Genomic DNA, 142,718 nt, shown 5'->3' on the forward strand with positions numbered 1-142,718 from the left:
AGCCCCCTCCTGGCCAGACAAAGTGCTACAGGTACACAACCTGAACAAAGTCTCATGACCTCCAGCAGGTGGGGTGGGTGAACATTTTGGTTCTCTGCATTTTAGGGGGTGAAAAGTTAGGAACGAATATTTATTTAATCATGTAACCAGCTCCCAAAATGGATCTCATTCACTATGAAGAAGCACTTGGATTGGAAGAGGATGAACAACTCAAATGACTTATGCAGGCATGCACTGTATGTGGGCATACAACTACAGAGGCAAATGTACTATTTTAATCTGTAAATAATGTTGAACAAAATGAACAGATTGAAAATAGGCACATCAATAATAAGATACACAGTAACATAGTTGTCTATATTATCTAGACACAACAGAAATAATATCCATTAAACTGTTTGCTTTCCAATTCACTGGACATGATCCTGGTCATGCCTGTGATAACACCCACTAACCAGCCGCCTTCTCTCTCTGCCTCTCGACTCAGTCAATGAGTAACTTTCCATGAGTTCAACACTGTGCTTTTAGCGTCTACGTATCCAGCCATTAATCTATATGAAATCATCATGTCTGCCTCAGTGCACCAACATCTTAACCCCGGGGCGATCTCTTGTCTACAGGTTGCTGCTTGTTCACAACTTCAGAGACACCAGCTCAAATCTGGTTAGACAAGCTCTGTCAGGTTACAAAAAAAGAAAGCAAAACAGTCCTCAGATTTCAGTGAACATGTGAATTGTTTTAGCTCTGTGGTGTAATATGTTAGGCTACTGTTAAATTACCACTGTTTCAGATAATCCCCTTCTCTAATCTGTCTTTGAATTTGGTATATATATATATTTTTTTTAACAGGTCAGTCTATTTGGCTAATGCTACAGTTGTGTGACTGACTACTGACTAGAGTGTCTGATAAGATGACAAATAGTCTACTGGCTTGCGTAATTTCAACCTTTAGACTCTTGCCTTGTTGCCTTGTTTGAAACAACTGGGAATTTGGAACTGGGAAAAAATGATCTCCAACTGGGTAAAAACAAGTTGAATGATCATCCAACTCAGAATTCTAACTCGGGAACTCATTCCTCTTTCTAGAGCTCCGACATTTTCCGACAGCATGGTCACTGACATCACGATTTGACCTCGTATTTTTCAGACTTCCCAGTTGTTTTGAACGCAGCATAAGTCTCCTGTCATTGAGGTGACTCCATTCGTCACAAAAAGTCCCTGTTGTAGCATCCAGGTGAGCACAACCTGTACCAGTGTATTTCAGGGTAGGGATCGCTTTACTTTTGAGACAGAACAGAACAGAACAGAACAGAAAAAGGACGGGCTAGTCAGATGACCACACAGAGAAAGGCCGGGCTAGTCAGATGACCACACAGAGAAAGGCCGGGCTAGTCAGATGACCACACAGAGAAAGGCCGGGCTAGTCAGATGACCACACAGAGAAAGGCCGGGCTAGTCAGATGACCACACAGAGAAAGGCCGGGCTAGTCAGATGACCACACAGAGAAAGGCCGGGCTAGTCAGATGACCACACAGAGAAAGGCCGGGCTAGTCAGATGACCACACAGAGAAAGGCCGGGCTAGTCAGATGACCACACAGAGAAAGTAAACAATAACGTCTGGTTTCCAATGAAATACAGTTGGGGGTTATTCACTTTCAGATGGAATCACCTAAGGAATGTATCTGTTGGACAAACCAAATAGGCTACCATTCGAGATGATATTGTAATGACCTAAATAGATCATGATTAAATGAATGTCCAGGACATAGGATCAAGCTCTCTGCGAAATACAGAGCAAAGTGATAAACGTGTCCTAATCACCACACAACAAAATAACATCAGAACTCAAGCACATAACTGTCCAAGCAGGTCGTTACAATATTATTAATTGGGTGCATTTGTAAATTCTACGATTTCAGAGCACTCTAGTCTGTGTGCCAGAGTACAGATTAACTGAGGAATTTGCAAACGCGTAACAGCCGTTGAATATGACCTACATCAGTAAATGTCAGCAAAAAAAACAATTTAATTGTTGCTAACAGCACAGTTACATTCTGAACACACTGCTGCATTGCATGACTGAGCGTTGCAAAATAAATGTACACATACATGTTAACGAGACTGTGTAGCCAGACGCTAAAATATAACTATTTTTGAAGCTTAATGCACTGCAAGTCCCGCCGCTCCCATCTCCTCATTGGTTTTTAGAAGCATACAACCACATGGTTGATTGAACACAAAGCTATTACTATCTCATCCTGGAATATACAAGGTCGGAGGTCACCTGTCTTTGGCCTAAACAGCAGGAACCCAGACTTTACTCACATAAATTGGAAATACAGACATTGTCATCCTACAAGAAACATGGTACAGAGGAGACAGACCCACCGGTTGCCCTCTAGGTTACAGAGAGCTAGTAGTCCCATCCACCATACTACCAGGTGTGAAAAAAGGGAAGAGACTCTGGGGGTATGCTAATTTGATATAGAGCAGACCTAACCCTCTCTATTAAATTAGTCAAAACAGGAACATTTTACATAAGAGAAAAACGTCTTTGTGTGCGCTACATATCTCTCCCTCCAATAGAATCCCCATACTTTAACGATGACAGCTTCTCCATCCTAGGCCCAGGGACATGTACTCGTCTGTGGCAACCTAAATGCCAGAACTGGACAAAAACCTGACGCTCTCAGTAAACAGAGGGACAAACACCTACCTGGAGGTGACAGCATTCTGTCCCAAATATGCCCCCCAAGACACAACCAACAAAAATGGGTCACAACTCCTGCAGCAGTCACATGCTGGGTCTGTACGTAGCCAAAGGTAGACTTCGAAGGGACTTACAGTAGGTACACCTATAGCTCATCCTTTGGCAGCACTACTGTAGATTACTTTATCACTGACCTCAACCCAGAGTCTCTCAGTGTTCACAATCAGCCCACTGACACTCCTATCAGATCACAGCAAAATCACAGTCTACTTCAACAGAGCAATATTCAATCATGAGGCATCAAAGCCAAAGGAAATGCATAATGTTAAGAAATGCTATAGTTAGAAGGAAAGTAGTGTAGAAACCTACGAAAAAATTAGGCAAAAAATTCTGTCTTTTTTATACAACTTCCTGGACAAAATGTTTCACTGTAATAGCGAAGGTGGAAACTTGGCAGTAGAAAACTTAAACAGTATAAACAGAAAACAGGTTAAGACATTTTTACAAAACTGAAATACCTTATTTTCCAAATGCACTGTATTTGCACTGTATTTGACCTCTCAGCTTCCCAATCAAATCAAAACATTTCAAGCAGACAACCTAAGAAAATTAACAACAATGACAAATGGTTTGATGAAGAATCCAAAGATCTAAGAAAGAAACTGAGAAACCTATACAACCAAAAACATAGAGACCCAGAATACCAATACATAAATAAATATAAGGTACAGCGTATCAGAAATCAGCTCAATGGAACTGAAGAATCCATAGAATCTAACCACTTCTAGGAAAATGGGAACACACTAAACCAACAACAACACAAAGCTGTGTGTATGGAAATGTATGGGTATACCACTTCTCCAATCGTTTTGGCTCTATAACAAAGAACAAACAGCAAAAACATATACAGTACCAGTCAAAAGTTTGGCCACACCTACTCAGTCAAGGGTTTTTCTTTAGTTTTACTATTATCTACATCGTAGAATGTGAAGACATCAAAACTATGAAATAACACATATGGAATCATGTAGTAACCAAAAAAGTGTTAACCTTTGAAACTAGGGGGCACTATTTTTATTTTTGGAAAAATAACATTCCCAAAGTAAACGGCCTATTTCTCAGGACCAGATGCTAGAATATGCATATAATTGACAGCTTAGGATAGAAAACACTCTAAAGTTTCCAAAACTGTCAAAATATTGTCTGTGAGTATAACAGAACTGATATTGCAGGCGAAACCCTGAGGAAAATCCAATCAGGAAGTGCCTCTTATTTTGAAACCGGTGTGTTCCTATGCATGCCTATTGGCCATTGAAAGGGATATCAACCATATTCCTTTTTCTACGTATTCCCTAAGGTGTCTACAGCCTTTAGACGTAGTTTCACGCCTTTATGTTGAAGAATGAGCGTAAACGACTACATTGCGTAAGTTGCGCCAGCTGAGGGCTCTCAGAGTGATTCTTGCGTAAAAGACAGAGGTAGTCATTTTTCCTCTCGCTCCTACTGAAAAGCCAATTGTCCCGGTTGATATATTATCGAATAGATATTTGAAAAACACCTTGAGGATTGATTATAAAAAACGTTTCTGTCGATATTATGGATATAATTTGGATTTTTTTTCGGCGTTGTCGTGACCGCTATTTCCGGTGGATTTCTCAACGTAACGTGACCAACAAACGGAGGTATTTTGGGTATAAAAATAATCGTTATGGAACAAAAGGAACATTTGCTGTCTAACTGGGAGTCTCGTGAGGGAAAACATCCAAAGATCATCAAAGGTAAACGATTAATTTTGACTTCAATGTACTCACATCCTACCATACCTTTGTCTGTACATTATGCCTTTAATCTATTTTATCGCGCCCAGAAACTTGCTCCTTTTACTCTCTGTTCCTAACGTACTGGACGACCAGTTCTGATAACCTTTAGCCGTACCCTTATCCTACTCCTCCTCTGTTCCTCGGGTGTAGAGGTTAACCCAGGCCCTGTGTGTCCTCGGGTGCTCTCATCTGTTGACTTCTGTAACCGTAAAAGCCCTGGTTTAATCCATGTTAACATTAGAAGCCTCCTCCCTAAGTTTGTTTATTCACTGCTTTAGCACACTCTGCCAACCTGAATGTCCTAGCCGTGTCTGAATCCTGGCTTAGGAAGACCACCAAAGACCCTGAAATTTCCATCCCTAACTATAACATTTTCCAACAAGATAGAACTGCCATCATACTTGATTCCAACCTCTCTTTTAAAAAGCATGTGAAAAAGGTAATTCAAATAACTAAATTCAATCTAGCTAATTTCCGATTTATACGAAATTGTTTGACTACAGAGGTAGCAAAACTGTACTTCAAATCTATGATACTCCGCCACTTAACATACTGCTTGACTAGTTGGGCCCAAGCATGCTGTACAACATTAAAACCTATTCAGTCTGTCTACAAACAGGCTCTCGAAGTGCTTGATAGGAAGCCCAATAGCCATCATCATTGTCACATCCTTAGAAAACATGAGCTCTTGAGTTGGGAAAATCTTGCGCAATACACCGACGCATGTCTTGTATTCAAGATCCTTAATGGCCTGGCTCCCCCTCCACTCAATATTTTTGTTAAACAGAAAACCCAGACATATGGCAGCAGATCCACAAGGTCTGCCATGAGAGGTGACTGTATAGTTCCCCTAAGGAAAAGCACCTTTAGTAAATCTGCATTCTCTGTGAGAGCTTCCCATGTCTGGAATACACTGCCATCAGACACACATAACTGCACCACATATCACACTTTCACAAAATGCTTGAAGACATGGCTAAAGGTCAATCAGATTTGTGAACATGGTCCCTAGCTGTGTGTTGCCGCTTTCCATGTTGTCTGTAGCTTGTGAGGTGTGGAAACACTTTGTTGCTTTTATGAATTTTGTCTTGCTGCTTTTTGTTCTATGTTGCTCTGTCTGTATGCTATGTCTTGCTTATCCTATGTTGCTATGTTGCTATGTCTATGGTGCTATTGTCTATATTGTAATTGTTTTTAATAACCTGCCCAGGGACTGCGGTTGAAAATTAGCCGGCTGGCTAAAACCGGCACTTTTACTGAAACGTTGATTAATGTGCACTGTCCCTGTAAAAATAAAATAAACTAAACTAAACTAAAGCCAAAGGGGGTGGAGTTGCAATCTACTGTAGAGATCTACTGCAGAGTTCTGTCTTACTATCCAGGTCTGTACCCAAACAATTCAAGCTTCTACTTTTAAAAATCCACATAATCCAGAAACAAGTATCTCACCATTGCCGCTTGCTATAGACCACCCTCTGCCCCCAGCTGTGCCCTGGACACCATATGTGAATTGATTGCCCCCCCATCTATCTTCAGAGTTTATTTTCTTTAAAAGAGATGATTTTCTTTTTTAAAAAAAGGTTGAGTTGCCACAAATACAAATCTAGACACAATTGCCTTAGAGTACACAAAAACTATACATTCATCAGTCTAAACATCAGTGCCACAAGTAACTTCCACAAAGCTATGAAAGATCTGAGAGACAAGGTAAAAAGGGCCTTTTACACCATCAAAAGGCATATAAAATTCAACATATTAGGATCTGGCTAAAAAATACATGAATCAGTTATCAAACCCATTGCCCTTTATGGTGGTGAGGTCTGGGGTCTGCTCACCACCCAATAATTCACTAAATGGGACAAACACCAAATTGAAACTCTGCATGCAGAATTCTGCAAAATATCCTCAGTGTACAACGTAAAACACCAAATAAAGCATGCAGAACAAAATTAGGCTGATACCTACTCATTACCAAATACAGAAATGAGCCGTTAAATTCTACAACCACCTAAAAGGAAGCGATTCCCAAACCTTCCTTAACAAAGCCATCACCTACAGAAGAGTTCTCTAAGCATGCTGGTCCTGGGGCTCTGTTCACATATACAAACAGGACCCACAGAGCCCCAGGACAGCAACACAATTAGACACAACCAAATCATGAAAAAACAAAAAGAGAATTACTTGACACAGTAGAAACAAAAAAAAACAGACCAGACTAGAATGTTATTTGGCCCTAAACAGAGAGTACACAGTGGCAGAATACCTGACCACTGTGAATGACCCAAAACTAAGGAACGTTTTGACTATGTGAGTATAGCCTTGCTATTGAGAGAGGCTGCCATTGGACCAGACCTGGCTCTCAAAAGAAAGGCTATGTGCACACTGCCCACAAAATGAGGTGGAAACTGAGCTGCACTTCCTAACCTCCTACCAAATGTATGACCATATTAGAGACAAATATTTCCCTCAGATTACACAGACACAGAAAGAATTTTAAAAACAAATCCAATTTTGAGAAACTCCCATATCTATTGGATTAAATACCACAGTGTGCAATCACAGCAGCAATATTTGTGACCTGTTGCCACAAGAAAAGGGCAAACTGTCACACCCTGATCTGTTTCACCTGTCCTCGTTATTGTCTCCACCCCCTCCAGGTGTCGCTTGTTTTCCCCAGTATATTTATCCCTGTGTTTCCTGTCTCTCTTTGCCAGTTCGTCTTGTATGTCCAAGCCTATCAGTGGTTTTCCCGCGTTGCCTTTCCTAGTCCTCCCGGTTTTGACCCTTGCTTGTTCTGGACTCTGTACCTGCCTACCTGACCATTCTGCATGCCCTGACCTCGAGCCTGGCTGCCGCTCTGTACCTCCTGGACTCTGATCTGGTTATGACATTTTGCCTGTCCACGACCATTCTCTTGCCTATTCCCTTTGGATTTATTAAACATCTTAAACTCAAACCATCTGCCTCCTGTGTCTGCATTTGGGTCTCACCTAGTGTAATGAAACAAACAGTAAAGAACAACCATTGTAAATACAACCCATATTTATGTTGATTTATATTCCCTTTTGTACTATTTGCACAACGTTACAACACTGTATATAGCCGTAATATGACATTTTAATTTTCTATATTCCTCTGGAACCTTTGTGAATGTAATATTTACTCTTTATTTTTTTGTTTATTTGTTTATCTTTTGCAATGTAAACATTTCCTATGCCAATAAAGCCCTTTTAATTTAATTGATTGAAATTCCGGGTTCAGGAAAAAGATTGCGGAAGTGGATGCTGAGTTTGAATCAAGCAGCGTGTCGAGCAAAGTTGGTGAAGACGAATGTTCTGAATGGACAACAGTAGTAGCGAAAACTGGAACAAAATGGAAATGGTCAAAAATTAGAGTGGAGGATACGTGCATGAATAATAATGATTAACTTATTGTTTGGATGTGTTTGTTAAGTAATGTGTTTTAAACTTCGGAGTAGAGCACCCTGCAAAGGAGTCATCTCAGGGGTGACGACAGATGTTACATTTACATTTACATTTACATTTAAGTCATTTAGCAGACGCTCTTATCCAGAGCGACTTACAAATTGGTGCATTCACCTTATGACATCCAGTGGAACAGCCACTTTACAATAGTGCATCTAAATCTTTTAAGGGGGTGGGGGGGGGGGGTGAGAAGGATTACTTTATCCTATCCTAGGTATTCCTTAAAGAGGTAGGGTTTCAGGTGTCTCCGGAAGGTGGTGATTGACACCGCTGTCCTGGCGTCGTGAGGGAGTTTGTTCCACCATTGGGGGGCCAGAGCAGCGAACAGTTTTGACTGGGCTGAGCGGGAACTGTACTTCCTCAGTGGTAGGGAGGCGAGCAGGCCAGAGGTGGATGAACGCAGTGCCCTTGTTTGGGTGTAGGGCCTGATCAGAGCCTGGAGGTACTGAGGTGCCGTTCCCCTCACAGCTCCGTAGGCAAGCACCATGGTCTTGTAGCGGATGCGAGCTTCAACTGGAAGCCAGTGGAGAGAGCGGAGGAGCGGGGTGACGTGAGAGAACTTGGGAAGGTTGAACGGGCTGCGGCGTTCTGGATGAGTTGTAGGGGTTTAATGGCACAGGCAGGGAGCCCAGCCAACAGCGAGTTGCAGTAATCCAGACGGGAGATGACAAGTTCCTGGATTAGGACCTGCGCCGCTTCCTGTGTGAGGCAGGGTCGTACTCTGCGGATGTTGTAGAGCATGAACCTACAGGAACGGGCCACCGCCTTGATGTTAGTTGAGAACGACAGGTATGTCGTTCTGATATTCACACTGATATGTCTGCCAGACATGCAGAGATGCGATTCGCCACCTGGTCATCAGAAGGGGGAAAGGAGAAGATTAATTGTGTGTCGTCTGCATAGCAATGATAGGAGAGACCATGTGAGGTTATGACAGAGCCAAGTGACTTGGTGTATAGCGAGAATAGGAGAGGGCCTAGAACAGAGCCCTGGGGGACACCAGTGGTGAGAGCGCGTGGTGAGGAGACAGATTCTCGCCACGCCACCTGGTAGGAGCGACCTGTCAGGTAGGACGCAATCCAAGCGTGGGCCGCGCCGGAGATGCCCAACTCGGAGAGGGTGGAGAGGAGGATCTGATGGTTCACAGTATCGAAGGCAGCCGATAGGTCTAGAAGGATGAGAGCAGAGGAGAGAGAGAGTTAGCTTTAGCAGTGTGGAGCGCCTCCGTGATACAGAGAAGAGCAGTCTCAGTTGAATGACTAGTCTTGAAACCTGACTGATTTGGATCAAGAAGGTCATTCTGAGAGAGATAGCGGGAGAGCTGGCCAAGGACGGCACGTTCAAGAGTTTTGGAGAGAAAAGAAAGAAGGGATACTGGTCTGTAGTTGTTGACATCGGAGGGATCGAGTGTAGATTTTTTCAGAAGGGGTGCAACTCTCGCTCTCTTGAAGACGGAAGGGACGTAGCCAGCGGTCAGGGATGAGTTGATGAGCGAGGTGAGGTAAGGGAGAAGGTCTCCGGAAATGGTCTGGAGAAGAGAGGAGGGGATAGGGTCAAGCGGGCAGGTTGTTGGGCGGCCGGCCGTCACAAGACGCAAGATTTCATCTGGAGAGAGAGGGGAGAAAGAGGTCAGAGCACAGGGTAGGGCAGTGTGAGCAGAACCAGCAGTGTCGTTTGACTTAGCAAACGAGGATCGGATGTCGTCGACCTTCTTTTCAAAATGGTTGACGAAGTCATCTGCAGAGAGGGAGGAGGGAGGAGAAGGTGGCAAAGAGCTTCCTAGGGTTAGAGGCAGATGCTTGGAATTTAGAGTGGTAGAAAGTGGCTTTAGCAGCAGAGACAGAGGAGGAAAATGTAGAGAGGAGGGAGTGAAAGGATGCCAGGTCCGCAGGGAGGCGAGTTTTCCTCCATTTCCGCTCGGCTGCCCGGAGCCCTGTTCTGTGAGCTCGCAATGAGTCGTCGAGCCACGGAGCGGGAGGGGAGGACCGAGCCGGCCTGGAGGATAGGGGACATAGAGAGTCAAAGGATGCAGAAAGGGAGGAGAGGAGGGTTGAGGAGGCAGAATCAGGAGATAGGTTGGAGAAGGTTTGAGCAGAGGGAAGAGATGATAGGATGGAAGAGGAGAGAGTAGCGGGGGAGAGAGAGCGAAGGTTGGGACGGCGCGATACCATCCGAGTAGGGGCAGTGTGGGAAGTGTTGGATGAGAGCGAGAGGGAAAAGGATACAAGGTAGTGGTCGGAGACTTGGAGGGGAGTTGCAATGAGGTTAGTGGAAGAACAGCATCTAGTAAAGATGAGGTCGAGCGTATTGCCTGCCTTGTGAGTAGGGGGAAGGTGAGAGGGTGAGGTCAAAAGAGGAGAGGAGTGGAAAGAAGGAGGCAGAGAGGAATGAGTCAAAGGTAGACGTGGGGAGGTTAAAGTCGCCCAGAACTGTGAGAGGTGAGCCGTCCTCAGGAAAGGAGCTTATCAAGGCATCAAGCTCATTGATGAACTCTCCGAGGGGACCTGGAGGGCGATAAATGATAAGGATGTTAAGCTTGAAAGGGCTGGTAACTGTGACAGCATGGAATTCAAAGGAGGCGATAGACAGATGGGTAAGGGGAGAAAGAGAGAATGACCACTTGGGAGAGATGAGGATCCCGGTGCCACCACCCCGCTGACCAGAAGCTCTCGGGGTGTGCGAGAACACGTGGGCGGACGAAGAGAGAGCAGTAGGAGTAGCAGTGTTATCTGTGGTGATCCATGTTTCCGTCAGTGCCAAGAAGTCGAGGGACTGGAGGGAGGCATAGGCTGAGATGAACTCTGCCTTGTTGGCCGCAGATCGGCAGTTCCAGAGGCTACCGGAGACCTGGAACTCCACGTGGGTCGTGAGCGCTGGGACCACCAGATTAGGGTGGCCGCGGCCACGCGGTGTGGAGCGTTTGTATGGTCTGTGCAGAGAGGAGAGAACAGGGATAGACAGACACATAGTTGACAGGCTACAGAAGAGGCTACGCTAATACAAGGAGATTGGAATGACAAGTGGACTACACGTCTCGAATGTTCAGAAAGTTAAGCTTACGTAGCAAGAATCTTATTGACTAAAATGATTAAAATGATACAGTACTGCTGAAGTAGGCTAGCTGGCAGTGGCTGCGTTGTTGACTTTGTAGGCTAGCTGGCAGTGGCTGCGTTGTTGACACTACACTAATCAAGTCGTTCCGTTGAGTGTAATAGTTTCTACAGTGCTGCTATTCGGGGGCTAGCTGGCTAGCTAGCAGTGTTGATTACGTTACGTTGCGTTAAAGGAACGACAATAGCTGGCTATCTAACCTAGAAAATCGCTCTAGACTACACAATTATCTTTGATACACAGACGGCTATGTAGCTAGCTATGTAGCTAGCTACGATCAAACAAATCAAACCGTTGTGCTGTAATGAAATGAAATGAAAATGTGATACTACCTGTGGAGCGAAGCGGAATGTGACCGGGTTGTTGAGTGCGGAAGTTCTATTCAGTAGACATTGGCTAGCTGTTGGCTAGCTAGCAGTGTCTCCTACGTTAAGGACGACAAATAGCTGGCTAGCTAACCTCGGGAAATTAAGATAATCACTCTAAGACTACACGCTCTAAACTACACAATTATCTTGGATACGAAGACAGCAAAGACAACTATGTAGCTAGCTAACACTACACTAATCAAGTCGTTCAGTTGAGTGTAATAGTTTCTACAGTGCTGCTATTCGGTAGACGGTGGACGTTTGCTAGCTGGCTAGCTGCTGGGCAGATAGCAGTGTAGACTACGTTCGGACGACGAAATACGAAGTTGCAATAGAAGTGCTGACTGTTTCACTTTGTTGTCCTCTTTCTTTTCCTTTTTCTTCTGTCCTTCTTTTGTCCTTATTTTGTCTTCCTTTCTTCTGTTAACTAGATATTTTTTGTTGTTATTCTTTGTAAGCTAGCTAGCTTCTATGTTCAGGTTGAATACCTGAAGAAAATTCCCGTTGTGGTTGGTGCCTGGTGTCTGACCCGATGGGTGAATGGAGAAAAACAAGAAGTCTGTCAGTCCTGTTGTTTTTTGATAAAGAGTCATGTAAGATACACTGTAAGAGCTATCGTCCCCAAACTATTGCAGTGTAAGAATTGTAAAGGATTTGGCCATGTTTCAAGCGTGTGCAGACAGAGTATATTCAGGGAACGGTGTGTAGAAGGGCAACGGTGTTGCAATTGTGGTGGGGATCATGATCCCGAGTGCCCTCTAAGGGTGAAGGAGATTGAGGTTAATCTAATTTCCTATGCGGAGGCGATTAAAATAATTGAGAAAACAAGAGATGCGAGTGAAGATATGGAAGTGGACGCACCCCAGCCTGTAGTAAATGTTTGCTGCCAGTCAAAAGATACTGTTTGTGTTAAAAAGGTGGATTGGTGCTGTTCATTGCCACAGTTATAAACTGTACGGCACAAGTCTCAAATAAGTCTACAAAACGGGACATTATTGTGGCTGCGGCTGAAAAGTTTTTCGGACTGAAACATTTTACATCTGAAGACTTGCAAAGGGTACTGGCACCGGAAGACCAGCCCTCCTAGGTTCCCCTTTAGCCTGAGTAGGGATCAGATTGGTTTTATTTGTATTTTTAAAGAAATGTTATTTGATTTAGTTTATGAATGTATTTTTTGGTAGTTTATTTTGTTTTTTGTATTTTGTTAAATCTTTGGGAATCCTGTTTCCATCCCGCAAAGTAGGTGGTGAGATGCACTTTCAATTGCACGATCACTAATATACCACAGAAGAAGAAGACTGAAGGAGGAGAGACTACTGGAAACTAACTAGGTTTCCCCTTTTATCTGTTGATTAATTGTTAGAGTAGAGAACACATGATTTTGTGTGACTCAAAATGGGTTGATATTCTACAAATATCCAGGGATCTTGTACAGTTCAGGTAAAATATCAACCTAATGTTTATATACTAGGACAAATTAGCTAGTAACAGCAAGCTAGCTAGCTGAATGTCCATGAATGTTTCATGTGTTTCGAACTATCCCAGAATTAATATAGTTGGTTCAGTGTTCGTTTTGACATTTCAACCTCCCTCCCAATTTGTAAGTCGCTCTGGATAAGAGCGTCTGCTAAATGACTTAAATGTAAATGTAACCTGCGTGTCCTGATTGCGTCCAGATGGACAAAATCAACATGCGTGTGATGGCGCGTGCCCGTTGAAGTCAGCATGTTATAGTCACCAATGCTCTAGATAACATGAAAACAGCCTTACCAGCTCTGCTAGGGCAAGTAAAATGGTTGGTGAGGTTCTCTCTCATTTCTGTCTGGAAGTAGCTAGCAAGCTAGCCAACTTTAGCCAGTTAGCTTGGGTGCTTGACTGCCATTGTGAGGTCAGAACATTCTGATCAACCCTACTCCTCGGCCAGAGAATGCTCCAAGCACAAAATGCTTTGAATTTACAAAAGCCTAGAGCACATTCTGAGCGCACTTTGGCACTCCAGAGTGAATTTACAAGCACACCCATAGTCAAAAACATTTTGAATCTTAGAATGTCAAAATATCGGTAGAACTTGGTTACCACAGGAACAATAGCAGACAGAATGTTCAGAAATCATTTGAATCACAACAAAACAATATAGTTCTCCCACCAGAATATTCTTATGTCATAAGGGCCTTCATCCATAGAACATCGTTGCCTCAGGAATGATGCCAAACAGAATGTTCAGAAATCACTTGAATTACAACAAAACCAAATGATCATTCACCATCTACTCTTGAAAGAAAGTGACATGATTCAATTCCCAACCTCAAAAGACCAACTTCTTCCTGTCAGAATAACTGGTGGCCTCTCTCCAGGTGAGACCTAGCTATATCTTGAACTTAATTGGTAGTTGTTCAAGTGAACGTAGCTTGCTTGGTAACCAAAATGTTGTGCTGTAAATTCAGGGAGAAACTTTCACACTGGTCTCAGACGTCAGTTCATCGTCTAGTTTTGATTTACATTTGGTTGAGTTGTCAACTAACAAGAATTCCTTGTGAAATCAACAAAAAATGTCACCATGTTATTGGATTTAGGTTCAAGTTTGGTGAAAAAAAGACAAAATTCCCTTTTGGTGAAATGACGTCAAAACAACGTTGATTCAACCAGTTGTTGCCCAATGGTTGTTGACATTCCATATTCATCTCTGTCTAGTGTGTGACATGAGACAAATGAGCTCCTCAGCCATGCTGGACACCACTTCCACGCAGATGCAGGCTCCATACATGTGGCCTCAGCAGCCCAAGGGGTCATGGGTCCACAGTCATGCCCAGGTGTACTACCCACAGACATGGACAGGGAGGACCCAGGGCTACCTATCCCATTCTGCCACCCAGGCCCAACGGGTGTCTGCCCAGTACATGCACAGTGCGCTCTACTGGCTGCCTCAACACCAGCTACACCAAGACCAGCGTGCCACACAGTGGAGGCCTGAGTCAAACAGGATGGCCTACCAGGCTAGGGTCCCCTGGTCCTACAGGCAACACCTCACAGGAGGGCCCATAGATGCTAGGATGTACCCTATCTTCTCCACAGAGCCCCAACAAGCCCCCACTGGCCTCCTCCCTCAGGCCGGAGACAGCAGCACTCACCTGGCCCCTCACCATCAGCTTGGAGGTCACTTCCAGGCAGGCTCCAACCACCCTCTGTTCGAGTTCCAGAGCTATAGCCTCAGGGCTGCAAGAGTCTCCCAGGCCTCTCTGACCCAGGTCACCGGCCCCAGCCTGTCCCTGCAGGGGTTAGGAGATAGTTCCCTGCCTGCAGTCACCTCTCTGGAGGAGGCTATGAAGATTTTCCACTGTGAGTCTGAGGAGGAACCCAGCCAGCAGGCTGAGGTTGGGCTGAGTGTTCTGGTGCCACAGGGAGTGTTGTCCAGCCCCGCCCAAGAGGATTCAGCCAGGGGTCAGTGTCCCTCCACCCTGGATCACTCCCTGGACCAGGAGGACCTAGAGGCCTGTATGCAGCGCCTGCTGAAGTCACAGGGATCAGAGGGGTCTGTGGGCATAACCGCAGCAGGGGAGTCTGGCATGGAGTTCTTCTATGAGGTAGACAGCCTGGGCAGCCTGTGTGACCTCCAGTTGTTTGGACAGTGTGTGTCCAGCAGCAACACAGAGGAGGGCAGTGCCAACAACATGGATAACTGAAATAACCACATCTTTTAGCCTTATTTTCATGTTCATTCATTTTTGTATTTATTACCAAAGCATTATCATTAAAAATGGATTGTTGAAAAATCTTAAGGACTCATGACTGCTTCATTACTGAACTACCAAGTACTCTAGATGATATATTTGAGTGTGAAAATGTTCTGCACATTGTCACAATCAGAAGATGGAGAGATGAGGGCCATTAAGAGGGAGCAATGAGTCATAGCAGTGTGTGTTATTCTCATGAGAGGCATAGAGAGTCAAATCCATTTAAATGCTCTACTTACTTATTCATCAAACACTACAAGGGTGGCACAGTGCAATTATAGGGAGTGTACTTGGATAACAAGCTACTGTGTAAAGTATGTAGAAAGGGTACAGTGAAGGAACATAATAGAATGCCATGATAAGTGAGGCGGAAGATTGCTGTTACTCAATCTTCCCCAGATTGAGTAACGGAGGTTCCACACCACTGAGGCTTTTGTAGGATCACGCAGCAACAGCTGACACACACACACACACACACACACACACACACACACACACACACACACACACACACACACACACACACACACACACACACACACACACACACACACACACACACACACACACACACACACACACACACACACACACACACACACACACACACCAAAGCCTCTGATTACACAGAACTCACCACTAAACCAGGGCAATTACAAGGCTTGCCGGAGCTCAGCTCAGGAGGGCTTCAGACTCGGGTCTCAAGAGGCCTAGCCCTGCAGGCGTCAACATCAAGGATGGAACGTTGGTTTAGGAGTGATGAAAATGTTAAATGGTCTGAGGAATTAGCCAACAGCCTGGAAAGGCAGGTATGTTCCCCACTCCCCTCCCACTCCCCTCACACTAACCCACCTGCCTGGCCTGCGATCCCCCCCGAGGGCAGTTCCCATGGATGATGCCAAGTTGAGAATGCTCTGTAGGGTCTGGGGGAGAGGCAGGCAGGAATGATAAGAATAAAGCCGGCTGCAGATAGAGACATGTCCATTCTGCCTGGCAGTGAAGATGGCCATCATTCTTCCATTCACACATTTACAGGGGCACGTGGGTGGGTGCACACACACACACACACACACACACACACACACACACACACACACACACACACACACACACACACACACACTTGTATTGACACTGTTGTTTTATTAGAGAATATAGCTTATGGACATGTTTAAACATACCAGCTACAGTAAGTCGATAGCAAAGGAAAATACAAATGGCACTCCACAGATAATGTCAACATTATTTTTTACTGGGGGCCATGAATGTGCATATGCAAAATAGAAAAGCTACACTATTAAGGGAAAACATGACATGGAGTCTATATTTAACATAAAGGAACAAAGTGATTTATATGAGCTCATGGTTCTCTATACAGTATACATATTTACATTAAAACTTTCCTTCTCTGACAAGATACCAAAGTAATGAAGGGTGGTAACAGGGGCTTTGAGAGGCCCAAATAACCAAATAATCACAACATCTGGAAATGAATGATTAATCACAGACTGCCATAAAAATAAGACACAATCAAAATAGTATGTACAAAAAAAACTAATACAACTGCTGGTCTCTTTAGCTCGAGACACCTCTCCCATCACATCCAAGGGGAAGGGAATAGAAGAGATCCCTGACTGTTTTTAATTCCAGGACAGTTCTGTACAATCCAGTCACAGCGTGACTCCCTCCTCTGGACAGTCATTTCCTTCACGCTCCGTCAGTTTCAAGATTACAACCTTTCTCTGGAGACACTTGGCCAACGAGCTTGGCTGACAATCCAGATGCTTTGGGTAGTCCTCTGCTGCTGGCTGCAGTGTGTCATGGGGGATAGAGTCCTGTGGTACTTCCTCTGGTACGGGTATGGAGTCCTGTGGTACTTCTTGGGATACCTCCACCCCCTGGGCTAGCAGCATGCTGGTGATATCTGTGTAGCCTCCTCTCACAGCCAGGTGAAGAGGGGTGAGGCCCTGCTCGTCTGACAGACTGGCACCCTCAGGGCAGTGGACCAGAAGCTCTTTGAAGACCTCACAGTGCCCCCCTTCTGCAGCCAGGTGGCAGGGGGTACGCAGGTTTTGGTTGGTGCAGTAGGGGTCTGCCCCTTCCTCGATCAGCATCTTCACTGTGGGCAGGTGGCCACGCTGAGCAGCGAGGTGAAGGGCGGTATGACCCTGGGTGGTCCGGGCCTGGATATCGGCATTATGCTTGACTAAGAGGCGAGAGGTGCTGGTGTGGCCCGTCTCAGCCGCCACATGCAGGGGGGTGTGGAGGCCCGTGGAGGTCACGTGGACGTCTGCCCCCAGCTCTATCAGGATTCTTGCCACCCTATACTGTCCCCTATGGGAGGCCATGTGCAGCGGGGTGCGGCCATCAGTGGTCTGCCCATCTACGTCCGCCCCGGCCTGCTTCACCAGCAATTTGACGATGCCCAGGTGGCCCTGCCAGGCAGCCAAGTGAAGCACCGTCCAGTCATCTCTGCCCTTTACATGGACGTCTGCCCCGCGGCTTAGCAGCACCCTGACCACGTTCTCCTGGCCATGCTGGCAGGCGATGTGTGCAGGTGTACGTCCCTGGGCGTCCGTCTCATTGATGGAAGCGCCGCGGTCCAGCAGTAGGCGGGTGATGGCCTCGTCCCCGTTCTGAGCAGCACAGTGCAGGGCTGTGTATTGGTCTTCGTCCCGGGCGTTGGCGTTGGTGCTCCGGCGGCCCAGCAGCAGCTCGGCCAGGCCCTTCAGGTGCTTCTCTGTGGCCAGGTGGAGTGGGGTGGAGCCGTGGGCATTGGCCAGGTTGGTGTTGGCATGGTTGAGGAGCAGGAACTTGACGGCCTCCTCGTTGGCCTGCGTGACGGCGTGGTGGAGCAGGCTGTAGCCGCCCTCCAATAGGAGGTCCACGTCCTGAGGCTGCAGGATCTTCATCAGCTTGGACATGTCTTTGGTACGGATGGCGTCACACAGCTTCCTCCTCTGCACCTCCCCAGAGTCTAAACAACAAGAAGATAGAAGACACAGTATGGAGTCAGGGACAAAACCACAAAGAAATTATCCTAAAGTTAAAAGAGACACTCTGCATGCTCCAGAAGTCATTCAGAACTGTACTACTTATGTAGGATATAACACCATGAGAAACAAGAATTCATGTCATCTGTTAAAGGAAACCATAGACAATGCCAAGGCACAACCATTCTTACCACAGGTATTCTCTTTCTCAAAGGAGAGGGTAATGGAGTCTTGAGAGGAAAAGGCAGAGTCTACAGAGGAGATTCCTGACAGTCTCTTGCTGGTGTTGTCTTTGCTGGGACAGCGGTCCTCCTTCACATGGTCAAAGCTCCGAGATATCCCAGAGTCTACCTGGCTCAGCAGCTCTGATAGGCTGTAGTCTTTCTCTGGCAACATGGCAGACTTGGGCCTAACTGACTTCTGCTCTTTATTCTGTTGGAGACACAGCTATGTTAGAAATACAATAACAAACACCTTGACTCCTTGGCTCTTTGACAACCTTTATGTTGACATGTTGTTAAAACATCTAGTTATGTAGCTATGTACACTACCATCCATAAGTTTGGGGTCACTAAGAAATGTCCTTGTTTTTTTGCCCATTAAAATAACATCAAATTGATCAGAAATACACTGTAGACATCGTTAAGCTGCCAGTTGAGTACTTGTGAGGCGTCTGTTTCGCAAACTAGACACTAATGTACTTTTCTCTTGCTCAGTTGTGCACCGGGGCCTCCCACTCCTCTTTCTATTCTGTTTAGAGCCAGTTTGCACTGTTCTGTGAAGGGAGTAGTACACAGCGTTGTATGAGATCTTCAGTTTCTTGGCAATTTCTCGCATGGAATAGCCTTCATTTCTCAGAACAAGAATTGACTGACTAGTTTCAGAAGAAAGGTCCTTGTTTCTGGCCATTTTGAGCCTGTAATTGAACCCACAAATGCTGATGCTCCAGATACTCAACTAGTCTAAAAAAGGCCAGTTTTATTGCTTCTTTAATCAGAACAACAGTTTTCAGCTGTGCTAACATAATTGCAAAAGGGTTTTCTAATGATCAATTAGCCTTTTAAAATGATAAACTTGAATATTAGCTAACACAATGTGCCATTGGAACACAAGAGTGATGGTTGCTGATAATGGGCCTCTGTACACCTATTTAGATATTCCATCAAAAATAAGCAATTTCAAGCTACAACAGTCATTTACAAGCAGGGGAATATAAGTGAATGGTATGTGTGGTTCTACCTGGTCAGTGGTTAGTCCATTGCAATGGTTATTCTCAGGCATAGGAGTTTGGTTCTTGGACTCCTCTTGGGGTTTAGAACACAGCTCCTCGGCTTCTGATGTGATTTCTGCAGACAGAAGACAACAAAGGTCAGGTTTGATGTACAGAATAGCATCCCATGGTTTACATTTCACCATTTCAGAAAAATATATGTACAGTATATCATGACTTTGTGTATGTATTACTACACTTGAATTGTGTTCTTCCTGCTTTCAAGCCTCAAGATAAACACAAACACCTATCCCTTACAGGCATAGGCCCCATTGGATGTCTACTCACCCTGGAAGCTGGGTCTGGCATCAGGTAAGGAGGCCCAGCAGCGCTGCATGAGTCTCAGGAACCCCGTGCAGGCTTGGGGTCGACTCCGGGGCACAACATTGAGATCGGGACGCACCCCTCTCACCACCTTCACCATGATCTGCAGGATGGTGTTCTCCCCTGGAGGAAATAGAGGACATAAAGATACAATCAACACAATATATAAGACACATTGATACACGTCATTAATTTCTCTACTGTTCATATGATAACTCAGTCCAAAAGGTGTACCAGGCCCCATTATTCAAAAGACAAATTAGAGCCTGGATCATATCAATGAATTATGCCTTGATTGTGTGCTGGTGAAAGTATGGAAAAGCAACATAAACAAATGTCTAGGTAGGACCAATTCAAGTATGTACCCCTCATTATTATAATCTTTCTGTATGCTCAGATAAGGAAGGCATATAGATGTTTTGTTAGAGTGGTTGAGTTAAATGCCGGAAGACACATTTCACATTTCACACCAAGCCTGGAAAAACGTATCAGACTTTCTTGGTCATGGTATCTTTGTTATAAGGCATTGGGATCAGCCAGAAAGCCAGTCAATGATTTAAAGCAAACAGAAGCAGTGGAGTTAACCTCAGATCACCCTGGCTTCTTCTGTAGCTTTAATACCATTAAATAGAAGGATGAGGAACATGGGAGGAGGAGAGTGCTTTTCTAGGGCTTCATTATTGGCGGACACAGGTGCCGGTGCCAAGGATGTCAATGCCCTGAACAAGAGCTTTCAATTCAAAGGATATGCCTGGGGAATACACCTGTCAGCCTGCCTCCCTGGAATTCACCAGGTAAATACTCAACGGCACTGTCAATATGTGCACTGTGACTAAATGTCTGTTACCTTCACTTAGTGAGACACAGGACGAACTAACATGGGTGGTCATGTCACAAGGAGTCTATACGCTTAATCACGGTCCAGGAACCAGGCCTTTTGAGTTTAAGAAAGACTAGGAGTGAATCTTATCAGACAAACCCTAAACGACCACAACATGTCTCACACCAATCCTCAACCCATCCATACATTTCCTCAACATGTCTCACCTTGGTAAGGTTTCTTCTGTGTGAGAATTCCCCAGATGACTATCGAAAAGCTGTAACAGGAAGGGAACGACAGGTCAGTAGCAAAGAATACTGATAAAGGTGATCAATGATTGAACTCACTATGTGTTGTCCAAGCATAATTTATTAATTTACATCCATTAATATACATCAATTTCATATTCATAGTGATTAAAACCAATGTTGTGAAAATAAACAATGGAAGGGAGAATTGAAAAAAACAAACATCATGACTAAGCATTAAACAGACAACGTTCCACTCCTCTGACAGACAAGGGCAGAGAGAAGTGAAGGTGAAGAGGCTCACCTGTAGACGTCATGCTTAGTGTCTGATACCCTGTCCTTCTCAACGATGCTCTCCGGCGGCAAGTAGGCAATAGTGCCACAGAACCCATCACGGCTGATTTCATCAACTCTGGATAGGCCGTTCCATCGGGCCAGACCAAAATCTGATATCTGAAGGGGAGATTGGAGATACAGAATATATCTTATTAAGACAAGAACCTACTTGACCTCTCCCTTTCCCATTTGTTGTCATGGCTATGGCTACCGATAACTAACTTTACCCTCAAGCTGATGGCTGAGCCCTTATTGTATTCTATGCATCCAGAGCCCTGATGAGGGTAGAGGCAGCCACGTCCTGTCCTAGCATGTGGGTGCTCTACTTACCTCTCGTGTCAGGAGTTGAGGCCCTGTTTGACTGTGAGTTACATGTGTGGGCGAGCAGCTGAACACACACTCAGTCAGTGTTGGCAGAGTACTGTACTCAGCCTGTTAAGACAGGCCCAGGCTCCTTGTTTACATCAAGGTATTAAAACAGATGAGGTTCCCACCCATTTCTCCTCCACCTCCATTAGTCATCCAGTGGGAGGTAGGAGAGCAGGTGGGCTGGGAGGGAGACACCTTTCTGCCCGTAGCATGTGTGTGCAGCAGGGCGGCCGTTTAAAGCTAAATTAAAGTGAAAAAAAGATTTCCTCCCTCTATACATCTCAGCTGAAATTTACACCTGAGCAAATCCTATTAAAGGACATACCACATGAAAGCTATTGAGTTTGGGCTGTTGTTTTAAAGACTCACTCTGTAGTAGAAATGACATAATTTGGGTGAACGTTTGCTAAATGCACACTATAAGGTAAAATCTGACTTTTCTATTGGACAGTGTATTGATTTGACATATTTATGTCTCAAATGTACAAGGACTGCCCACACAGTGCCCTGTGCGAACTCCAACGAACACACCAAGTAACTGTTGTGTCTCACCTTGACGTGGTAGTGTGCGTCCAGTAGGATGTTGGCAGGTTTAAGGTCCAGGTGCAGGAGGGGTGGGCTCATGCAGTGCAGGAAGTTCATTCCCACCGCCGTCTCGTGGATGATCCTGAACCGCAGCTCCCAGGGCAGAGGCTCAGCAGCCAGTAGGGTCTCCAGGGAGCCTGTCTCCATGTACTCCATCACCAGGCCCTGGGCGTCGCCACAGATCCCATACACTGGCAGGATGTAGCGGAACTTAGCTGCCTCCATCTTCTTAGCCTCCTCCAGCAGCTCTGCTCGCTCCCTACAGAGGACATGCTTGTCTGTTAACTTAGACTTCATCACACCAATTGGACATAAAGCCCTCGTATAGCTGTCTGTTTAGACTGAACTACATAACTCATACACATAACAGTGATTTTAAATGTAGCTGTCTTCATAAATCTGCCCATCCATCCACGTCCCTCGATCCACAACAAATTTGTAAAATGTTGTTATTTTATCTTACTTACACAGGTATTCAAAGGCTTGTTAAAATAGCAGCACTTGAAAAACCTTTTACCATCGACCTAAATTACACGAGGGAATACAAGGAGACAGCAAACTGAGACGCATGAGCATTCCTATGCATTAACCTGTCTCTCTGACAGGTTAAATCAGTGAACCCCTGCAGACATGACGCATTTATGGGACAGAGGTTCTCCAAGTATGGCAGCCAGGCAGATCTGTCCCAGCGACATTCCTCAGAGAGCCTAAGAATCCATCTCGGTTCGGAGTTATGAACACAACAGACCTCTTGTTCTCTGTGCTCGTTGCTCAACCTTTGAACAATGATCTATTTATTACCTTTATCAGTGTTAGCCCGACTAGGCTAGCAGACTCAAATAGAGCCGTGTAGCCCATCACCACTGACCTCAGTATAGAGATCTAAAGAGAGATGGCTTTGGAAAAAAACTTGGATAAACTGCTTAATCTCGTGAATAATGTGTGTGTATACGGTAGTGTCTTCACTACAAAGGTAATGAGCAACAACTTGGGATTTCAAAGGATTCATTCAATATTAAAATCAGCATGCTGATAAGATATTAAAAAGTAAAAAGCTAAATAAACAATGTAGTGTAGTCTCTCTGTCTCTATGCACAACCACTACTTTTAACAATTCCCACTAAAAGGTTTACAAAAACACATTTACAAGAAGAACTGTGCAGATACAAGTTTTGTAACAGAAAACTGAGGGAGATTTACCGTAAATCTGTTACCAAACCTTTGCGTATGTAAAGTTTTTCCAGTAAATGTTTCAAAAAAATAATAATTTACTGTGTACATTGTTCAAAGTGTCATGGTTTGTTAAACTTTGAAATCAATGTTTTTTTGTTTGACATACATTTTGAAGTGAAAAATTGGAGCCAGAGTAATTCCGATATAGTGGAATTGCCAAGGGGTATATTACCAAATCATTCAAGTTCAATAAAAGTGTAAGCCATTTCTTAAATAAATCTGACAAGCATGACAAATCTGTGCAAATGTGTGGATTTAGGAGAGTGTTTTACACAAGAGACTTTTCTGTTTCCATCTACACGGCACCAGTGTCTAACTCACACCAACTCCTCACCCCGACCCCCAACAAAAAATATTTTAAAAATACACTAATACTACCACTCGCACTTTACTTTTTCCCCACTTACTAGCTCTGACCTTGCTGATAGCTTTGAGGAAAAATGTACTTACAATGACTGTGATATGTGGTTGTCCTACCTAGCTATTTTAAGATGAATGCACTAATTGTTAATTGCTCTGGATTAGATTGCCTGCTAAATTACTGAAATCTAAAAATCTAAAATGTAAATTTCAGGCAGTCATTTCAATCAACTCTTACACTAAAATGGCATTATCATGATTTTCACAGTATTATTCCAACATCATAGTGTGGAAAATATATATATATATATATATATATATATATATAAAACAAGTTTTTGAGACAGGTGGGTCTACCCCAAAGTGTTGCATGTCATGATGATGTCATGACATGTCTCCATCAATGAGAGAAGATTTGAAAGACAAGATGGCGGCATACACATTGTTGGATTACTTCATGGAGCTGGACACTGACATTTTAGAAGGTACATGTTTGGCCGAATCCAGGTAGTATCCCCAAGTTAAGGGTTTTATATATATTTCAACACTGAGGTTGGAATAATACTGTGAAATTGTGAAAATTATGATGATTGCATTTTAAGAGCTGTTTAAAAAGACTGCCTGAAATTTCAACCTGTTTTGGTGGGATAGAGTTTTGGCCTGCATGGTGATATCACCAGGCGGTAAATTAGTTAGACTAATAAGAAAGAGTTCCAAACCTCTTTGCCAATAACATCTAGTTTTCAGTTTTCCCTTCCCCACAGTCCTAGCAAAATTATTGCTTGAGAAATTGCTCTTTGCTATGAAGCTTTGTGTATTTTTTAAATATTTTTGACAATATTAATTTAAAACAAACACAGTATTGTACTTAATTGTTACCCCCCAAATAATTGGATATTCAGAAAAACAGTTGCATTGCACCTTTAAAGTTGGTTGAAAATTCTCTGTGCTATGCCAAACAGTACCTATCCTGTAATGGCTAATGGAGCATCACATTAGACCGTTACAATTCACTAGCTAGCTTTGAATCAGAGGAGTGTGTGGAGGCAGGGAGCAGGCAGGAAAATGACAGTTTATGTACTTTGCAGATGTTGAGAGAAGATAACATCTTTAGCTCAGGTTCAGTGGGTGCCATGAGTCTAGCTACTATTGATTGGAGAAGGATGTCAATGCTTGTCATTGGCAAAGCTAAAGAACTTCCTCCTTGTGCTTTGTATCAGACATATTTTTCTTTGTGAATGTTTTGCAAAAGCAATAGGGTAGAGAAGTGAGATAAATGGTCATAGGAAGTAACACAATCAAACACAGATAAAGGAGTCAATACACTCTGTTGTGTTTGTCTGCTAAAGGACGATTCCATGTATAAGTCAACCTGAGAATGCACAAATAAAGTTAGTAATTTCCAAATGAAACCACTTTCATAATTATCCTTAAGGTAAATGTTGGAGTTCAGGCTTAGTAGGTGATTGCATGAATTCTGACCATTACAGAGTAGGTGGCCAAGTCTCAAAAAAGGCTTTGCAGTCAATGATATTTCACAACTTAGTTAATGAACAATTATATCCCAAATTGAAGTGTCTTGAGTTTTGTTTTGCGTGTTCTACAGTCTTGTAATGATAGAAGGTGACTGGGACAAGCAATGTAATATCCATAACCTTTTTAAGGAAAAGTTTAAAAAACAAACATGCACTACATCAGTTCATCTTGAAACTTTCTCTTTAAAGCCAACTTTCATTATGGTTTTATATGGTCTATAATTGGGATCTCTTTTCATTATCGTATCTTTTTTTCAGCGTTATGATATCTGCACCTTCCATAACGGCTGTGGATGTGATGGATATTGATGTATCATATGTTATCTTCAGAAGCTTGTGCATTCAACACATTTTGTCTGCTTGTTTCGGGATGTGTTTCAGCTAAAATTCTCTTGGAAAATATATGCTGAAATGCATTTCTCATACATGGCAGTACTTTTTTAGATAGAAAGATGAGAAGAGTGTTTATCAACAACCTGTGAATAGTGCTGGACCCAGTTTCCCAAAAGCATCTTTAGGTTAAGTTCATCGTTAGAACCATAGGATTTAATTGTTTTATTTTATATAACCTTTATTTAACTAGGCAAGTCAGTTAAGAACAAATTCTTATTTATAATGACGGCCTACCCCGGCCAAACCCTGACGACGCTGAGCCAATTGTGCGCCGCCCTATGGGACTCCCAATCACGGCCGGATGTGATACAGCCTGGATTTGAACCAGGGACTGCAGTGACACCTCTTGCACTGAGATGCAGTGCCTTAGACCGCTGAACTTAGCCTCAAGATGCTTTTGGGAAACTGAGCCTGCGTCTTTGTCAAGTGAAAGACCCCCGAAATATACTGACTTCATCCAGTATCCAGAAGAATGCATTTGCACTATAGGGATATGTATGTTGTTTTATTATCATATTTTGTTACAATAGTTCTGAAAAAAATGTTTTATACAAAATTGTAATTAAACTGTTAATTTTGATATGGTCTTGTATGATATTCAGACTACCTGTTATTGTCACGCCCTGACCTTAGCTATCTTTGTTTTCTTTAATATTTTGGTCTGGTCAGGGTGTGACTAGGGTGGGTATGTTTGTTTTTGCATTGTCTAGGGATTTTTGTAAGTCTAGGTTTATGTAGGTCTATGGTGGCCTGAATTGGTTTCCAATCAGAGGCAGCTGTTTATCGTTGTCTCTGATTGGGGACCATATTTAGGTAGCCATATTCCTTGGGTATTTTGTGGATTCTTGGTCTATGTTTAGTTGCCTGTCTGCACTATGCAGATTAGCTTCACATTTTGTTGTTTTGATAGTTTTTTCAGTGTTTTTTTAATTAAAGAAGAATGCACACTTACCACGCTGCGTGTTGGTCTCCTCACTATGATGAACGTGACAGTTATAATGCAATCTTATCAACGAATGTTAGATTTTGATCAAGAAATCTGTAAGAAATGAATGTCTATTTCAGACTCTGTGACATCCATAATGGAGAGTGTAACATCTATAGCGGTTGTTTTTCCTTTCCGAAGTAATAATTTAAATTAATATTTTTTTAAATTAGCGTCTTTGTGTTCAGCTAAGCCTTTCCTTCGAAAATGCAATCCATGTTTTGACCTAAGCCTTACAAATTCACAGACATATGCTAATATGTTCCGTCTTCCCAAAAAGCTTGTCCATTTAATGTAACATCCATTCTTACTTGCTTCATTTCTCCACCATATTAATATTTTACAGGTCTGCTTTTTTTGGGGATACAAGGGGCACTATAGACACACACATCAAAAGTTTCATTTATATTATTGTGTCCATTCTGTGAGACATTTAAGTTGGGATGTTGCATGCCAATGTAACATCCATAACGCTGCCCTAAATAACTCAAATGTAATATACACTGAGTATACAAAACATTAAGAATACCTTCCTAATATTGAGTTACACACACCCCCCTTTGCTCTCAGAACAGCCTCAATTCATCAGGACATGGACTCTGCGAGGTGTCAAAAGCATTCCACAGGGATGCTGGCCCATGTTGACTCTAATGCTTCCCACAGTTGTGTCAAGTTGGCTGGATATCCTTTGGGTGGTAGACCATTCTTGATACACACAGGAAACTGTTGAGCGTGAAAAACCCAGCCGCATTGCAGTTCTTGACACAAACCGGTGTGCCTGGCACCAACTACCATTCCCAGGAACTTAAATCTCTGAACAATCGGTGTCTCACTTGTCTCAAGGCTTAAAAATCCTTCTTTAACCTGTCTTCTTCCCTTCATCTAGTATGTCAAAGAAAGAACAGGTGTTCTTAATGTTTTGTACACTCAGTGTAAGTGTCTGACTAAATCTCTCAACAAATTGTCAACAGCAAAAAGTTCAGCCTGTGGTCTGTGGGTATATTGCCTCAAGTGAAATGAAGTTTAGGAGCAACCTGATCCAATCATTGTATTTAAAGCTGTAAAAGCTTTCAAAACGACAGAGGCCTCTTGAATACAATGTTCCCAACCTCATTCTCTGACACCTTCAGAAACATTACAAATTATATGTCACCAAAAAAAAAGTCAAATGCACTAATATTTCTCACTGCTGGTGAACGTAAATAACACTTGTTGTGCCAAAGGAATGAAAGGATATTGTACAGATTCTTGAGATAATGTGTTGTAAATCATTTACACATCCACACCGCTACATTTTGAAATCAAGTAGGAAAGGAATATTGAGAGTAAATTAAGACTTGGTAGGTAGTCCTCTTTGAGGCTCCCGGAGGGAGTTGGGTCAGGGTGGTGACATGGCGTTCTACGGAGTGTTGTAAGAGAGGAAGGAGAGTACTAGCATAATGTTGAACTTTTCCCCCCAGCACACCATGTTACACGCACACACACACACTTGGGACAACACCTGGCATAAAGGTCATACTACTTCTCATAATCATGAGTCAAAACAAACATCACCAAACTGAAGAAGAGGTTTACATTCCAGAGACATAGTGTAATGTCTGGCAGGGTCTCCTGGACAAAGGGCCAGGCATTAAAGTAAAGAAGCCTGATCTGTTCATCGGAGCCAGCCGCCTTTGTGGCTGGCTCCGATAATTGTGGTGGTAATGCCACCAGGGGTGAAAGAGTCCTCTTTCCCACACTACAGCAGAGCATGAGAGTGTATCACGTAAAAAAATCTAGTCAAACATTCACAGGTGTACTGCTCAAGGGCCTTCCATTGTAACCACATGTGAATGACTGCTAAGTGCTCACCTCAAAAACATCAACATTTACATAATAGAAATGTACCCCCATACATGTCTACCCTCCAGAACCCACAAGATAACGAGTCAGTGACATAAGGCTGACTAAGTTACCAGCATACGTCACACCCTCAGATAGATGAACAAACTCATAGAGAACTCCTGCTTTTTAGTCTGACGCCCACAGAGGTTATCAAACATATAACATGTCATCTAGGCTTAAATACTTTAAACAACATTCTTCATACCCCCCACACCATCAATCTCAGAATAAAAACAGCTGTCCAACATACTTGTCATCTACATGAAGGCAGGGCGGGCACTTGATAGCCAGCCATGTTTTCCACTGTACATGCCGGACTTTGTATACTTGTCCAAAGCCGCCCGAGCCGATCTTCTCCCAGCTCCCAAACTCAGAGGAATCAAAGGTTCTCAGCAGCCCCATATTCCCATGGGAAGGGTCCGGAACGTCCATATCAGTCTTTAGAAAGGCCCGAGTGGTGTTAAAATCCCCAAATCCTTATTTTTTCCCTCTCCAACACACATTCAGAAGAAGTAAACATACACACCTGCCTACCTACTGAGAGCTCCCTTCCTTGTTTTTCACCTCTTGCCTAACTCAATCTGGCCCCTCCTCCTCTTCAGGTGAAAGAAGGGGAAGTGCCTATAGTTGTGACATCATTTCCTGGGTCTGGCCAGACAGACAGATAAGTCTTTCCAGGTAGCACGCCACTGACCAGGTTTATCATTAATCTAAGCCCCTGAACTCCAACTCTCTCATTTCTGTACAGAAAAAAATAGTATTTGTAAATAAGATGGAATTCAAGAAAAGTGGAATGTTGTGATATCACCCAATACCTTTGTCCACCTGAGAACCCTAACACTACCAAAGACCCTGTAAATAACCCGAGGAAACATTGGGAATATCCTTCAACAATGGTTGGTTACGTGATATTGCCCAGATGGCTCTGGTTTGGAATGTGTGTTTATCTGGGAAGTATACTACCCTAATCATACGAGTTATACTACCAGGATAAATGTATCCAAAACCACAAGCCTTGTCATATACCTGCCCGATTCCTTTCCCGTTCACACTGAGTGTGAGAGATGCCAGTGACTCAGCAGGTGTCATACATATCAGCAAACATGAACAATGACTCAGTAGAGAAGACTTGTTTCTCAAAAGTATGAGTTGTGTAAAAAGTACCTAATTGCCATATTTTCTTATTAAAGCTAACTTAATAGAAAATGACTCAAACGGAAGTCAGCCAATAATTCTACTTGAGAAAGTCTAAGTATTTGGTTTTAAATATACTTAAGTATCAAAAGTAAATGTAATTGCTTAAATGTACTTAGTGCATTTCAAAAGTAAAATAAAAGTAAAAGTACAAATAATTTCAAATTCCTTATATTTAATCAAACTAGAAGGCAACATTTTATTTTATTTACAGATAGCCAGGACCACACTCCAACACTAGCACATAATATTGATAAGCACGTGAATTGGAACATTTTACTGTCCTGCGAAGCATTCAAAATGTAACGAATACTTTTGGGTGTCAGGGAAAATGTTTAGAGTAAAAAGTACATTATTTTCTTCAGGAATGTAGTGAAGTAAAAGTTGTCAAAAATATGAATAGTAAAGTACAGTTAGCCCCAAAAAAACAAGTAGTACTTTAGTCTTCTTACTTACAGTGAGGGGAACAAGTATTTGATCCCCTGCTGATTTTGTACATTTGCCCACTAACAAAGAAATGATCAGTCTATAATTTTAATGGTAGGTTTATTTGAACAATGAGAGACAGAATAACAACAAAAACATCCAGAAAAACGCATTTCAAAAATGTTAGAAATCGATTTGCATTTTAATGAGGGAAATAAGTATTTGACCCCCACTCAATCAGAAAGATTTGTCTCCCTGGTGTCTGTTTGTTACCTGTATAAAAGACACCTGTACACAGAAGCAATCAATCAATCAAACTCTCCAACATGGCCAAGACCAAAGAGCTCTCCAAGGATGTCAGGGACAAGATTGTAGACCTACACAAGAATGGAATGGGCTACAAGACCATCGCCAAGCAGCTTGGTGAGAAGGTGACAACAGTTGGTGCGATTATTCGCAAATGGAAGAAACACAAAAGAACTGTCAATCTCCCTCAGCCTGGGGCTCCATGCAAGATCTCACCTCGTGGAGTTGCAATGATCATGAGAACGGTGAGGAATCAGCCCAGAACTACATGGGAGGATCTTGTCAATGATCTCAAGGCAGCTGGGACCATAGTCACCAAGAAAACAATTGGTAACACACTACGCCTTGAAGGACTGGAATCCTGCAGCGCCCGCAAGGTCCCCCTGCTCAAGAAAGCACATATACATGTCCGTCGGAAGTTTGCCAATGAACATCTGAATGATTCAGAGGACAACTGGGTGAAAGTGTTGTGGTCAGATGAGATGAAAATTGAGCTCTTTGGTATCAACTCAACTTGCCGTGTTTGGAGGAGGTATGCTGCCTATGACCACCAGGAAACACCATCTCCACCTTCAAACATAGAGGTGGAAACATTATGCTTTGGGGGTGTTTTTCTGCTAAGGGGACAGGACAACTTCACCGCATCAAAGGGATGATGGACAGGGCCATGTACCGACAAATCTTGGGGGAGAACCTCCTTCCCTTAGCCAGGGCATTGAAAATGGGTTGTGGATTGGTATTCCAGCATGACAATGACCCAAAACATACGGCCAAGCCAACAAAGGAGTGGCTCAAGAAGAAGCACATTCGGGTCCTGGAGTGGCCTAGCCAGTCTCCAGACCGTAATCCCATAGAAAATCTGTGGAGGGAGCTAAAGGTTCGAGTTTCCAAACGTCAGCCTCAAAACCTTAATGACTTGGAGAAGATCTGCAAAGAGGAGTGGGACCAAATCCCTCCTGAGATGTGTGAAAACCTGGTGGCCAACTACAAGAAATGTCTGACCTCTGATTGCCAACAAGGGTTTTGCTACCATGTACTAACTCATGTTTTGCAGAGGGGTCAAATACTTATTTCCCTCATTAAAATGTAAATACATTTATAACATTTTTGACATGCGTTTTTCTGGATTTTTTTGTTATTCTGTCTCTCATTGTTCAAATAAACCTACCATTAAAATTAGACCGATAATTTCTTTGTCAGTGGGCAAACGTACAAAATCAGCAGGGGATCAAATACTTTCCCCCTCACTGTATGTACTTTATACCACTGAAAAGTATTTTGTTCATAGTAGCTTGTCCATGAATTAAGTACAATTTTTAATGACTGGGTTCAAAAATACAATTGTTTTCGTTTACATATTCAGAGGGATATCCCCACAACATTTCTTACAATGCATTTGTCAGACGCTCTTATCCAGAGCGACGTGCAATCAGTGCGTGCATCTTAAAATAGCTAGGTGAGGCAACTACAATTTAAGTACATTTTTCCTCAAATAAAGTTAATCAGCAAAGTTAATGCTAATAGTAAATTACTTTAGAAACCCTCAACCTGCGCTTCCAGACCCCCTTGAACTACAGAACACATCCTGATTTGTATTAACATACAAGAGGTAAATAGGACATGTGGGAAACAATGAGATCTTAGCAGGTTGAGGCAGCCTTACATCACACCATAGTGATGCACATCACCACAGAGAAATAGCTTAATGCTTGGGGCTAATAGAGAACAGAGACACTTGACACATCACATAGGGACATTAACAGTTGAAGGTGTCAACCCTGAGAATGAGGGCCTTTTGAGGTGATGGTCCATCTAGTGTAGAGGTTCATCCTTCTTGAGGGTGGACACCTTGGCCCGACCGTGGAAGGAGACAATAACAAAAACCATACATACTAAAGACCAACGCTCTATTTTTCCTTCAAAATACCTTTCCTAGACAGAATGTCTCTGCATAATCTAATGCACATGTAACTCATGTTATGTAGGAGCTCGTATTTGTGAAGATAGCTCCCCCTTCTGGTTGGTCCAGGTTCTGACTCCGGGTAAGCTACAGGTGGGCAGTTCATAGTCTAGTGGTTAAGCACGTTGGGTCAATAACCGAACGGTCACTGGTTCGAGCAGACTAGGTGAAACAGTCTGTGCCCTTGAGCAAGGCACTTAACGCTAATTGCTCCTGTAAGTCGCTTTGGATAAGAGCATCTGCTAAATGTAAAAAGACTAACTGGTGCTTTTGACACACACACACACACACCACTGACACCAGCACAATGCCAGCCGAGTTTCCCAGTTGGATAAATCATAACGCCAAAAAGTCTAGAAAACAAGCATGTACCATATTCTCAAAATGTATTACTCCATTTAAACATTGATATTTAGACAAACAGAAAATGGGCTAAAAACATTTCATTTTTGTGAAATTTAATTGAAAAACAATGGCAATAGAAAAGGCTTCCAGTATTTTTGACAATTGCTCAACAATGGTTTTAAGTTTCAATGCTTTCAGACATTTAAAAATAAAATATGGTTCTCTCTACTGGTTAAATGCTGTGTCTTGGCTGCTTTACACTATCTACTAAAAAATAATAATTCATTGTCTTCTATTAACCTCTTGTACAAGGCATTCAAATCCATGTGCCAAAATCACTTAATATTTTAACCCCCAATGAGAATGAAAACAAACAAACACTATTGCATCTCCATAACCTAAATAATTCTGCAGTGAAAATATGCAAATATTGCGAGACGTGCATGTTTAAATTCACAAATTAGAATATTCAATTTCTTGCTTAGGTTTATATTATAACTATTACATTGATCTGTTGATTGGTCAAAACTACACCTAACAATGCACCCAAATCATGTAATTATTTTTAACTGTACATGCATCCCTGTAAACTACAGTTCAACAGCTTCCTCTGCAGTGTTTTTGACAAACAACTCACGTTGACTCAAGAGAAAGTGGCTATTGGTTCATGTAAATGCTATCATCCTCCATCAATGTTCTCATTCAAGGGATGTATTCTGGGGAATATAACACAGGCATTTGGGTGAGAGCATTCAAGGCCTCTAGTCCACACAGGCCTTCCATGTGTCTAGTCTATCCACTGTCCTTCACCAGGACTGAGGTGACCAGCACCTCCTCCCTTCAGTCTAGTAGCTGAACATCTGCTGTGTTGTGTTGGCCTGCTGTTGCTGTGCTGCCTGGGCTTGTCTAGCCTGTTCTGGGGTCTGGGTCTCAGAGTCCTGGGCGTCACCTGGAGCCCCCTCTGCTATAGGGGTGACCTGGACCCCCTCAGCCTGCGTGACAGGCCTCCAGGCCAGGGTGGGGGCCTCCAGGGGGTGGCCCATTGGGTTGACGAAGGTGGTAAGGTTGATAAAGTGGGCGACCGACTGTGGCCCAGTACTGGCACCTCCAGGCCCCACCGTCTCGGTCGTGAGCTCGGTGGGCCGGTTGTGGAGCATGGCGGAGCCGCTGACCGTGTCGAAGGTGACAGTGAGGATGGAGCTGTCCAGAGTGAGGGGCCGGTGGTCGCTGGCTGTCAGGTGGCCCACGGCTACAGGCTGCAGGCTGGTGAACTGGGCAGGGGCATGGGTGGTGATGGGGGTCACTGTGATGTTGGTCAGTCCCACTGAGCTGTTGGGGGAGGAGGCGGAGGACACGTTGGGGTCGGCCAGCACCACCACCTACAACAGCACCATCCACACTGGGTCAGAGCATACACTACTAACAGTATGATAGAATCATAATCTACAAACGATGTTGTGGACAATATGGAAAACTTTAAGGCCAGGTGCAGTCAAAAAAGGATTTTCCTGTGTTCTATATACACTGAGTGTACAAAACGTAAGGAACACTGCTCTTCCCATGACATAGCTTTCACCTGGTCAGTATATGATCCCTTATTGACGTCACCTGTTAAATCCACTTCCAATCAGTGTAGATGAAGGGGAGGAGACAGGTTAAAGAAGGAATATTAAGCCTTGAGACAATTGAGACATGGATTGTGTGTGTGCCCTTCAGAGGGTGAATGGTTAAGACAAAAGATTTAAGTCCCTTTGAACAGGGTATGGTAGTGGGTGCCAGGCGCACTGGTTTGAGTGTGAAAAGAACTGAAACACTCCTGGCTTTTTCATGCTCAACAGTTTCCTGTGTGTGTATCAAGAATGGTCTACCACCCAAAAGACATCCAGTCAACTTGACAACTGTGGGAAGCATCCCTGTGAAACACTTTCAACACCTTGTAGTCCATGAGGCTGTTCTAAGGGCAAAAAGGGGTGCAACTCAATTAGGAGGGTGTTCCTAATGTTTTGTACACTGTATTACAGTGAGCTATGTAAGGAATCCAGTATATAAATAAGCGGTCTGTATAACAGTAGTAGATATTAGAATGAGCAATTTGAAGAATACAGTATATAATTAGTGGGAGAAACTGCATAAAGGAAACGGAAAGTATTCAGACCGCTTGACTTTCACCACTTTGTTAGGTTACAGCCTTATTCTCATTTTTTATTATTTTTAAAATACGCTTCAATCCACACACACACAGCAAAAACATTTACTAATTTATACAAAATTTAAAATATCACATTTATGTAAGTTCAGACCCTTTACCCAGTACTTTGTTGAAGCACCTTTGGCAGCGATTACAGCCTTTAGTCTTCTTGGGTATGACGCTACAAGCTTGACACACCTGTATTTGAACAGTTTCTCCCATTCTTCTCTGCAGATCCTCTCAAGCTCTGTCAGGTTGGATGGGAAGCATTTTCAGGTCTCTCCAGACATGTTCGATTGCGTTCAAGTCTGGGCTCTGGATGGGCCATTCAAGGACATTCAGAGACATGTCCCAAAGCCACTCCTGCGTTGTCTTGGCTGTGTGCTTAGGGTCGTTGTCCTGTTGGAAGGTGAACCTTCACCCCAGTCTGAGGTCCTGAGCACTCTGGAGCAGGTGTTCATCAAGGATCTCTGTACTTTGCTCCCGTTCATCTTTTTTGCGATCCTGACTAGTCTCCCAGTCCCTGCCGCTGAAAGACAACCCCACAGCATGATGCTTCAGCGTAGGGATGGTGCAAGGTTTCCTCCAGACGTGATGCTTGGGATTCAGGCCAAAGAGTTGAATCAGAACAGAGAATCTTGTTTCTCATGGACAGAGGCCTTTCACTGCCTTTTGGCAAACTTCAAGCGGGCTGTCATGTACCTTTAACTGAGGAGTATATAGAGCTCTGTTAGAGTGAACATCGGGTTCTTGGTCACCTCCCTGACCAAGGCCCTTCTCCCCAGATTGCTCAGTTTGGTCAGGCGGCCAGATCTTGGTGGTTCCAAACTTCTTCCATTTAAGAATGATGGAGGCCACTGTGTTCTCAGGAACCTTCAATGCTGCATTATCTTTTTGGTACCCTTCCCCAGATCTGTGCCTCGACAAAATCCTGTCTCAGAGCTCTGCGGACTTGGCTTGGTTTTCGCGCTGACATGCACTGTCAATTATGGGGACCTGATATAAACAGGTGTGCGCCATTCCAAAATCATGTCCAATCAATTGAATTTACCACAGGTGATCAATAGGATGATCAGGATTCACTGGAGCTCAATTTCGAGTCGCATAGCTATGGGTCTGAATACATTTAGATAAGGTATAACTGGGTATTGTGTGTAGATTACTTTTTTTAAATCCACTTTAGAATAAGGCTGTAACGTAACAAAATGTGGAAAAAGTCAAGGAGTCAAACTTTCCAAAGGCACTGTATATACATGGGACAGCAGTGTTGGCTGTGTGTGTGTGTGAATATAGGTATATGCATGTGTTTGAGTGTATAGATAAATACAGGACTCTGCTTGTGTATGAGGTGTGTGTTCTTAAGAATGCAATTTCCTTATTGGAATGTGGCCTTTAGGTACCCTCTCTAATGCCAGAGGTCACCATAAAGTTTGTCTTAATGGTATCTATGCCCTTGAGCCATTTAAGAAAAATTCAGCCATGGGTGTTTTTAAGCGATTAAGATGTTTCAAATGTATAGTCTATTCAACCCCAAGGTCTCAGCCTTGATTTAATGCTTTGGCACCGGGCACAGAAGGATGAAACAACAAACAGATAAGGCAAGAGTATTTAGGTCTGCCCTCCACTCTGTAGGGGGGAGAGATTTGCTGCGAACCGGTTAGAGTTAGTCAAGAACTGCAACGCTGTTGGGTTCACGCTAAACAGTTCCGTGTGTAACAATGGCCCCCCAGCCAAAGGACAGCCTGCCAACTTAACAACTGTGGGAAGCATTGGAGTCAACATAGGCCTGCATCCCTGTGGATCGCTTTAGACACCTTGTCGTCAATGCCCCAACGAATTGAGGCCGTTGAGGACAAAAGGGGGTGCAACTCAATATTAGGAAAGTGATCCTAATGTTTTGTACACTAAATGTTTATTTCCACACGAGGTTGGACGAGGCACAAGAGCTGTTTGAAAAGACTGCCTGAAATTTCAGCCTGTTTTGGTGGGAAAATCACCATGCCCTTCCATGCGGTAAATCACCATGCCCTTCCATGCGGTAAATCACCATGCCCTTCCATGCGGTAAATTAGTTAACTTCTTGAGTGTAGGGGGCAGTATTTTTGTTTTTGGCAAAAAAAAGTACCCATTTGAAACTGCCTATTTCACAATCTGAATTGTCAGATTAGGATAGAAAACTCTAAAGTTTCCAAAACTGTCAAAATATTGTCTGTGAGTTTAACAGAACTGATGTTGCAGGTGAAAACCTGAGGAGAATCCAACAAGGAAGTGCTGTTTTTCCTAAAAGCTCTCTGTTCCATTGGATGCCTTGCCTCCACTTAAAGGGATATCAACCAGATTTTCCTATGACTTCCTCAATCTGTGAACAGTATTTAGACAGTTTCAGGCTTTTATTTTAAAAAATGAGCGAGAAAGAACCAATCTCGTCAGTGGATGGCTGGGTGCCAGCAGAGTTTGTCATGGTAATGGCCATTTTCTCTCTCTCGCCTATGGCAGAAGCAACATATCGGTTGACATTATCGATTATATATTGTAAAAACAACCTGAGGATTGATTATAAACATTTTACATCTTTCTACGCACTTTGCGGATACTATTTGGAATTTTCGTCTGCGATGTCGTGACAGCTCGAGCCTGTGGATTTCTGAACATAACGCGCCAAACAAATGGAGGAATTTTGGATATAAAAATACACCAGGTGGATTAACAACAAGCTAAGCTGTGTTTTGTTATATTGCACTTGTGATTTCATGAAAAGTTAATATTTATAGTAATTTAATTTGAATTTGGCACTGTGCAATTCAGCGGATGTTGATGAAAATGATCCCGCTAAAGGGATGGGTGAGTCAAGAAGTTTTAATAGACCAATTAGAGAGTTCCAAACCTCTCTGCCAATAACAGTTCATTTTCAGTTTTCCCCTCTAGTCAAACCACTCCCAGACAGTCCTAGCAAAATTGTTTTAGAAATTGCTCTTTGCTAAGAAGCCATTTCATTTAACACAATAAGGTACTTAATTGTTACCCAGAAATAATTTGATATTGGGATAAAAACAGCTACATTGGACCTTTAAAATCCCATTATCCACAGCATTAATCAACACATGTATAATGGACAGATGGACCCAATTGCAATAAATAAAATCTCAAACCTAATATAATTGCTAACATAGATCATCTGACAAATACATGACCCACCCACCTGCTGTATACTCTGCACAGCAGAGCTGGTCTCATCTCCCACTATGGTGGTGGTGTACTGTACTCCTTTGCCTGTGAAGTCAGCGTACTCGTCAGAGTCTGACAGCTCCGGCTCCTCCAGCTGTTTCTGCTTCTTCCTGGGCGGCCGTGGGGTCCGCTGGGGTCTCTCCCCAGAAAGAGCCTCCTTCTCCATGGTTAGAGTGGGCTGTGAGGGTGGTATGAGAACCAAGAGTATTAAAATAGTTCCAGCTCTGCATATAGTGTAGTTAGCTCACCACCATAGGCATTGTATGGCACTCCTACCTGCACAATGCTGATGCTTGACTCATCGATTGTTGAGTCTTCTTGGAGCTCGTCAAACTCATCTATTCTCACAGTGACCACCTGGGGTAGGAAAGAGCAAACGTTTAAATAAAGCTGAGACTCAATCAATGACAGGTGGGATAGGAAATTATGTTGAAAAGAGAACTGGGCCTGGTCTGGAAAACATAATAGAAAATGTCAGTTTCAGCTGACACTAAGAACTCCATTCAAGATGTGGTAGATCTCATGTATATACTGTCCCAGCTCACCTCGGGGGTGTCTATGGTTTAACCCCTACTGTCCCAGCTCACCTCGGGGGTGTCTATGGTTTAACCCCTACTGTCCCAGCTCACCTCGGGGTGTCTATGGTTTAACCCCTACTGTCCCAGCTCACCTCGGGGTGTCTATGGTTTAACCCCTAGTGTCCCAGCTCACCTCAGGGTGTCTATGGTTTAACCCCTACTGTCCCAGCTCACCTCGGGGTGTCTATGGTTTAACCCCTACTGTCCCAGCTCACCTCGGGGTGTCTATGGTTTAACCCCTACTGTCCCAGCTCACCTCGGGGTGTCTATGGTTTAACCCCTACTGTCCCAGCTCACCTCGGGGTGTTTGCGCCTCATGTGGCGGTTCATGGAGGCTCGGGTGGACACCTTGGTGCCACACATGTGACAGCTCTGGGCCTCCACCTTCTCATGCGTCAGCTGCACATGCTTCTGGAGCATGTATTCTGTCACATACTTCTTATCACACACTGCACACGACCACGTCTTCCCCACTGGGGAGCGAGAGAGAGAAATCTAATAACGGTTCTCAAACAAGGTATTCGTGGAGTTGTCCAAAACAAAAACATACAATAGGAAACGCAGATCCAGGAACTTGCCTGTGTGAATGAGCTTGTGTGTCTCCATGGTGTTCCTCTCACTGAAGGTCTTCCCACACAACTCACACATGAAGTCCTTTATTCCTGCAGGAGTAGAAACGGTACATGAGTGTAAGCCTTAACCAAAAAAGCCCTTTGTACCTTACACGCTTCATTCGCTTGGTTGTATCTGTAAGATATGGCAATGTTCAGCCATGCATGTTAGCTTACAATGCCCAACCCACGTTTATAGATGAAAGTGGCCTTTCTTCACCACTGCCTCTGGGTTGTTTTGTCTAGTTGTTGCTGGGACCATCTTACCCGTGTGTCTCTTGTAGTGTTTCAGCATGTTGACCTTCTGGGCAAACTTGCGGTTGCACTCCTTACACTCGTACTCTTTGATGCCCTTATGCAGCTTCATATGGTGCCTCAGCGCATGCTTGGTCTTCATCCCTGCAGAAAACACATTGGCTGAAGTTTCTTACCCCCTGTGGATGCTCTTACCGAAAACAAGTACATGCATGCTTTGATCAGAACATTTTTCCAATTCATAGAGCCACATATTTCTTGCTATTACCGTTCACGGTAAGTGCTTGGTTAAAGACAAAAACAGCCATTGGAAAAGCCACCACCAATCTAGGTCAATGTGGTCTCAATTTCTAGTCTATTGTGCAAACGTCTTTTCCCCCCTAACTATTTGACAAAGACAGTTGTCATGGTGACAGCCTCACCTTTCCCACACTCAGCACATAGGAAGTCTCTGACGTTGTCATGGTGACAGCCTCACCTTTCCCACACTCAGCACATAGGAAGTCTCTGACGTTGTCATGGTGACAGCCTCACCTTTCCCACACTCAGCACATAGGAAGTCTCTGACGTTGTCATGGTGACAGCCTCACCTTTCCCACACTCAGCACATAGGAAGTCTCTGACGTTGTCATGGACCCTCAGGTGTTCCTTTAGCATGTCCTTCCTGGCAAACGACTTCCCACACTGGTCACATCCGTGGCTCTTCACCCCTGTGAGAACCACATTACAGAGGAGATAGCAATCCCCCCCAAAAAGTTGAATAAGCCCATAAAATTCAGATATTCTTTATCATGACTTCAAGACAAATATTGGGTGGCTAACATAGTACCAAAATGTGGTTCATGTGTGCTAAAGAACTACATTTAATGTGGTCCAGTATCCAGAAAGTATCTTGTTAGAGATGAAGGGTGAGGTTCATACCTGTGTGAATGACCTTGTGTCTCTCCAGGTTGCCGATGCTGTTGAAGATTCGGCCACACATTTCACAGGGGTGGATGTACCTTAGGAGCAAAATGAAAAGTGTAACAGACAGGGTTATTGTCTGGGTGCTAGTAACGAGCCAAGAAGGCGAGTGTACAACAGTGCACCTGTTTTATATCCTACATCTCTGTGTACTGGTCCTTTTGTCTCTCCACCTGTCCCTCATATGTCCCTGTCCCTCATATGTCCCTGTCCCTCATATGTCCCTGTCCCTCATATGTCCCTGTCCCTCATATGTCCCTGTCCCTCATACCTCTGCACTGCAGGGTCTGGGAGCTGTTCTCTGTGGATGACCAGGTGGGCGTTGTAGGTGGCTTTCAGAGCGAAGCGCCGGTTACAGATGATGCAGCCATAACCCCTCTCTTTGTGCAGGTCCATGATGTGCTTCAGGTAGTCTCTCCCCTTGAAGAATGTCACCTAAAACACAAAGACAGATTCGAACAGAGGCCATGGAGAGTGCGAGTGTGTTTGCGTGACAGAATGTGTGTCGGGATGTAGGCATGCGTGAGAGGTGCGTGACTGACCTGACACTTCTTGCAGCTGTACTTGTGGGTCTCTTGTCCGTAGTCTTCATCCTCCTCATCAGTGTCGTCGCTGCTGTCCACTGAGATGCCAATCTTCCTGATGAACTCCTCCCTCTCCTGCTCGTCCATCAGGGCTATGTCCTGGAGAACACACACAGGAAGTTGAGCAATGACACCATTATGGACCTAGTTTCAATCTCTATTTCTCTTTCATGTTTGAGTGAATGAAACGTGTGGTTATGTAGGAGTTCAAAAAGAAGAAAGAACTAAACGTTTGATTGCAACATCCACATAATCTCTCTCACCTTAAAGTGCACGTGAATATGGTCCCTCAGGACGTCCACTCTGAAGAACTTGCGTCCGCAGATCTCACAGGTGTACTTCTTATCTCCGTGAGTCAGCAGATGCTTGTTCATGTTGCTCCTGCAGGAAAACACCTGGACACACACAGTCAGGGTAAATATCTTATTTTTATTTTGACTCATTTGATCCAATGCCAAAATAAGTATATTTTCAGGTATCCGCGTCACAGCACCTTGCCACAGATAGGACATGCTGAAGGCTCCTTCCTGTATTTGGTCCCTTCCTCCCCATTGGCCTCCAGCTCTTCCCTCTTCAGGTGCTTTGGGTTTGCTGAGACACACAATAACAGTACAGCTGAGCTCAGAGAGAAGGCTGATTGATGCTTTGCGATAGAATACATTTCAGGATCATGAGCCATGCACTTGTAAAAGTTGCAAGCTCTGTTCTGTTGAAATAAACTAATAAAGTACATCATATACTATAACATACTTCAAATTTAGAGACCCACCGGTCAAAAAAATGTAATCAATGTTATTTCCACATTTCAACAACAAAAAAATCTATGTGATGACATTGAATCAATGTGGGAAAACTGATTGGATTTGTAAAAAGTCATCAACAGAAGGGAATTTAATCTGTTTTTCACCTAACTTTTAACCTTAATCCAATGAAATGGTGAAATGTTTTGTTTATCTCACGTTGAATTCACGTTAGTTGTCAACAACCACATTTAAATCAAAACTAGACGTTGAGCTGACATCTGTGCCCAGTGGGGAGTATCACCAAAATAGTCATCAATAGAGATGGATCATGTCCCCCTGGTCCCTCTGCCAGTACTCACCCACAGTATGTCTCTTCTGGTGGTCCTGCATAACGTCCTTGCGGTAGAACATCTTGCTGCAGATCTCACAGGCGTACAGCTTCTCTCCGTGCTTCTTCTTGTGCTTAGACAGGTTACTGTTGGTGGAGAAGAACCTCGAGCAGATCTCACACTGGAACGTCTTGTCATCTGCCACCACAGGAACAACAAACAGTCTGACGTGTTATTCAATTAAATAAATAATGGATGGTTACTGTGTCAAAGTCATCGATGGGACAACGAAGACATACAGCACAACAGTAAAGTAACATACAGAAGTATTTCAAAGATGGATAAAGACAACGGACATCCAAACAAAATGGCCTACAACTAAATCATGTTTTTCAATTCATGCTGCACTTACCGGTTCTACAGTTGTGGAACTCTAATGCATTCTCCAGGCGGAAGGCTTTGTCGCATGTGTTACATTTGTACCTGTACTCCACATCGGGCTGAGGGAGCGACGGACATACACACAATGTACAGTGAATCAAGGAGCTAGCCACTGCAACACAAACAGTGACTATCCTGGGCAAAAGCTGGAAAGGCCAAAATGTTGAGCATTGATCTAGGTGCGCCTACCTCATTTTTGCTGTGCTTGTATGAGATGTGCTGCTTCAAGCTCTCCTTGCGGCTGAACATCTTGTCACATTCATCACATTTAAAGAGCTTATCACCTAAAGAGAGCACAGACAAATAAAACATATGCACTTGTGTGTGTCTGTATGATATGATTAGTAAACACAGATCTCCACATATTCCATCTCTTTTCTCTGGAGAGCGGTGTTAGGAACAGTTCAGTAAGACATCCACAAAAAAAGGGGACAAAAAACAGAGGGGGGAGAGGAGAGAGCATTACCGTGGGAGCGAATGTGTCTGTTGAGGTTGCTGCTGTTCTGGAAGACCTTGTTGCAGAGGGTGCACTTGTACAGCCTCTTATGGTCTCCTCCCTGCCTCAGGAACCTCTTCCTCGACCCAGGCCTGAGGAAGAGGGAACAAGGACAAGAGAGTGTGGAGGGAGTGAGAGAGGAGAGGGACAGAGTAGAGAGAGTGAGAGAGGAGAGGGACAGAGTAGAGAGAGTGAGAGAGGAGAGGGACAGAGTAGAGAGAGAGAGAGAGGAGAGGGACAGAGTAGAGAGAGTGAGAGAGGAGAGGGACAGAGTAGAGAGAGTGAGAGAGGAGAGGGACAGAGTAGAGAGAGTGAGAGAGGAGAGGGACAGAGTAGAGAGAGTGAGAGAGGAGAGGGACAGAGTAGAGAGAGTGAGAGAGGAGAGGGACAGAGTAGAGAGAGTGAGAGGAGAGGGACAGAGTAGAGAGAGTGAGAGAGGAGAGGGACAGAGTAGAGAGTGTGAGAGAGGAGAGGGACAGAGTAGAGAGTGTGGAGGGAGTGAGAGGAGAGGGACAGAGTAGAGAGTGTGGAGGGAGTGAAAGAGGAGAGAGGGAGTGAGAGAGGAGAGGGAGTGAGAGAGGAGAGGAGAGGGACAGAGTAGAGAGAGTGGAGGGAGTGAGAGAGGAGAGGAGAGGGACAGAGTAGAGAGAGTGGAGGGAGTGAGAGAGGAGAGGAGAGGGACAGAGTAGAGAGAGTGGAGGGAGTGAGAGAGGAGAGGAGAGGGACAGAGTAGAGAGAGTGGAGGGAGTGAGAGAGGAGAGGAGAGGGACAGAGTAGAGAGAGTGGAGGGAGTGAGAGAGGAGAGGAGAGGGACAGAGTAGAGAGAGTGGAGGGAGTGAGAGAGGAGAGGAGAGGGACAGAGTAGAGAGAGTGGAGGGAGTGAGAGAGGAGAGGAGAGGGACAGAGTAGAGAGTGGAGGGAGTGAGAGAGGAGAGGGACAGAGTAGAGAGAGTGGAGGGAGTGAGAGAGGAGGGACAGAGTAGAGAGAGTGGAGGGAGTGAGAGAGGAGAGGGACAGAGTAGAGAGAGTGAGAGAGGAGAGGGAGTGGAGAGAGGAGAGGGACAGAGTAGAGAGTGTGGAGGGAGTGAGAGAGGAGAGGGACAGAGTAGAGAGTGTGGAGGGAGTGAAAAGGAGAGGGACAGAGTAGAGAGTGTGGAGGGAGTGAGAGAGGAGAGGGACAGAGTAGAGAGTGGAGGGAGTGAGAGAGGAGAGGGACAGAGTAGAGAGTGGAGGGAGTGAGAGAGGAGGGGGACAGAGTAGAGAGAGTGGAGAGAGGAGGGGGACAGGACAGAGTAGAGAGAGTGGAGGGAGGGAGAGAGACATGACAGAGTAGAGAGAGTGGAGGGAGTGAGAGAGAGGAGGGGGACAGGACAGAGTAGTGAGAGTGGAGGGAGTGAGAGAGGGGAAAGGGACAGGACAGAGTAGAAAGAGTGGAGGGAGTGAGAGAGGAGAGGGACAGGACAAAGTAGAGAGAGTGGAGGGAGTGAGAGAGGGGAAAGGGACAGGACAGAGTAGAGAGAGTGGAGGGAGTGAGAGGAGAGAGGCAGAGAATAGAGTGGAGGGAGTGAGAGAGGGGAAAGGGACAGGACAGAGTAGAGAGAGTGGAGGGAGTGAGAGAGGGGAAAGGGACAGGACAGAGTAGAGAGAGTGGAAGGAGTGAGAGAGGGGAAAGGGACAGGACAGAGTAGAGAGAGTGGAGGGGGTGAGAGAGGAGAGGGACATGACAGTAGAGAGAGTGGAGGGAGGAAGAGAGACAGGACAGAGTAGAGAGAGTGGAGGGAGTGAGAGAGAGGAGGGGGACAGGACAGAGTAGAGAGTGGAGGGAGCGAGAGAGGGGAAAGGGACGGGACAGAGTAGAGAGAGTGGAGGGAGCGAGAGAGGGGAAAGGGACGGGACAGAATAGAGAGAGTGGAGGGAGCGAGAGAGGAGAGGGACAGGACAGAGTAGAGAGAGTGGAGGGAGGGAGGGAGGGAGAGAGTGAGAGGAGAGGGACAGGACAGAGTAGAGAGAGTGGAGGGAGGGAGGGAGTGAGAGAGGAGAGGGACAGGACAGAGTAGAGAGAGTGGAGGGAGTGAGAGAGGAGAGGGACAGGACAGAGTAGAGAGAGTGGAGGGAGGGAGGGAGTGAGAGAGGAGAGGGACAGGATAGAGTAGAGAGAGTGGAGAGGGACAGGACAGAGTAGAAAGAGTGGAGGGAGGGAGTGAGAGAGGAGAGGGACAGGACAGAGTAGAGAGAGTGGAGGGAGTGAGAGAGAGGGGGACAGGACAGAGTAGAGAGAGTGAGATGAGGGACAGGACAGAGTAGAAAGAGTGGAGGGAGTGAGAGAGAGGAGGGGGACAGGACAGAGTAGAGTCCGAGCATGCCTGGTATCTTTCCAAGTCTATGGAATAACTGATTGATGTTAACTGTACTTCAAAAGGAAATGTGTACTGTAAATAAAGCATGCAATTGAAAGGATAGCAATGGAAAGTGATGACTCGACTAAGAGGAATTTATTTTGGCTCAGTCAGTCATGACATAGTGGAGAGGGTGTTGATCCTTACATCCCAGCTGAGAGCAGGGTGCGGGTCACCCTAGGCATGGTGACAGCCACCCCGTCAGGGCCGATCTCCAGGTCATTGCCATCCAGCATGGCCTCTCCTCCGTCTGCAGGGACTGTGTTGAGGGCTTTCTCCGCTGGCTCCAAAAAGGCTGCAACTCGAAGCAGGAAGGTATGAATAGAATTCACATTTTAGGGGAGAATGTGGTGGAAACGAAACAGTGCATGTGAAGGGGTAGTCAATAATGTAACAACATAAGAGGTGGAATCTGTCTCACTTTTCTTCTTTGCTGCTATAGTTGCAGTGCTAGGTTTCCGTCCTCCTTTGGCCCTCTTCCCCGGCCTGCCCAGCCTTCTTTTGGGAGCGGGCAGAGGAGGAGCAGGGATGGGCTCAGCACTGAGGCCGTCGTCAGGGGTTACCAGTTCTGCTTCCTCCTGCTGCTGGGACTGGTCGTCAGGGGGCGGGGCTACATCTTTCACTTCCTGCAGGTGGCTCAGTAGGTGGTCTGGGAAGAAGACAGGCGGAAGGATGGGGAAATTGAGCCTTTCATGTAAAAACAGAAGAGCACCTCGTCCTCTTCACTACGGTCCTGATTAATAAGAGCAATTCAGCTGCCCGTCTTCAGCCAGCTCTGAAGCACTCAACAATCATGCCCCCTTCTATGTAATGCAAGTGTTAGTGTTCATGAGGAGGAACTGTGTTTCCTGGCTCCAGCAGCAGAGCTGCTGCTCCAGTTTCAACTGTTCTGCCTGTGGCTATAGAACCCTGACCTGTTCACCGGACGTGCTACCTGTCCCAGACCTGCTGTTTTCAACTCTCTAGAGACAGCAGAGGAGCGGTAGAGATACTCAATGATCGGCTATGAAAAGCCAACTGATATTTACTCCTGAGGTGCTGACCTGTTGCATCCTTTTCAATCACTGTGATTATTATTATTTGACCCTCCTGGTCATCTATGAACATTTGAACATCTTGGCCATGTTCTGTTATAATCTCCACCCACCAGAGCCAGAAGACTGGCCACCCCTCACAACCTGGTTTCTCGCTAGGTTTCTTTGGAGGTTCCAGCCTTTCTAGGGAGTTTTTCCAAGCCACTGTGCTTCTACACCTGCATTGCTTGCTGTTTGGGATTTTAGGCTGAGTTTCTGTACAGCACTTTGAGATATCAGCTAATGTAAGAAGGGCTTTATAAATAAAGTTGATTGATTATAACAGTATGAAAACATCTACTTCTCCTTCCCTGACTTTCTATGGCTAGTCTTGGTGGTGTGGAGGTCACTCACCAGTCAGGAGCTCTGGCTCCATAAACACAGTCCTTGCCTACTGGACACAAAGCATGGGTTGGGTCAACCCAGCAAGATCGGGCGTGTGGTGGTTTCTCTAAAACATACTTACTGTCCACTACAGCTGAACGAAACCCTGTGGCCATTATTCATTTCTGAAATGTATTCTGATCATATCATTCATATGAATGATATGGGTAGTTATTCCTCAAATGTTAATGGGCTGAATAATATGTGGCTGAACTGTTACTGTAACAGAAAGGGATCATTATTCACTTGTTGACAGCAGAGGTATTTCCTCTAACAGTGGTTTCATGAGAAGGTGTTGATGATGTATGCCCAGAAAGTATGTGGCATCTCTGGGAGTGAGCTCACCTGCATCATTCTCTCCAACCACTAGGGCCTGTGACACTCCAGCTTTATTCAAAGCCCCCTCTGGCATGGTAGAGGTGGTATCCACAACTGAGAGATAAGGGAGGAGCAAAAACAGGACAACACAGTCATTTATTTCATATTGATTAAGCAATCAAACCCTTAGTTGATCTGCGTTAACAGAAGGGTTCACGCTACAGTACACCCGTTTGCATCTCAGGGGACAATAATGCTGAATCTGGTCTGCCAGAGGGGCTCCATACCTGCTGGTGGTGGATGGACTGGGGCCTTCAGCATGGGCCTCTCCATCTTCTTGGCATAGAAGGCCCCATACCAAACCCTCAGCTCAGACCCTGGCAGCACATCCTGGGGAAAAGACAGAGGGTTACCTTATGAAAGAGAAGGGAACCATCTGTGTCTCCTGGAAGAGATCTCTCTCCCATTTGTTCACCACCTAGTATGTAGTGATGTATTGGCCATGGACACTTAATAGTATGGATATCGGGACATATCCAATAAAGAATGACCAAAACTGTCCTCAGTTGCTTTGTTTGGGGGAGTTGGTATATGATACCTGGGAGGTGTTGAAGTAGACCTCATCGTCCTGCTGGTAAGCAGTCAGGTTCTGGTGCTGATAGTCAGTGGCGGGCCGAACCAGCATCATCCAATTACAGTCATCCTCATTGGCTGAGTCAAAACAGACTACCAGGCCATCTCTCTGGAAGATCTGTCCAGGTCACATACAAAACCAAAGAACACAGAGAGTGGGATATTAACACCACAGCAAAGAACACAAACATCTTTCTCCATAATAACAGCAGTCTAAGTTGAGAACACACCTTCAGAGGGAACAGGCCTTCTTTGTCCAGGTGGGATATTCTCCTAGCCTCGAAGGGACCAAACCTGGTCCTCTTGACCAGACGTTGGAGGACAAACACTCCCTCCTTCCCATCTGGCACCTGTCTGATCTCCAGACTCTCCGGCAGAGAGGACCTGACCCACGACAAACAATACAACATCTATCAATACATAGCCTCCTACACTTCTGTTACTCCAATATCAGGTTCAGGATTTGCTGCTTTAAAATACACAATTTGTAAGATGACCAGCTAAACTGGAAATCCACTCAACACCCTGTCACTGGGTAGCTTGCATGGTGGACTGTTACTCACCGTGCTCTGCTGAGAACAAATGAGTCCTGTACAGTCACCACTGGACCCAGCTCTGGACACTCAGAGTCATGATACTGCCCACAGTCCTCACACCCTGACAGGTACCATCAAAAAGTCACATATCAGATACCACATCCTCTGATGTCTAAATAGGCACAGGCATGCAACGTGAAATACACACACATGCGCATGTAGTGCTAGATACACACCACACGCACACATAGTGAGAGAGATACAATAGTAAATCAATGTGCACTGTCTATATGTACATAGCTACCTCAATTACCTTGTACCCCTACATATTGGTCTGGTACTGGCACCATATCCATGATATTTTTACTCTTCCTGTTATTCATGGTTCACTTATTACTCGGTCACTATTTCAATATTGCATGTTTAAATCTTTATATTGCATTGTTGGATAAGAACCTGCAAGTAAGTCTACACCTGTTGTTTACAAAGCGTGTGACAAATAAAATATGATGCCGTTTCAAGGGTATTGAAGTTTTCAGTATACTCACAGATAAACTCATCTGGATGCTCTGTCATCGTGACAATCTGGACATTCAAGAAAGGGATGTTGTTACTAATCTTCGTAACGTGTGTAATTGTGTATGATTTGCTTTATCTACATCATAACGTTTAAAGGGGATATCAGCAGTTGATACATCCATTTCTGGACTTTTAAATTAATAATGTATACGCATTGACTCGAAGGCTACAAATTTAGTTCAGTGCACGTGTCAAACTCATTCCACGGAGGGCCGAGTGTCTGCGGAGTTTGATCCTTCCTCGGACTTGATGAATTAATGTCACGGATTAGAAAGGAACTCCCTTCACCTGGTTGCCTTGGTCTTAATTGAAAGGAAAAACCTGAACCCCAGACAGTCGGGCCTCCATGGAATGAGTTTCACTTCCCTGATTTAGCGTAACTTTCCATCAGTACCCCAAATATAAGTGTATTTTACTCCAATGTTTGTAAACATTGTAAATGTTGGGCATAAACAACACTGTATAGCCTCAATATATGCTTAATACTGTTATTTTGATATATTGGATGGTCAGGCTTTGCATTAATAGCTCAATGAAATTCAGTGGTTGCATTTCTCCAGGCCCATCCCTCAGATTTTTACGAATAGAGATGGAGTTGCCGCTTTATTTACAAGCTACATTATTACTTCATGATCATAGACGATGTATTTATGTTGCCACTGGTGGTTGCAACATAAATACATTAAGAAATGACAAATGGGTTCGTCAAATAAATGAATACTGAAGAATGTGTGCAATCCTCTGAAGCAGTTCAAAATAGTGGCAAATGTGAGGCCTACACTTCTTGACTAATGCGGATAACTAAACCTGGAGCTATATTCTGGTCAAAAACAGCGGTGTGGTAAATGTATGGGGACCTCAATAAAGCAAAGGCCATTCTTCTCCAGTATGCAAAATTACACTGTGCATTCCACGCTAATAACAATACAGCAGTGGAGTAGCTACATATTAATAAAGACGATCCAGTAAAGAACGGGATCCAGGATTTTAACAGATTCCAAACTCTAGCCGGGTTTTAACTCCGATCTCAGCCGACTCCGTCTTCTGCAGTCATGCAAATGTAACAAAGAACAATCGGCATGGCGGATGGAATGGAGACGCAAACTCAATCTGGAGCCAGTTAATTTCAATGTCAGAACGGCGTTATACTGGCCTCTCCGCGAGATTCCGTGTGCACCTCGAAAACTAAAAATATATATTTCTGCACGGTGGCACAATTATTGTTTGTTCAAACTGCAGAAGTTAGAAATAAACATGTTACCTGTTTTCCAAACGACTACACATTTATTGAATCCTGACTCCGGGTTGCAATCCGCTCCAAGAAACCGCGCAGGATCGGAAATGCAGTGAAGTGCAGCTTGGGAATCGTAGTTTTCTTCAATCGCTCGAGTTATCAATGGATTGCCAATAAAACAGCTACGTTTTCAAAATATCTAATTCATGACTCGATTTCTTTACACAATTAACGCACATATTTGAATGCACTAGGTCTACATTACGTTAAAATGTAATTACTTAAAACAGGTGTGGCCTGCAAACATAAAATACATATAGCACTATTAATCAGAGAAAGACAATAAGGATTTTGTCACAGAGATTCAAAGAAAACCGCACACTTGAGTGGTTACTCAGTTAATATTTATTGCTCAAGATGTTAAACCTGATATGTCAATAATTAGTCATAATCCCTGCATGGCATTGACTGTAATTAAATATTAGCAGGCAACCAGGTTCTGTACGTTTCACAGAGACAATATAAAATGTCAGCAAGCTGTTTAATAATATACAGGCCCACTGCTTATTGAAATGCATAATCTTGCACTTGATAGTTGCCATTGATTAGGCTTAGAATCAAGTTTGCATGTTTAAAACACCCCACATTCTTTTCTGAAGTTTTAACAAGGTTTAAAGAGGACTTTGGGTTTCGGCATACACCTCTAGCTGCAAGATGGCTCTAAAAGGGACCTTATTTACTGAAACAAGGAGCAGTCAGCTCATTGGGAACCCTTCCAGGAGCTTACGTCAATATTTGACCCACCACTGTTCAAATATGTGACCAGTTACAGGATCGGAGGCGTTTGGCGCTCGTTCATACTTCACAGGAGGGACGTAAAAAAATAAATAATATGGACACATAACCCATAGAGTATCTACAGCAGACAGAGAACTTAGTTAATGCTGTTGTTCAAGATCAACACAAATGGCATACCCTTTTTTTTCCAGCAACCAGATACCCCAGTGTAATCAGTCATCCAAGGATATCATAAAAACACAGCTCATTGATTATGTTTTCATATGGGTTGTTGAGGGGAAATCCAACTGGCTCCTCTTTATGTCATTTTAATGCCACTCAGCAACATTCTCAAGTCCTCTGAAAACACCAGATCATAGGTATAGATAGCACAGCTACTGCCGTTCTGGGACAGCATGTCCCAAGTCATTCAAAGACTGGTCATACCTGAAGAATTGACAATTTCCAAGAGGTAATCCCACTACAGTTTGTCACTACTACACAGGTAGAACAACTGTTCTCCAGTCTCTTCAAAAGCCTTGTAAACAGTAGGGCATCTGACTATTATGTCCATGTTGAGTACTGCCATCATGTCCATATGAGTATAGCAGTCCTCTCAGTAGGCTCATTCAATGAGAATTAAAACAGTAGTTGGCAGGGAATTTATCTTACAACAACTCCTTGAATTTACCTGCTTAAATAAAAGTACAATCATTAGCTAGATAAAATCCCAAAGCAGTCAAACCATTCAGATTTCCCAAAGATGTATCATCCTTTCTGTTTAGACAATGTTTAAAGCGCTGATATGTTACATTTCATTTTTAAAATAAAAAAACAGCAGAAATGCATGAGTGAATGACCCCTGTGTTTTTAGTGAACACTGCAACAAGTATGCCTTGAGGTAGGGTCACGTTCGTTCCCTCTCTCAGCATGATGTCATTGGGGTTCCATTTTCTACCTCACCAACCCCAGGCAGTTGTAGTGTAAGGAATCTTTAGGTCGGAAGACTAGAGGAAATTAAAACACTGCAATATTTAAAAGAAAAGTGATAATACAAAGCAAATAAATATTTGAAAATGTTATCAAACAGAAAATTGCAATTTTCATGTTTTCCATAATGTCACTGCACTATTTTGAAATAGTGTTTATGGTGGAAATTCCCAATTCTTTATTACCAAGTGTAATTTTGGACTTTACAAAACTAACCAATGACATCAAAAGATAACTTACACAGAACTGCCATAACTGTTGATGTCTGAAATGTTTAGTCTGGCATAAGATTTTCACAGTAGCTCTGAAGTTTATGTGAATTTACTTTTGATAAGATGTCTTGAATTAAAATGTTAGGTTTTATCATCTCCCACTAGTATCAGCCTTGCAGTGGAACAAACTGTCTCCCTTTGTCAACAAACTCCTCTCTCAATCACAAAGTGCCTCCACAAACTGCTTGCTATTTATACAGATAAATAAGAGCAGTTCAAGTAATTACTCTTAAAAAGCTTTAAAAATCACACCTTGAGTGTAAAACCTAGAAAATGTATCTAGCAATGTGTGCAAATCATTTCAACACCACTCTTCTCTCCTTCTTTGGTCCCTCTGGGCCACATTTCAATCAGACCCTTTAAGAGGTCAAAGGTCAGGGTTGACCTCACTACCAAATATTTTTTATAACTAACCCAATATGGACCCGCGCCTGTCGTTTCCAATGGGAGCAAATTAATCATACTGAGCAGAACAAACAAGGAGGTGGGCAGAGCCAAGCACGAGCTTGTGAGATCTTATTAGAGCTTTATAGAATTTATTTTAATATTTCCGTTAGGGAACGCCTACTATGAAGTGCGAGTGTGCAAAAACAATTCGCCTTTGCATTCGAAAACTACGGCATTTTCAAAACTTTGGCAAAGGGTAAAGTCTACAAAGTGTAGTCCACTCGGTTTGTTACCGATTCTAGTTATGGAAGCAGAAAACTGTATGGACATCAAATGTTTAATCAATGGGAAAACTAGCAGAATGTTGGCCAAAATCCATCTCACTCCATCTTCTCCCGCTGACGACCACTTGGCTTTCTCTCATAACCATATTTGGTAGTGAGTGGAAACACCAACCAGATGCTTCACATTTACACATCCGGTGAAATATCTGTCTCATTGTTCTGTGCTACTACACTCTAATAGGATGAGGGTGCAGGTTGGCCAGAAATACAGAATATGTTTTTTAAAAAATACAAAAATATTATCATGAAATGGCATGGAGGTGAAGAAAAAAAACATTTCAAATTAGCATTACCCCAAAACACTATCAAATGTTTCTACTCCCAAAAAAGTGAGGAGGTTGGTGAAAGAGCCGGAGGGAGGGAGATAAAGATAATATTTTACCTCCATACTGCCTTCCAACCAGTAATGGAGGATTCACAGATCAGGAAGTGGAATCTATCAGTCAGTGCAAGGTGGTAGATGTGGAGGCAACATGGGGGGATGGAGGACTATCTGAGGGGAAGAAAAGGGTAGTGGAGTGTGGGTGGTGGAGAACTATCAGAGGGGAAGAAAAGGGTGGTGGAGTGGAGAACTATCGGAGGGGAAGAAAAGGGTGGTGGAGTGGAGAACTATCGGAGGGGAAGAAAAGGATGGTGGAGTGGAGAACTATCGGAGGGGAAGAAAAGGGTGGTGGAGTGGAGAACTATCGGAGGGGAAGAAAAGGGTGGTGGAGTGGAGAACTATCGGAGGGGAAGAAAAGGGTGGTGGAGTGGAGAACTATCGGAGGGGAAGAAAAGGGTGGTGGAGTGGAGAACTATCGGAGAGGGGAAGAAAAGGGTGGTGGAGTGGAGAACTATCGGAGAGGGGAAGAAAAGGGTGGTGGAGTGGAGAACTATCGGAGAGGGGAAGAAAAGGGTGGTGGAGTGGAGAACTATCGGAGGGGAAGAAAAGGGTGGTGGAGTGGAGAACTATCGGAGGGGAAGAAAAGGGTGGTGGAGTGGAGAACTATCGGAGGGGAAGAAAAGGGTGGTGGAGTGGAGAACTATCGGAGGGGAAGAAAAGGGTGGTGGAGTGGAGAACTATCGGAGGGGAAGGAGAGAGTGGTGGAGTGGAGAACTATCGGAGGGGAAGAAAAGGGTGGTGGAGTGGAGAACTATCGGAGGGGAAGAAAAGGGTGGTGGAGTGGAGAACTATCGGAGGGGAAGAAAAGGGTGGTGGAGTGGAGAACTATCGGAGGGGAAGAAAAGGGTGGTGGAGTGGAGAACTATCGGAGGGGAAGAAAAGGGTGGTGGAGTGGAGAACTATCGGAGGGGAAGAAAAGGGTGGTGGAGTGGAGAACTATCGGAGGGGAAGAAAAGGGTGGTGGAGTGGAGAACTATCGGAGGAGAAGAAAAGGGTGGTGGAGGGGGGGGTGGAGAACTATCGGAGGGGAAGGAGACGTGGTGGAGTGGAGAACTATCGGAGGGGAAGAAGAGGGTGGTGGAGTGGAGAACTATCGGAGGGGAAGAAAAGGGTGGTGGAGTGGAGAACTATCGGAGGGGAAGAAAAGGGTGGTGGAGTGGAGAACTATCGGAGGGGAAGGAGAGAGTGGTGGAGTGGAGAACTATCGGAGGAGAAGAAAAGGGTGGTGGAGTGGGGGGGGTGGAGAACTATCGGAGGGGAAGGAGACGTGGTGGAGTGGAGAACTATCGGAGGGGAAGAAGAGGGTGGTGAGTACTATTGGAGGGGTAGGAGAGGGTGGTGAGTACTATTGGAGGGGTAGGAGAGGGTGGTGGAGTGGGGGGGGTGGAGGACTATCGGAGGGAAAGGAGAGGGTGGTGGAGTGGAGGGGGGGGGGGTAGAGGACCATCGTAGGGGAAGTAGAAGGGGGCTGGAGGCCTAGAGGGGAAGGAGAGGGTGGTGGAGTGGGGTACTGGAGGATTATTGGAGGGGGTGGTGGAGTGGGGGCTGGAGGCCTATTGGGGGGAGGGGGGGGTCAGGCTGCATGCTGCTCCCCTGGGGTAGGAACGGGTGTCACTGTTTGGGTGGTGGTGGAGCCGTTGGCTGTGCTCTTGCTCGTGGGCAGCAGCTTGCGGTTCAGCATCCGGCTGAAGGTGGACGTGCGTTTCTCCCGGTCTACTGTCACAGGCTGCTCCAAGTACACCAGGTCGTTGTGCGACTGGCTCATACCCGGGTCTTTGCACTGGCGGCGCCGGCGGAAGAACAGCTTGGCACTCCTGTGCAGGAAGCTGCCTCCTGGTGGGAGGGAGAAAGGGAAACCAGAGGAGGTTGTCCTAAATTAATACAATTAATTTGACATTTAAGTAATTTAGCAGACGCTCGACTTACAGTTAGTGCATTCATCTTAAGGCAACCACGTATCACAAATGTACTTTCTATCAGTCAAGGTAGAAGGGGGGGTTAAGTGCAGGTGAAGTTTTTGTAAATTGTTTTTGGGGGGGTATTATTTAAGATACTGTTTACAATGTTTTCAGAAGATGGCCAGGGACTGCTGTTCTAGCTGATAGTAACTGTCAGATAGTGTCCTCTACCCTCATAATCCCAGTCTATATTCAGTAATACAATAGGGGAAAAAACATGAATTCTTGTTTGCACAATGCCAAGTTATATGCAAGAGATACTGTGAATATGTGGGCCAACGTTCACCCTTAGTTTAGGAAACTTGACACACGCTTCAATACAAAACATTGCCAGATACATCTAGATAACTATCATTTTATCTTGGGAGGAGAAGAAAGGTGAACCACACCTTTATGCAAACCACATATTGATAAATGGGAGTAAATTAGGGTAAGTGGGTAAACAACAAACACACACAAACACCATTGAACAAGGACAAAGACAAGCTGAAAACAAGGACAATCAAACACAGACAAAGACAAGGTCAAAAAGAGAAAGTGGATTAACTAATAAATCTAGACTTGAAAAATAGAACCAACCATGACAGAATGTGCCTATAACTGCTCCTTACAACCAAACTAGACTCTGCTCCAGCCTACAATTGAATGGATGTTATACCATCTGAAAGCAAATGTGAATGTCACATTTCACAGATGGATAGCATTCTAATCTAGTCAAGCTGTTCGGGAGGTGACTTACTCTTCTGGAAATCATTTGTGATTAGTTTCCTCTAAGAAGGCAAAGAAGAAAGTGACAAGGGAAGACATGATACATTGTGTCAGGAGGAAGGAACGATGAGAAATTAGATACATGACATGGAAAGAGAGAAAGAGAAAGTGATATATGCCCAGTAGAATATTGTAGGAAATAATAAGGCCAAAAATAAACCCAGCAATGAGATCTGTCAACACAGGGCACATTCCATCAAATCTCACCTCTGCTCTTTTTGGATCCAGACTCTGAAATGCATAGTGACATGGAGGTTTTGTCTGGATCTTGGTCTGTGCCCTGTCCTGCTTGGCACTCCAAGTCCTCCGGGGCCTGCTGGGCTTGAGCCTGGACAACTCCACTGGGGCACTCCTGGGGGTCTGACGACACCTCCAGGGGTTTGCTACTGGCTTTTACTACTGATGCAGTTGCCACAGCGATCTCATGAGATCCCCCCTCCGACATAGAGGCGTCCATCGCAGCAGCATAGCCCGCCATCAGAGCCATCTCATCATCCTGAGACAGAGGAGTCTGGGAAATGGAGTACAGAACAGAAAACCCACTATTAGAGGTAGAGTGTACTGCCTACCTGCTCTGTAAGGTACATATTTGGCTTTCAGAAAAGCCCTATATAAATCCTATGTATTATGGTACCTTGGTCACTCCTGAGATGATGATGGTGCTCTTCTTGACCGGGGACTTGAGCTTCTGCTTGGCGGACTCGTGGAGTTGGCGGATGGCAGCCTCGGCCACGGGGTCGGTCCCGTTGAGCATGAGTAGCTCTGTGTCGGAGGAGGACAAGGCCTTGCTCCCCATGATCCCCAGCACGGACGGCTGCGCCGACACCCTTCGTCCTGACACCTTGGACTTGGTGCCGCTGGGAGGATTGGAGGGGGTCTCTGAAAACATACAAGATCACTTGGATAAGTGGCTTATCAACTAATAACTTATACAAATATATATATATATTTTTTGATACATTTGATTTAAAATAATCTGAGCCCATCTTCTGTAAGCAACATCTCATAGTAAGGCTTAGCCTAGACAAGTGACAGTAATTTGTGTCAAAATGCCCAAACATCTGGTCTAGGGCACTGCATCGCAGCGCTAGCTGTGCCATCAGAGACTCTGTGTTCGTGCCCAGGCTCTGTCGCAGCCGGCTGAGACCGGGAGGTCCGTGGGGCGACGCACAATTGGCCTAGCGTCGTCTGGGCTAGGGAGGGTTTGGCCGGTAGGGATATCCTTGTCTCACCGCGCACCAGCGACTCCTGTGGCGGGCCGGGCGCAGTGCGCGCTAACCAAGGTAGCCAGGTGCACGGTGTTTCCTCCGACACATTGGTGCGGCTGGCTTCAGGGTTGGAGGCGCCCTGTGTTAAGAAGCAGTGCGGCTTGATTGGGTTGTGTTTCGGAGGACGCATGGCTTTCGATCTTTGTCTCTCCCGAGCCCGTACGGGAGTTGTAGCGATGAGAGAAGTTAGTAATTACTAACAATTGGATACCACGAAATTGGGGAGAAAAGGGGATAAAAATTTATAAAAAACAAATAAATTAAAACAAATAAAAAAATGCCTGAACATCAAAGCTCCAGAGAATAGTTGTCTGTAGTATGTGGATAAGGACCTTCAAATGAGTCTCTTATTGACATATTTTTAGTGTTCCAGATTAAAATGTTACTTCAATACGTACGCTGGGTTATATTTAGTCCAGGCAGTACTGGTCGACCTGGTTTACTCTTCACTGCAGTGATTGTGGTGACCACAGTACCGCAGGGCATGACCGTGCGGTCCATCTCCACTCTCTTAGTGGGGGCTGGAGTAGGGGACTGCCACGACCGCACCTCACTGGGTTTCAGGTAGGTCAACTGTGATACAAAAGAAAGAAGGTAAAGACATGATTATCACACGTGTTCAAGTATAACTGATTGGAATTTCAATAAAACCTCAAAAACATTGTGTGAAACAAAGTGTTGGATAGACTTGAATATGATATGCATTAAGTAGTTAAAAAGCTAGTTCTTACCTCAGCAGTAAGTGACCCTGTCACTTGATCTTCAGTCATGAGTGTAAATGTTTGCTGTCCTTTGGGCTGCTTCTTCACCAGATCAAAAGGCAAAGACACTTGACCCAGTAAGGAGTCTGTCAGGAAGACAACACATCCCAATCAGTTTGCGATTACAAGACTTCTTACCTACAGGACAAATAAATTAGTAAAATGGCAGACAACATGATACAGAGGACATTTTAACTGTCAGATAACGCTTTCATTGTTATTATAAACTATTTCAAAGTAAAACTATTTTGGGTGCGTATGGGACAGATTATTAGCATCATTCCCTCTTCCTGTACCTAAAGACAGAGATTCAAAACAAAGATACACTTACTCTCCTGCGGTTTCCCATCATCCAGCAGCTGAATTTTCAGCTCTTTTGATCGTCCATTCAGCTCACTGATGATAGAAAGAGAAACAGTCACTAAACTGAAAATGAGTAACAAAGACAATGAGGGAGAGAGGAGAACTGTGGGTTGGATATTACGCAACCGGTGGCAAGTGTTTACTAAGCGATTGAGCTCACAGGCTACAAATTAATTTTTTCTTTCCCTATAGACCGGGGTCTGTAAAGACGGTTTCTGGCAGCATTGGAGCTGGACTCACAAGATGAAGGGCTGGTCCCAGGCTGGACTGGCTGTGTTCTGTAGGACTGAAGTGGAGAGTTTCTGTGGAGGGTCATCTAGCTGCAGCACACACAGGGGATTCAGACTGCCTGCAAAGTGCAAACAACAGAAGATGAGTTTAACAGAAATGCATGTTCACATACAAATCAATTAGGGTTGGGGATAATGAAACACCAGTCAATACAGTATACTGACAACTCAATTTATGAGCATTATGATTTTTGAACATTAGATCAAATTGACTTTAGATGTCTGAACCACAGAACTAGAATGAGTTCATTCTACTTCTATGGTCTGAACACTTTAGTTTAATAGCATGCTAATAACTGAGTGATTTTGTGACCAGTATCTTTACATGTCAATGACTGAGATAAAGCAGCGCTGGCTAGGTTTGTAACAGAATGAATAATGCATCAACTGGTAGAGACACAAGTTGCCCTGGCCATTGGCCAACTAAACACTCAGCTTCAGGCCAGACTGAAGCTAAGGGGAATGGAACCATTACAAGATAACAGGAAACTTCACTAGTGATTGGCAAGCCAGGCTGAAACTCAATGAAAGGGACCTGGATTGCTTTAATTCATTAAATATCTGCAGTTATGTAGAGCCTTTCAGACAGCACACACCAAAAAGCTGCTGCCTCCTTAGCTTTGGGTCGCAGCCAATTTCAAAACTCCTAGCAGCATAATTGTCCACTTTGCTTTAATGAAAAAGAAGCCATGGGGGTGAGAAGTGGTGACCGCCACAAATTAATTTATCAATGGTAATCTATTCAGGGAGATACGCTCTGCCCCTGCTGTGGGGTGATGAGCTGCAGCTATGCCAGCCCTGCTAATGTAGGAGAGTTTAGAACCACAATGATTAGGGTTCAACAGGTCAGAAAATAACAAGTCTCAGTGGCTCCTTGGGTTCCATGATGCAGTCATCTCTTCTGGCAGCCACCTCAAGATGAGGCACATTTGGAGCTGTAACAAAACTAGTTTTGATCATGTTTCCAGAGTCGAACCAGGTTGTGAGGCAGTGGTGTCCCTCACCTGCAGCACCGTCCTCCTGCTCCTTACACGTTACCCGGATATTCTTTACCAGCAGCTTCCAGTCGTGAGCGCGGGGGGGCTTGGGCGGTGATGTCACCTTGTTACGGGCCTCCTAGAAAAGGTGACAGAGAACATGGCGATACTAGGCACTTCCATATGCCATGTAGTGCAGAGTAGAAATGTAGAGCTAGAGGGTGTGCAGGCTATTGTTCCAGCTCAGCACTAACACATCTGACTCAAGAACGTGGGGTGTAGAGACTAAGCAACCTATCAATGTTGCTATGTAAGCGCTTCAGCACATCAATCAATGGAGAGGTATAGAGATGGCCACGGGGTGACAGGAGCACGATGTGCTGACACAGTGTTTTTGTTGTCGTATGTCTTCCTCTCACCTTGACCTCTGTGGCCTGAGCAGGCCTGCAACTCAGCATAATGGAGGGACGCACCGCACACAGCAGCTGTCTCAGCCTGTCCTTTACTGCAGCCACACTGGGGCCTGTGGCATGGTCCTGACAGAGACGTACAACAAACAAACCGATCAACTATCCCATCATATCACTAGCAATCATCGCCATTACACTTTGACTTGTCTGGACTGATGGTTTTGGGATACATCCTAAAGGAACATGTTCAGGTTTGCAGTTTACACTCAAGAAGTATTGAAGCGCTCAAATGTGTATTGTCTTTAACACTACAACTGAGACAGTGGGCTGTACCTGTGTGAAGCTGGGGCTGAGCTGCAGGTCCCAAGTCTCGAGATGGCACACCCCCCAGACCACCTGGACCTGCCCTTCAGCCTCCCTCATCTGCAAGTCCAACTGGGGAACAGAGGGCAACAGAACCACCATAATAAGCAACAACACCATTTCACACACACACAGCTCAGAGTGCAAGCCAACACAATGTGAAGACAACATTAAATTAATATTGTCACACATCAGACTTCTTATCACTTGTGAATGATGTATTATCACCTGTGAATGACACCCAGCATGTGCAGTAAGGCAAGAAACAGCGCATGCCTTTTTTGTTGTTGCACTTTTTCAAATCCTAGTCGCACACCTCGTCGCCTAGCCCATAATCATATATGTTTTGATAAGGATTGTATCACAACTAAAGTGGCCAAATAACTTGTTAAAATAAAGCACATTAATCCGCATTACAACCGGCATACATGGTCAGCGCTTGAGCTTCAAGTTCGGTGAAGATTATTTAAACCATAAAAATGCACCTTTATATTAAAGAATTACATGCACAAATCAGATTTGCAGTCACTTTTGTGTTACCCCGCAAATTGATTGCATTTTGGAACATTCGCGCCTACTGCCGTGTGCTGCACTTATAATCTAAAGAAACAGACTAATAGTTTACCAACATTTTAAGCTAAACGTCCTGATCTGTTGCATCAGACTCAGTGCTTTAAAAATAAAAATTGTTGCGAGTGGTTGTATTCATTTGGGATCTATCGCATCACACAACTGTCACAAACTATGTTTCACTGGAATTGGGGAATTTGGCTTAGATTAATCAAAACTGTTCTGTACATGGAATTGTATTTGTTTTTTTTACTCATTTTTTTCTAATCTTTACTGCCCTGCCCACTTCACTTTTGCTCCAAGCAGAGGAAACTGCAGTTCTGAAATACATCAGACTTCTGCCTCAGCGTACATGTTGGACCCCAACTATGCTGGCAAGAGCATCCTGTCTGGTGCAGAGATCTTTACAACTGTGTCTCGCTACCTTGGCCTGGATGAGGGCAAGGTTCTTGGCAGTCTGGCGAAGTACACTTCCAAGAAAAGGCTTTGGGATGGAGTTGCAATATGGCATATGGCCAACATATTTCATGAGCCCCCTGGTGGAAGGGACTTTGTGGATCTGAGGCTCTTTCCCCTGTTGCCTCCATCATCCTCCAAATCCCACCAACATCAGCCGCCTCAGAGTGCAACTGGTCCTTGAAGATGAGGCCACGGAGTCTGATGTTTAAGAGGTGGACATTGAAGAGGTCCAGGGAGAAGACACAAGTCTGAGAGGAAGTCAACCAAAGCTTTAGTTTCTAGACTATCATTTTACAGATCTGATGGATCATTGGGGGTAATTCAATATTCCCTTTTGTTGTTCATTGAAATCATCCCATGTGAAGAGTCAACTCATTTAGTTAAAGTTAAATTCTTACCTAAATAGTTATTTTTATTGGAAGGATTTAATCATTTGCATTTATGTCTACTTATGATGAGGTAAAAGGTTTATGTTTCTGTCTCCGTATGACATGGTAAAAACATTCAATACAAAAAACATCTCCATTTAAATGGTATTAATATTCATTTGCATATATTCCCATTAATTCCCATGGAAAGTTTCAACCTCTGAATATTCCCCAAAATGTGTAATCCTAACCGCCACAGCCCTGGGCTATCCTGTCCCAAAATGCCTAGATTCTGCTCTGGCTGTACAGACAAATATGTGTTACCAAACAAAGGCTTTTTCTGATAGCACTTAAATACCCAGGTAAAATGCCTGGATTAAGTAAAACAAAAAGTTTGGTCAGTAAAAGTAGATTTCAGTCAGACTCGAAACAGTGTAGGCCTAAGGGTTACTTAAGTTTGCTTGTACTGTGCTCTAAGTAATGTAGAGCACAACAAACATACAGTGCATTCGGGAAAAGTATTCCGAACCCTTGACCTTTTCCACATTTTGTTATTTGACAGCCTTATTCTAAAATTGATTAAATTAAAAAATGTTCCTCAATCTAAAAACAATACCCTATAATGACAAAGCGAAAAGGTTTAGAAATTATTGTTAATTAATTGTATTTTTATTTATTTTTTTAATCAGAAAGACCTTAAGTATTCAGACACTTTGCAATGACTCAAAATTGATCTCAGGTGCATCCTGTTTCCATTGATCATCCTTGAGATGTTTATACAACTTGATTGGAGTCCACCTGTGGTAAATTCAATTGATTGGATATGATTTGGAAAGGCACACACCTGTCTATCAAGGTCCCACAGTTGGCAGTACATGTCAAAGTAAAAACCAAGCCATGAGGTTGAACGAATTGTCCCGTAGAGGTTCGTGACAGGATTGTGTCAAGGCACAGATCTGGGGAAGGGTACCTAACAATTTTTGCAGCATTGAAGGGCCGAAGAACACAGTGGCCTCCATCGTTCTTAAATGGAAGAAGTTTGGAAACACAAAAACTCTTCCTAAAGCTGGCCACCCTACCAAACTGAGCAATCAGGGGGAGAAGGGCCTTGGTTAGGGAGGTGACCAGGAACCCGATGGACAGAGCTCCAGAGTTCCTCTAAGGAGATGTTTTCCCATTCCAGAAGGACAACCATCTCTGCAGCACTCCACCAATCAGGCCTTTGGCGGTAGAGCCGCCAGACGGAAGCCACTCCTCAGTAAAAGGCACATGACGGTCCGATTGAAATTTGCCTAAAGGCACCTAAAGGACTCTGACCATAAGAAACAAGATTCTCTAGTCTGATAAAACAGGGTCGCCAAGCTTGTAGTGTCATACCAAAGAAGACTTGAGGCTGTAATCGATGCCAAAAGTGCTTCAACAAAGTACTGAGTAGAGGGTCTGAACACTGACAGTACCAGTCAAAAGTTGACACACCTACTCATTCAAGGGTTTTTCTTTATTTTTTGTTGTTGTAGAATAATAGTGAAGAGATCAAAACTATGAAATAACATATGTAATCATGTAGTAACCAAAAAAAGTGTTTAACAAATGAAAATATATTTTATATTTGAGATTCTTCAAAGTAGCCACTCTATGCTTTGTCAGCTTTGCACACTCTTGGCATTCTCTTAACCAGCTTCATGAGGTAGTCACCTGGAATGCATTTCAATTAACAGGTGTGCCTTGTTAAAAGTTCATTTGTGGAATTTCTTTCCTTCTTAATGCATTTGAGCGAATCAGTTGTGTTGTGACAAGGTAGGGGTGGAATACAGATGCCCTATTTGGTTAAATACCAAGTAAAAAAAACAAAGAGAAATGACAATCCATCATTACTTTAAGACATGAAGGTCAGTCAATACTAGAGGTCGACCAATTAATCGGAATAGCTGATTAATTAGGTCCGATTTCAAGTTTTCATAACAAATAAAAAGGTGAAAAAAATATATGTTTTTTTAAATAGGTGGCCAAAAATACAGATTTGGCCCATTTAAAATATATATATATTTTACACCTTTATTTAACTAGGCAGTCAATTAAGAACGCATTCCTATTTTCAATGACGACCTAGGAACAATGGGTTAACTGCCTTGTTCAGGGGCAGAATGACAGATTTTTACCTCGTCAGCTCAGGGATTCAATCTTGCAACCTTACAGTTAACTAGTCCAACGCTCTAACCACCTGCCTCTCATTGCACTCCACGAGGAGCCTGCCTGTTACGCGAATGCAGTAAGCCATGGTAAGTTGCTAGCTAGCATTAAACTTATCTTATAAAAAACAAATCAATCAATCATAATCACTAGTTAACTACACATGGTTGATGATATTACTAGTTTATCTAGCGTGTCCTGCGCTGCATATAATCGATGCAGTGAGTATCGTTGCTCCAATGTGTACCTAACCATAAACACCAATGCCTTTCTTAAAACAAAAACACAGAATTATATGTTTTTAAACCTGCATATTTAGCTAAAAGAAATCCAGGTTAGCAGGCAATATTAACCAGGTGACACAGTCCCCTCCTGTACTCCCTATTCACTCATGACTGCACGTCCAGGAAGAACTCCAACACCATCATTAAGTTTGCAGATGACACAACAGTGATAGGCCTGATCATCGACAAGACAACCTATAGGGAGGAGGTCAGAGACCTGGCCATGTGGTGCCAGGACAACAACCTCTCCCTCAACGTGATAAGACAAAGGAGATGATTGTGGACTATAAGAAAAGAGGACCAAGCACTCCCCTATTCTCATTGACGGAGCTGCAGTGGAGCAGGTTGAAGTTCCAAGTTCCTTGGTGTCCACATCATCAACAAACTAACATGGTCCAAGCACACCAAGATAGTTGTGAAGAGGGCAGGACAAACCCTATTTCCCCTCAGGAGACTGAAAAGATTTGGCATGGGTCCTCAGATCCTCAAAAAGTTATACAGCTGCACCATCGAGAGCATTCTGACTGGTTGAATCACTGCCTGGTATGAGAACTGCTCAGCCTCCGACCGCAAGACAATACAGAGGGTAGTGCGAACGGCCCAGTACATCACTGCCATCCAGGACCTCTGTACTAGGCGGTGTCAGGGGAAGGCCCTAAAAATTGTCTAAGACTCCAGCCACCCTAGTCATAGACTGCTCTCTCTGCTACCGCATGGCAAGCGATACCGGAGCACCAAGTCTAGGTCCAAGAGGCTTCTGAACAGCTTCTACCCCAAGCCTTAAGAATCCTGAACACCTAATCAAATGGCTACCCAGACTATTTGCATTGCACCCCCCTCCACTCCCCCTCTTTTACACCGCTACTACTCTGTTGTTATCATCTATGTATAGTCACTTTAATAACTCTACCTTCATGTATATATTACCTCAATTAACCGGTGCCCCCGCACATTGACTCTGCACCGGTAACCCCCTGTATATAGTCTTGCTATTGTTATTTTACTGATGCTCTTTAATTACTTGTTACTTTTATTTCTTATCCATATTTTTCATAACTGCATTGTCGGTTTGGGGCTAGTAAATAAGCATTTCACTGTGAGGTCTACACCGTGACTGATAAAATTTTATTTGATTTCATCACGTGAGTCACATGAAATGCCTCCACTGCAATCATACTACAGTAATGTTAGAACTGTGTGGTTTACATAGTCAAAGTGCACTGAGCAGCACAACCACAGAGTGTGTGAGGCAGAAAGAGAAACACGCACTGTCTCAATATACTGTATAAATACACTGTGTACAAAAAACATTAAGAACACCTTCCTAACATTGAGTTGCACCAATTTGTTGGGGCATGGACTCCACAAGATGTCGAAAGCGATCCACAGGGATGCTGGTCCATGTTGACTCCAATGCTTCCCACAGTTGTGTCAAGCACGCACCATCATACCCCATTTAAAGGCACTTAAATACTTAGTCTTGCCCATTCACCCTCTGAATGGCACACATACAAAATTCATATCACAAGGCTTAAAAACCCTTCTTTAACATCTCCCCCCACCCCCATCATCTACACTGATTGAAGTGGATTTCACAAGTGACATTAATAAGGGATCATAGATTTAATCTGGATTCTCCTGGTCAGTCTGTCATGGAATTCACAACGTTTTGTACACTCAGTGTATATCTGTTAACAATACCTCATGACAAGAACAAGAACCATTCTAGTGTTGGTTAGTCAGTCATTCGTCGCAACGTAAAAAAGGATGAAAATATTTTGAAAGGCCTGTTCCTAGGACTTTTCCAGACCAAACCGAAGAGACCTATAAAAAAACAAAGTCTCCTTCTACACCACCCAAAAACAACAGCATATCCAAAACAATAACAAAGGTCTCCTGACCGAACTTAATCCAGGCTTCATTTTATTAAAAGGGATTGCTAACTAGCATTAGCGCAATGACTGGAAGTCTATAGGTAACTGCTAGCATGTTAGTAGATTCCCATAGACGTCCAGTCATTGTGCTAACGCTAGTTAACAATGGATCACAAAACTACCTGTAACTTCCTTCATGCTGGACACAAAGATATAAAAATGGTATCCACGAGTCCATCTGACTCTGGGAAAGTAGATACAGGGCCTCATTGCCAAAATCCTAAAAGTATCCTATTAAACCTCTCACTAGATTTGTATTTATGGCAGATTCAGATCAGGCCCACAATGAGGCAAAAAGCAAAGCACCATATTTCAAAATAACTTTAATTCAAGCAGAGAGACAAAGGCTAGATTGCGTAAACATTGTGGGTAAACCTGAGACTTGACTGTAAATCGTGCCCAGTCAGTTATGGGCCGTGCTACTAAAATAGATGAATCAAGCCATCTCTACTTGGTTTTGCATGAAAGAGAGCCTATCACTCAACATCAAGACCATTGTTTTTGGGTGGAAAATTCTTAATTCCATTAGTATGTGATTGTGTCTGTGATTATACTCCAACAATAAAAGTGGAGGTAGTAGGGAAAGTGGGGCACCTTTACCAAAAAATGAGGGAGCTGGGAACTCATCCCCTCCAGTATTTTACATAACACTGACAGTAATTTAAACAAGGTCTCGAGGGCATTTATCAACCTCTGAGTCCTCAACATTTAATCTGATTCTCGTATCAGAAGCGAAGCTCTGCTGAAGTGCGTCATGTTCAATAAATCAGAGCTTCCTCCATTAAGACAACCAGGAACCCTGCCACCTCTGACTCGCTCTCCCTTTGTTCGTATTAAGCATAGCTCCAATTGAAATGGCTGCAGATGTAGTGAGCACAACTGTTGTGTTCATTTACCTGCAGTTCAAGTGGAGATATCTTTACGCTGTACCTACAGGGATCTCCTGGAGACATGGCTGATGGTGAAGCACTGAGGGAGAACTGAAGCTTGTCCCCGACCACCTTGCATCGTGCAGCCTATAGGAAGACAAGACAGCAAATAGTTACAATAGTATCATACAATAAGCGAGGGAACACTCAAAAATGTATTTGAGGTAAAAAGGTGCTTGGTGCTAAACATGCCTAACTATGATTGTGGTATTCTTGCAAACTGCATACGTGGCTCACATTACAATTGGTTAACCTGTAGTTTTTCCTTAATAGGAACTATGTGTTTTGCTTATTTCAGAGTGTGACAACAATCAACTTGAAAGCTCAAACATGAAGCATCTCATTAAAGGAGGGTACTGCCCATTTCTCCCTGCTTGACCCTCCTTGTCATTGGTTCCCTAGGCTCCTTATGGTGCTTTCAAGACAACTGGTAACCACAGTGGGGGGATGACGACTAGGTAAAATCACATCATCATTGATCTTCAGGTTGGAGCGCTAGAAAGATGCCAGAGTTTCCCACTTGGAAATCTGGGTTAGATGACCGTTCTAATGATTTTTCCTAGTGGGAGCTAGTTTTTCGCCACTCCAGAGTTCCCGGTTGTCTTGAACACAATGGAGTCGGAAGTTAGAGAACTCGAGTTCTGAGTTGTTTTACAGTGCTGATCTGTAAGGGGACAGCTACATAAGCTTCTTACTGCATACACATACCAATGGAGGGAGGGCAAGGACACACCTTTGTTCACCAAAGTCTCTGGGAGCAGAAAACAATGAAGCAGCATCTGGATCTAGCATATTATAGAAAAGCCCCTAAAAAACTGAGCAGGCATTTAATAACACAGACTAGTTTAATAGCATCTGCCAATGCTATTGCTGAAAATATCTTATTGATAACTTGTTGTTCATCTTCCTTTTAGAAGAGGGCTGGTTATATGAGGATCCCATAAACTTAGAGCTAGAGAGGAGGTAGTAAAAGTGTGCTTACAGCATGAAAACTGTAAAGAGGCTGCTATTGGCTCCAGCCAGACAATTTAAGGGGAGGGGGAAATGTCTGGAAGTGCCAGTGAAGTTAATGGACAATGTGTAACTCAGGATATTGGCCACTGCAGACCTGAAATTAAGTTAAATGGCTGTAGCACCAGTAGATCAGCCCCTCTACATTGAATTACAGTGGGAGAGTGGATTGACTACAGAGCTGGGTTATGACATTAGGGCATGTTGATTAGGAAATGGCAACAGCATAAATGCTTGCTTTTCTAGCTGTAATGAATGTCAAAGAGGCCAACACTGCCAAAATAAAAAATATTTCATTGGCTATAGGAGAATGAGGACGCTGCACTGGGTTCAACAATGACAACATTGATCCAGATTCCTCTTAACTCGATCTTGATTTTATCAGGAAAATAAGCATTCAAAAACAATGATAAAACCATGTCTGGGCTATAATGCATTAATGTACTGAGCTTTTCATTGTGTGTGCAATTTATTGAGAACCATTGGATGAGAGCCAGTCCCAGTCCCTATCTTACCTTCTGACTAGCAGACTTCTTGAAGCTGGACACTTGGCCAACCACCAGTTCTGATGACTCGAGGCCGTCCTCTTCTAATATTAGTTGCACTGGGCACTGTGTGAGTTAGGAGTACACCGGTCAGGTCAGGAGGTGATCAGCAATAGGCTATGCCCCAACAACTGTCATTATCTCAACATTACACTTCATTTTGACAGTTTCAGTCAAAGAGTTAGAGAACATGGAAGAAATGGGTCACCTTTACAATTTGGATCACGCTTACAGTTTGCGGCTACAGGAGCTTAAACTCTTGACAGTAGCTTGAGAGATGAGGTTTAAACAAGGCAGTGTCAATGTATGGGAATCAAGATTGTTGACACTGTATTCCGTGACAGGGAACCTGTGCTGCTCACATGTGTGCTCAAGTCTTGTTAGGTTCATACAGATCGTGTATTCATATATTGTTTGTTTGGCTACAGGGGATTCTTTATCATGTCTACCAGGGACTATTTAAAAAAAAAATATATATATATATATATATGCGTAGCTACAGTCAGCTCTGTAGTTTCCCAATAGTAATCTGTTATGTGAAACAATCTATTGGTCGACATGGGACTTGAATTTTTCAACAAACCTGCTATTAGCGATACTGTATTTGTTTTCGTTTCGGGGGAAAGGGTATATTGTAAATGTTCGTGTACAGTTGCAGGTGATTCTACAAAAAACACAGAAAGCTTAGAAATATATTACATCCACAGTAGCACCAAGAGCAGGTTATTTGAAAATTCCATGGTGGCGTTAAGTATAAGCTAACCTGTAACGCCCAGTAATGGAAACATATGTATCACATATATGTCGTACAAACGGTAGTTAGACTTACCCCAGACTTCGTCGATTCGTCATTCAAAGCTCTGCACCAAGCCCCTCTCCATTGACTTTTCCAACTGTTCAGTGAAAGCGCCCATCCCAACAGAACGTCCGCTTCCCCCGAACCAGCATTGTTTTGCTCAGGCATCTGTATCCGTAGATCGCTGTAAAAATACTGTACTAGATACAGTATCAATGTAATGATTGAGGCAATAAACAGCGTAACCATGCAAAGCCATGGCAAGTCTCCCAATCCGGAGTTTGTAGGGAGACTTTCTGCGTCAAATTCTCCCAAATCAGCATTTGAAAGATTAATTTCTGAGCCAGGCATCCTCAGCAATTTACCTGGTTAGCTAGCTACGTATTTAGCTAATAACAATGGTCCCTTAAAAGTAAGACCTGTACAAAAACATGGTCCGATGATCTTTGCAAGAAAGTCCCTGTCATTCAAGACAGCGAGCTAATAGAGGACGAGATCCAACTATTATAGCAATGGGAGCTAGCCTTGACACCACAAGTTCAACCACTGAACCAGTATGAAAGCTAATGTTAGCCTCTTGTCAATAATATCCTGGCTCCTGAATGAGGCGCAACTTTAAACGAAAATAAAATACCCAAGACGAGTAACTTGGCTGGCGACAGACTTCTCAAGGATGTAATCTTGCTATCTAACGTTATCTGGTTTAAAAACTGCAGTCAGAAGAATGCTAGCTAGGTAGCTAAAAACAAGCAAGTAAAATACATGGTTTCCTTTATTGCAAGTAGCTAGCTAAAATAACGTGTTATTCTGAGTAACGTTAAGTTTTACCAAGCTTCTAAGTAAGTTCCACAGCTCTAACTGAACAACATTGTATCAAATGTCTGTCTTTGGCTAGCTAGCCAACAGCAGTAAGTTAGCTACATATGGTTACTAGCTTTTCATAAAAGTTAGCTAACTTCAGACCTTTCTTTCATTCGATTGCTAGCTAACGTGTATTCTAGTAAATTGCAGTAGGTAAGCTAACAAGCAAGTTAGCTAGCTGCTACCCAGTAACACGTATTCCAAAATGTAATGTCCATGAATAATTTCTTGCGTCCATGGTGTAAAACAAAGTGAAACTAATGTGTGGCTAGCTTTAAACGGCGGAGGGGAAAATGATAATTTCGTGAGGTTCTTATAAAGCCTCATCTCAAACTTGCAGAGCATCTCCGATACCAACGACGACCGAAATCGAAAACTTGCCAATGCGATATATGTGACATGAACTGTTATTCCCAGAGTGCATAGCGATATCTTAAAGCACCACAAGTGCGCCCTATTTTAACCTCTAGCGGGTCTTTCGAAACTATCAATTATATCTTCAAATACATTTTCTTATATAAGAAAATCAGCTTTCTGATGCGGGAATAACTGCAATTACAGAGCTATTATCGATACACATTTTTTGTTACCTTGCAGAGATACAAGGCTCGGATTGGACCAAACTACATTCCGTAGATTTTCCAGTGTTGTGTTTACAGAAATGGCTCCTCCTCTCTAGTAAGAACGACGACATTACACTTTGTGTCAGCAAGTTATTATGAATAAATACATTTAAAGAACATAGATAGCAAGCAACAACATATGTAGCTATATTCATCAAGTGAATCTGAAAGTTGCGCCTTCTCTTGATAACCTTCGAACTTGCTCGAGGGAAATAACGTTTGCTGCGCGTTATAGCTAACTACTCACAATAGCTATCTAGCAGTAGCATCTAACGTCCGCTAGCTAGCTCATTTTGATGTTTAGCCCTGTTTTATGGAACGTAAACAACCATTGAAGGGTGTGTTTCAATAGCTTGCTAGTTTCCCCATATATTCAACCTGCCACTGTGGGGAAGCAGATCATCATGAACTGCCGTTCGGAGGTTCTGGAGGTGTCGGTGGAGGGAAGACAGGTCGACGAGGCTATGCTGGCTCTGTTGCACACTATCCTATTGCATCGCAGCACTGGAAAATTTCACTACAAGAAAGAGGGCACCTACTCCATTGGCACTGTTGGCACACAGGACATTGACTGCGACTATATTGATTTCAGTTTTGTTCGTGTGTCTTCAGATGAGCTTGACAGGGTCATCAGGAAAGCAGTGGTCGAATTCAAGGTAGGCCTGTGATTATTTTGATTGTTTGGCTATTGAAATTATACATTAAAACATGTAGCTAGCTGTATTTTTTTTTTTTAAACTGGCATCCATTGACCTCTGGATCTATGTTGTTCTTTACAGGATGCCATGGGCAACGGGACTGATGGAATGGGACAAATCTCACTGGAGTTCTACCAGAAAAAGAAGTCTCGCTGGCCTTTCTCGGATGAGTGTATTCCATGGGAGGTCTGGAGCATTAAGGTCAACGTCGTCAACCTGGCCAACGAGCAGGAGAGACAGATCTGCCGGGAGAAAGTGGGCGAGAAGCTGGGCGAGAAGGTGATCAACATTGTGGAGGTGATCAACCAGCACGAGTACCTACCCAAAATGCCCACACAGTCGGAAGTGGACAATGTGTTCGACACCAGCCTCAAAGACGTACAGCCTTACCTGTACAAAATCACTTTTCAGATCACTGATACGCTGGGCACCTCAGTAAGCACCACCATGAGAAGGCTGATAAAAGACACCTTAGCACTGTGAGGGAGCCTCAAGATGATTTGCATCGTAAAAAATGGCTGTGGGTAGCCTGGTTCCAGATCTGTTTGTGCTGTCTTGCCAACTCCTATGATTGTGACCATAGGATGTTAACTAGACAACACAAATGGATCAGGGGCTAGGCTGTGTACTTTATTGACGATGGGATGTAATTGCTTCATTGACATCGGCATTTGCAGGCCTGTGAGTGTCTTAAGTATTAGTTATAAGCACTGGTAGTACGCTAGAAGTACCACCATCAAATGTCTAATCCGCTTTATTCACATTTGTAAGCAGTCATTTTAGGATCCTACTTATCTATCCCTATTCTTTCACAAAATGCCTTTGTCAACACTGAAACATGACCTTTCACATCCAATAGTACAATTTGAGCTTTTATGTTTTTGTATGAAGAAAGTGCTGCAATAGTAGCATGTCTGTCTGAAACAGGTTTTCATTTAATAACTGCTTTAAGTCATTGTAAAGTAACTATCTTATTTATGTTTATGACATTAGCTTTTGTTATTAGAAAATAATGTGCAGAAAGGTGTTTCACTTTTGAAAATAAAATTGATAATCCTAATTGACTTCACTTTGTTATTCTAGAAAACCACCTGGTTCTGTGCTTACTGATGTTAATTAATGAAAAGACAGACCAACGCGAACTTCGGCCTTGCGCAGTGGGTGGCCATTTTATTGCGTCTGACCACAGAACATTGGTCGCCATTTCCTGACTACACGTTGAATTGCTGCGCTTCTTCCACACCAAGCAGGTGATTTACTGCAGATGACTGACATTCGTGTTAGTCTGTCTTCTCCTTTACAGGTTCAGATTTGTGCAGTATATTCAAAGACAGTACAGTGTGAAGATAAGCAGAAACTTCTTCTACAATAGACAGTGGCGATTTTAGCATGTAAATGTTGGGGCAAACTCCTCACATTTTGTTTTAGATGCATGTCATTAAAGCCACTACACAACACTAAACAATACATTCATTGGACTATAACGGTGACACACGGTGTTGGGACTGCTACCCCAACACCTTACCAATTTTACTCCTGGCTATCAGCGGAGCCTTGTCTGGCAGTGAAACAGTTCATTCAGCCTCATTTACTGCCTTAAAAAAACATATGGCTGACTGGCTTAAACAAATGTGGTTTCTACTAACAATTGAGATGTACAAACTATGGCATAAGGGGACGACGAGAGGGTAAATGGCAATCGTAATTTCGATTAAGACAATGGGCGAGTTAAGACGGACATAGTCAATATAACTAGTTGTTCAGCACTTTTTAAACGTACGGTGACAAAATTCAGAACATGGGCCGTTCTTACAGTATTCTCCCTATACACCGAGTCAGAACCATAGGGTAAATAAAGGGGGCATATATGCAGACAATGAAATTCTTACAATATTCAATGATGACATTTCTCTAAAACAGGCTATAGGTTACATGTGCACCACCAAGTCAGAACAGTAGGCTAAATTATGAGGGGAAATGGCCCAAATTATTAGGGTGGGGCACATGGGCTACTAAGAGCTTACGACACAACATACACTTAGTATTACTTTCTTAGCTACAGTATACATATCTCCCTGGCATATTACATCATTTATGCAGCAGCATACAATACATTTTTGGACTTGCCTTATTGTGCTATGCTCACTTGAACAGGAAGGTGGTGCGGCGGTCTTTCGTGGGCAAATTTTGTCATAAAAGTCTGGCATTCTCTGGATTTATGGTACTTTCAAAGAAAACTGGGAATTCGGAAAAAACAAGATAGAATCATGACGTTAGTGATCTTCAGGTCGGAGCTCTCGAAAGAGGCCCGAGTTCCCAACTTGGAATTCAGAGTTGCATGACTGTTCAAAACGTATTTTCCCAGTCAGAGCTTGTTTTTTTTCCGAATTCCCAGTTGTCTTGAACTCACTGAAGTCTGAGATTTTCCAGTTCTGAGTTTCTAGTTGTTTTGAAAGCGGCAGAAGTCATGCTGGATTGACAGCATGGCCAATGTTTATCCTTTTAAGCTTGGAAAATAAACCCTTAAAAGAGATTCTTAAAGACTTGGACCACACATCCACTCCACTGAATAGCAGGCTAGTGATTGCTTTGCAATGCTTGCAGTTAGACACTGATTTTTCCAAACCACTCATTGTTGAATTTGCCATTTCCAACTTGTTGTGTAATGTTAATGTCCAATGGTCGATGAGCACCGATACGTTTTATCTATAATTTATCATCATATGACAACGATTTAAAAGGATTTGCCAGTAGATTGTTGACTTGATTCATGATGATGACTGCTAAGTAGCTTGCTAACTAAGATTTTGAAAGTTGATGTTGACATGATCAGTCCAATCAAAGCTACTGTGATTTGACATCATTTTATCTGTGGCCAATGACTTTGAGCCTTCTTGCATGGGCACTTCTAATGTAACTCTATGACAGCACCCCTTGGGCTTGAATTTTTGAGCTCTCCCCATAGATTTTGCAATAACGTGGCATCCCTATGAGTGACAGAACACTGAACCAATTACGACGCAACTAGAGAACATTACCACCCCTACGCAGAAAGCACTGAGCTGGGCTGAAACACCTGCATTTTGGAGCTGCCAAACTCAAGAAAGCCAAAAAGAGACCATGTTTGTATGCGGCTTTATTAACTCAATTATTATTTTTTATTTATTTTTTACATTGTTTGCAAACTGATATGTGACACATATTAATGCCAAAACAACATGCAAAACAGCCAAAATCATAGCTAAACAGGTGAGGTTCAAAACACGTGGGGCTCTGGCCCTGAATGATGTGTCGCTACTGACAATAGAAATCCCAGATCACACTTATAGGCAATGTCATGGCGATGTTAGCTAGTTCATGCACAGAAACGCGTCATCAGGTATAAAGGTAATCTCGTGCCGAACTGCATTTACATTTACATTTAAGTCATTTAGCAGACGTTCTTATCCAGAGCGACTTACAAATTGGTGCATTCACCAACGCCTTACATGTGCAGGCCTTCAATTCATAGGCACTCCTTTGATATAAACCTGGTCTGTAAGGTCTATTTCGCAAGTATTCCAGGAAGTCTCGCCATTTTGCCTCTCTGGGTAATTATCAACCTCATACAAACTATTTCAGACTTAATCATACTAGTATTGAGCCGACAGAGAGTAAAATCCACATGTTCTTAACCATTCAAATTCACTCTTCTATACAAGTCGCTTATGTGCTGTTGTATTTGTGGACCAAATTAATTATTAAAAACATCTACCATACACCACACCCAGTATATATATAATATAGAAACTGTGGTATACTGTATACCAAACATGCAGCTTCAGACAGGTGAAGTTGTAAAGATGTTGAGGAAATCTTCAAATAAAGAATTAGTCACTAAACAGTCAAGGCATTTTTTAGGTTGAGAGGCCAGATGCTATATTCAAAAGCAATATTTGCCATGCAGCTGTGTGGATGTTTTTCCTCATCTAAGTTGCAAAGGTTTCCTCTCCAATCATGTATTTTTCATTCACAGGATGACCTTGTACAATAATGGAGGGAGAGCAAAGCATTTCCAGTCTCTATATTCTCAAGGGCCACAGAGCAGACAGCAAATTCACTTCCAGAGTCACAGCCCAAAAATTAGTCACCACTGTCCAAGTGGCGAAACAGTTTGAAAAACATATCTGTGACCCACGGCAGTGACCATTTGTCCAAGGAAAAACTTTGGCACCATTTCTCTTTGTCATATTAGTTCATGTTAATCTATTTTGCATTGTTATCTGTAACAGCTTTGGTAATGCCTTAATAATGGTGCAACTAGTGCAAACATGATAGCAGTTTCAACCTTCCATAAGTTGTTAAATAAAAGTTATTCAAATCTCAAACAGCAATACTTGATGTTTGTGATTCTGTCTTGTGCATTTAAACACATACCAACTTCTCCTGAAATCAATCATGATTCCAGGTAGTGATGGGGGGAATCATTACAGTTATATTTAGGGATATTATTTTTGACGATATATCGTATAGTTTGGACAATAGAACAATATATTTTTGGCGTTAATTGGGTGTACCTGCACCAAAACTTCATCTTTTTAAATAGGGAGCCAATTTGTTTTCAGCACTTATTTCCATGCCTGATAAAAACTTGTTTTCTCATGGCTCTCTCTTGTCCCTCTGCAGCAGACATATGGTGAGCAATATGTTTAATATATCTAATGGCAATAAAATCACAGTATTGAATCGCAATATATATCGTATCGGCACCTAAGTATCGTGATAATATCGTATCGCGAGGTCCCTGGCAATTCCCAGCCCTAATTAAAGGGTGTTTGTTTCTTATAAGCACAATACAAACAATATACACACTCAATATCAAGGCAGCTACTGAATTATCAACTCTTTATTACAGAAACAAATTCATGCACAAAAACTGTAGAAAAAAACTAAACTGCTGTTTATGTAGAGCAACCATACAAATATTAATCATTGCAGAAATAGCACAGTAATACTAAAAGTATGTATTTTCATAAACAAACAAATTATAGGTACACAATTATACAAACGCTGCCATATACACAAAATTATATTTAATTTCTTTGCACTCAATTTCTTTTTTTAATGATCTTGCATAAAATCCAGAGCACAAATATAAATATATACTTTGTTTGAACCTAACCACCGAATTTCAAATCCCTTTTCCATGTGTAATTAAGAAGCCATCACCACCACAGCAAAAAGTATACACTTAAACAACCAAAATACACACTTTAAATCCTGACTCTGTTATAGGACAGGGAATTATTTTCCAACCCCCCCAAGGGGCAACAGTCTTGTTTTCACATGTTCTTAATTATTATATACATATATATATAATTAACTTTGAACACGGCACACCTGTTAATTGAAATGCATTCCAGGTGACTAGAGTGTGCAAAAGTGTTAACAAATTCAAAGGGTGGCTACTTTGAAGAATGTAAAATATATATTTTTAACACTTTTTTGGTTACTACATGATTCCATGTACATTTATTGGCTCTTGGTTGTAAAACCATTCTAAATATCCATGTAAAAAAAGTTAATATGCAAAAACACTGACTGTGCTTCATTTTAACAGATCTATTGTAAAATTGTCTCAGGATGCATATGCTAAGGCCATGCAATCAGTTCATAGGATTACTTGTGTATTTATCAACCTCAAACTATTTCACACTTAATCATACTAGTATTGAGCCGACAGAGAGTAAAATACCCATGTTCTTATCCATTCAAATTCACTCTACAAGTCGCTTGTGTGCTGTTGTGTACCAAATTCATAGTTAAAAACAAAATCTACCATACACCACACCCAGTGGGCAGAACGTAAACAAAACTCCTTTCTTAAAAGTACATATTTTCCATATTCTTTACACAATAATCCACTAATGATAATCTGTAATTTAATGAGTGATAACTAAAATTAAACAATAAATGATTTATTTTACTCAGGATTTACAATAACTAAAAAAAGTGTCAGTTGAAATACTGCATGCGTTTCCAGTTCTTATCCCCCTGCTAATCTAACTGGTCTTTGGTCTTGTTAATTTGTATAATCTACATGAAATATCATTGGGGCAATGACAAAATCAGAATGAAGAATTAACACAAATAGTCAATATGAAAACCATACTTTTATGGTACAAAACAGATTACAGCTGAAATGTTAATAGAATGCAGAGGATCCAAAATAAAGATTCACATAACTGAAATTAAATCAATGTAATTTGACCATTATATGTAATGTAAATATTGAACAGAATTGCAAAGTGCATATCAATAAACATGATGCCTGAGGCCACTAATATCATCTTCATAATGTCATCTTCACACATCAATCAACACAAATTCACAATGTGCAAAAGCACGTAACTGTTCTTGAATTGTACAGTACAGCAATTCCTAAATAAAGCACTTTCTTGAATCCCAAAAAATAGTTATATAGGTAAAGCCAACTGAAAGGGAGTTATCTGAAATAGGGCAGTACTGTGTAAATCCAATATCAAAGGCAAAGTAACTATTGTAAGGAGCTGATGAGTCAAATAGCAGTTCATTGCAGACATTCACTTTCTCACCTCTATGACACATGGCCACTGGAAAAGATAACATGAAGGCAAGCCAACTACCAACAGCAATAGATACATTCAAAATCTTTCTTGTGCCGGCTGAGTTGTATTTGATCTCTTACGATGCTGTGAGCATAAAGTATCATCTCAGAGGCTCAAAACAGAGTACAGGTGTTTGAGTGAGACACATTTAAATGTGACTATGGCTCTTCTCATGGCTCCAAAGACTAAAGGCAGTCTTGAATGTTCTGTGGCAGAGCTTACACATGTACTGCCTCTTAAATGTGAGGGCAGAGAGAGTGGGGGCATGGTAAAAAAGGGTTTCTGATTCCTGAGGGGTGAGGGAATTATCCACACTATCCATCTTGGGTAGGGGGCTACTGTGTGATCTGTCCATCTCTGGCCTCTTGGTCCTGGGCATTGACGATGAGCTTCCAGGGTTCTCCTTCTCTTTTGCGACCACAGCTTTAGCTACCACTGAATCTGCCTCCATTGGTTTAGGTGGAAAAACTTGTGGGGCAGGACATCCAGTTGCTGGTGGTGGTGAGGGGGAGGGAGACAAAGGGCGCCTGTCATCAACCTCTCTCGTTCCAGGTTCGTCGGAGGTTGACATGTGGGACTGGAAGTGGCTCCAAAGGCGGAAGTTGGTCCTGAAGGCCTTGTTGCAGATGTGACAGATGAAGGGTTTGATGTGGCACAGCAGCTCCTGGTGACGCTCCAGGTCTTTGTGGCCACCAAAGAGCTTGCCACATTTTTCGCATGGCCACACGCCTGGCTCCTCAGGCTCGACGGAGGCCCCAGACGTCATGTCCTCCCTCTCGCTCACGGCCTCCTCAATGGGCTCATCCTTCACGGTCAGCTCGCCGTGATGTTCGTTGTGACACTGGCTAGCATTAAGGTCCTCAGGCACGAATGATGAAGAATCCTCAGAGTCCAACATAGGCGGACCTGAGGAGTCACTGTCGATGATGTCCTCTCTGGAGCTCCCCACTCCCACAGACTCCTGGGTATGGAGAGGCCTTCCGAGGTGGTCAGATACCTCTCCATTGTTCTCCTCTTGATGGCTCAGCTGCTCCTTAACAGTCATAATGTTGTGGTTGTGAACCTCCACCTGGTGTCTCCATATGCTGAAGGAAGACTTGAAGGTCCTCATGCACTCCAGGCAGGTCAGTTTCTTGTACTTGCAGTGTGCTTCATGCTCTTTTTTAACCGCTGGGCTGGAGAATCGGAGGCCACAGTAAGGGCACACGGTTGCGTGTCGACAGCCCCTCTCGTGGTCTCCCTGCTCAAAGAGAGAGGACAGCTTCTCATTGCACAGCCTGCAGGAGTAAACCTCTGTGTCCGTGTTCTCTCTCTGACTGGGCTGGTCCTTTTGGCAGAGACCGCTCTCTCTCTCAGTCTCTTGGTTGTCTCTCTCCGCAGGGTGTGTCTTCAAATGCTGCTTGAATTGATAGAGAAACACAAACAATTTCCCACAGTAAGGGCATATCAAATTTGACTTGGACCTCAGGCCACCTTTTTTGGCAAATACCTGAGACTGCGAACCCTGCTTATTCCTCCTCAGCTTCATGAGCAAGGCTTTCTTTATTTCTCTCTCTCGCACAATATCAATCAGCTTCCTCTGAAACTTCTCATCCAGCTCGAATGAGCTGGAGGATGATGCAGGGTTTTGTACCACTCCATGCTGGGTTTGGCAGTGGGTCCAGACTTTGAAGTTGGTGTGGAAGCGTTTGTGGCAGATGTCACAAGCATATGGCTTATCTGGGTTGTGATACATGTTAACATGACGGTGCAATCCAGCATTGGATCTGAACACTTTCAAACAGATCCAGCATTTAAACATCTTGCTCTTCCTGGGATCATCAGTCCAGTCATCATCATTGTCATCCATGTTGGAGTTGTGAGGTACAAATTCTGACATATTGTCATCATCTTCACATGGGAAATCATGTTCGTTCACTCCTTTAGACTTTTTGAATGGGTACCTTCGATTGTCTCTCCTCACCCTTCTCTTTCCAGGGAGTTTAGAAAATGGCTTAGTAGGGTCTTGGTCAAAATGAATTTCATTGTTTTTGAGGTTAACTGGTAGAGAATCCCCAACTGTGATCCTAATGATCTCAGAGGGGTCAGACAGTGGGCTGCTAGGCTCAGTCTTCACATGGAACTCCTTTCCTGGAGTTTCATCTTTATCATGCCTACTGTGGTGCCTTGACTTGAGAAGAAGCGACGGAACTACTTTCACACTTTGTTTGTGCTCTATCTGAATCTCTTCCTCTGTATTTGCCACCATCTTAACAACAGACTGTTCTCGGCCTTGCAGTTTATTGAGCTCCAGTGTGGGGGAGAAGACTGGGATGGGACTGTCCATGGATAAGGACCTGCGCAGCAGGCTTTTTATGAGTGGGCCACTCCTGTCAATGGTCTGACTAGGCTCCCCTACCTGGCCCTGAAATTGTGGTTTGGATCTGTAGAGCCTCTGCTCCTCCTCCTCTTCTTTAGTGCTTAGATCAGACTGTAACATGACTGTTGGAGATTCACTGAAGGAGACTGAGGAGGTGAGCTGTGGCCTTACTGATGACCCTGTGTGTGATGTCATCCCCTTTAAGATGGAGGCATATGAACTGATGGGCTTGCCATCAGAACCCTCACCAGTTGCTTCAGCTGATTTTCTGGGATTGGATGCAGTGTTCCTGGCTGATTCGTTTGGTTTGCTGTGTCCTGAAGCTTGAGTCTGTTCTCCTTGATCATTTGAACCATAGCGTCCGGCCCCGGGAGCATCACCCCTTCGGCTCTGGCGCACAATGACACTCCTCAGCTGGATGTCGTTATCGTCCTCTGAGAAGGACAGCCTTTTTCTGGAGATGCAGTAGGACACATGCGGCCTTGTTGACATAATGTTGGTTAGAAAAGGGATTCCTAGGCTGTAGCCCAGCTCCTGGATGGCTGCCAGGCTGCCTCTGTCCACGAAGAGGGAGGATGAGTATATGTAATTCAGTACTATCTCAAAGGCGTCAGGCTCACAGAAGTCCAGCTGTATCACTTTGTGGGGCTCAGACTCCCTTCGTGTGAACAGTGATTGGAAATACTCACTGCTAGCGGCGAGCACACTCCTGTGGGCCTGGTACCGCTGATCCCCCACAACCAAGACTGTGTCACAGAGCTGCCCCCTCAGGCGCTGCTCATTGAGCACCCCCAGCACAGAGAGGCCATGGGATGGATTACTGTAGTGCACCAGACTCTCCATTCTGGCTGAAAGGCAAGAACAAAAAGGAGATCCTTTTTATTTCAAGACCCGCATTTTGATTCACATGTTTTCAGTAAAAAAAAGTTACCTAAAAATGTATAGGCCTATACATAAAATCAAACAAATAAATCAAATCTGAAGAAATATAACAGCAGAAAAGTTGCAATAAGTATAAGAATCTAATAGCATTATGGCAAATTCATATTTGACCATGTTTCAGAAAAGTATGAATGAGATACAGATGAAAGCATGTATATTTATTGCTACTGTATTTATTTTGCTATGCAGTCTGTGCCAACTGATTGCTATGAATATATTAGTGAAAAGACTATTATTTCTCGTTATATAAATCCTTCATTTTCGAATACCAAAACACATATCATTTTGAATAAAAGTAAGTTAAATGTAATTGAGTAGTTTAGATCAATCAGCTACTGGTAGGAGTTAATGTATCGAGGCCTATCTGTGGTAAAACGCAAATAACATGACGCATGCGCATTTATAGGTTCTATTTCGATTACATCATGTCTTTAAATCAGAAGACATGGCATGCCATGGGGTCATATTTAGCAGGGACGCAGGCAGCGTTCATTCCGTTCCACACACACATAACTGTGGACACGGATATCAATTTCACATGATAAATAAACGTGTCTGACACGTTCCATATCAGAAAAGTTTATAACGCTGCGCGCCCATAGAATGTGTCTGATGGGAAGTCAGGGGAGCAAGCATTAGATCATATGCGAGACGTGGCTTAAATTCCTGATGACACGTACGTTAAAAATGAAACTGGTTTTATCACTCTGGCAAGTATCTTCCTCGTTATGGTATACATTGGTGAATGAAAATGTAAACAAATAACGCATTGCGTGGTCTGTTTGTTACTGTTGCTGGCAGTGATATCACATGATCACTTGGTGTTACAATGTTTCCGAAAGAGTAAAGTTGCATCCGAAATGCGCATTCTGAGAATGATTCAGGACTTTCAATGGAACACAATCAAACCCCAGTCCTCGAGAAACGAGTGCGTGGTCAGTGAGTGTGTGCGCGCACACACCCGCTACTGTATTTTCGCCCTCATTACAGCGCAGACGCAGCATCTACAGCACACATAGGGCAGTTGCTCGTGAGGCTTATAAAAATAAGAAACAACCCCCTCTGAGTTACGTCAGGAAAAAAAAACATTTTCTCCAAAGAAGACTTCAATATAAGGCACTACCGCCAGATAGTCTAAACCAAGTAGTTTTATGGCTTTCTAAACTTACCCCTATGTCTTCGTTCTGTTCCCACGGAGCACACGAACAAGAATTTATATCAGAATTATGTTGAGTGTGTGGTAGTCGTGATTCCATCCATCTTGAACTTGACGTCATCCCACTCCAGGGATGAGGTCATCAAATACAGCGCTCGTCACGTGTGCTGCGTTCTGATAGGCTGCTTTATACCCGTAGGCGGGAATGTAGGACGTGACAGGTAAATTTAAACCTCTTAAAGTGGCAGGTCATATTTTCGTTCTTTGAGACTTAAACATTTCATTGGGAAGCTATACGAATTAACATAAAAAACAACAACATATTCCTATCAGATCAACATTGCTGTCTCAGTGGCAAAGTATCAATATTCTGTAGGCGAGAATGTGATTCTCTAAAACCATAGACAGATAGCCTACTATTGATTTATGTGGAATTACTGAATGGAAATGCATAATGTATTTTGCTCTTATTACTAGTTATGTTAATTTATTTTTATATATCTAATGAATGACAACAATCATTTTAGGAAAGCATTAGGTAAAATCAGCATTTGACATTGGTGGATGAATGTGTTTCTCTGTAACCAGATCCACTGTACCACTGAAACTAATTAGAGAGGTGTGATTATAAGACATCACATCACTATGGCTGTATTTACACAGGCAGCCCAATTCAGATATTTTTTCCACTAATTGATCTTTTGACCAATCACATCAGATCTTTTTCATAGCTGCTCTGATTGGTCAAAATACTAATTTTTGAAACTATTATCAGAATTAGGCTGCCTATGTAAACGTAAAACGTCTGCTCTCTTTCATTGCATATATCAAGAAGGCATTTGATGCTGTGGTCTACTTGCCACCTCCTGGAAAGTCTTTGAATCTTACAAATGAAGAACCATATAATGTATCTTCATTTGGAATTATTTAAAACAGCTGATGTAGTTGCATTTTAATAAACAATCTAAATCATTTGGAGTTAAATGTTACACATCATCTGAAAGGACACAACTGCTACTATTATTATTATTATTATTTACTTCTATGTCTGTACAACAACTCTTGATGTTACAGTCAGCAGATAATGACATTTGAAAACATCACTAATCTGAAAATGTAAAAGGCACATATGGTTATTCGTCTGTAGGGCTCATACTGTATGTAGTACCGTTTCTGGCAACCCGGATGATCCATGGAAGGTGTGGCACTGCTATTGCCTCATTTTGACATGTATGTACAATCTGTGTGTATATGTGAATACTTTAAGGTAAACTACTTGACCACAAGTATGTGGACACCTGCTCGTCAAACTTCTTATTCCAAAATCATGAGTATTAATATGGAGTTGGTTCCCCCTTTGCTGCTTTAACAGCCTCCACTCTTCTGGGAAGGCTTTCCACTTGATGTTGGAGCATTGCTGCAGGGTCTTGCTTCCATTCAGCCACAAGAGCATTAGTGAGCTCGAACACTGATGTTGGGTGATTAGGCCTGGCTTGCAGTCTGCGTTCCAATTCACCCCAAAGGTGTTCAGTGGGGTTGAGGTCAGGGCTCTGTGCAGGCCAGTCAAGTTCTTCCACACCGATCTCAACAAACCATTTCTGTATGGACCTTGCTTTGTGCACTGGAGCATTGTCATGCTGAAACACGAAAGGGCCTTCCCCAAACTGTTGCCACAAAGTTGGAAGAACATAATCGTCTAGAATGTCATTGTATCCTGTAGCGTTAAGATTTCCCTTCACTGGAACTAATGGGCCTAGCCCAAACCATGAAAAACAGCCCCAGGCCATTATTCCTCCTCCACCAAACTTTACAGTTGGAACTATGCATTCGGGCAGGTACCGTTCTCCTGGCATCTGCCAAACCCAGATTTGCCCGCCGGACTGACAGATGGTGAAGTGTGATTCATCGCACCAGAGAACGCGTGTCCACTGCTCCAGAGTCCAATGGTGGTGAGCTTTACACCACTCCAGCAGACGCTTGGCATTGCACATGGTGATCTTAGGCAGCTCTAGCAGGGAATACATTTGACGAACTGACTTGTTGGAATTGTTGCATCCTATGACTGTGCCACGTTGAAAGTCACTGAGCTCTTCATTAACGCCATTCTACTGCCAATGTTTGTCTATGGAGGTTGTGCTCGGGTTTTAGACACCTGTCACTAACGGGTGTGGCTGAACTAGCCAAATCCACAAATTTGAATGGGTTTCCACATATTTCTGCATATGTAGTGCATGTGCATACACTGGATAGAACAACCTGAAAACTGAGGGTGAGGCACTGTGATTGTGGTGCTGCAGATGATGGCCAGTACCATCATCTGTGGAACTAAATAATGTGATGCCGACACCTTCAAATGGTTATTGTGCCACTCAGGTTGAGCCACCACATTCCTATTACTGATGGTTAAATTTCAAATCACATTAGATTTACAAGATGTAGAACATCCCCAAGCCAGTAAGGAATATAGAGATATTCTTCTGAAGGGGTGGAATATTTTTTATTTTTTATTACAGTCTTTGAGGGAAATGTGACAAAATCAATACCCCTCCTGCCTGCCTCCCTGTCGGAGGCTGTGGGTGAGGAGATGAGTGAGGATATGAGAGTAAACACTGCCATGGGGACCTGAGTAGAAACCAAGTCACCTGGGACAGACACTGCTGCTCTCATCTCACAGATACCATTGTTTCCCATCTCATCTCACAGCCACCATGTTGTTTGCTGGCACTGGCAGTACCATGGCAGGTCATAACACAACCAGTGCACAAAAGCAAAACTACAAATGTGTACAAATGCTTGTATGGTTATATATTATAACTTTTTGGGGTGATAATTTGCCACAGTTAGGGATTAACAGTAGTTTTAAATCCCTGAAATACTCTGTCAAAACATACAGAAACATAGGAACATACAAAGGAATCAATTTGACTCCAGAAATGGCACTTGAACCAAATGTGAATGAATACACCCTCTCCATGTAGTTGTAGAATCTCTCCATCTAGATTCTACATATTGCCATGCAGTGTGTTACACTTGGGACTGTGGGAGCAAGGGAGAAGGTGATCAGGGGGTGTGGATGATGAGGGGAAAGAAACTCAGAACCGTTACCAACAACTCAGCTCTGAAAATGGACGTGCAGCAAGGTCCTTGAATGCATGCCATATTTTATGTATTCAAGATGAGTTGGATGTCCTTTCTCTGTCTGGCCATGGCCTTTCTGGACCTCTGTAGGGGATACAACACTTTGTTTGAAGGTAGGAAAATAAGCCAAATTAAATTATGACACAATCAATATGATAATGTGTATGCTCTACTGTTTATTACCATGTTCCATGATATATCTTTGTAAATATGTACAAGAAGCCCTATGCAAATTATTTACTGTACCTGCATTTACTGTACCTGCATTGATACTGCGGGCACTCCTTGGCTGTGGGCACTCCTATGAATGCTCGCAGTTGTGGAAATGAAATCCTGTTATTTGTTTGAGTTCATATATTCTGTTATTTATGCAACATTGATCTGCAAATACTTATTTTCCAATATTATGTTTTTGTGACTGTTTTTTTGGAATACCCTGCCCATTTGTCTTAGATTCTGCAAACATAAAAACATGGATAGTCTCCATTAGATATATAATATAACTATTCCTGTATTTCAGGATATGACCTGTCTATGTCCAGCTACCACCTGTGTACTCGACATGAGAGCACGGTGGTGAGTAAAGTGTTGTCCTATAAGATCTCTTACATGGTCAGGAGGTCATGTGGTGGCTGGCTACCCTGGAAGATGTGTGAGGTCACAGTTTACAAAAAGGCATATCGGACTGAGTACATGAATGTCATCAAAGACGTTTTGAGGTGTTGTGATGGCTATGAACAAGTGGGCAGCTACTGTGCTTTACGTGAGTATTCTAGCTTGAATTTTAGGATTATTTAAAAAATATATATATTTTTTAACCTTTATTTAATTAGGCAAGTCAGTTAAGACAGCCTAGCAACAGTGGGTTATAACCACCTGTTCAGAGGCAGAACGACAGATTTGTACTTTATCTGCTCAGGGTTTTGAACTTGCAACCTTCCGGTCACTAGTCCAACGCTCTAACCACTAGGCTACCCTGCTGCCTCCTCATGTTGTTCAACATGAAGAGAAAATATGTTTAGGAGAGCACAGAAGTATCTAAAAAGTGTAAGAAATGTTCATCAGTACTATGGGCCTGCCCTAATACTATCAGGACCAGTCGTCATGGAGACTTGTTTATATGGAGCAGCTAACAAAGAACACTAGATGGGGCTGTGGACCAAGAACACAGTTATAGTTTGCTATGAACAGAAGTGGAGAGTTCACTGCTAAGCCAGGGTCCTGTCCTGAGGGTGTTGTGGAGGCACCCAGGAGTGGAGGGTGTGAATGGGACTTAAACTGCCCAGGCTGGAAAAAGTGCTGCCAGAGAGAAGGCCTTTCTCTCTGTACTGACCCTCAGTCTGCAGGTAAGTACAGATCCGAGATCAACTTCATAGTGATCAAAGATATACAGGTAAATGCCAAAATAAAGGAAACACCAACATAAAATGTCTTAATAGGGTGTTGGGCCACCACGAACCAGAACAGCTTTAATGCTCTTTGGCATGGATTCTATACGTGTCTGGAAGTCCATTGGAGGAATGAGACACCATTCTTCCATGAGAAATTCCATAATTTGGTGTTTATTTAATGGTGGTGGAAAATGCTTTCTCGGGTGCCGCTCCTCATATGTATATTCATTGTATAGTACAGTCACAGAAAATTATATTGTAAACATACTAGTATTATTAATTATTTCACTAAGGCAGTAGAAGCTGGTGCTTTCACGTCACTATGACAGCGAAGATAGATTACCAGTGGCTGATATCCATGGACGGGGGAATCCTGAACCACACAAGGCTGCTGCACTCTGTGGTAGGTTCCTGTATCTCCCTATGTTCTTCTCAATGATGGTCCATTATATGGTCCCTATATTTCTCACCGTATGTGCCCAGTATAGGCCATGACCATTCTGTATTGGCTTACAGGTGACTGGAGCGCTGGACTCTTATGACGTCTCTGTATACTATATCAGATCCTGGCCTATATGGCCATTTAGAACCTCCTCCTCTCTGCTGATTAGTTCCCCTGAAATTCTGTCCCTGTCCAACACGACCACAAAGCTGCACCTTCTTCTCATACACATTGAAGAAGTCACCTCAGTGTCAGTTGAAGGTAAGGGGATACTGTACTGTACTGTGGGGCGTAAAACACACAGGGTTTTCTGGTGGATATAATGATGTGTGTGTTAGAGTTGTTCTCTTGTTACTGAAAACCCTGCTCAGGAAAAGCTGACTCAGTAACACCACGGTGTCCCACTCTGCCTCCACTTCCTCTTTACACTCATCTGTGACATGTTTCCTCTGGAAATGGAAAACTGGCCGTTGACACACACTCACAAAAACACACACCAGTGTGAACACACACACACACAAAACGAATAGACACACACACTGAATAATGTATATCCTGTACACAGTATCTACTACACATTATGCTGCTGTCCTTTCAGACATGAATGAGTGTAGCCATGCCGCTCTCAGCAGCTGCTCACGTCAGGCAGACTGTGCCAACACAGAGGGCTCCTACAGCTGCACCTGCCATCCAGGATTAATTGATCTCAACCCCAACAACAAAGGGGTACACTGCCAAGGTAAGGACAGGGAGTGGTGTGTACTTACTCTGGGTTATATGAAATTCATGGAAAGATGTAAAAGTTTGTAGGTAACACTCAAACTGTTCATTCTCTTTTCAGCTGCTGACCCTGTGACCTCACTCGTGCCCAGTAATGCCACTCATACCAGCTATCAGTCCTGGGTCAGTCCTGGGTCAGTCCTGGGTCTCCAGCTTTACTGATACCCCAACAGCCATAGCTACAACCACAAACAGGAGCATGATGCTGAACTGATGCTGAACTGCAAGGCAGACACATCACCAGCAGACCAGCACTATGCCACAAACCAGCCTGGAGCCCACTCTGGTGGTGTCACTGAGTGTATCACCACCATCTCCATCCACATGCTGTATGGAAATCAATAACACACCCATTTTACATTGTACAACGGCAACAGTTTTAAGCATATGGACTTTTTTAAATATCACTTCTAATATTTTGTTGATAGAAATTCCCCAATGTCTCCCCTGCTGTTTCTAAGAACCCCTGAGGCTGTTTGCATAATATTCTCCAAAGTGCTCCACATACATCTTTAATAATCCTAATTTTAAAAAAATAGACCCACAAAGTCATTGATAATTGATAAAATTATATTTCATAGAAGTTGAGATTGATTACTGTCTCCCTTCTCCCCCAGACCCCGCCCCCATCACCAACCTGCAGGCTTCCAGTGTCACTGGCTCATCCTTCTACGTGTCCTGGATGACTGACCAATCCCAGAGCGGGTTTAGCTTTCTGGTGGTGCTGATGGAGGGGTCAAAGGTCAGGGGACGCTGGGAGACGGGGCTGTCAGTCTGGGAGGTGACATTGTTGAAGCCTGGGGTTCTCCACAACGTTACTGTCATTTCCTGTCCCTATGGGAGTCAGGGGGCCAGCCTGCTGGTTAAGACTGGTAAGTTCCATGTAAAGAATGTGTTTAAAATGTCAACTTTCTGTCATCTTTTTCAGTTTTGTTATGTCAATATCACTTCAAATGTGTGCATACTGAAACTGATGCAGTACATTTGAGCTATTTGTGCTTTATGCATAAGGAGGCTGATATGGTGTGCCCTATGCTGCTAGCCAAAGCCATCTGAACAAGGACAAGAGGAAAGCCCTCTATTATTCATTACACACTGACACAGCAATATGATTTGGTTTCACTTACGAGAGCACTTTCACGTTATGCTGACTCTTATAGCAGATATGAAACTGTTCTAGTGACTACAGTGCTTTGGCTGGATGTGTGTATCCAATTCACAGCTGCACAGACACTTGAAGCAACAGCTCACCTGACCAATGTGCAGTTCACTGATGCCCTGCTGGACCCTACTAGCCAGATGTATCAGAATCTTAGTCGTAGTATTATGGAAGAGGTAGGAGACTTCCACACAACGGCTGCTTTGACAAATGTTTTTTGAATGTTTACAAATGTTGAATGTTTGAATGTTGTCATTGTCCTCACTTATAGAACATGGAATAAATGAAAGACACTTAAACATGTTTTGTAGTTGTTACATGTTGTAGTTTCTATCAAATGACAGACACGAACACACTGTCTCCTCTACCTGTCCCACAGATCCTCCAGTCTCTCCCTCCTGATATTCTGGCCCTGGTAAACTCAGGAGATGTGAGGGTTCAGATCACAGGCCTGGCCCCCGGCAGTGTAGTAGTGAACTTCACCATCATCTTCACACCCAGTCAGTCCCTGGACATCCTGAAAGTGTCCTCTGTTCTGATGCAGGCCCTACAGAACAGCTCCAGATACACTGTCGACAGCAACAACACCAGCATAGATGGTAACGCTGTCTTAACCTTGTACAGTTGTAAGAATACGTAGACTTTGATAAAAGGATGTGTACAAGATAATGTGCCAGGTTCTCCAATGGGCCTTTCTTGAAAATTATTATTTGAATTAATGTGACTTCCTGCTTAAATATAGGTTGAATATGAAATAAGATAACTCTGTTAGCATTATATGGAGAGCACATTTAGTGATACCAATCTGCATAAACTGTTAACCTGATATTCAATGGCATATTTTTGTTGTTGTTTCTAACAGATGTTGATGAGTGCAGTACAGGGGACATGGACTGCTTCCCATGGGCCCAGTGCACTAACACCTGGGGCTCCTACAGCTGTCTCTGTCTGGATGGATTCACGGACTCTAACCCCTCTAGGCCGGGACAGGTCTGTTCAGGTAGACAAAATGGAGTAATCACTTTCACTTTTTTGATAGTCTAAATTCAGATCTGGATATGGTTACTCGAGTATTCGTCTCACACTGCCTAATCAGTTCACTACAGTTCAAACTGTAATTGTCTTTTTTTTGTTTCCATACAGCTCCTTTGACCACAACCACACCTATGTCCACAACCACACCTATGTCCACAACCACACCTATGTGCACAACCACAACAAACACTCCGGTTACAACCAGCAATACAGTGTCAACCACTACCACCTATAATACAACCTCAATTACATCCAACAATACAGATGCAGCTACAATGAACGCACCCGTTATAACCACTGTCAACAATACAGTTAGAATCAACAACACAGTTTCAACCAAAACTCCAGTCACAATCACAACCATGGCGCAAGTTACAACCTCAACCATCACTGAAGTTCCTACAAAAAGATTTAGATGCAAGTGGCTGTTCCACTGGATGCCATAAGGTGTATGCACCAATTTGTAAGTCACTCTGGATAAGAGCGTCTGCTAAATGACTTAAATGTAAATGTAAATGTAAAATGACCAGCGGTCTCATCAAAACCAGTCTGCAGCCTGAGACTCCTACATCTCTGGCTCCTCTGGTCTCTTATACGGAAGCCATCTCAGTGGAGTGCAGGGCCAGTGCCATCACGGTGACAGTGGCCAGGGACTTCCTGTGGTCGGGGCACATTGGGGACTCTTCCCTGTTCCTAGGGAGACAGGAGTGTGGCGTGAACGGAGGGAACAGTAGCCACGTCCAGCTGACGGTGGCTTGGGACGAGTGTAACACACAGCTCTTCTCTCTCTCTCTCTGTGTCTCTGTCCTCTCTCTCTCTCTCTCTCTCTCTCTCTCTCTCTCTCTCTCTCTCTCTCTCTCTCTCTGTCTCTCTCTCTCTCTCTCTCTCTCTCTCTCTCTCTCTCTCTCTCTCTCTCTCTCTCTCTCTCTCTCTCTCTCTCTCTCTCTCTCTCTCTCGTGTCTCTCTCCTCCTCTCTCTATCTCTCTCTCTCTCTCTCTCCTCTCTCTCTCTCTCTCTCTCTCTCTCTCTCTCTCTCTCTCTCTCTCTCTCTCTCTCTCTCTCTCTCTCTCTCTCTCTCTCTCTCTCTCTCTCTCTCGTGTCTCTGTGTCTCTGTCTCTCTCTCTCTCTCTCTCTCTCTGTCTCTCTCTCTCTCTCTCTCTCTCTCTCTCTCTCTCTCTCTCTCTCTCTCTCTCTCTCTCTCGTGTCTCTGTCCTCTCTCTCTCTCTGTCTCTCTCTCTCGTGTCTCTGTCCTCTCTCTCTCTCTCTCGTGTCTCTCTCGTGTCTCTGTCCTCTCTCTCTCTCTCTCTCTCTCTCTCTCTCTCTCTGTGTCTCTGTCCTCCTCGTGTCTCTGTCCTCCTCTCTCTCTCTCTCTCTCTCTCTCTCTCTCTCTCTCTCTCTCTCTCTCTCTCTCTCTCTCGTGTCTCTGTCCTCTCTCTCTCGTGTCTCTGTCTCTCTCTCTCTCTCTCTCGTGTCTCTGTCTCTCTCTCTCTCTCTCTCTCTCTCTCTCTCGTGTCTCTGTCCTCTCTCTCTCTCTCGTGTCTCTGTCCTCTCTCTCTCTCGTGTCTCTGTCCCCTCTCTCTCTCTCGTGTCTCTGTCCTCTCTCTCTCTCTCTCTCGTGTCTCTGTCTCTCTCTCTCTCTCTCTCGTGTCTCTGTCCTCTCTCTCTCTCTCTCTCGTGTCTCTCTCTCTCTCTCTCTCTCTCTCTCTCTCTCTCTCTCTCTCTCTCCTGTCTCTCTCTCCTCTCTCTCTCTCTCTCTCTCTCTCTCTCTCTCTCTCTCTCTCTCTCTCTCGTGTCTCTGTCCTCCCTCTCTCTCTCTCGTGTCTCTCTCCTCTCTCTCTCTCTCTCGTGTCTCTGTCCTCCCTCTCTCTCTCTCTCTCGTGTCTCTGTCCTCCCTCTCTCTCTCTCTCTCTTGTGTCTGCCGGGTGCGGTGGCATGTGCCTGTAATCCAAGTCACTGGGAGGATGAGGTTGGTGGATCAAGTGAGTTGAGGAGCTCTGGGCTGCAGCACACTACGTCGAACGGGTGTCCACACTAAGTTCTGTATCGATATGGTGTTCCTGGGGGAGCCCGGGACCACCAGGTTGTCTATGTAAGTCGCTCTGGATAAGAGCGTCTGCTAAATGACTTAAATGTAAATGTAAATGTTATATGTGAGTCAGTAAACTTGTCAGTCAGTGGCTAGAGGGTGCTACATACTGCCCCCTTGTGTCACAAAGAGCATAGTCTCTTTATATTTTGGCTAAATAAAAGGTTATTCTATAATGCACAAAACAGACCTGGATTTAACAGGTTAAAATGTCCTTGTTTATGTACCATTTATTCTATACATTAAAAACATGAAGCCTGTGACCATGGTATCTTGTAGGTGCAGGTGTTGGATGACCAAACTAGATTGAACTGTCCTCATGGTCTGTTAGAAAATAAAATAACTAATTTCCCATTTTAACTTTTGACCTTCAGAACAGCACTCACTACACTGCTCAGGTGAATCTGTACAACTTGCCTGATGACACTACAAGGGTTCCCACAGTATGGCTGAAGGTCCCCATCATGTGTACCTTCAGGAGGAGCATCATCATCTCCTCTGGTTACAGCACCGCAGGGTACGCTCTGCTAGGCGCCATGGTTACCTTATCTATGTCACTATGGTCACATGATATATTTAGCTATTCATTTCCATCATATCTTATGGTGTATTGACAGGTATGATATGATCAATGATGCTGTCATGGGCTCAGGGACGTTCTACGTGACATTTCAGCTCCTGAATGGAATGTCATCCCTACCCCAGAACTACAGCCTGTCTCCTGAGGAGGACGTTGTGGTCGAGGTCAGCGTTGACTCCACGGTTTCCCAGATCAAAGTGGTCATCAACAAGTGCTGGGCCACCCAGACCAGCCAACCCCTTAGAACCAACAACCTATGTTTTTCTGGAAAACAGGTCTGTACTACAATTGCTTTTGAAGGTGCCCTATTATAGTTAGCTAAGATGCTAGGTTTTCATTCCGTGGCATATAATAGAATAACATTTATATGTATTGTCCAACCGAGGATGGACATTTGCTTGAAGATTCAGATGTGTTTGGGTACTTTCTAAGCTTTGTGCCGGTAATCTCTCTCTCTTTCTTATCAGCTGTCCCCTCCCAAACACATACACCACAGTCATGGAGAACGGCAACTCCAGCAAGTCTCGCCTGTCTCTTCGCATCTTCTCCTACATCAACCTAAATGTCATCTACCTGCACTGCCAGATTCAGATCTGTATCGAGACTGGCTCGGCCACCTGCCAGCCTGGGAGCATCTGTCCAGATTTATGCATACTGTACTACTCAAATATACAGTATTTACTTTGATGTCTAGATTTACTGTCCAACCAGGGGTTAAATGGGGTATTTGGAGGTGGGGAAACTCTGGCAGGTTGAATAAAAGGATTATGCCAAGATTAGGGTTAGAATTAGGGTTAGTGTTACTGCTGTAAGTACAATGCATTACTATTCTAGGGTTTGGGTTAGGGTTACTACTTTTTATCCTACTCCCATAAGGTGCTAGAGCTTGGCTCTGCCTGGCTCTCGCTTTGATCCGGGTATCTCCAGTTCAATTTAACCACTGTGTTCAACCCCTTTGATATGACTACCTAGAGGCTCTTGAAAAATGCTATACTTGGAGAATGTTTAATTATACTGAACAAAAGTGTAAACAAAACATGTAAAGTGTTGATCCCATGTTTCATGAGCTGAAATGAAAGATCCCAGAAATGTTCCATATGTACAAAAAGCTTTCCCTCTCAAATGTTGTGCACAAACGTGTTTACATTCCTGTTAGTGAGCATTTCTCCTTTGCCAAAATAATCCATCCACCTGACAAGTGTGGCATATCAAGAAGCTTAAACAGCATGATCATTACACAGGTGCACCTTGTTCTGGGGACAATAAAATGCAACTCTAAAATGTGCAGTTGTGTCACACAACACAATGCCACAGATGTCTCAAGTTTTGGGGGAACGTGCAATTGGCACGCTGACTGCAGGAATGTCCACCAGAGCTGTTGTGAGAGATTTTAATGTTCATTTCTCTACCATAAGTCGTCTCTAACGTCGTTTTAGAGAATTTGGCAGTACATCCAACCGGCGCACAACCGCAGACCATGTGCAACCACGCCAGCCCTGGACCTCCACATCCGGCTTTTTCACCTGCGGGATTGTCTGAGACCAGCCACCTGGACAGCTGATGAAACTGTGGATTTGTACAACCGAAGAATTTCTGCACAAACTGTCAGAAACCACCTCAGGGAAGCTCATATGCGTGCTCATCATCCTCACTAGGGTCTTGACCTGACTGCAGATCGGCTTCGTAATCAACTTCAGTGGGCTAATCTCACCTTCAATGGCTACTGGCACGCTGGAGAAGTGTGCTCTTCGCGTGTGAATCCCGGTTTCAACAGTACCGGGCAGATGGTAAATGTCAACGTTGTGAACAGTGCCCCATGGTGGAGTTATGGTATGGCAGGCATAAGCTTCGGACAACGAACACAATTTAATTTTATCGATGGCAATTTGAATGCACAGAGATACCTTGACCAGATCCTGAGGCCCATTGCTGTGTCATTTATCCACTGCCATCACCTCATATTTCAGCATGATGTCGCAAGGGTCTGTACGCAACTTCTGGAAGCTGAACATTTCCCAGTTCTTCCATGGCCTGCATACCCACCAGACATGTTGCTCATTAAGCAGGTTTGGGATGCTCTGGATCTACATGTACAATAGCATGTTCCAGTTCCCGCCAATATGGAGTAACTTTATGCGATGGAGATGTGTTGCGCTTCATGAGGCAAATGGTGGTCACACCAGAAACTGACTGGTTTTCTGATCCCCGCCCCTACATTTTTTAAAGGTATCTGTGACCAACAGATTCATATCTGTATTCCCAGTCATGTCAAATCTATAGATTAGGACCTCATTTATTTATTTCAATTGACTGATTTCCTTATTTGAACTGTAACTCTGTAAAATCTTTTAAATATTTGCATGTTGCGTTTCTATTTTTGTTCAGTGTAGTTCAATGCTGTTCTCTTTCCATAATCTTTTCCTTTGTCAGGATTGCTTTGGGCGGACAGAAAGATTCTCCAATCTAATTGGAACAGCAAAAGCATCCTGTGGACCATTGCTTAGATCACACAAAGGTACAGTAAATACATTTCAAAGTGTGACTGCATCAAAATAAGCTATACTGTGACAATGTGATGACTAGGCTACTGATAATTTCATAGACAGCCAAGTCCAAAATGATTGGCACCCTTGATAAAGATGAGCAAAAAGAATATATAAAATAAATCATGCAAATACAGAGCTATAAATAAATGGGAAAGTATATTATTTTATACTAATACAATTGCTCACCTAAAAGAGATGGTGTAACTTGTAATATTTTTTTCTCTCAAAAGGATAGGGGTCAAAATGATTGTCACCCATTTTTAATACCTTTCAATACCTCACCTTGCGAGGATAACGGCACTGAGCCTTTTTCCTAAAAGGTTTTAGGAGATTGGAGAACACATTGGGAGGGAGTCATTACATTTTGAAGGTCAACGGCATCATGAACTTTACCCAGTACCAGGACATTTTAGACAAAAACCTGGTTGGCTCTGCCAGGAGGCTGAAACTTGTCCACAGGTGGATCTTCCAGTAAGACAATGACCCCAAGCACACATCAAGAAATTGTTCATTGACCCCCCAAAAAAATCAACATTTTGTAATGGCCATCTCATATCCAAACTTGAACCCCATTGAAAACCTGTGGTTTGAAATGAAGAGGGCAGTCCATAAGGGTAGACGAAGGATATCAAGGATCTGGAAAGATTCTGTATGGAGGAATGGTCTAAGATCCCTCCTAATGTGTTCTCCAATCTAATAACACATTTTAGAAAAAGGCTCAGGATGGTTTGTACGAGGCTACATGATGTATAGGATGATCAACTGTACATATAGTGGAGTTAATATATTCTGACGTTTTTTCTGGCAGTGTCCGTCGAAGAGAGATCTGATACTCTTCGTCTGGTGGGCTACAGTTTACTGGGAATAGGACTGTTCCTCTTCTTTATCGGGAGTCTCTCTTCCTTGTTCTTCTGCCACAGGAAGTGAATTGGAACCTACAGCTTCAGCCTCAAACCCAAACAAGATAACTATACCTATCATGTTTTCAATACTTAGTGCTGGAACACTTTTAGGCTAGTTTTAGTGAACTCAAAGACATAGTAAAGTTGGTATTTCATTTCTTCAAGCTGTTGCCTAGTAGTCAGAAATTAAGAGGTAAAAAAATAAAATATGTGAAATATGTTCATAAACGAACAACTAGAAATAAACAGGAATTATTTGTATATTGGAACATTTGTAGCAGAGGGAAAAATATTCCCCCAATCTTTATTTATGAGGTGAAATGCTGAATTTGTGATACAATCTAAGAACTACTGTAATGATCCATACACTAGAGGACACTGTTGGGTCATTGCATAAAAAAATAAACATAGGTCGGACAACAGATGTTGTGATTTCACAGTGTTATGATATCATGAATAAGATATGGTCACACTATAAACATTTTGGATGATTAATATATAATAATAATTGACATTTAACATTTACATTTACATTTAAGTCATTTAGCAGACACTCTTATCCAGAGCGACTTACAAATTGGTGCATTCACCTTATGACATCCATTGACATCCATTGACATTAGCTAACATTACATGAGAGTATTGCACATTTACCAAATACATCAGAGACTTGGTGGTCTATATGTCTGTGCTGCGTGCATGTGTAAATGTGCAGGCCGGGCCCATCATGTGTATGATGACTTCACACCACCACTTCACACACACCTTTGTGACACACACACCTTTCTCTCTCTGAGAGGCGAGCCCTGTGGAGGGATACATGGTAAACAGCAGGAGGCTGGTTTCTTTCAGAGGCGTACCCTGGAGACCAGGAGGGTGGTGGGATGGGGGGGGTACAATCTGTGTGGACGAGGACTGATAAACCCTAACCCCAATTAACCCATACAACCCCAACCCACCTTCTTACTGGCAACCCATTTCTATGGAAACATGGGGGAGGGGGGGGTAGAAGTAGGGAGGAGGATGTGAGGGGGGATGGAGGAAGGGAGGGTGAAACGGTGATCTGAGGCAAAGTATCAAAGGAACAAACCTCCATTAAAAGAAAACAAAAATAGTCGATTGTTACAGTTATAGAGCGTCGCACAGTTGGCCCAGCGTCATTCGGGTTAGGGTTTGGCCGGGGTAGGCCATCATTGTAAATAAGAACTTGCCTAGTTAAATAAAGGTTAAATTAAATGTTTAAAAAATACCCACATTGTAAAGCTGAGTGAACTGTAGATTCAAAATCTAATCAAATTGTATTTGTCACATGCACCGAATATAACAGGTGTAGACATTACAGTGAAATGCTTACTTACAAGCCCTTAACCAACAATGCAGTTCAAGAAATTAAGTTAAGAAAATATTTACAAATAAACTAAAGTAAAACATGTAAAGTAACACAATAAAACAATAAACACAATAACACAATAAAATAACAATAATATGTACAGGGGATTCCGGTACCTAATCAATGTGGTTAGTCGAGGTCATTTGTACATGTAGGTAGGAGTAAAGTTGGGGGGGGGGGTCAATGTAATAGTCCAGGTGGCCATCTGATTAATTGTTCAGCAGTCTTATGGCTTGGGGGTAGAAGCTGTTAAGGAGCCTTTTGGTCCTAGACTTCTCGCTCTGGTACCGCTTGACATGCGTAGCAGAGAGAACAGTCTATGACTTGGGTGACTGGAGTCATCGACAATTTTTTGGGCCAGCCTCTGACACCGCCTAGTATATAGGTCCTGGATGGCAGGAAGCTTGGCCACAGTGATGTACTGGGCCTTATGCAGTAACCTCTGAATCGCCTTACGGTCGGATGCCGAGCAGTTGCCATACCAGGCGGTGATGGAACCGGAAGTTGCCATACCAGTACCCACCAGTATGATATAACATCCTCCTTCAATTATAATAAATTAAATTCATCCAATGATTTTCAGCACCATAGGTTTGATTCCCAATTATCCACTTCTGCAATTTTGTTGATTTCATTTCACTCCAAAAATTAACAAGTATGTGTTTTTCCCCTGATCTAATTACCTAATTAAGGATTCCTTTAGCAATGAATCTGGCTTTAAGAACATGAGCCAGGGTTTTTGTTCACCCCTGTGGTGTGCAGATGTGTTGGATCATCCATAATATTCACAGAGTGAATAAGAAATCACTGCACTGCATTTCCAAAGAACCCCAATTGTTAAATACCACTATGAGTGTCTGGGAGTCTTTTCCAAACATATTACATCGAATCTGGGGACTAGGCAGGGCCACAGAAGACTAATGTCTTTCTTTTTAACATTCCAATAAACAGTATTCTAAGAGGCAGCTGAGCCAAACATCCATGTAATGGCGGCAAATTGATCTTTCTGTCCTTTTTTCCTTCATCCTTCCCCTCCTCCTCTCTTCCATCCTCAGTCCATTTGGCAGGTAGGAGGCACAGACAGCATTTATCACCCGAACTGCTGGTCTGTCTGTCTGTCACCCTCCCTGGGCTTTCAGACCATTACTAATTCATGTTCTCTCTTCCTCTTACTTTCAGCCCATTGTCTGTTCATTTGCCATTAACAGCCAGGGCCGAATCTAAGCACCTCAACTACATAATTACTGCTGGTTGTGAGGATATTCACCACACGCGTGCGCCATCGTGCATACATTTATTTTGTCCCCCTACACCAAATGTGATCATGGCACACAGGTTAAAATATCAAAACAAACTCTGAACCAATGATATACATTTGGGGACAGTTCGAAAAGCATTAAACATTTTTGGCAATTTAGCTAGTTAGCTTGCACTTGCTTGCTTATTTATCCTATTTCGCTAGCTTGCTGTTGCTAGCTAATTTGTCCTGGATATAAACATTAGGTTGTTATCTTACCTGAAATGCACAAGGTCCTCCGACAATTAATCCACACATAAAAAAACGTCAACCGAATTGCTTCTAGTCATCTCTCCTCCTTCCAGGCCTTTTCATTGTTTAATTTATATGGTGATTGGCATCTAAACTTTCATAGTATTATCACGACAACCGGCAGCAGTTCGTCTTCCAATCACACACGTGGGTATAACCAATGTTTAAACATGTTTAATGCTTTTCGACCTGTCCCCAAATTAATGTCATTGTTTCAGAGTTTGTTTTGATATTTTATCCTGCTTGTTGTGATCGCATTTGGTGTGTGTGTGTGTGTGTGTGTGTGTGGGGGGGTCAGACCTCCATTATGGCATCTACTGAGCGATTCCTTCGTGCTGCATCCCCAGTTGCTCTCTTGTCAAACAGCATCCAAACAGCAGACATTTATGGCACTACTGCTGGTGCTTCTGCGTTGCTGTGGGCCCCGGAGTAGACCTGCGGCCCTACTTGACCGAGTGGATACATCTCCATGTCTGGAGGTGCTGGCTCCACCACTTTCACTAGCAGGCCCGCTAGTTTCTCGAAGCTCTGCTACAGCTAGCTTCACAGTTGGGTGCACACTTCCCATATGCCGGTGTAGGTTGTGCGTAGAACCGGCTGTATATAAGATTTTGTTTTGGCAAATTCTACACTGTGCTCTAACATTGTCTACATTATTAAAATGCATCCAAATGCTACTGTGCTTCCGACTCATTTTCCAACTGTTGTTTTCACAGCTGTCCTTCCTCTCTCTCCTCGCTGCTAAATGTGTGACTGTGAGTGAGTTGGCTCAGCCCTCCCTCACGCTTCTTTGGTTCATTGATTGACACTGCGTGTCTGATTGACAGGAACAACAGGTGAGGCTGTTAGTCTGAGCAGACAGTCAGAACAAATGCGTGCACTTGAGCATTTAGGCCAAATATTATTTGTATTTATTTTTTGTTCTTTGAATTAGTTTTATTCTATTCAATTAAATATTTTGATTATTCATATCTAAATTTTTTATATTTTTATAAATAGATTCGGCTCTTCTGATATGCGAGACGGCTCCCAACGTTCACCTACAAGAGCCGGCTCTTAGACCCAACTCGTTCGCGAACGACCCATCACTAATAGTGATGCTAATGATAGGCCTGCAGTCTTCTGGTAGATGGAAAGGCTTTCCCAAAACCTTCTCTATTAAATGTTAACTAGCTAGCTTCAAAGTAGCCCTTAACACAACAGCCAGTAAGCATCCTCATAATCGTCTCAATTATAGTTTAAAGATAATTTAAGAAATATGTAAATTATGTAATTTGAGTATACCTGTCAGAATTTCATGATTATTTGCATTAATCCAGTGGCCATTTATTTTGCAAACTCCATCTCATGTACAACAAACACTGCTAACCAAACAACAGTGCTAGGTGCCTGCACATTTGAATTAAAGGGAAACTACACTCACTACATTTCTTAGATTTTTTTCCAAGACCTCCGGATGTTGTTCAAATATTGTTATGGACTTAGAACATGCAATTTTGTTGTATTTCTGTTGTAAAAGTGTGACTTCGAGAGCGAAAACAGTTGACAGCCTAATTACTTTGTTTCAATAGTAGGACTACTATTAGCCTTGCACAGTGCAGCTTGGGTTGGTCTGACTGTGAAAGACCAATATGAGATTTATGATTTTAGGTCATTCAGAGGGAATGTCCCTGTGTGACAATACAGAGGCGGATGCAAGATGCAAGCAACGATGGTTTAATGAATACAGTTTACAACAGCAACAGGACAGACAGACTGTACTCAGACGGAATCCGACCCAGGGACTAGGGCGCATCTTCCAATGATAGCGTGCTGAGAAATCCAGGGGAGTGTGTCCGGATGGGTAGGAAGGAGCACAGCAGATAATCCACACAAGGGCGGCGAGAGAAGAGCACAGACACACGACACAACCTCAGGGAAGTAACAACGATCTGACAACAAGAAACACTGGTTACAGAACATATAAAGGGAAGATAAGTGGTTCCAGCTGGCGCAGACAATCAGGCCGAGATTGGGAACCACGCCCACACAAACACGGGAGAGAGAGAGAGAGAGAGAGAGAGAGGCAGTGGATTCATGAACCGTGACAATACCCCCCCCCTAGGAACGCCTCTTGGCGTTCCCAGGCGAATTTACCTGTCGATTGAAATCATTGATAAGGGAGTGATCCAGAATGTCCCTAGCAGGTACCCAACTTCTCTCCTCCGGGCCGTAACCCTCCCAGTCCACCAGGTACTGGAATCCGCGTCCCCTCCTTCTAGAGTCCAAAATACAATTGACAGAAAAGGTGGGTTCCCCATCAACAAGTCGTGGCGGCGGGGGAACCGGGACCGGCGGGTTAATGCGTGCCTGAAACACAGGTTTTATTTTAGACACATGAAAGGTAGGATGAATTCTCCTATACGCCGGAGGAAGCTTGAGCCGGACCGCCACCGGACTAATGATCCTGGTGACTTTGAACGGGCCGATAAATTTGGGGGCAAGTTTGTTAGAAACGGATCGGAGTGGAATGTTCTTAGTAGAAAGCCACACTCTTTGGCCAACGACGTATACCGGAGGCTTCGACCGGTGGCGATCGGCCTTAGCCTTGGTGCGCGCCCCCACCCGGAGAAGAGTCTCACGGGCTCTGCTCCATGCGTGGCGGCACCTCTGGATGAAAGCGTGAGCGGAAGGAACAGTGACCTCGGACTCCGTACTGGGAAAGATAGGTGGCTGGTAACCTAAACTACACTCAAACGGAGAGAGACCCGTAGCTGCCACTGGCAACAAATTGTGAGCGTACTCAACCATAGAGAGTTGTTGACTCCAGGAAGAGGGATTCTTAGAAACCAAACATCGCAACACTCTCTCCAAATCTTGGTTGGCCCTCTCCGTTTGACCGTTGCTCTGGGGATGAAACCCTGAAGACAGGCTGACACTCGCTCCCAGTAACCTACAAAACTCTTGCCAAAACTTGGACACAAATTGGGGCCCCCTGTCAGAAACTACGTCCATCGGCAGGCCATGTAAGCGAAAGACGTGATCCACGACAGCTACCGCTGTCTCCTTGGCAGATGGTAATTTAGGCAAGGGAATAAAATGAGCCGCCTTCGAGAACCGGTCCACCACGGTCAACACCACCGTCTTGCCCTGGGAGGGCGGGAGGCCGGTAACAAAATCTAGCGCGATGTGGGACCAGGGTCTCGAAGGGACCGACAGCGGTTGGAGTAACCCATCTGGGGGTCGATTAGAAGTCTTCCCAGTGGCACAAACCGAGCAAGCCAAGACAAAACTGTGAATGTCACGAGCCATCAGTGGCCACCAAAAGCGTTGCTTAACCAAAAAGCTAGTGCGGCTGACTCCTGGATGACACGCTACGTTGGAGCAATGCCCCCACCGAATAACATCGGACCGACACCCCTCCGGCACAAACAACCGATTAGGCGGGCAACCGGGCGGAGGCGTTACCCCTTCTAAGGCCGTTTTGACCCTCGATTCAACCTCCCATGTGAGTGTGGATACCACTAGGGTCCCGGGTAGGATGCACTCGGGAGTGGATGGGCGTTCGGAATGGTCAAAAATGCGAGAAAGGGAATCGGGTTTGACATTCTTGGAACCCGGGCGATACGAGAGAGAGAAGTCAAAACGTCCGAAAAAGAGTGCCCACCGCGCCTGTCTGGAGTTGAGTCGCTTGGCGGTTCTGATATATTCCAAATTTTTGTGATCGGTCCAAACTATAAAAGGTACCCCCGAACCCTCTAACCAATGGCGCCACTCCTCCAGTGCTAACTTCACTGCCAACAACTCTCTGTTGCCAATGTCGTAGTTGCGTTCCGCAGGTGATAACCGATGGGAAAGGAACGCACAAGGGTGCATCTTGTCGTCAGAAGAGGAACGTTGGGAAAGTACCGCACCTACCCCCACCTCTGAAGCGTCCACCTCTACTACGAACTGACGCGAGGGATCGGGAGCTATGAGGATGGGAGCCGAAACAAAGCGGCTCTTGAGTTTGGCGAATGCAGCCTCGGCTGTATCGGACCACCTGAACGGCGCTCTGGGGGAGGTTAAGGCGGTAAGAGGAGCGACTATCTGACTAAAGTTGCGAACGAAACGCCGGTAGAAATTGGCGAATCCCAGAAACCTCTGTAGGGCCTTACGGGAATCTGGGCTTGGCCAATCCACCACAGCCTTAACCTTGTCAGGATCCATGCGAATACCTTCAGTCGAGACGATGTAACCTAGGAATGGAACGGATTGTGCATGAAAAATGCATTTCTCCGTCTTGACAAAAAGTCCATTCTCCAACAACCTCTGAAGCACTCGTCTGACGTGCTGAACGTGTTCCTGGAGAGAAGAAGAAAAATCAGTATGTCATCCAGGTAAACATATATGAACTGATCAATCATATCTCTCAGCACGTCATTGACAAGTGCCTGGAAAACCGCTGGGGAGTTGGATAGCCCAAAAGGCATGACCAAATATTCGAAGTGCCCTCTGGGGGTGTTAAACGCGGTCTTCCATTCGTCCCCCCTTATGCGAACCAAATGATATGCATTACGTAAATCCAACTTAGTGAACACGGATGCTCCCTGTAACCTTTCAAAGGCTGAGGACATCAACGGTAAGGGATAGGTATTCTTCACTGTGATGTTATTCAACCCACGGTAATCAACGCAAGGACGCAGAGATCCGTCCTTCTTTCCCACAAAGAAGAACCCCGCCCCGCTGGAGAAGAGGAAGGACGAATGAATCCAGATGCCAGAGAATCAGAGATGTATCTCTCCATAGCCTCCCTCTCAGGAACAGAGAGTGAATATAACTTGCCTTTAGGCGGAGACTCACCTGGCAATAATTCTATTGCACAGTCATAGGGACGATGCGGAGGAAGAGAAGCAGCACGGGACTTACTGAACACCTCCTTCAGGTCGAGGTATTCAACGGGCACGTTAGACAAATCCACTGCCTCCTCTAGAAACACAGAATCAGACACAGACGAACAGGCAGACACTAAACAGGACTCAAGACACTTGTTACTCCACATGGATATAGAATTATGACCCCAGTCAACTCTGGGGTTGTGTTGGGTGAGCCAAGGGTGGCCGAGAACTAATGGTGCAAGGGGTGAGTCCATGAGTAGAAATGATAGTGTCTCAGTGTGATTGCCAGAAGTGATGAGTGTGATAGGTTCAGTGGTGTGAGAAATGTTGGGGAGTTCTTGACCATTGAGAGCGTTGACGGATATCTTGTGCGTGAGTGAGGTGATAGGAATCTGGAGTTTGTGAGCGAGCTTGAAGTCCATGAAATTGCCCTCTGCTCCTGAGTCCAGTAAGGCTTGGGTGTCGTGCGTGTGGGTGGCCCATCTTAGTCTTACCGGGAGGAGAGTAGATGATGAGGTCTTCTCTGTGGTGACACCACCCGATAGTAGCCTCATGTTTACTACCGGGCCTGATCTTTTACCGGGCAGGAGTGGATAAAGTGGCCCGCTCTACCACAGTAGAGACAGAGTCCTTGGGATCTCCGCCTCTCCCTCTCTTCCCGGGAGAGGCGAGCTCTCCCCAGCTGCATGGGTTCATGAGCGGAGGCTGAACTGGCCGTGTTCCCGCCGCTGGCATGCCCGCCCTCCATGTCGTTATACGGTCTGTTAGGGCATGCTCGGCGGCCAATACGACTCAGACGAGCGTCGACCCTCAAGGCTAGTTCCACTAGTCCATTTAAACTCCTGGGAAGGTCCAGAACATAAATCTCCTTCTGGATCCGGTCCTCCAGCCCATGCAGGAACATGTCTCACTGCGCCTCCTCGTTCCACTGACACTCTGCGGCCAGAGTGCGGAATTGGATGGAGTATTCCGATACTGAACGGTCTCCTTGGCGAAGGTCAGCGAGTAGTCTGGCCGCCTCCCTACCCGCCACGGCCCGATCGAAGACCCTTCTCATCTCCTCGGAGAGTGTCTGGAAAGAGGTGCAGCATGGGTCCTGGTTCGCCCACACCGCCGTTCCCCAAAGAGCCGCTTTGCCTGATAGCAGTGTGAGTATGAATGCTACCTTAGACTGTTCACGGTTGAAGGCTGCAACGAGAAATGCATGGAACATCTCGTAAGAAAGGCTCTGCAATAGTCAGGATCACCTGAATAACCCTCTGGTGTCGGTAGCCGTGGCTCTAGCTGGGAATCCGGCTCTGGCGGGGCGGGTTGAACTGCCGGTGTAGGTGGCGCAGCGGAACCCCTCAGATGTTGTAATTGTTGGATCAGCTGGGATACCTGCGTCGCAAGGGCTTGTACTGCCCGATCTGTGCTGGAGATGTTCTCCTCTTGTTGATCCATTCTCGTGATACTGCGGGAAATGAATTCGGTCAGACTCGTTGAACTCGCTGCATCCATGGTATGGTCAGATCGTTCTGTGACAATACAGAGGCGGATGCAAGATGCAAGCAACGATGGTTTAATGAATACAGTTTACAACAGCAACAGGACAGACAGACTGTACTCAGACGGAATCCGACCCAGGGACTAGGGCGCATCTTCCAATGATAGCGTGCTGAGAAATCCAGGGAGTGTGTCCGGATGGGTAGGAAGGAGCACAGCAGATAATCCACACAAGGGCGGCGAGAGAAGAGCACAGACACACGACACAACCTCAGGGAAGTAACAACGATCTGACAACAAGAAACACTGGTTACAGAACATATAAAGGGAAGATAAGTGGTTCCAGCTGGCGCAGACAATCAGGCCGAGATTGGGAACCACGCCCACACAAACACGGGAGAGAGAGAGAGAGAGAGAGAGAGAGAGGCAGTGGATTCATGAACCGTGACACCCTGTTTCTCATCAAAAACAAATCACACACGGTGCCCTTCCTTCGCCGGGCGGGCCATCAAAAACAAATCACACACGGTGCTCTTCCTTCGCCGGGCGGGCCATCAAAAACAAATCACACACGGTGCCCTTCCTTCGCCGGGCGGGCCATCAAAAACAAATCACACAAGGTGCCCTTCCTTCACCGGGCGGGCCATTTGGAAATGTTCTGGCAACATTTGAGTATACCCACTTTTCCAGGCACCACTACACCACTGGACGTTTTTGTTTGGACTTTTCCCCGGCTGTTCGGGCACAGTACATTTTATTCTGAAGTCGGTAGTTGAAGTCTGCACCCCTTCGTCGGTGATTGGTCAACAGTAGGGATTATTCAATAAAGTCTTTGTTGCCATTCAACTCAATTCTTGCAAAACATTTGTTTGAGAAATTCTGCACCAAGCATCTTAGTTAGATGTAAAATTGTGCGACTAAAATCTCCTCTGCAAAAACTTCTAAATTAATGACAGATTTCTTGAGTTATTTTAGATGAATTCTGACTATTTTGAGGAAGTTTATACTGGCTACGGCGTCTCAAAATTGGTGAACAATACTATTGACGTTTTTTTTCTCGTTTTTCAAGCGAAGGTCTTTTATGCGAGTATGCGAGTTCGGCCAGCCGAAGTGATGCACTTTTACATATATTTGGTCCAGTATTTCTCAAGTTAAATAATGTGCAAGAAAACTAGTCGTCTGAAGTTGAATGACAACAAACACTTCAATGAAGAATTCCTACTGTGGATCATTCACCGACGAGGAGGCGGAGACTTCAGCAACAGCTGAAAATAACCCTGCCAAATGCTGCCAAACACCAAAACAAACAAAACATTTCTGCATAATATATGTGCGAACTGTTTCGACTGGGAAGCATACGGTAAGCTTAAGGGAAGATGGTGATTGCCATACAGTCACGAGGTCAAAGGTCAATACGGGTCAACACTGTGCTCTCCAATACTGGGGAGGATTCATTGGTGCACCTCCCCTCTACCCTGTTCCTGTCATAGACAACAGTTTATGTGGACAATTGCTGAAAATCTCGTCTAATCATTATGATCGACAATAACTGTACAAAAAGATTCTAGCTGGAAGGTTTGTAGGCTATGATTTCCTATTCATTGCGTTTGAACATTGTAAATACTGTAGATAGCGAAATGTTTACTGGTAGTAGGAGGAGACTTATGTGTGTTGTATTTATATTTATTATGGATCCCCAGTACTCTTCCGGGGGTCCAGTAAAATTAAGGCAGTTCTACGTTTCAAAAACATTACAATACATTCACAATAGATTTAACAAAATATTAAGTGTGTACCCTCAGGCATCTACTCTACTACCACATATCTACAACACAAAATCCATGTGTATATGTGTGTATAGTGCGCATGTTATCGTGTGTTTGTATGCATGTGTCTATGTTTGTGTTGCTTCACAGTCCCTGCTGTTCCATAAGGTGTATTTGTATCTGTTTTTTAAAATAATTTTACTGCTGGCATGAGTTACTTGATGTGGAATAGTGATGAGAGTGAGACACAGCCTATAGGAGGAGACTCATCCTTCCATGACTCATCTTTAGAGATACGAGTTCTCCATGTAGTCATGAGACACAGCCTATAGGAGGAGACTCATCCTTCCATGACTCATCCTTAGAGATACGAGTCCTCCGTGTAGTCATGAGATACAGTCTATGGGAGGAGACTCATCCTTCCATGACTCATCCTTAGAGATAAAAGTCCTCCATGTAGTAATGAAACACAGTCTATAGGAGGAGAATCATCCTTCCATGACTCATCCTTAGAGATACGAGTCCTCCATGTAGTCATGAGACACAGTCTATAGGAGGAGAATCATCCTTCCATGACTCATCCTTAGAGATACGAGTCCTCCATGTAGTCATGAGACACAGTCTATAGGAGGAGAATCAAACTTAGAGATACGAGTCCTCCAATCCCGATGAGCAGCTCAAGTCTATGTGGCATTGTGAAGATGTGAAGGCTTCACATAAAAGTGTTGTGTGTGTGGGTGTGTGAGTGTGTGTGTGTGTTTACTCCTCTGGGGTAGGCACATTGAAGAGAATGAGTCAGCAGAGCACATCTGTACAATCAGATAACGAATGTGCATACTTATCATTTTTGTAACGGCGTTCTTCGTTTGTCGAAAGAGAGTCGGACCGAAATGCAGCGTGGTGGTTACTCATGTCTTTAATGAAAACAAATGACGATACATGAAATAACTTAATAAATACAAAAAACAACAAACGGAACGTGAAAACCTAATACAGCCTGTCTGGTGAAACTACACAGGGACAGGAACAATCACCCACGAAATACACAGTGAAACCCAGGCTACCTAAATACGGTTCCCCATCAGAGACAACAAGAATCACCTGACTCTGATTGAGAACCGCCTCAGGCAGCCAAGCCTAAACTAGACACACCCCTAATCAACCACAATCCCAATGCCTACAAAAACCCCAATACGCCAACACAATAAACCCATGTCACACCCTGTCCTGAACAAATATATAACGAAAAACACAAAACACTATGACCAAGGCGTGACAGAACCCCCCTAAGGTGCGGACTCCCGGACGCACCTCAAAACCATAGGGAGGGTCCGGGTGGGTGTCTGTCCATGGTGGCGGCTCCGGTTCGGGACGTGGACCCCACTCCATTAATGTCATAGTTCCTCCCCTTCGCGTCCTGGGATAATCCACCCTCGCCGCCGACCATGGCCTAATAGTCCTCACCCAGAACCCCACTGAACTGAGGGGCAGCTCGGGACTGAGGGGCAGCTCGGGACTGAGGGGCAGCCTGGGACTGAGAGAAAGCCCAGTACTGAGAGAAAGCCCAGTACTGAGAGGAAGCCCAGTACTGAGAGGAAGCTCAGGCAGGTAGTAGGCTCCGGTAGATCCTGGCTGGCTGATGGATCTGGAAGATTCTGGTTGACTGGCAGATCTGGAAGAGTCTGGTTGACTGGCAGATCTGGAAGAATCTGGTTGACTGGCAGATCTAGAAGATCATGGCTGACTGGCGGATCTAGCTACTCTATGCAGACTGGCAGCTCTGGCTGCTCCATGCAGACTGGCAGCTCTGGCTGTTCCATGCAGACTGACAGCTCAGGCTGCTCCATGCAGACTGACATCTCAGGCTGCTCCATGCAGACTGACATCTCAGGCTGCTCCATGCAGACTGACAGCTCTGGCTGCTCCATGCAAATTGGCAGCTCTGGCTGCATCATGCAGGCTGACAGCACCTTGCAGACTGACAGCTCCTTGCAGATTGGCAGCTCCTTGCAGACTGACAGCTCTAGCTGCTCCATGCAGGCTGACATCTCTGACTGCTCCATGCAGGCTGACAGCTCTGGCTGCTCCATGCAGGCTGGCAGCTCTTACTGCTCCATGCAGGCTGACAGCTCCTTGCAGACTGACAGCTCCTTGCAGACTGGCAGCTCCTTGCAGACTGGCAGCTCTGGCTGCTCCATGCAGGCTGGCAGCTCCTTGCAGACTGGCAGCTCCTTGCAGACTGGCAGCTCCTTGCAGACTGACAGCTCTGGCTGCTCCATGCAGGCTGACAGCTCCTTGCAGACTGACAGCTCCTTGCAGACTGGCAGCTCCTTGCAGACTGGCAGCTCCCTGCAGACTGGCAGCTCCTTGCAGACTGACAGCTCTTTGCAGACTGGCAGCTCTGGCTGCTTCATGCAAACTGACAGCTCTGGCTGCTTCATACAGACTGACAGCTCTGGCTGCTTCATGCAGACAGGAGGCTCCGGCAGCACTGTAGAGGAGGAAGGCTCTAGAAGCTCTGAACAGGCGGGAGACTCCGGTAGCGCAGGAGAGGAGAAAGGCTCTGATAGCGCTGAACAGACAGGAGACTCCAGCAGCGCTGTAGAGGAGGAAGGCTCTGATAGCGCTGAACAGGCGGGAGGCTCCGGCAGCGCTGTAGATGAGGAAGGCTCTAGAAGCGCTGAACAGGCGGGAGACTCCGGTAGCGCAGGAGAGGAGAAAGGCTCTGATAGCGCTGAACAGACAGGAGACTCCAGCAGCGCTGTAGAGGAAGAAGGCTCTAGCTGCGCTGAACAGGCGGGAGACTCCGGTAGCGCAGGAGAGGCGAGGCGCACTGTAGGCCTGATGCGTGGTGCTGGCACTGGTGGTACTGGGCCGAGGACACGCACAGGAAGCCTGGTGCGGGGAGCTGCTACCGGAGGACTGGTATGTGAAGGTGGCACAGGATGGATTGGACCGTGAAGGTGTACTGGAGAGCCTGAGAGCAGGACTGGCACAGGACGTGCAAGGCTAGGTAGGTACACAGGAGGCCTAGTGCGTGAGGCTGGCACATTTTTCACCAGCCGACTAACACGCACCTCAGGACGAGTATGGAGCGCTGACCCAGGTGCCATCAAATCCCCGACACGCTCCGTCGGACGAATCTTGTACCTAAAGCACCAAGCTAGCAACTCCCTCATTACTCTCCACTCCACTTTCCCCATTAACTCCTTCACAGTCTCTGCTTCGCTCACCTCTAACACCGGCTCTGGTCTCCTCCTTGGCTCCTCACGATTAACAAGGAGAGTTGGCTCAGGTCTGTCTCCTGACTCAACCACTCTCCCTCTGAGCCCCCCTCCCAATACATTTTTGGTGCTGACTCACGGGCTTTCCTCTGCGCCGTCGTGATTGCCTCTCCAACTCCATTCTCCTATAGCCCTCTTCGCACTGCTCCAGCGAATCCCAGACGGGCTCCGGCACTCTCTCTGGGTCGACCGCCCACCTGTCTATTTCTTCCTACGTCGTATACTCCATACTTCTGCTATCCATAACGTCCTCCCTTCGCTGCTCCTGCTGTCGCTGCCTGTAACCACGCCACTCGGTCCGTGTGTGGTGGGTGATTCTGTAACAGCATTCTTCGTTTGTCGAAAGAGAGTCGGACCGAAATGCAGCGTGGTGGTTACTCATGTCTTTAATGAAAACAAATGACGATACATGAAATAACTTAATAAATACAAAAAACAACAAACGGAACGTGAAAACCTAATACAGCCTGTCTGGTGAAACTACACAGGGACAGGAACAATCACTCACGAAATACACAGTGAAACCCAGGCTACCTAAATACGGTTCCCCATCAGAGACAACAAGAATCACCTGACTCTGATTGAGAACCGCCTCAGGCAGCCAAGCCTAAACTAGACACACCCCTAATCAACCACAATCCCAATGCCTACAAAAACCCCAATACGACAACACAATAAACCCATGTCACACCCTGGCCTGAACAAATATATAACGAAAAACACAAAACACGATGACCAAGGCGTGACAATTTTATCATCCAATACAAATTCATTCTCATCTTTCACTTCATAATCAAAGAAAAGGGAGAGGGGTAATGAAAAGCAATATGAAGGTCAACAGAGAAATAGCTGCTTTAGCCAAGCCCTTAAACCCCTTTCACACAAGTGCTTATCCAGAGTAAACAGAGCATACAAGCACTCTCACACAAATATTCACTCGACTAGAATGAGTCATACAGTAAATGAAAAAGGAATATGTGCCCTAAAGCATTTAGAAAGGGGTCGCCCAAGAACCTCAATATTATTATGTGAGTGTGTTTCACATGTTTCATTTTGAAGTGTGTTTATTGTAGGCTATTTTTCACTGTGCTTTTCAGTGTCAGTTCTATCTTCTTCAGTGTACTCTGAGTTGTGGATAGCTTATTGGTCTGTTCTAAACTAACACCAATAAGTCACACACCAATAAAAATACAACACAGATTAGCAAATCAGCAAGTTATCTGTATTTATTTGCCTTTGAATTGATCAACATAGTTTTTTTTTCTTTCAATAAGCACTTTATGGTTTGGCATTTCTAACATCATTACCAAATTAAAACATTCTCTTAAAACAAAAGCATGAAACGGAAATTAAACTTATAGCACCTTTTGCATTTGCTCAAACAGCTATGACCGCACTGCCCTAAAGCTGTTTCAAACACGCTACGTGCATCCTATTTTGGTTAGCCTCCTCACGCAGAGGAGTTGTTAATGGGGTATTTCCCAATAGAACTGAGTTGAAAATACTAGATATGTACAGTACAGAACAAGACAGCAGTCCTTCCCTGTATACCATAGGCCTACAGTACAGTATGTCCCTACAGTACAGGTCTAGTGGATCTACTCATACTTTACATCTGGGGCAAAGTGCACAACTACGCCGCTCCTCCGTGGTTCGGGTCTTTCCTCCAGTGGTTCTGGTTCTCCTCCAACGGCACCCTGGGAATGATGATCACCGGGTCGGAGAACCTCGTCATTAAGCTCTCTAGGAGGCGAGGCAGCACAGAGTTAAGACACAAAGAAAAAGACAAAAACAAAGAGACACAAGATGACGCATTTCTCAGAGGCCAATCACAAAGAATTTTGCTGAGTTGAGTTGAGCACCCTGTGACTACTCATATCAGAGGGCAACATTATACTGCCACCGTGGGGATGTGAAGCTACTAAAGCTCTCTCTTGGTTTCTTATCACTTCAAACCTAAAATAGCACAAAAAACATAGTTCGCCCGCCTACCTTCCTCAATTCCAAACAAAAGTTAAAATGTTTCTTCAATCAAAGTTAGGATTTTGCGTTATGTTCAGATCAATAAATAGCCACTGCTCTCTGAGTTTGAATCCAATCTGTCAGCTGAAACTTTCTCAGACTAAAAGCTAGAGCACACAAATGGGAATAATGAGAGTCTAATGAGAGTCTCAGGGTGTTCAAGGACAAACAGCCACAGGACATTCAGGAATAATCTAATCTAAAATGAAACTTGAGGGGACTAAAACATGCACTTACTATCTTCTCCAGTAGCAGAGCTGGCTCTCTCCAATGCTAGAACTACTGTACCTCCCCACTCTATTCCGACCATGCACCCCAATAAACATTGAATCGACATATTTTCAATAAACAATTCAGATTTAGCACCAAGTCCAGCCCATATAAAATAACCACACATTTAGTAATATTATATAACATTTGGATTGCAGGTCCCATTCAGACACCATAACAACATTACATCAAATTATAAAAATTATCAAACCGAAAAGGATAACTATGTGTTATTATAAACATATATCTGTAGGTGTGTTTACCCACAGGTTTATTCATAATTTATATATAATCACACTGGTAACATGTGTAATTACGATATCACTTTGATATAATATCAAATAATGTTATATCAAATAATAGTGGTTGCACGGTGGGGTTAATCTAGTTGCTCTAAAAATAGAAAAGGATGGGCGATCTCTAGTCATCTGTGTGAATAATTCAAAAGTCACATTTTACTACCCAGCCATGCAATTTGTTTAGCATTGGCCTATTTCTTATAACCAGGAGCAATGAATGCATCCAGCATCTTCCAGTAGCTCAAGGAGGGATTCCAAGATGGTCTGTACTATAGCCATTCTACTACAACAAGGCAGACCCAAGGCCTCCTTAAGAGAGGAACCTTAAGGAGACATACGTACATTATAGGACATGACAGCCAAGCATTCACACAGACAGACATCCCCACACACTCATTCCTCTACTCTAGTTTCCATATGGAAGAGAAATATATGAGGGATCTGACCTGATGGGAACTGTATCAGAGTACAACGATTTTCAAAACAAAACTGTGCCACTATCAAAAAAAATAAAAAATTAATGACTTTGAAATACATCTTATGAGCACATATGAATGAGGGATTTGTGGCTTGTGGCGGCTGGGTGTGTTTTTAGGTTACCTTGGAATGGGTAGTGTACAGCCCCACAGGTGTTGCTTTAGTGTCTGCACCCAGCCTGTATCACGGATTGGCTGACAGAGCTGTATGTAGTGGTACTGTTTTAGCACAACCCTTCAAATGAATCAGAATGTCACTCGTTAGGTTTTCTAGAGGTAGGATTTCACCTTGCACAGTATATCCAAATTTGACATCCTCGAAAAGCTAATAACGATACCAGATGAAGCTGGAAAATATAGTAATTACATGATTATAATGATTTTAGAAATATCCAAATGTCACATTTGTTACACGCAGAGAAAGAACATTTCATTAAATCCTACAGTTTGTTGGCCCAGTAAATACATGACATCCGATTCTGGAATAATGTTCTACCCATCCTTAACTTGCATATTGCTGTATAATTTGGGCAAGGTCTTTGAATATATTTGGACACATGATGCAAAATAATATATTCCTCAGCTCTCACATAGTGTAGCAGCAATATGCAAGCCCTTTGAAGGATGTCAGAACTCATGCCAGAATCTCTTTGATAAGCGCTAAAGAAAACCTGAAGGCAAAATTCTCTTCCATGTGGATTCACTCACTAAAGAGCATCTCATGTCTCACAAAGACAAAGACACAAAAACAATTCAACAAATACCTGCAACTACTGTTCTTTCACCCTCCTCCTCCTCCATACGTTTCAACACAAAGAACCAAGAGGACACAGCTTTTTCTGCTTTTGCATTTATTCATAATATTTCAGTAAATAGGAGCAAGCAGAGAGAAACACAAGCACGTCACAGTAAAATATTTGTGTCCAATACATTCTGTAACTTCTTTGTACCATGATTCTTTTCTATTATTTTTTGTTTCTAATGCTTCGGTTAAAGATGGATAGCACCGGGTGTACTATGTGTCAGTACTTTACATGTATGACCCCCCCGACACCCCTTCCTGTGCTACGAGAGAAAGAACCCCCCGCCAACCAAAGGCTGCAAAATGCTAATGAGATGGCCCTCACCCTCCGCTCCGTGGGCACATGCTCAGTCTAAGCAGAATATGGTATGGTGGTTCATTGTGACATACTAACTCAAGACACCACCATGGCAAATGGAGAGACAACACACTCCAGTATTCAAAATGGAGGGGAGGGAGCCAGGGGGCTCTGACTAGCACAACAGATGACAACAACACAAGAGAGAGACTGGGGAGTGTGGGGTGGCCCATGACAAGCAAGTCCTGCACAGCACAATGCACTGCTCTATTGTGGTCTACGCCATCCCAGGAGTCTGAAACGCTGTTCTGGTCTTTACTACTGTCTGCTAAGACACAAGTAGACATGTGTAGTAGCCAATATAGCTCTACTGGCACTATACAACCAATATAAACCTGATTCCTTTTGACATAATGAGGTTTATGTTTGTAATACAGATCATTTTCCTTGCTCGCTCAATATATCCCATTCAAGAAACTGCATACATATGCAGAAGTATGATACAAATGTAAACCAACTATAAAATGTAGTTTCGCTGCTTGTCCTAATTCAATCAAGTCGTTCTACATTGGTAGCCTATGACTACTATATTTAGATTGCCATAGAAGGCAGCAGAGGAGAGATATATTTGGAGTTGAATGTGTTTAATATAATCTTGACATCTACACGTAATCTTCTCAATCTAATGAAATCCACACACACACACACACACACACACACACACACACACACACACACACACACACACACACACACACACACACACACACACACACACACACACACACACACACACACACACACACACACACACACACACACACACACACACACACACACACACACACACACACACACCTGGTCCAGGGAAGAGGCCAGTTGTTTGAGGCCCATGCTAGACAGAAACATAGAGACACCGCATGCATAAACCAAAAACAAAGACAGAAACAATATGTCCAGAAAAATAAACATTCCAAACGGCCAGCATTCAACTTACCATAACATCGCAGACACATTTTTGGGGGTATGTTACAATAATGGTATTAGCAGAAGTAATTAGTGTTTTATACCCAAATAAATAGATGAATAAATAAAACAATAAATAACATATAATTATAAAACCATGAATCTGCTGAAAGAGAGAAAGAGTTTTAACTCGTATCACATCAAGCCATACACCTCTTTAGACCTCTGGGATGTGAATATTGTTGTTGGCTTCTCTCATCTGCTAGTGCCATAAGGGCCTAAATAATCATGTTGGTTCCAGTCAACCATGACTCTGTGTGTGTGTGTCCTAGCTATAGCTACATAGAGTGTATATCGGCTGGGTGAAAGCATAGCTAAAGACCAAAGAGCCACAATATCAAATTCCTATCGTGACTCAGTGAAATGTAATGTCGTTTAAAAGAAAATGCTGAATGTAATTATAATTGCATGTTAGTAACATATTATTCAGTGGGAATTCTCATCTGCTGTGCAAATGACTGGTCTAGTAATGCATATTAATCACGTTACAGTAACCCAGATGGCTCACAGCTTGGCAACAAGGTTGCTGAAACAAGCCTTGTCTGATCTCTAAAATACATTGATGAATGAATTTGACTGCAAAGAGAGAGAACAATTTGAATGAGAGGGTATGACGTTGTAAATGCTGTCCTGACAATTATTTGTTCAAAACCATTCTCACATCATCCACAATCAACATAGTTATTAGGTTTACAAAATTAGACATTGCATGGCAAAGTTGAAGCATCTTAGTAATGCCAATCTGAAACCAGACAGACTTGGGGCCCTGCTCAAGAAGACAGCATTCAGGTAATACAGAGCAGGCACAAACTCAGCCATGGATCGATACACTCAAAGCTGCGTATTTATCAAAGATTTTCAGACCGTTATCTTATGTGTCTATGCATACATTTATAAATGTATCTTTGCATACATTTGACAGTTACAGCTACAGAAATCGAGTCCAGTCACTGAGCCAATTTTCATGGTCTTCTCATTCCCAAAAATCCTTGATAAACTCAACAAAGCAATCTGTTCAGTTGGAAGATGGAAGCCAACCATACAGGCTTGCTAGTCGGTGGGCTCATGCAACAATAGCACGTGCCATTCATTGGCTAACCAGGCAGCCGGTAGCCATGGTAACCTTGAGATGGAGACGTGGAGAGAGGGGGGTGGAGGGTGGCATCGGGGAGCAGAGGAAGCGGATGAACACACCCCCTTGTTACTACGGTGATCTAATGTAATGTGAGGCGGGGAAGCAACGACATGTCATGTCACAACCCTGACATTTACTGTAACTACATCTAATTTTGCCAAGAGGCAGAGAGAAGAGAGAGAAAGAGAGTTAGAGAGAGACGAGAGAGAGGGAGAGAGACAAAACATAAAAGGGATGAGAACTTCTAATTAATTTTGCAGCCTTCGTGTTATTTCCCCAAAGAAGAATAAAAAGTAGTGCTAAATGATTTTTACTCTTTTGCCTCAGCCAGTTTGTTGTTCATCTCTTTACTTTTCTCCTTGTCCCCCACCGCAGGCCTGGACTCAGTGGGCTGGTTCTCAGAGGTCGTCTTCTTGGTGCCCCGCAGTGCTGTGCTGCCCGGCTGCTTCTGCTCTTTGGCCTTCTTGACAGGTTTGCCGCCCTGACTAGCTACCGTGGTGCCCACCTTTTTGGGTTTGGATCGGGGAGCACTGTTAGACCTCTCAACCTAGGCACAGGGGATCGGGGAAGATGGAGATTATTTATATATACCATCCCCAAAGACATTAGCAGCAGGTGTAAATAACTCTGCAAAGTTCCGTAACTCCTCAGTTTGATATTGTGTTTGCTTCAGTATTACTGATATGATTTGCCATCACAACGTACACAGTAAAGAGAACAGCAGCCCTCCAAGAGAAAGATTCTGTCATTACAGTGGGTTTTAAAACACACTCTGCACGGCTGTGGTTCTGAATAGGTGATTAGCTGCATTATGGCTGTACCATGGGAGTAGTCAATAGGACATGACCTAAAACGTTCTCACCTTGGTCTCTTGTAGCCCTTTGTAGGGCTCATTGTACAGGCTGCGTATCCTCCTCCTGTCCACAGCCTTGTTGTCGTTGGGCTGCTGTTTTCCCTGCTCTCCCCTGTAGGTGGCGCTATAGCTGGTCTCCAGGCTGGTCTTCTCATCAGGGGGAAGGTACTGGGACTTGGCTCGGATCAGCTTCACTGGCTTCACATCCCTGTGGGCTTTGAACTCCATCCTACGAGAAGAATCAGCACCAAATACACTCAGTAAAATAGCTCTCTTCACATTCCAACCTACAATCTATTTATAGAGGAGAAGGAGAGAATAGGAGAGAAGACTAAACCTGTATTGTCCCAAAGGGCAATTTGTGTTGCAGCATGTAGACATTTAAAAAACCCATGAAATATGAAGCAATCACTTACAAACAAGTACATTTACATAGAACTGTTTGGATATAGAAATAGATGTAGTGAAATGACTGGGTCTCCCCCACAGTATGAGGGAGTGAGTGTATGTAATGCATAGGAGCTGGGTGGTGACTGCGCCAGGCAGCCGACAGCTCAGGTGTTTAATATAGTCCAGACACAGCAGTTCTTCAGAAGGTCAGCTCCATGGCTTTCACACAGAACAACCTGACCTCTAGTCTGTCTCATAGAGGGGTTCTGTATGGGACGAGCCAACCTCCAGACACATCCAAGAGCAATTAGAGATAGGCATCAAAGTGAGATATGTTCACTATCAATTCTATAGCAGGTATATAAACGAACATGTTGCTACTAATTTGAGTTTTAGATTGAACTGCCCATCATAGATAAAGTTGATTTTAAAAGTTGTAATGGATTTTGAACTCATAAAAGCAGACCTAATTTTCCATAAATGACTACATGATAGTCTTCTCACTGATGGGCATCTGAAGGCTGGGACATGACATATTAACTTATACTCACTTAACTTATTGGAAGGTCAGGTGGAAACTTTCATTCATTATGTCTTTAAAAAAAATATATATTTCACCGTTATTTAACCAGGTCGGCAAGTTGAGAACAAGTTCTCATTTACAACTGCTACCTGGCCAAGATAAAGCAAAGCAGTGCGACAAAAACAACAACACAGAGTTGCACATAAACAAACGTACAGTCAATAACACAATAGAAAAATCTATGTATAGTGTGTGCAAATGTAGAAGAGTAGGGAGGTAAAGGCAATAAATAGGCCATAGAGGCAAAATAATTACAATTTAGTATTAACACTGGAGTGATAGATGTTCAGATGATGATGTGCAAGTAGACATACAGTGGGGAAAACAAGTATTTGATACACTACTGATTTTGCAGGTATTCCTACTTACAAAGCATGTAGAGGTATGTAAGTTTTATCATAGGTACACTTCAACTGTGAGAGACGTGATCTAAAACAAATATCCAGAAAATCACATTGTATGATTTTTACGTAATTAATTAGCATTTTATTGCATGACATAAGTATTTGATACATCAGAAAAGCAGAACTTAATATTTGGTACAGAAACCTTTGTTTGCAATTACAGAGATCATACGTTTCCTGCAGTTCTTGACCAGGTTTGCACACACTGCAGCAGGGATTTTGGCCCACTCCTCCATACAGACCTTCTCCAGATCCTTCAGGTTTCGGGGCTGTCGCTGGGAAGTACGGACTTTCAGCTCCCTCCAAAGATTTTCTATTGGGTTCAGGTCTGGAGACTGGCTAGGCCACTCCAGGACCTTGAGATGCTTCTTACGGAGCCACTCCTTAGTTGCCCTGGCTGTGTGTTTCGGGTCGTTGTCATGCTGGAAGACCCAGCCACAACCCATCTTCAATGCTCTTACTGAGGGAAGGAGGTTGTTGGCCAAGATCTCGCGATACATGGCACCATCCATCCTCCCCTCAATACGGTGCAGTCGTCCTGTCCCCTTTGCAGAAGAGCATCCCCAAAGAATGATGTTCTCCCGACTGTATGTACAGAGTAACGTTTCCTTTTGTATGGCATGTTTATATGGAAAGTTATGTTTTATTTATTTAACTAGGCAAGTCATTTAAGAACAAGTTCTTATTTACAATGACGGCTTACCAAAAGGCAAAAGGCCTCCTGCGGGGACAGGCTGGGATAAAAAACAAAGAACATTTTACAAAACGCACATCACGACAAGAGAGACACCACAACACTACATAAAGAGAGACCTATGACAACAACATAGCAAGGCAGCAACACATGACAACACAGCATGGTAGCAACACAACATGGCAACAACATGGCAAAAACACAACATGGCAGCAGCACAAAACAGGGTGTAAAAATGATTTGACACAGACAACAGCACAAAGGGCAAGAAGGCAGAGTCAACAATACATAACGTGAAGCAGCCACAACTGTCAGTAAGAGTGTCATGACTGAGTCTTTGAATGAAGAGATGGAGATAAAACTGCAGCTAGTTTCAGTCGCGAGCTGCAACAAACTGAAAAAAGGAGCAACCTTTAACAGAATGTGACTGGCAGAACAGTTGTTGTATGTGGAGGGTGAGGACTGCAGTTGGTATCTCATATAGGGGGGAGGGTGGCCTACGAGGATTTTATAAATAAGCATCAACCAGTGGGTCTTGCGATGGGTATACAGAGATGACCAATTTACAGAAGAGTATAGAGTGCAGTGATGTGTCCTATAAGGAGCATTTGTGGCAAGTATGATGGCCGAATGGGAAAGTAAATCTAGCCGCTCGAGAGCACCCTTACCTGCCGATCTATAAATTATGTCTCTGTAATCTAGCATGGTCATCTGAATCAGGGTTAGTTTGGCAACTGGGGTGAAAGAGGAGTGATTACGATAGAGGAAACCAAGTCTAGATTTAACCTTAGCCTACAGCTTTGATATGTGCTGAGAGAAGGACAGTGTACCGTCTAGCCATACTCCCAAGTACTTGTATGAGGTGACTACCTCAAGCTCTAAACCCTCAGAGGTAGTAATCCCACTGGTGGGGAGAAGGGCATTCTTCTTACCAAACCACATGACCTTTGTTTTTGGAGGTGTTGAGAACAAGGTTAAAGGCAGAGAAAGCTTGTTGGACACTAAGACAGCTTTGTTGTAGAGCGTTTAACACAACATCCGGAGAAGGGCTAGCTGAGTATAAGACTGTATCAGCTGCATATGAATGGATGAGAAAGCTTCCTACTACCTGAGCTCTGTTGTTGATGTAAATTGACAAGAGTGTGGGGCCTAGGATCGAGTCTTGGGGTACTCCCTTGGTGACAGGCAATGGCTGAGAAAGCAGATGATCTGACTTCATACACTGCACTCTTTGAGAGAGGTAGTTAGCAAACCAGGCCAAAGACCCCTCAGAGACACCAATACTCCTTAGTCGGCCCAGAAGAATGCAATGGTCTACTGTATCAAAAGCTTTGGCCAAGTCAATAAAAATAGCAGCACAACATTGCTTAGAATCAAGGGCAATGTTGACATCATTTAGGACCTTTTAAGGTTGCAGTATCACACTCATAACCTGAGCGGAAACCAGATTGTATACCAGAGAGAATACTATAGACATAAAGAAAGCCAGTCAGTTGATTATTGACACGTTTTTCTAACACTTTTGATAAACCGGGCAAAATTGAAATTGGCCTATAACAGTTAGTATGATGTATGACGAAGCTTGACTTTAACTAACCCAATAGATAGACTGAAACACTATCTCTGTGAGCCCCCAATGTTTTGATGTCGTGTAACACTCCTCAGAACTGTAACCTTATCAATTTTGTTCATGTATTTAATTGAACCTTTATTGGCATTTGATAATAAGATCTTACGGTGTGGCATTTCAAAAATATCTAACTTAGGACACTGCAGTTATATATCAGTCCACATTTATCAATACAACTAAATTACCCATCAAACTCTAAAGTTTAAGCATTTGGTCAGATATGATAAATTGACCCAAACAATTTTATTTTCTCATAAAGTAAACTGCCCAGGATGTTGATGAGTGGACTAGTGGTTAAAGTAAGAGCGGCTGGCGGTTAGATAGATAGATCTAGATCCAGTGGAGCGGAAGTGAGATGGAATCACAGAGTTGTTACATAAAAGGAATGAAGTCCACTTTTAATAATGCTTGGGCAGGAAAAGAGAGGAGAGACAGTACAAGGTCAGATTATACAATGTCTGTGGCCAAGGGCACAGAATGCTACTACCCGCGCAGGGTGAAATTGACGGGGTAGTGGTAGGCAGAGAGAGAGTCAAACACAAGTCTATACTGTACATAGCAAGATGGACAACGTCATACTCATATGACTGGTAACAATTAAGCTAGTGTCTTCCAGGTCAGTGTGTGCTTGGTACCTAGTCTACTTACATTTCTTTCAAAACAGATCTTTGTCAAAGACAAGTATGAAAATGTTTGACATATGATGTGATTTGCGAGGTTTCTTGAACATACTTGCTCACCTCTTACACACATCTAATACCTCTAACAACTCTAAACCCCTAATAAAGTCTCATTGTATGTATCTTTACTCCCTCTATTATGTGGTGCTAAAATTAAACTTTCCTCTGCCAAAACAAGCTGTTATTTGATGATGTCTTACCAAGTTAGCATACTGCATTTATTACTGTAGAAAAGCAGGTCTTGCCAAGATGACATACTGTTTTTCTTACTGCTGTATGGCTATCCGCTAATGGTTCTGCCTGGTACCTGGAGCTGACCCTGCAGGAAAGGTGAGATATGTTGTGAAAAGCGCCATCACTATGACGTTATGACACTGGTACTGACAAGTGGTGGAGGGATGCCAGGGAACAACACTGCTAAGATACACATGTTACCCTTCTCTAACATAGCATGCCAGGCAACAGCCAGGCAGAGAGGGAACAATCTGGCACTTCTCTCTTAGAGACTTAGAAAGGGCAGAGAATGGCAAAAGGACCATTAGCACGCATAGCTACAGCGCTAGTCTGAACAAATCTATTGCCAAATAAAATCTCTCAGCCTTAATTAAAACATGCCATGTCAGTTAGGTTACATCCATTCATGAGAGGATATGGAATAAATCCAATTGATTGCAGCATTTACATTGGACAGTAAAGTATCATCAGTGTTAAATACAAATAATTATCATAATCATAATTATCACAGCCAGTCTTTTTTACTGTAAATTTACCTTCCTACGACATCCCACTTTGGCAGGACAGAAATTCTAATCTGAAGCCCATCTGACTGTGACACAGTTTCCAATAAACAATAACATACACATCTGAAATGATTGCACGATTTACTACACGGCAGAATCAATAATAAATCTATACATAATACAGTACATAACAGAGGAACGCAGCCAGACATTCTCTAAACACTTGAGGTGAATCAATCAATCACAGTGTACAGTAACAGTGCCTTGATTTACTGACACTGCTTATTTTTGTGTCAGTCAGCCATTACATGTAGCCAACTGCTGATTGTTCCTGATCAATACTCTCTCCTCCCTCTGGGATCAGCTTGCCTCTGGCGTTATGGTAGCTGAATCTGTAGCCTGTCAAGATTGCCCATGCAGTCAGATGGCTATTGGCTACACTGTGACATATTGCAACTCAGTGAAATCACCACAGAGTGTGTTGTATGTTCTGATGCATGGCTAAAACTCGGATGTACCCACACCTTTAATAATGTCAGCTGCATCTAGCATTTAGTATAATAATGTTATTTGGCAGACATTTTTATCCTAATCAACTAACAGTCATGCATGCATATGTTTTACTTGTGGGTGGCTCTAGGACTCAAACCCACAATCCTAGCGGTGCAAGCGCCATGCTCTACCAATTTAGCCATCATGGTTCTCCCAACTATTTCATAGCAGCAGTTACATTTTTTACACCAAATAAACACATGTTTTGTGAGAAGTGAGAAAGAGCAATGTAAACTGCCTCAAGCTGGTTATGCTAATTTCTTGGCTTTATACAGTACATTATATGCATAGACACTAACTGAATACGGAATGACCATAATCCTAAAATTAATGTTTAACACTTCAATTAGAGAATCCTTTCTTCAGACTATCATGTAATGCCACACCTCTGATCCTAACCTGCCTGCATCTGTAGGGAGTTCCTGGAAGCTAAGCTTTGTGAGGAGAGATTGAGCAGCATGTCCTGCCCTCCCTCTCTTTCTCCATCACTCTCTCCCCAGTCAGAGCCTGTGTGGTTAGATTCAGTGATTCAGCACGCATTGCCTGCATGTCGGTGGAAATACCGGGCTTTACAGGCCTTCTAAGAGGATCATTTTTAAATCCACTCAAATCTGTTGGCCTCTTTACAATATTTCAGCCGCTACTGCTGCTCTGCTCACATGCAACATTCATTCTGCAGGCACACTCATCTGCATTGGGATCACCCTGGCCTGGACTGGTTGGCAGTGTGCAGAGAAGAGTTCCCTATGGCCAGTGAATGACTAGCCAGTTGTCCATCTAACCGTGATGAGAGTGAGGTGGGTATTGAATGAGTCAATGGTGTTTGTAAAATAAAATAAAAATCGCAATAAATAAATTAATTAATCAATGTTGGCATGAACATGTTGTGCTGTGATGCAACCTGAAAACATCTCAAATAAACAATTCATGGCCTCTGTCTCGCCCCCTCTGAGCTAAAGGAAACTAAGCTAAACTACCTGTCTCCCTTAAAGTAATGCTACCTGCTCCCCATTCATCATCCACAGCTTATTGCACATTATGCAATAGAGGAAGAAGTAATTGCCTCTGAAAGCCCAGCATTTGATTGTTTTCTAATTAGATTGCAACAAAGGAAAATAACTGCTGAATGAGATGAAGAGAAGAAGTGTCTGTGCTGTTGCTCACTGTGTTTATTGTCTGATTACCCCAGCAGGAAAAGGCTGGTGGTTGGTGTGGATGATAATGATAGTGGAGTAAACAAAGCATAACAACTGCAGGTGAGGCCTGACCCTAGGGTTATTCTCATGCAAAAGTCACTTTCAAAGCGTAAACATGGAACAAAGCAGGAAGGCAGCTGAGCTGAGGGATCTTAACCTCTGCTCTGCCTGAAGTGGCAGCAGGTTCCTCAGTCACAGCTAATACAAATCCTTGAGGTCTACACAATGGTGGCTTTGATGGAGATAGAAAATAGAGGTCTTTTGAATCCAATTTTATTGGTCACATACACATGGTTAGCAGATGTTAATGCGAGTGTAGCGAAATGCTTGTGCTTCTAGTTCCAACAATGCAGTAATATCTAACAAGTAATCTAACAAATTCACAACTACTACCTTGTACACACAAATGTAAAGGGATGAATAAGAATATGTACATATAAATAAATGGATGAGCGATGGCCAAGCAGCATAGGCAAGATGCAGTAGATGGTATAGAATACAGTATATACATATGAGATAAGTAATGTAGGATATGTAAACATTATTAAAGTGGGGTTATTTAAAGTGACTAGTGATACCATTATTAAGTCAATTTATTAAAGTGGCCAGAGGTTTGAGTCTGTATGTTGGCAGCAGCCTCAATGTTAGTGATGGCTTTTAACATTCTGATGGCCTTGAGATAGAAGCTGTTTTTCAGTCTCTTGGTCCCAGCTTTGATGCACCTGGACTGACCTCGCCTTCTGGATGACAGTGGGATGAACAGGCAGTGGCTCAGGTGGTTCTTGTCCTTGATTATCTTTTTGGCCTGCCTGTGGCATCGGGTGCTGTAGGTGTCCTGGAGGGCAGGTAGTTGTGCAGACCGCACCACCCTCTGGAGAGCCTTGCGGTTGCCATACCGGGTGGTGATACAGCCCGACAGGATGCTCTCGATTGTGCATCTGTAAAGGTTTGTGAGGGTTTTGGGTGACAAGCCAAATTTCTTCAGCCTCCTGGGGTTGAAGAGGCGCTGTTGCGCCTTCTTCACCATGCTGTCTGTGCGGGTGGACCATTTCAGTTTGTCTGTGAGGTGTAGGCCGATGAACTTAAAACCTCCCCCTTCTCCACTACTGTCCCATTGATGTGGATAGTGGGGTGTTCCCTCTGCTGTTTCCTGAAGTCCACAATCATCTCCTTTGTTTTGTTGACGTTGAGTGAGAGGTTATTTTCCTGACACCATACTCCGAGGGCCCTCACCTCCTCCCTGTAGGCTGTCTCGTCGTTGTTGGTAATCAAGCCTACCACTGTAGTGTCATCTGCAAACTTGATGATTGAGTTGGAAGCGTTTATGGCCATGCCATTGTGGGTGAAGAGGGAGTACAAGAGAGGGCTGAGAATGCACCCTTGTGGGGCCCCAGTGTTGAGGATCAGTGAGGTGGAGATGTTGTTTCCTTCCTTCACCACCTGGGGGCCGCCCGTCAGAAAGTCCAGGACCCAGTTGCACAGGGCGGGGTTGAAACCCATGGTCTCGAGCTTAATGACGAGTTTGGAGGGTACTATGGTGTTAAATGCTGAGCTGTAGTCAATGAACAGCATTCTAACATAGGTATTCCTCTTGTCCAGATGGGATAGGGCAGTGTGATGGCAATTGCATCGTCAGTGGACCTATTGGGGTGCTAAGCAAATTGGAGTGGGTCTGGGGTATCAGGTAGGGTGGAGGTGATATTATCCTTGACTAGTCTCTCAAAGCACTTCATGATTACAGAAGTGAATGCAATGGGGCGATAGTCGTTTAGCTCAGTTACCTTAGCTTTCTTGGGAACAGGAACAGTGGTGGCCATCTTGAAGCATGTGGGGACAGCAGACTGGGAAAGGGATTGATTGAATATGTCTGTAAACACTCCAGCCAGCTGGTCTGCGCATGCTCTGAGGACACGGCTAGGGATGCCATCTGGGCCGGCAGACTTGCGAGGGTTAACACTTTTAAATGTTTTACTCACGTTGGCCATGGAGAAGGAGAGCCCACAGGCTTTGGTAGTGGGGCATGTCAGTGGCACTGTATTGTCCACAAAGCGAGCAAAGAAGTTGTTTAGTTTGTCTGGGAGCAAGATGTCGATGTCTGTGACGGGGCTGGTTTTCTTTTCATAATCCGTGACTGACTGTAGACACTGCCACATACGTCTCGTGTTTGAGCCGTTGAATTGCGACTCTATTTTGTCTCTACGCTTGGCTTGTTTGATTGCCTTGCAGAGGGAGTAACTGTACTGTTTGTATTCGGTCATGTTTCCAGTAGCCTTGCTTTCAGTTTTGGGCGAATGCTGCCATCCATCCACGGTTTCTGGTTAGGAAAATAGTCACAGTGGGTACGACATATCCAATGCACTTGCTAACAAACTCGCTCACCGAGTCAGCATATGCATCATCAATGTTATTGTCTGAGGCTATCCGGAACATACGCCAGTCCACGTGATCGAAGCAATCTTGAAGCGTGGAATACGATTGGTCAGACCAGCGTTGGATGGACCTGAGCATGGGCGTTTCTTGTTTTAGTTTCTGTCTATAGGCTAGAAGCAACAAAATAGAGTCATGTTCAGGTTTGCAAAAGGCAAGGCGGGGTAGTGCTTTGTATACATTGCGGAAGTTAGAGTAGCAATGATCCGGAATGCTAACAGCTCGTGTCGGACATTCGATATGCTGATAGAATTTAGAAAGTTCTGTTCGCAGGTTACCTTTGTTAAAATCCCCAGCTACAATAAATGCAGCCTCAGGATGTATGGTTTCCAGTTTACATAGGGGGGTTGTTGTTACTATAATCGAAGATAATTATTTTGGGAGATAAAGGGGATCGGCAATTGATTGTAAGGAATTCTAGGTCAGGTGAACAAAAGGACTTGAGTTCCTGTATTGTGATTACACCATGAGTCGTTAATCATAAGGCATACACCCCCACCCTTATTCTTACCAGCGAGATGTTTGTTTCTGTTGGTGCGATGCATGAAGAAACCAGGTGGCTGTACCAACTGACAACATATCCTGAGTGAGCCATGTTTCAGTGAAACAGGGAATATTACAATCTCTGTCTCTCTGGAAGGCAACTCGTGCCCTAATTTCATCCACCTTGGTATTTACAGATTGGACATTGGCAAGTAATATGCTCGGAAGCGGTGGATGGTGTGCTCGCCTTCTGAATCTGACCACTAGGTCGCTCCGACTACCTCTCCTGCGGCGACCGCGATATTTTGGGTCGGCCTCTGGGATAAGATCCCATGTCCAAGGTGGAGGTCCGAATAAAGGATTCACTTCGGGAAAGACGTATTCCTGGTCGTAATGTTGGTAAGTTGACATCGCTTTTTTTATCCAATAGTTCTTCCTGGCTGTATGTAATAACACTTGAGATTTTCTGGGCTAACAATGTAAGAAATAAAACATTAAAAAAAACAAAGAACTGCATAGTTTCCTAAGGACCTGAAGTGAGGCTCCATCTTGTCGGCTCCATCTTGCACAGGCGCCAGAGTGATCACATTTGTCACAGTCCATACCATCCACCATGTCATGCACTCATGTTATTGTGAAATCAAAATAAAAGGGTGAGAAGTGAGGAATGACTGAAACTGGACATTAAAGCAAGGCTTTCATCATGAATGCTACTTCTTTGGGGCATGCAGGTTGCACAGAATCATTTCAGATGGCCTACATTTTGAAAAGACCGCTGCACTCCAGGCATAGCTCATGGTTCAGCTTCAGTACTTTTGTTTTTGTACCGTGAGGGCAGTTTTATTTACTTCACGGTGCCATAAACAATCTCCTCTGAGAGACAGCTATTTTCCATTGTTTTGGAGAAATGGTCGACTGGCTGAACACAAATTAGGATGTGGCCCAACTATCCAGTCAGGTTCCATCTGTAACTTGAAGTCAAGAAGCTTCATATTCTATTCATATCCATATCCACATCCTGACCATAGAAAGCCTTTATTTTCTATGATAGAGTAGGTCAGGGTGTGACTAGGGGTGTTAATCTAGTTTATATTTTCTATGTTTGGGTTTTGGCAGCTGGCTATCGTTGTCTCTAATTGGGGATCATACTTAAGTAGCATTTTTTCCACCTGTGGGTTATGGGATATTGTTTATGTTTGGAGTTAGTGCACATAGCACCTCAGTAGTCACGCTTTGTTCGTTTATTGTTTATTGTTTATGGTTTTGTTTTGTTAAGTTTCACTAATAATGAAGTATTTGGAACTCATATCGCGCTGAGTCTAGGTCCGACCATTACTACGAACATCTTGACACAGAGCTTGGATAAAAGTCCTGGTTTTCTGAATAGGCCTCATTTATATGTTGTAGGTCCAGGAGGAGAATTACATTAGCATGGCTGAATTGGGAGCAACCACTAGATGCTGAAAATCTCATTCACATCCCTCATTTGTATGAATGTCACGTCAATCTCCAACCATGCAGTGGCATACAGTGACACAAAGTTTTATCATACACAATTAGAAACAGTCTCATGAAAGCAAGGTGAATGAAGCCGCTCTGAGCAGTTAAAAGCCCAGTGCAGGGAGAAAAAAGTGATTTTCCTGTGTTTTATATATATTTTCACACTATGAGGTTCGAATAATATTGTGAAAATACCGCCTGAAATTTCAGTCTGTTTTGGTTCGATGGAGTTTTGGCGGTAAATTAATTAATGGACCAATCGCACCTAGTTTTCAGTTTTCCCATTGCCACTCAGACCACTCCCAGACAGTCCTAGCAAAATTATTGCTTCAGAAACTGCTCTTTGCTTAGAAGCTATTTTCGTTTGTTTTCAATTAAAATTGTTAAAAATAATCACAGTAAGGTACTTAATTGTTACCTAGAAATGATTTGATATTACGATTAAAAAAGTCTGTATTGGACTTGTAAACTTCAACACGGTCAGACTGGGATATCTGTCTGTCAGTCCTCAGACACCCACATCCCAAGGAGCCTTGTCCCCATCGGCAAGGCTCTCCAAAACAGTGTGTGTTTATATGTGTATGTGTGCGCACGTGCGTGATCATGCGTGTGTGTGTGTGAATGTGTGTGTGTCAGAGATTAACCAACAGCCGACCTGCTTCTTTCTTTCTCAGTGCTCGCACAGACTCAGGGGTCCTGCTTGTCACAATGCAGCCATTTCATGCCATGTGAGGACTGAGCAGGTCTCTTTCCGCCCTGGGCTGGTCCCCACTGGCTGCAGAACAATACTGCCACAACAACAGTGGAGCGCTCCACTGTGACCAGCTGCCAGACTTGTTTTTTAATTTATTTCTACCTTTATTTAACCAGGAAAAGCCCATTAAGACCCAGAGTCTCTTTTTCAAGGGAGACCTGGCCAAGAAGGCAGCAACAATCAATACATTACAGAATTAAAACATACAACAACATGATCCAGCTTTAAAAAACCATTTACACTCTTATGTAACAGTCTTTCATCAACATTTTAAATTAATTCAGTGGCACTGACATATCTACAGTAGATGAAGCATGGATTGTAGACTATTCCATGCCTCTGGTGCACAAGACGAGAAGGCAGTCTTGTCTAATACTGTAAATGTCCTGGGGACTTTAAGTAGCAACCACCTAGCAGACCGGGTACGGTAACTGCTGGTGGTGAAGGAGACCAGACTACAGAGATAAAAAGGGAGTTTACCCAAAAGGGCTTTGTAGATGAACACATACAAATGTAGCTTTCTGCACATATAAGTTGAGGTCCAAACTACCATTTGGTACAAGGTGCAATGGTGGGTGAGTGACTTGGCATTTGTATTAAAGTGCAAGGATGCATGAGAAACATAATCCAGTCTCTGTAAGACTGAGGAGGCTGCATGCATATACAACAAGTCACCATAATCAATTACAGAGAGAAAAGTGGCCTGAACAAGATTCTTTCTAGCCATAAGCGGGATTGAAGCTTCATTACGAAAATGAAAACCCAATATCAATTTAAGGTTTGTCACAAGATTATCCACATGAACTTTAAAGGACAACTTGTCATCCAACCAAATACCTAGGTATTTGTAGGATGACACTTTTTTATGGATAATATGACAATGCTCTTCTCTGGCAGAGTTCTAGCTCTGGTAAAGGTCATGAATTTAGTTTGTTGTACATACAAGACCAGTTTGAGAACATAAAGGGAGGCCTGCAGTGACTGAAAAGCAGTCTGGAGCTCTTCAACAGCCTGAACCAGAGAAGGAGCACATGAGTATATGACTGTATCATCTGCATATAGATGTAACTTTGCTGGTTGCATCCCATTTCCCAAATCATTAATAAAAATTGAGAACAATACAGGAGCTAGAATGGAAGCCTGGGGCACACCTCTATTAATCTCAAGAAAGCTAGACATGTGATTGTCCGCATATACACATTGTGTTCTGTCAGAAAGATAGTTCCTAAACCAATTTACTGCCCCTTCACTGAGACCAATGTTACTGAACGTGTTATGTTACTGAACAATGTTCACGGCCAACTAAATCAAATGCCTTTGATAAATCAAAGGCATTTGCTCTCCTCTCTCACACCACCTCAAGTCAGGGAGTATTCTTCTCAGCCCTCTTCTCAGTGTTAGTAATTTATGCTTTGTGGGTAACTTCAGTAAGGAAGTGTTCTAATATAATTCACAGCTGAGTCAGGCTTAGTTTTGTCATGTCACACTCACTGGGTGAAATGTGTTTCTATTCATCAGACCAGAGGTACTGTGTTTGGCAGTAAGGCTCAGGCATAAACCCTATGGAGTGTGATATCTTGGTCATGGGACTGTACTCTTGCCAAATTGAGCAGAGAATTGAAATAGGACAAGCAATAAGTGGTACTGATGAATCTTGAACAACAAAGACAAAACATTCTCAAATCAAATTACATTTATTTATATAGCCCTTCGTACATCAGCTGATATCTCAAAGTGCTGTACAGAAACCCAGCCTAAAACCCCAAACAGCAAGCAATGCAGGTGTAGACGTTGTTATCCTCAAACACTCAAACTCTTTGTGGCACTCACTCCCTGGCAACTACTCTGTAAGGAACTCTAATGGGATGTGGCAGATGACTAAACTATTTATCCACCATCTTTGTTCACAGAGCATAACAAAAACATGGCACTGCCGCTGCCCCAAGCTGTGTCTGTGTAAACTGCATATCTAGCACGGGCCTTAGTGCTCAGCTCACTGAGCCAGACAGAGACATGGCAGGTCTCCATCATTCATGCACAGTGCATAACGCTGGGACAGAGACAGATTTTGTTTTACAGGGACATTAATTCTACCTCAGCACAAACCTTTTGAATGTAACATTATGTATAAATAAAGACCTTCAGAACAATACGTTTTACTGTCACACTATTTCTGTGATCAATGCTGTTTTATCCATGCGACTTTATTGAAGCAAATCTGCTTCAAAGTTTTGAATAGAAAGCAGTGGTTAGAATTCCTTGGTAAAAAATATGTTTGATGTCTGATACTGAATGATATATCAGGAATATTTTACATGTAGGCCTATTTGTTTATCTCATTAACATGCTACGACCTTCACACAACCTCATATTGAAGGTGAATTCACTCACCTGCAACACAGAGGAAAAACATCAGCAAAGCCACTTTGGAAACGCATTAAACTTCCACAATGACATGATGCAATGTTTGATTCTGGGTTTTACCTGTGAAGTGCCTTTATAACTTACTTGTAAGAGCTGCCACCAGTAACTTCCTGTTTTAACTGCCTGTTTAGCGCATCTAGTGCCGCCCTGCCTCTGGCCCCTGCCGCGTCTTCTCGCTCCACTTTGATGCTAACTTTCTTTTCACCCTCCTTCTCTGCAGGTAGATTCTTTTTACTCCCTCCCAGGATTTCCTTTTCGTGCAATTTGTCAGCAATTTCGCATTTCTCTACACCGATGTCAACCTCCGCTTGTTTGGACCTATCCTGGACGTGATCATCGCCGATGGAGATGGATGGATTGGGTCTGGGAATCCAAGGATGGTCACTCCTTTTTGGAATGGGCCACGGCTGGAAATCCTTCTGATATTGTGTCTTGTTATTAAAAGGGATCTCGGGAGTGTGATATTCATTCTTAGGTTTACAGGATGGCTCAGGACGCACTTTCCAGTGCTTAAAGTCTTGCCGCATTACAGAACCACCCGCGCGCTCCTCAGACGCAGCGATACCGGGGTTCGCACGAGCTGCTACCGCCTGGTCGCTGTGAATAGGTTGCGTTTCTATGGCGACTGTGCTCGTTTGTGCCTGGTTATGCGGCTGTTTTTGTTGGTGCTGCAGCTTAAGATGCTGCATCTCCGAGACATCGTACCTGGTGAAAACCAATGGCACAGAAATGTCCCCCTTGTCCAACTGGTTCCAGAAGCGGGCCATACAGCACGCCCTGGTGATGCAGGGCCACGCCATGATGTCGGTTATAGCTCAGCTCCTGCGCGCGATACAATTCTTCAAATGCCACGGATCCGAGCAGGGAAAATTACTGTCTCTCCTCGGCTCTTGATGAGCCCCGGTATCCTGCTAAAGAGGAACAAAATGTCAGAGTTATTGAATGGTGCAATCTCCGATGTTTAGCGATAATAGACGAATGATAAATCCATGATCCAAATATAAAGATTACTGTCTCGGATGTTTTCCTTTTGCGCTACTCTCAGCTCTGCCGGTTCTGTCCCGTCATGCACATTGCACTACGACAGGACACTGCAAGGGAAGTCTGCCCCGCCCACGCGCTACCATTCCCCCATGACAGGATGGATGCTCAGAATTGAAGCAGAGAAATATCACCTGGCATTTTCATCATCACGCAATGTCTGCAGTGAGGAGAGCCGTTTTGAAGCTTCAACAAATTAAATTCCATTATAGTTTTATGTTTCCAATGCGTTCAGAGCAAATTACCAAGAATCTGCTAGTAGTAGGCTCATTCACGTAGGCTACAATTGAAGAAGGTAATTAAGCATGACAGGTTGATCGTGTGCTTTAGCATATTAAATAGGGAATAAACTGAGCTGTTGTCCATACTGCAATTGGATGACATTTATTTATTTATTTATGTGTCATTGCATGGAGGCTTTGGAGTAACGTTTTCCTTAATAATATGCTTTAATTCAAGTTTGGCCACATATTTATAACTGCATTCCCTTCTCCATCTAAACCAAAAATCCAAGTTAAAGAATAGGACTAAAATCAAATCAGACCTTATTTAAAGTGTGTTGGATTTGATTTAGTCCTATTCTTTAAATACAATTTTTGGTTGGGATAGAGATGTGAATCCAATATATCAATTATTAATGTGTAGACAAACTGGAATGGAAGACAGTCTGAGTCAGTGGCACAGATGATGGAACTATCCAAGCAGAAGATAAATCTCCTTCAAATGTTGATATTTGGTTGCGTTGACAGGCAAACACAATTCAATATCCTTTTCAAATTAATTATGTTGGATTCCCATCTCCAAAAATAAGTTGAAGAATAGGATCAAGCCAGTGCCTCTGCTGGAACTGCATGACACAAGTCATTTCTACAACAATTCTTTACAGACAGATTATTTGACTTATAATTCACTATATCACAATTCCAGTGGGTCAGAAGTTTACATACACTAAGTTGACTGTGGCTTTAAATAGCTGGAAGAATTCCAGAAAATGATGTCATGGCTTTTGAGTCAATTGGAGGTGTACCTGTGGATGTATTTCAAGGCCTACCTTCAAACTCAGTGCCTCTTTGCTTGACATCATGGGAAAATCAAAAGAAATCCACTGCTCCAAAACCACCATTAAAAAGCCAGACTACGGTTTGCAACTGCACATGGGGACAAAGATCGTACTTTTTAGAGAAATGTCCTCTGGTCTGATGAAACAAAAATAGAACTGTTTGGCCATAATGACCATCGTTATGTTTGGAGGAAAAAGGGGGTGGCTTGCAAGCCGAAGAACACCATCCCAACCGTGAAGCACGGGGGTGGCAGCATCATGTTGTGGGGGTGCTTTGCTGCAAGGTTAAAGCTTGGTCGTAAATGGGTCTTCCAAATGGACAATGAACCCAAGCATACTTCCAAAGTTGTGGCAAAATGGCTTAATGACAACAAAGTCAAGTTATTCGAGTGGTCATCACAAACCCCTGACCTCAATCCTATAGAAAGTTGTTGGTAGAACTGAAAAAGTGTGTGCGAGCAAGGAAGCCTACAAACCTGACTCAGTTACACCAGCTCTGTCAGGAGGAATGGGCCATAATTCACCCAACTTATTGTGGGAAGCTTTTGGATGGCTACCTGAAATGTTTGACCCAAGTTAAACTATTTAAAGGCAATGCTACCAAACACTAATTGAGTGTATGTAAACTTCTGACCCACTGGGAATGTGGTGAAAGAAATAAAGCTGAAATAAATCATTCTCTCTACTATTATTCTGACATTTCACATTCTTAAAATAAAGTGTTGATCCTAAAACAACCATTTTTACTAGGATTAAATGTCAGGAATTGTGAAACTGAGTTTTAATGTATTTGGCTAAGGTGTATGTTAACTTCCGACTTCAACTGTACATATCCTTTAAATTGTGTTGTCAACCAAACACAATTCAATATTACTTTTTTAATACAGCGAATGGCCTAAAGTAAAGTCTATCTTACAAACTAATGTAACATTCAACCTCAAAATGAGTAACTCACCCATGGCCACATTTTGAGGTTACGGTAACTATAAACATATTCTTATGTAATCATATAAAGCATGCATATTCAAGATAGCATGCATAGATCATCTTAGGTCGGTGGAGATCTTCACAATTGCTTTAATTATCTATGCAGAAATCTTGAACATCATTCATCACTTGTGCCGTACACTTTTAATGTAGTCTCAACTGCAATCCAGGACATATGGTTGTGCTATTAGGTGAAGCACAGTGATAACACAATCTGTTCTATAAATATACAAAATATCTGACATTGTATATCCATTTGAACTTTGCTGTGCTTTTAAATGGTTGAAAGTACAGTGATAGACATTTGGGTAACATCTAAACCAAAAATCAGACATTGTTTTTCCGTTGGAATTTGGTTGTACTTTTAGATTGTTGAAAGCATAGTGATAATGCATTGGAAATTCAACTCACTTTTGCCTTTTTTAAAAGTTAGTGAATATTGGTTGTAATCTCATTGATCAATGTCTCAACCAAATATTAAACAATTATCCGTGTTGAAATTACGTGGTGTGCCCAGTGGGTTATTTGTACCAAATTGCTGGTGAGAGCATAAAAATAAGGAATGGTATTCACAGGAATAGTTATCAGTGACATCAAATATATTCCCTCAAAGTTATGATATGTCAGATTTTCTTCTGTTTATGGTGTAATAGATAGTCATCCATTAATCAACATGATGTGAAAATGGAAAAGTCACAATCAATAATTAATCATATAAACCACCGAAAAGAATGATTGATAGCACAGGGCTAATCTCTCTTTAGGTTGGCTGCTAGCGGTTAAAAGCGTTGAACAGTAACCAAAAAGTCGCTGGTTCGAATCCCCACACCTGCTAAGTGAAAAATCTGTCTGTGCCCTTGAGCAAGGCACTTAACTCTAATTGCTCCTGTAAGATGCTTTGGATAAGAGTGTCTGCTAAGTGACCAAAATGTGAATCAACTGCTCAAATCCCTTTTTATAAGCACCTGGATAAAACGTATTGGGGCTGAGCACTGATTGGTGAACAGCAGAATATCAAGAGGTTCAATCACCAGAAGACAAAAACAATGGAAAACTAATTTAGATATTGATTGGCTACAGGTTGTCAAAGTATGCAGTATCTATAAGTACACTGGCTCATTTCACACTATTGTTGCTGACAACTCACTGTACAATAACTTTACTTTGTTTATTGTTCAAAGTGAAGGGCATTTATAGCTGCTCAGTAACAGCAAGATCAAAGTTCTTGAAGCTATAGATATGGGTTGAGTAATCAACCCATTCATTAAAAGGAGTACAGAGATAAAACGATAGGAAGACTAAAGAAAGAGGGAGAGAGGCAGACTTTGGACTCTCTTTGCTCACTCCTCTCCTGGGTGTACTAGTCCCAGACCTCACCCTCCCATCTGCCTGCACTGCCTAGCTCTCGGCTCTCTCCAGTTCCTCACCATGAAGATCCAATTTGCCCCTACTGACGTGCCCCTAACCAGGAGACTGCAGATGGCCTCAGTGCTGCAGTGGGTCTTTTCCTTTCTGGGCCTGGGTGAGTGTCTGTGTCTCTGCTCTGTTTGTCCTGACCTGTCTATGTGTGTTTGTGTGCTGTGCAACGGTGTTAGTCTTTCTTCCTAATTGTGTAACAAGTGGGGAGGCTCATTTACAGTTTTGTTTATTTAATGGGTTGTTCGGTGTGGAGAAGCTGAAATCAAATTCTATGAGAGTTGCCAGGCAGGCTCACTGCTGGCTGACTTCCATGAGTCCATGGAGTTGTGCCTGAAACGGACCAAAGAAAGTGCATGCAGAAGACACTGCCTTAAGTTACTCTTTACTAACTCTTACATAACATGTGTCCGACAGTGGAGACACCTCCATGGTCTTCCGTGCATGATATCATGCCAGTGTGTGTCACAATAGATTTGTCCATTAGGCCATCCACACTTTTTATTCTCCCATAGAGGGATTGGATACATCAGTGGATACATCAGTGTTACCTAGTGGACAAGAGGGAACTCACTGCCTGGTGTTGGTTTTTCATGACCAAGAAACTCTGGGTCCTAGTTATTGGTTCATCTGTTCAAGTCACGTGGTCAAACTCATGGCTTGAGTTGTAGTACAATTCTTGGTTAGCATAGAAGGTCTCTCTCTCTCTACCCCTCCCTGGCTTTTTCTCTCTTCCATGTCCCTCTGCTGCTCAGTGTGTCAGCAGGTTAAGTTGTAACCTAATAGTGCAGTGCCCTTCACCTCATAAAGCTGCTCTATCAACCTCAAGTCACCCCAACTTATAGACTTCCACTGTTTTCTCATACAAACGAACAAATCACATAGAAAACTAAATACATGTATTCCATTTCTGTGAAATAGATTTTTAACACTAATATTCCCAGTTGACTAATGTTTATGTGTGTGTCTCTGTCCGTCTGTCTCTCTGCATTGGTCGTCTTACTCCAGCGCCATGCTGCATCATGATGTTCTTTGTGTTGATGTTCACACGGTTCTGGCTGATCAGCGTGCTGTATGCCTGTTGGTTTTTCGTCGACTGGGAAACGCCGTCTAAGGGGGGCCGCAGGTTCCACTTCCTGTGCCACCTACGTGTCTGGGACTACATGAGAGACTACTTCCCTGTCAAGGTGGGATGACTTTACTGACTTTACAGATTTTACTGCAAGCTGCTGTTGTCAGAACTGTAGTGTAGAGTTGTCATCTTTTTAATGTTTAGTTGAGAATACATGTTTAATATAAATCCAGACCATTCTCATACATTCTCTGTGGGAGGGCATATACTATGGACATGTAAAGTCCTTTATTCTATTTATTGGTTAGAGGTCAGGCAGTATCTCCCAACATCTCTTGCTACCAGTAAACTCTATCATCCTCATCTCAAATCCCCCCTGTGTTATTTTCACTGGAGGCTAGAGTGGATGAGTCCAGCGATCTGGCAGTGGCTCCTCAGCCCTTATCTCTATACAGGAGCAGGCAGGGCCCAGCCAGACAGTGCAACTGATAATGCCAATTATAGAATGAGGTCTCTTGTTGTGTGGAGGTATGTATGCTCCCTCCGCATGATAGCCACATCCTCCTGCTGCCCATTCTGATCCCACTGGAATTGGCTCATTTGCTGTCAGATCTCATTCTTTGTCAGGTCTCAGCTTAGGAGTGATGCCAGAAAAATACATATAAGTGTTTGTGTCTGTATTATTTGGGGGGCTTATCAATAAAAGAGCAGGGCTCAGGTCAGTGCATGTTTTTTGACACGAGGGAGGGATGGGCCCTTCCACAGCTGTTGCTAGTTGATGTCTCCATCTAGTGGTGGAATAGGGATTGTGCATAGAGAGACAAGTTCTGCTGAGAGATATGTTGGAATTGATTTGATGGTCTTATCCTAAGAACTGTTTCTGCTGAGATGGGTCCACGCTCTTGCCCTTGGTTAGAATTTGCACTTTGTTGTGTACTAATAAGCACTGATAAGCATGTGAACATCAACAACAAAATGGCCCAGCAGTGTATTTCTCCTTCCAGTTACAATGCAGAACGTTGTCTACTATAAATGATTTCAAATTTTCAATCGGGTCACATGAGTAATTATAAATTCTTTGCCATTGTTAAAACAATGATTGTTGTTCTGACAGTAATACAAATGGAGCCGACAGTTCTCCCATGCTTCTAGCTCTTAGAAAACTTTGCAGTATTTTGGTGTTTTTGTGTTATTTTGTTAGCGCTAGAAACACAAGCATTTCGCAACAACCCGCAATAACATCTGCTAAACACGTGTATGTGACAAATTTGATTTGATATAGACCTATTTTTTCGCTTGAAGTGAGTGACAGTGTCTCTTTTTTTTAAAGCTTCTTTTGATCATCGTAATCAAAGATAAAATTGGTATTTTCAGATGACCTAGAAATTAGCCTCAGATAAATGTAGTGTTTATCTTATTCAGAGATGTTTAAATCTCAAAGGACAGTCTACGTGGGACATACCAATGTAAACCTTAACAACAAAGTTTATACCACATCCAGAGACCACTTTTTGGTGGTCAAATGGCCACTGGATTGATGCAAATAATCATGATATCATTCTGACAGGTAGGCTAGTTTGTAGCTAGTTAACATTTCATTGAGAAGGTTATTGGGAAAGCCTTTCCATCTACCAGAAGACGGCTAGGATTGCTATATTTTTATTGTTCTTTAATTGTTTGAAACCTGGACTTTTTTCTTTATATTATGAGGCATGTCTTAACTTGCTTCAAAGTAGCCTATAGAGGCAATTACTTTATAAAAACTTCCTCGGATGCGTTCTATTGGTTTTCTGTCAACTTTCTTTCATTGTCTAGCAGCCAAAGGCATTATCCTGTTATCCTAGTCATATTAGCAACCCATGATAGTTCTTCCCTCTTTCTATATTTCTAACGATATTTCCGTCCATGAAACTGTTTGCATGTGTGGTGCACATTTTAGAATGGTGTTTTCCCGCAAATTGCTTTTTGTTATATTTGCATGTAGGCCTACCGCCGTGTGCACATTGCTATGCCTAAAATGTATAGTTTATCAACACTTTAAGCTAAACATTCTGATCTGTTCCATCAACCTTATTAACTTATATGGCACATGCCTCCACTACACTACTTTGATATGCATCATGGGGATTAAGAAGTGAGTGTACGCAATGCACGCAGAAAAAAATAAGTGGGTTTATGACGTAAACTTGCGTATACCCTTCACTACACCACTGAGAAAAACTGTATTAGAGAGAGTAATGTCTCCCTCAAGCAAAACATGAATTGGTTCTGAATGCCACATTGTGAATTTACACAGATCGATTCCACACGGGAATTTACAGTCAACGAGCATCATCATTGTTAGTTCATATGGACTTTCCTTCATTTCTCAAGAAAAGATACAGTACATTAAACATAACCAGATACCAAGTACCAAACAAAGATCACTTATTCAAACCTGGAATGTAATTTCCCCTGTATTATGCCCTAAATGACGACGGAGCATCTGACTTCATGCATTTTTAAGCCTGGAATAAAGAGCAAATGTTAGTCTGAACAGAGCAGTGTCCTTCAGAGGGTGTCATCGGTTTCACTGAGGTCTGGTTCTCCACTACCATCCCTAATGACAGCGTCATTTCCTCCGCCTGCACCCCGACATGCAAACTGAAAACAAGTGACTATAGTTTATAGACACAGACTCCTCTCATCTCTTTGAATTTGGAGAATGTATACACTTTTTGTCATGTTTGGACCCAACTCCAAGTCAAGATCCAACAACATGCCTAAAACCTCTGCTGAGTTCAAATGGTAGAGTTAAATATGATTTAGGTTACTGTATATCAAGCATGAGTGGGAGATTATGTGAAAAATATGTTCACTGTATCAGCGGGCATAGGAGTGGGCACCCATTTTGATTGTAAACATGGAGGAACAGGAGCTGATAAAAATAGAGGCTGTCTCCAGTACAGACCAAAATAATAATTGGCTAGTGTTCTCTCTCTATGGCAACCAATGACTAGTGCTCCATTCTCACTCATACGACATCTTTGTTGGCCAATAAGCCAAACTCGGATAAAGCTTCATTCCCCAATATACATTCAGTACACTCCCAAACATGCATTCCCCACGCTGAGATATTGGGGTCAGCCATATACCTCCAGACATCCGAGGACTGCATGGCCCCAGACAACAGAATCAGAAATATTATTGGCATATTTAGTCTTAGAGCTTGACTAATTCTGTAATCTGTTTTTGGAAACAGCAAAATCTCATGATTAGACAGAGGACTACAGACAAACAAGAGAAGGAACGAGAGAAGGTCAAACGGGTTATTAACAATTGGTGGTTCATCCTTGAATGAATCATCTCAATCCATTAAGTCAATGCATCCCACCCAAAGCCTGCTTAGTGTTTACTATGACTACCCTCGTTTTGCTAGTGAGAGGTTAGCGTAGCCCTATAACTAATAGGTGGGGACTTGATTATTGGAGCTCATTGGCCTTGAACTGCTAATCTCAAACACTGAGGTCGATACAAAAAGTGTTTTAGCAGCTTTGGTTTGGCGTGTATGGGCATAACATTCCCGGCACATGGCTAGCTAACAAGAAACTTTGCCCCCATCCAGAACCTGTGACCATCCTATCAAGGGAGACAACAGGCATGATCCTTCCTCCTGTTTATCTCCTATCTGCCCGTGCAAAGAGACAGGCGACACTGGTTAATACTGGTTAGAGGCAGGATAGTCTCTACTCACAGCCTCTGTGGAGGCAGGCGAACAACAACTAGAACTCACACAGGTGACACGTGATGAAGATACACATGACATGAAGATATAGGCCAAATACCTGGATGTCAATTCATAGGCCTCCTAGAGAGTATGGCATTCAATATATCTTTGAAACGTTTCAGAAAATCTCTCACAAAGATTCAGATTTAGAAATGAATGTGATGCACCCTGTTTACTGTATAGTATATAACTGCATAACTATTATGACTATTGAATTCACAAGTGAAACCCCTGTGTGTTGCAGCTGGTGAAGACAGCAGACTTGGACCCCGGGAAGAACTACATCCTTGGTTTCCATCCCCATGGGGTGCTGGTGGCTGGAGCCTTCA

At 43.6% G+C, this 142,718-nt stretch overlaps 8 protein-coding genes across 17 annotated transcripts in view; 3 read left to right on the forward strand and 5 right to left on the reverse strand.

Moving 5' to 3' along the window:
* Positions 1–16,350: 16,350 nt before the first annotated feature.
* LOC118391167 (receptor-interacting serine/threonine-protein kinase 4-like) lies at positions 16,351–29,140 on the reverse strand. Of its 3 annotated transcripts, none has more exons than XM_035782267.2 (8): positions 28,813–29,140; positions 22,140–22,431; positions 21,187–21,335; positions 20,862–20,911; positions 19,779–19,937; positions 19,460–19,566; positions 18,412–18,652; positions 16,351–18,204 (listed from the first exon to the last, which is right to left on the reverse strand). In XM_035782267.2, the coding sequence occupies exons 1-8, from the start codon at positions 28,992–28,994 to the stop codon at positions 16,898–16,900; spliced, it is 2,487 nt and encodes an 828-aa protein (XP_035638160.1). In that variant the 5' UTR covers positions 28,995–29,140; the 3' UTR covers positions 16,351–16,897. The 3 variants fall into 3 exon arrangements, with proteins under 3 accessions (XP_035638160.1, XP_052313854.1, XP_052313853.1); XM_052457894.1 differs by having other exon boundaries at positions 29,089–29,112; XM_052457893.1 differs by lacking the exon at positions 28,813–29,140 and adding an exon at positions 23,856–23,896.
* An 815-nt stretch (positions 29,141–29,955) lies between these two features.
* Positions 29,956–50,512, reverse strand: prdm15 (PR domain containing 15). Of its 2 annotated transcripts, none has more exons than XM_035782268.2 (25): positions 50,387–50,512; positions 49,095–49,131; positions 48,574–48,667; positions 48,241–48,394; positions 47,976–48,128; positions 47,665–47,767; positions 47,405–47,491; positions 46,024–46,251; positions 45,750–45,903; positions 43,177–43,298; positions 42,900–42,994; positions 42,682–42,769; positions 42,300–42,467; positions 41,691–41,788; positions 41,461–41,592; positions 41,156–41,296; positions 40,885–41,048; positions 40,572–40,651; positions 40,241–40,360; positions 39,663–39,794; positions 39,363–39,446; positions 39,082–39,257; positions 38,483–38,563; positions 38,181–38,384; positions 29,956–34,172 (listed from the first exon to the last, which is right to left on the reverse strand). In XM_035782268.2, the coding sequence occupies exons 2-25, from the start codon at positions 49,120–49,122 to the stop codon at positions 33,639–33,641; spliced, it is 3,420 nt and encodes a 1,139-aa protein (XP_035638161.1). In that variant the 5' UTR covers positions 49,123–49,131; positions 50,387–50,512; the 3' UTR covers positions 29,956–33,638. The 2 variants fall into 2 exon arrangements, with proteins under 2 accessions (XP_035638161.1, XP_035638163.1); XM_035782270.2 differs by having other exon boundaries at positions 29,957–34,172; positions 45,750–45,897.
* A 3,467-nt stretch (positions 50,513–53,979) lies between these two features.
* Positions 53,980–70,990, reverse strand: LOC118391783 (C2 domain-containing protein 2-like). Its single transcript, XM_035783268.2, has 13 exons — positions 69,789–70,990; positions 68,930–69,025; positions 67,371–67,490; positions 60,640–60,741; positions 60,316–60,432; positions 59,924–60,035; positions 58,870–58,978; positions 58,598–58,662; positions 58,237–58,352; positions 57,904–58,078; positions 56,872–57,116; positions 56,445–56,748; positions 53,980–55,344 (listed from the first exon to the last, which is right to left on the reverse strand). Exons 1-13 carry the CDS (start codon positions 70,104–70,106, stop codon positions 55,085–55,087), a joined length of 2,139 nt encoding a protein of 712 aa, XP_035639161.2. The 5' UTR covers positions 70,107–70,990; the 3' UTR covers positions 53,980–55,084.
* A 297-nt stretch (positions 70,991–71,287) lies between these two features.
* LOC118391169 (autophagy-related protein 101) lies at positions 71,288–72,997 on the forward strand. The gene is made up of 2 exons (XM_035782271.2): positions 71,288–71,895; positions 72,019–72,997. The coding sequence occupies exons 1-2, from the start codon at positions 71,644–71,646 to the stop codon at positions 72,418–72,420; spliced, it is 654 nt and encodes a 217-aa protein (XP_035638164.1). The 5' UTR covers positions 71,288–71,643; the 3' UTR covers positions 72,421–72,997.
* Positions 72,998–78,070: 5,073 nt separating this feature from the next.
* Positions 78,071–83,173, reverse strand: LOC118391170 (zinc finger and BTB domain-containing protein 21-like). Its single transcript, XM_035782272.1, has 2 exons — positions 83,034–83,173; positions 78,071–81,770 (listed from the first exon to the last, which is right to left on the reverse strand). The coding sequence occupies exon 2, from the start codon at positions 81,763–81,765 to the stop codon at positions 78,712–78,714; it is 3,054 nt and encodes a 1,017-aa protein (XP_035638165.1). The 5' UTR covers positions 81,766–81,770; positions 83,034–83,173; the 3' UTR covers positions 78,071–78,711.
* A 3,789-nt stretch (positions 83,174–86,962) lies between these two features.
* LOC118391784 (uromodulin-like 1) lies at positions 86,963–94,231 on the forward strand. 4 transcript variants are annotated; one of them, XR_008060854.1, is made up of 13 exons: positions 86,963–87,504; positions 87,843–87,952; positions 88,066–88,252; positions 88,590–88,730; positions 88,833–89,100; positions 89,389–89,643; positions 89,994–90,106; positions 90,310–90,529; positions 90,793–90,930; positions 91,074–91,428; positions 93,426–93,568; positions 93,727–93,906; positions 94,099–94,231. XR_008060854.1 is itself a non-coding variant. In XM_052457895.1 (10 exons), the coding sequence occupies exons 5-10, from the start codon at positions 89,028–89,030 to the stop codon at positions 91,409–91,411; spliced, it is 1,137 nt and encodes a 378-aa protein (XP_052313855.1). In that variant the 5' UTR covers positions 86,963–87,504; positions 87,843–87,952; positions 88,066–88,252; positions 88,590–88,730; positions 88,833–89,027; the 3' UTR covers positions 91,412–91,922. The 4 variants fall into 4 exon arrangements, 1 of the variants encoding a protein (XP_052313855.1); XR_008060855.1 differs by having other exon boundaries at positions 93,757–93,906; XM_052457895.1 differs by lacking the exons at positions 93,426–93,568; positions 93,727–93,906; positions 94,099–94,231 and having other exon boundaries at positions 91,074–91,922.
* An 18,389-nt stretch (positions 94,232–112,620) lies between these two features.
* On the reverse strand, positions 112,621–134,609 carry LOC118391171 (microtubule-associated protein 6-like). Of its 4 annotated transcripts, XM_035782274.2 has the most exons (5): positions 133,132–134,609; positions 118,600–118,819; positions 118,052–118,284; positions 114,601–114,711; positions 112,621–113,152 (listed from the first exon to the last, which is right to left on the reverse strand). In XM_035782274.2, the coding sequence occupies exons 1-5, from the start codon at positions 133,845–133,847 to the stop codon at positions 113,008–113,010; spliced, it is 1,425 nt and encodes a 474-aa protein (XP_035638167.1). In that variant the 5' UTR covers positions 133,848–134,609; the 3' UTR covers positions 112,621–113,007. The 4 variants fall into 4 exon arrangements, with proteins under 4 accessions (XP_035638167.1, XP_035638169.1, XP_035638168.1 ...); XM_035782276.2 differs by lacking the exon at positions 114,601–114,711 and having other exon boundaries at positions 118,089–118,284; positions 133,132–134,607; XM_035782275.2 differs by lacking the exon at positions 114,601–114,711 and having other exon boundaries at positions 133,132–134,607.
* Positions 134,610–137,443: 2,834 nt separating this feature from the next.
* Positions 137,444–142,718, forward strand: part of LOC118391172 (2-acylglycerol O-acyltransferase 2-A-like) — a 7,839-nt gene continuing 2,564 nt past the window's right edge. Inside the window, exons 1-3 of the mRNA XM_035782278.2 lie at positions 137,444–137,657; positions 138,560–138,738; positions 142,634–142,718. The exon at positions 142,634–142,718 is cut by the window's right edge and continues 120 nt beyond it. Coding sequence (XP_035638171.1) covers positions 137,564–137,657; positions 138,560–138,738; positions 142,634–142,718 — 358 coding nt within the window. The 5' untranslated portion in view covers positions 137,444–137,563. The remainder of the gene's footprint in view (positions 137,658–138,559; positions 138,739–142,633) is intronic.

Source organism: Oncorhynchus keta, chromosome 12, assembly GCF_023373465.1.
Source record: "Oncorhynchus keta strain PuntledgeMale-10-30-2019 chromosome 12, Oket_V2, whole genome shotgun sequence".
Classification (NCBI taxonomy): domain Eukaryota; kingdom Metazoa; phylum Chordata; class Actinopteri; order Salmoniformes; family Salmonidae; genus Oncorhynchus; species Oncorhynchus keta.

What these genes read in the sequence shown, in the direction of transcription:
- prdm15 (XM_035782268.2), bottom strand. Translation starts at nt 49,122, where the DNA reads ATGACAGAGCATCCAGATGAGTTTATCT. An exon ending in GGTTGGAGAGAATGATGCAG is followed by an intron (nt 46,252 to 47,404) that starts GTGAGCTCACTC and finishes TCTTCTTCCCAG; the next exon opens with ACCACCTACTGAGCCACCTG. An exon ending in CCAGAAGAGACATACTGTGG is followed by an intron (nt 41,789 to 42,299) that starts GTGAGTACTGGC and finishes TGTGTGTCTCAG; the next exon opens with CAAACCCAAAGCACCTGAAG.
- LOC118391171 (XM_035782274.2), bottom strand. Translation starts at nt 133,847, where the DNA reads ATGGCGTGGCCCTGCATCACCAGGGCGTGCTGTATGGCCCGCTTCTGG. An exon ending in AAGGGCTACAAGAGACCAAG is followed by an intron (nt 118,285 to 118,599) that starts GTGAGAACGTTT and finishes CCCTGTGCCTAG; the next exon opens with GTTGAGAGGTCTAACAGTGC. An exon ending in TGTACACTACCCATTCCAAG is followed by an intron (nt 113,153 to 114,600) that starts GTAACCTAAAAA and finishes CTCGCCTCCTAG; the next exon opens with AGAGCTTAATGACGAGGTTC.
- LOC118391784 (XM_052457895.1), top strand. Translation starts at nt 89,028, where the DNA reads ATGCCACAAACCAGCCTGGAGCCCACTCTGGTGGTGTCACTGAGTGTA. An exon ending in CAGCCTGCTGGTTAAGACTG is followed by an intron (nt 89,644 to 89,993) that starts GTAAGTTCCATG and finishes TCCAATTCACAG; the next exon opens with CTGCACAGACACTTGAAGCA. An exon ending in CAACAACACCAGCATAGATG is followed by an intron (nt 90,530 to 90,792) that starts GTAACGCTGTCT and finishes TGTTTCTAACAG; the next exon opens with ATGTTGATGAGTGCAGTACA.
- LOC118391170 (XM_035782272.1), bottom strand. Translation starts at nt 81,765, where the DNA reads ATGGAGAGTCTGGTGCACTACAGTAATCCATCCCATGGCCTCTCTGTG.
- LOC118391169 (XM_035782271.2), top strand. Translation starts at nt 71,644, where the DNA reads ATGAACTGCCGTTCGGAGGTTCTGGAGGTGTCGGTGGAGGGAAGACAG. An exon ending in AAGCAGTGGTCGAATTCAAG is followed by an intron (nt 71,896 to 72,018) that starts GTAGGCCTGTGA and finishes TGTTCTTTACAG; the next exon opens with GATGCCATGGGCAACGGGAC.
- LOC118391167 (XM_035782267.2), bottom strand. Translation starts at nt 28,994, where the DNA reads ATGGACGTTCCGGACCCTTCCCATGGGAATATGGGGCTGCTGAGAACC. An exon ending in TGCCAGACCCAGCTTCCAGG is followed by an intron (nt 19,567 to 19,778) that starts GTGAGTAGACAT and finishes TTCTGTCTGCAG; the next exon opens with AAATCACATCAGAAGCCGAG. An exon ending in ATGGACTAACCACTGACCAG is followed by an intron (nt 18,653 to 19,459) that starts GTAGAACCACAC and finishes TGTCTCCAACAG; the next exon opens with AATAAAGAGCAGAAGTCAGT.
- LOC118391783 (XM_035783268.2), bottom strand. Translation starts at nt 70,106, where the DNA reads ATGCCTGGCTCAGAAATTAATCTTTCAAATGCTGATTTGGGAGAATTT. An exon ending in TGATGGGAAACCGCAGGAGA is followed by an intron (nt 58,353 to 58,597) that starts GTAAGTGTATCT and finishes TCTTCCTGACAG; the next exon opens with ACTCCTTACTGGGTCAAGTG. An exon ending in TCATCTCAGGAGTGACCAAG is followed by an intron (nt 56,749 to 56,871) that starts GTACCATAATAC and finishes TCCATTTCCCAG; the next exon opens with ACTCCTCTGTCTCAGGATGA.